Source organism: Oncorhynchus tshawytscha, linkage group LG16 (genome assembly GCF_018296145.1).
Source record: "Oncorhynchus tshawytscha isolate Ot180627B linkage group LG16, Otsh_v2.0, whole genome shotgun sequence".
NCBI lineage: Eukaryota > Metazoa > Chordata > Actinopteri > Salmoniformes > Salmonidae > Oncorhynchus > Oncorhynchus tshawytscha.
Genome location: NC_056444.1, coordinates 77,701,898 through 77,844,870, shown reverse-complemented (window position 1 = coordinate 77,844,870; position 142,973 = coordinate 77,701,898). Strand labels below are relative to the sequence as shown.

The 142,973-nt window shown below is 43.7% G+C and overlaps 7 protein-coding genes and 1 long non-coding RNA gene across 21 annotated transcripts; 6 read left to right on the top strand and 2 right to left on the bottom strand.

Annotated features, from left to right (window-relative positions):
- Positions 1-8,863: 8,863 nt before the first annotated feature.
- On the top strand, positions 8,864-22,677 carry LOC112215242 (innate immunity activator protein-like). Its single transcript, XM_042299942.1, has 9 exons — positions 8,864-8,956; positions 9,260-9,393; positions 11,855-11,977; positions 12,245-12,630; positions 13,638-13,669; positions 13,770-14,052; positions 14,271-14,444; positions 18,116-18,905; positions 22,314-22,677. The coding sequence occupies exons 1-9, from the start codon at positions 8,902-8,904 to the stop codon at positions 22,407-22,409; spliced, it is 2,073 nt and encodes a 690-aa protein (XP_042155876.1). The 5' UTR covers positions 8,864-8,901; the 3' UTR covers positions 22,410-22,677.
- A 9,681-nt stretch (positions 22,678-32,358) lies between these two features.
- fance (FA complementation group E) lies at positions 32,359-38,276 on the bottom strand. Its single transcript, XM_024376351.2, has 10 exons — positions 37,662-38,276; positions 36,873-37,494; positions 36,730-36,774; positions 36,584-36,640; positions 36,352-36,495; positions 35,916-36,039; positions 34,100-34,175; positions 33,910-33,976; positions 32,997-33,122; positions 32,359-32,786 (listed from the first exon to the last, which is right to left on the bottom strand). The coding sequence occupies exons 1-10, from the start codon at positions 37,868-37,870 to the stop codon at positions 32,682-32,684; spliced, it is 1,575 nt and encodes a 524-aa protein (XP_024232119.1). The 5' UTR covers positions 37,871-38,276; the 3' UTR covers positions 32,359-32,681.
- A 1,158-nt stretch (positions 38,277-39,434) lies between these two features.
- Positions 39,435-46,983, bottom strand: LOC112216630. 2 transcript variants are annotated; one of them, XR_006079119.1, is made up of 4 exons: positions 46,473-46,983; positions 40,843-40,930; positions 40,354-40,604; positions 39,435-40,215 (listed from the first exon to the last, which is right to left on the bottom strand). It is a non-coding gene; the product is annotated as an uncharacterized LOC112216630 (long non-coding RNA). The 2 variants fall into 2 exon arrangements; XR_006079118.1 differs by having other exon boundaries at positions 40,354-40,601.
- Positions 46,984-49,026: 2,043 nt separating this feature from the next.
- Positions 49,027-60,137, top strand: LOC112216382 (differentially expressed in FDCP 6 homolog). The gene is made up of 10 exons (XM_024376350.2): positions 49,027-49,212; positions 52,964-53,104; positions 53,198-53,383; positions 53,774-54,001; positions 55,109-55,364; positions 55,525-55,823; positions 57,751-57,917; positions 58,460-58,658; positions 58,832-58,922; positions 59,493-60,137. The coding sequence occupies exons 1-10, from the start codon at positions 49,066-49,068 to the stop codon at positions 59,687-59,689; spliced, it is 1,911 nt and encodes a 636-aa protein (XP_024232118.1). The 5' UTR covers positions 49,027-49,065; the 3' UTR covers positions 59,690-60,137.
- Positions 60,138-61,792: 1,655 nt separating this feature from the next.
- On the top strand, positions 61,793-71,583 carry LOC112216381. Of its 8 annotated transcripts, none has more exons than XM_024376346.2 (15): positions 61,793-62,164; positions 62,589-62,679; positions 62,852-63,119; positions 63,353-64,004; positions 64,207-64,331; positions 65,009-65,060; positions 65,222-65,350; positions 65,618-65,755; positions 65,979-66,127; positions 67,974-68,028; positions 68,138-68,217; positions 68,925-69,020; positions 69,154-69,607; positions 69,744-69,952; positions 70,877-71,583. In XM_024376346.2, exons 2-15 carry the CDS (start codon positions 62,618-62,620, stop codon positions 70,940-70,942), a joined length of 2,535 nt encoding a protein of 844 aa, XP_024232114.1. In that variant the 5' UTR covers positions 61,793-62,164; positions 62,589-62,617; the 3' UTR covers positions 70,943-71,583. The 8 variants fall into 8 exon arrangements, 7 of the variants coding, with proteins under 7 accessions (XP_024232114.1, XP_024232111.1, XP_024232113.1 ...); XM_024376343.2 differs by having other exon boundaries at positions 62,574-62,679; XM_024376345.2 differs by having other exon boundaries at positions 61,793-62,287.
- A 5,384-nt stretch (positions 71,584-76,967) lies between these two features.
- Positions 76,968-106,443, top strand: LOC112215241 (ATP-dependent 6-phosphofructokinase, muscle type-like). Its single transcript, XM_042299696.1, has 21 exons — positions 76,968-77,161; positions 83,754-83,827; positions 84,150-84,227; positions 85,335-85,524; positions 86,012-86,177; positions 86,275-86,428; positions 87,088-87,183; positions 87,435-87,527; positions 87,877-88,002; positions 88,098-88,162; positions 88,270-88,333; positions 88,863-89,009; positions 89,307-89,377; positions 92,431-92,518; positions 92,804-92,956; positions 96,025-96,189; positions 100,225-100,286; positions 103,676-103,787; positions 104,852-104,951; positions 105,503-105,608; positions 105,952-106,443. Exons 1-21 carry the CDS (start codon positions 77,080-77,082, stop codon positions 106,136-106,138), a joined length of 2,379 nt encoding a protein of 792 aa, XP_042155630.1. The 5' UTR covers positions 76,968-77,079; the 3' UTR covers positions 106,139-106,443.
- A 238-nt stretch (positions 106,444-106,681) lies between these two features.
- Positions 106,682-118,212, top strand: LOC112216380 (integrin beta-7-like). 4 transcript variants are annotated; one of them, XM_024376339.2, is made up of 17 exons: positions 106,682-106,947; positions 110,913-110,982; positions 111,079-111,158; positions 111,394-111,577; positions 112,286-112,456; positions 112,817-112,980; positions 113,159-113,239; positions 114,527-114,685; positions 114,760-114,855; positions 114,976-115,065; positions 115,161-115,301; positions 115,543-115,733; positions 116,110-116,348; positions 116,579-116,789; positions 117,079-117,263; positions 117,428-117,585; positions 117,765-118,212. In XM_024376339.2, exons 1-17 carry the CDS (start codon positions 106,846-106,848, stop codon positions 117,864-117,866), a joined length of 2,424 nt encoding a protein of 807 aa, XP_024232107.1. In that variant the 5' UTR covers positions 106,682-106,845; the 3' UTR covers positions 117,867-118,212. The 4 variants fall into 4 exon arrangements, with proteins under 4 accessions (XP_024232107.1, XP_024232106.1, XP_024232108.1 ...); XM_024376338.2 differs by having other exon boundaries at positions 106,683-106,947; positions 117,425-117,585; XM_024376340.2 differs by having other exon boundaries at positions 106,683-107,113; positions 117,425-117,585.
- Positions 118,213-118,316: 104 nt separating this feature from the next.
- On the top strand, positions 118,317-135,607 carry LOC112216379 (la-related protein 4). Of its 3 annotated transcripts, none has more exons than XM_024376336.2 (16): positions 118,317-118,843; positions 121,431-121,533; positions 122,166-122,333; positions 122,561-122,648; positions 122,922-123,058; positions 123,362-123,465; positions 123,623-123,733; positions 123,846-123,899; positions 124,062-124,280; positions 124,631-124,734; positions 129,985-130,209; positions 130,642-130,693; positions 130,922-131,080; positions 131,242-131,390; positions 131,648-131,867; positions 132,041-135,607. In XM_024376336.2, exons 1-16 carry the CDS (start codon positions 118,727-118,729, stop codon positions 132,479-132,481), a joined length of 2,451 nt encoding a protein of 816 aa, XP_024232104.2. In that variant the 5' UTR covers positions 118,317-118,726; the 3' UTR covers positions 132,482-135,607. The 3 variants fall into 3 exon arrangements, with proteins under 3 accessions (XP_024232104.2, XP_042155629.1, XP_024232105.2); XM_042299695.1 differs by lacking the exon at positions 118,317-118,843 and adding an exon at positions 120,257-120,396; XM_024376337.2 differs by lacking the exon at positions 118,317-118,843 and adding an exon at positions 120,346-120,501.
- The last annotated feature ends 7,366 nt before the right edge of the window (positions 135,608-142,973 follow it).

Sequence of the window (142,973 nt, the reverse complement as noted above, 5' to 3'; positions counted from 1 at the left end):
TTTAGCACAAACGGAAGTTTATTTAGTATTTTATCCAGGTAGCCAGAAAGTAGAGCATTGTAGTAGTCTAATCTAGAAGTGTCAAAAGCATGGATACATTTTTCTGCATCATTTCTGGACAGAAAGTTAATCATTTTTGCAATGCTACGTAGATGGAAAAAAGTTGACCTTGAAACAGTCTTGATATGTTCGTCAAAAGAGAGATCAGGGTCCAGAGTAACGCCGAGGTCCTTCACAGTTTTATTTGAGACGACTGTACAACCATCAAGATTAATTGTCAGATCCAACAGAAGATCTCTTTGTTTTTTGGGACCTAGAACAAGCATCTATGTTATGTCCGAGTTTAAAAGTAGACCATTTGCCGCCATCCACTTCCTTAAGTCTGAAACACAGGCTTCTAGCGATGGGCAATTTTGGGGCTTCACCATGTTTCATTGAAATGTACAGCTGTGTATCGTCCCCATAGCAGTGAAAGTTAACATTATGTTTCCGAGTGACATCGCCAAGAGGTAAAATAGACATGTTGAAGGCACTTTAACACAGGAAGACAAGTCAAAAGGACATAATGGACTACCATATTGCACATAACAAGCCTTTTCTGTCTTTGTATAAAAAAACGGTTGTTTGCATCAATTGACACTAAACTATTTACGTTTTTGAAATGGTTGACAAACAACTGTTACTATTGTCAAGATGAATGTGTTACTATTGTCAAGATGAATGTGTTACTATTGTCAAGATGAATGTGTTACTATTGTCAAGATGAATGTGTTACTATTGTCAAGATGAATGTGTTACTATTGTCAAGATGAATGGGTTACTATTGTCAAGATGAATGTGTTACTATTGTCAAGATGAATGTGTTACTATTGTCAAGATGAATGTGTTACTAATGTCAAGATGAATGTGTTACTAATGTCAAGATGGGTGGATTAAATAGGGTAAAGGCTAATGAGAGGCTATAAATCAAGAGAAGAAGTTAAATTGTCAGAGTGACATCCTGTTACCATAATGTCAAGATGGGGTTGACCACTATTAAGTCATGTTGGGTCTGGAGGGTCAAAGAGAGCCATGTGTCTTGATCTTGGAGAACAATGGGTTATCTCCTCTTGATCTCTGATGAATGCTGTTCTCTATGGTCTCTGTGTTAATGTTGTCCTCTATGGTCTCTGTATTAATGCTGTCCTCTATGGTCTCTGTATTAATGTTGTCAGAGTCATGGTCCTGTATTAATGTTGTCCTCTATGGTCTCTGTATTAATGTTGTCCTCTATGGTCTCTGTATTAATGTTGTCCTCTATGGTCTCTGTATTACTGTTGTCCTCTATGGTCTCTGTATTACTGTTGTCCTCTATGGTCTCTGTATTAATGCTGTCCTCTATGGTCTCTGTATTATGGTCTCTGTATCAATGTTGTCCTCTCTGGTCTCTGTATTAATGCTGTTCTCTATGGTCTCTGTATTAATGTTGTGCTCTATGGTCTCTGTATTACTGTTGTCCTCTATGGTCTATGGTCTGTGTGTTAATGTTCATTCTCTCCATGCTGGTGTGGTGATAAAATTAGAATGAATGACTTTAGAATAACCATTCTATTCATTCTAATTCTATGGTTGTGGAATTTAAGATGTTCTTCTCTCCCATCTCTGCCCATTGTTTTACCACTATGATGATGGATACATATTTTGACTTTACGGTACTGTTGGCCTAGATAAGATTATCAAAGAAAATAGTGTTGTGTATAAAACTCTCTGAAATCAATTCAATCAATCAATCACTCACTCACTCACTCTCACTCACTCACTGTATTCATGGTCTCTCACTCAATGTTGTCACTCACTGGTCACTCACTATCACCACTGTTCACTCACTGGTCTCTGTCATTAATGTTGTGCTCATGGTCTCTGTCATTACTGTTGTCCTCACTCATGGTCTATGGCACTCACTGTGTGTCACTGTGGGAGGGAGGTTCATTCTCTCCATGCTGGTGTCACCATCACTCAAATTAGAATGAATGACTTTAGAATAACCATTCTATTCATTCTACTCATCACTCATGGTTGTCAATTTAAGATGTTCTTCACTCACTCACCATCTCTGCCCATTGTTTTACCACTATGATGATGGATACATCATTTTGACTTTACACCACCACTGTTGGCACTCACTCATCACTCACTCACTCACTGATCAAAGAAAATAGTGTGTGTGTCATAAAACTCACTCACTCACTCACTCACTCACTCACTCACTCACTCACTCACTCACTCACTCACTCACTCACACTCACCACTCACTCACTCACTCACTCACTCACTCACTCACTCACTCACTCACTCACTCACTCACTCACTCACTCACTCACTCACTAACTAGTCCCATAGGGCGGTACACAATTGGCCCAGCGTCGTCCGGGGCAGGCTGTCATTGTAAATAATAAATTCTTCTTAACTGACTTGCCAAGTTAAATAAAGGTTAAATAAATGGAATCCCTTTCCTCCACTCCAGCAGACCATGTTGTGTATATACAGACAGACATACAGACAGAACAGAATGGATCCATTTTGTAAAGTCATTTAGTTTCTTCCATAGTATCAGCATTCACTAGTGAATCTTAATTACAGGCTTCACATAGGCCTTGGTTTGGTTTCATTTAAACACACACACACACACACACACACACACACACACACACACACACACACACACACACACACACACACACACACACACACACACACACACACACACACACACACACACACACACACAATCATCATCATCATCAACTGTAAACAAACTGTTTCCCGTTAGATGTTTAGTTTTCACAGTCCAGCGAGCAGAGGGGAATGAGGATGGGAGTAACAGAAGCAGTGATCCTGACAAGCCATCCTAAGATTGCTGTGATCACTGATCATCACAGGACTTTGGGGAAGTTAGCTTGTTATGACAACAGCAATGAAGCCATGGTCTACTGTAAGGTAGAGCATAAGGTAATAGTAATACTACAGGAAATGCTGAGATTTTTGGCTACTCTTGACCCAGTGGAGTGGAGCTGGCCCGAATTAGTCGACTGGTCGAATGTTTGGTCGATAAGCTGTTGGTCGACCAAGAAAATCGAGCACACAGCCATGCAATCTCAATAGACAAACATTGGCAGTAGAATGGCCTTACTGATGAGCTCAGTGACTTTCAATGTGGCATCGTCATAGTATGCCACCTTCCCAACAACTCAGTTCCTAAGATTTCTGGCCTGCTTGAGCTGTCATGGTCAACTGTAAGCCGCAAAGTGGTAGGCCACACAAGCTAAGAGAACGGAACCGCCGAACGCTTCATCAATAAGTGCATCGATGACATCGTCCCCACAGTGACTGTACGTACATACCCCAACCAGAAGCCATGGATTACAGGCAGCATCCGCACTGAGCTAAAGGCTAGAGCTGCTGCTTTCAAGGAGCGGGACTCTAACCTGGAAGCTTATAAGAAATCCCGCAATGCCCTCTGACGAACCATCAAACAGGCAACGCGTCAATACAGGACTAAGATCGAATCATACTACACCGGCTCTGACGTTTGTCGGATGTGGCAGGGCTTGCAAGCCATTACAGACTACAATGGGAACCACAGCCGAGAGCTGCCCACACGAGCCTACAAGACAAGCTAAACTACTTCTATGCTCGCTTCAAGGCAAATAACACTGAAACATGCATGAGAGCACCAGCTGTACCGGAAGACGGTGTGATCACGCTCTCCACAGCCGATGTGAGTAAGACCTTTAGACATTCACAAGGCCACTGGGCCAGACGGATTACCAGGATGTGTACTGCGAGCATGAGCTGACCAACTAGAAAGTGTCTTCACAGACATTTTCAACCTCTCCTTGTCCAAGTCTGCAATACCGACATGTTTTAAGCAGACCACCTTAGTGCCTGTGCCCAAGAACACTAAGGTAACCTGCCTAAATTACTACCGACCTGTAACACTCATGTCTGTAGCCATGAAGTGCTTTGAAAGGCTGGTCATAGCTCACATAAACACCATCATCCCAGAAACCCTAGACCCACTCCAATTGGCATACCACCCCGACAGATCCACAGATGATGCAGTTTCTATTGCACTCCACACTGCCCTTTCCCACCTGGACAAAAGGAACACCTATGTGAGAATGCTATTCATTGACTACAGCTCAGCGTTCAACACCATAGTACCATCAAAGCTCATCAATAAGCTAAGGACCTTGGGACCAACTGGATCATGGACTTCCTGACGGGTCGCACTCACCAGATCCGCCACGCTGATCCTCAACACAGGGGCCCCTCAGGGGTGCCTGCTCAGCACCCTCCTGTACTCCCTGTTCACTCATGACTGCACGGCCAGGCACAACTCCAACACCATCATTAAGTTTGCAGATGACAACAGCCTGATCACCGACAACAACGAGACAGCCTATAGGGAGGAGGTCAGAGACCTGGCCGTGTGGTGTCAGGACAACAACCTCTCCCTCTCCCTCAACCTCAACTGGTTTCATCACTGCCTGGAATGGCAACTGCTCAGCCTCCAACCGCAAGGCACTACAGAGGGAGACTTTATGGCAAATTATGTTTTATCTTGGCATAGGTTTACAACTTATAGAAAGTTCCTGAATAATGCTGTACCCCAATCCAACCCAATCCACCCACTCAGTAGACCTAGGCCTCAGGCAACCACAGACATTGTGAAAGTCTTAGGAGAGTTATGGGGTGTAAGTGGGCGAAACACCATATTACCCTAACTCTGACTGCCTCTGTCTGATTACCCAGTTCTTTGAGTTCCTGTTGCTGTCTGTTTTTTATTACAGTCAGTGTCTGAGTCAGAGAGTTCCCCCTATGTAGGTCTCCACCTCACTCCACTTCACCCACTCAGACCTAGCCCTGTTTTCCCCCTCTCTCTGTCTGAATATGCTGTTTCTGCTCATATAAGTTTGTATTCAAGGTTAGAGTTCCTCTTCCTTTCCACTGTCTCACTGTAGGCCCCTACCTCAGTCCTCTTCCTTTCCACTGTCTCACTGTAGGCCCCTACCTCAGTCCTCTTCCTTTCCACTGTCTCACTGTAGGCCCCTACCTCAGTCTCCTTCCTTCCACTGTCTCACTGTAGGCCCCTACCTCAGTCCTCTTCCTTTCCACTGTCTCACTGTAGGCCCCTACCTCAGTCCTCTTCCTTTCCACTGTCTCACTGTAGGCCCCTACCTCAGTCCTCTTCCTTTCCACTGTCTCACTGTAGGCCCCTACCTCAGTCCTCTTCCTTTTCACTGTCTCACTGTAGGCCCCTACCTCAGTCCTCTTCCTTTTCACTGTCTCACTGTAGGCCCCTACCTCAGTCCTCTTCCCTGTAGGCCCCTACCTCAGTCCTCTTTCTTTTCACTGTCTCACTGTAGGCCCCTACCTCAGTCCTCTTCCTTTCCACTGTCTCACTGTAGGCCCCTACCTCAGTCCCTTCCTTTCCACTGTCTCACTGTAGGCCCCTACCTCAGTCCTCTTCTATTCACTGTCTCACTGTAGGCCCCTACCTCAGTCCTCTTCCTTTCCACTGTCTCACTGTAGGCCCCTACCTCAGTCCTCTTCCTTTCCACTGTCTCACTGCAGGCCCCTACCTCAGTCCCCTTCCTTTCCACTGTCTCACTGTAGGCCCCATACCTCAGTCCTCTTCCTTTCCACTGTCACACTGTAGGCCCCTACCTCAGTCCTCTTCCTTTCCACTGTCTCACTGTAGGCCCCTACCTCAGTCCTCTTCCTTTCCACTGTCTCACTGCAGGCCCCTACCTCCAGTCCCCTTCCTTTCCACTGTCTCACTGTAGGCCCCTACCTCAGTCCTCTTCCTTTCCACTGTCACACTGTAGGCCCCTATCTCAGCCCCCTTCCTTCCACTGTCTCACTGTAGGACCCTACCTCAGCCCCCTTCCTTCCACTGTCTCACTGTAGGCCCCTACCTCAGCCCCCTTCCTTCCACTGTCTCACTGTAGGCCCCTACCTCAGCCCCCTTCCTTCCACTGTCTCACTGTAGGCCCCTACCTCAGCCCCCTTCCTTCCACTATAGGCCCCTACCTCAGCCCCCTTCCTTCCACTGTCTCACTGTAGGCCCCTACCTCAGCCCCCTTCCTTCCACTGTCTCACTGTAGGCCCCTACCTCAGCCCCCTTCCTTCCACTGTCTCACTTAGGCCCCTACCTCAGTCCTCTTCCTTCCACTGTCTCACTGTAGGCCCCTACCTCAGTCCCCCCTTCCTTCCACTGTTTCACTGTAGGCCCCTACCTCAGCCCTCCACTTCCTTCCACTGTCTCACTGTAGGCCCCTACCTCAGTCCCCTTCCTTCCACTGTCTCACTGTAGGCCCCTACCGCAGCCCCCTTCCTTCCACTGTCTCACTGTAGGCCCCTACCTCAGCCCCCTTCCTTCCACTGTCTCACTGTAGGCCCCTACCTCAGCCACTCAGCCCTGTTCCTTTCCACTCTCCTCCTCCTGCTCTGTTGTCTCAGTGTTGGCCCAACCAACCAGCGCTCCTCTTCGACTGGATCAGCAATTATTGAACCCACAGCAGATTGTCCAGACTGGTGGATACAGGTAGCCTAGTGGTTAAGGCGTTGGGCCGGTAACGGAGAGGTCGCTGGTGCGAATCCCTGAGCCGACCAGGTGAAAAATCTGTTTGTGCCTTTGAGCCTATTCTCTATATAGAAGACATGGGCCCTGGTCAAAAGTAATGCACTTTAAAGGGAATAGGGTTCCATTTGGGAATCTCCCAGGGTGATGAGTCCTCCACATCTCTACAGGAACAGGCCTGATACCCATCTCTAAACATCACTGCTCTAGATAGGACCAGTGGATTATTTGGACTTGGTAACCCACAGCGGCTAAGGCAACATGACCTGTAGAGACGTGAGCTACATGAGTTCCTTCCGTCTGTTGACATACTGAAGTTGTGTTTTTAGACATAGAAGATTCATGTCAACAGCTCAAATAGCTGCCCAGTCTAAAGGAAGTTATTTTCAGCAGTGTAGTGGTCTTGGGATGTGCCCAAAATTGCATCATATTCCCTATATAGTGCACAACCTTTGACCAGAGCAATGGGCACGATATAGGGAGTAGGGTGCCATTTCAGACGCACACTTGGTCTACGCTGACCTGTTCAATCTATCTAGAAAATCTAGAACAGGATGATCTATTTTGGATGTTGATGGAGAGAGAGTTGACGGAGAGAGAGTTGACGGAGAGAGTGCTTGCATGTACACTGACTTAAAGCAACGATATTTGAGTGACAGGCTGTTTTAAAACTCTGCATCTGGAATTAAAACAATAACAAGGTGACCCCTGAAAGCCAGATGGAGACGTTCAGGCTTTATATTACTGTAGCATAGGCTGTGCTGCTGCCTACCTGTCACAAAACGTTACCATGGTGAGATGACACATAGATCTACAGTACATTCATTGTGAACTACTCTCCATCCTGAGATGGTCTGTTCCCACCCTGAGCGTTGATTCATCATGCCGAGGCCGTATAGAGGCCGTATGGAGGCCGTATAGAGGCTGTATGGAGGCCGTATAGAGCCCTTATAGAGGCTGTATGGAGGCCGTATTTAGACATGGCATATAATTAAAAAGTTCCATTTCACACCATGCTGTTCATATAAATAATTTAATATAATTTACCGTTTTCTCTCAGTTATTTATACCGGGGAAAGGGAGTGGTTTTGGGCAGTAAATCTCAGGAACCGGGTTCCCGCCATTCATCCCTAGTACGTATACACACACACGCGCACACGCACGCGCAAACACACACACACACACACACACACACACACACACACACACACACAATAGAACAGATCATAAACATTGTTTATGTGTTCAACAGTGTGAGAATGTATAAGTGAAATCCTAGATGTGCTATATCATGAACCTTCAGTGTCTTTATGTGAGCTGGCTGATGCTACAGAGACAGGCTCAGCATTGAAACATTGTTCCACTTCAAAAGCCCCTCGAGGGTTGTTTCTCTGGACACTGGTTGAATGGAGCGCTGTTGGTGTGTGTGTGTGACTCTGGGAGGGGGAACAGGTGCAGTCCATGAGAGGGATAATTCCCCTGCTCTGCAGCCATCTGCTTTCCTGTTCTCTTATTTGGGGTGCGACGGTGCGTCCCTTTTAAACGCCCTCTGACATTCCGTATGGCAACACACACACACTCCCCTCGGAGAACAGCGGTGCGCCCTGTGACCGTTGCCATAGTGTCCGGTTTCGGATTAACCCCTGGTCCCCTCGCACATGTGCCGAGTCAAGCATGGGGGCTGTTGCCTATTGTGAAGGGAGAACAGGGCAGGAGGGAGGGAGGGAGAACAGGGCAGGAGGGAGGGAGAACAGGGCAGGAGGGGGAGGGAGGGAGGGAGGAGGGAGAACAGGGCAGGAGGGAGGGAGAACAGGGCAGGAGGGAGGGAGGACAGGGCAGGAGGGAGGGAGGGAAAACAGGGCAGGAGGGAGGGAGGAAAACAGGGCAGGAGGGAGGGAGGACAGGGCAGGAGGGAGGGAGAACAGGGCAGGAGGGAGGGAGAACAGGGCAGGAGGGAGGGAGGAGGGCAGGAGGGAGGGAGGACAGGGCAGGAGGGAGGGAGGGAGGACAGGGCAGGCGGGAGGGAGGGAGAAGAGGGAGGAGGGAGAAGAAGAAAGAGAGAGAAGAGGAAGCTCAGGAGGAGGATCAGAATAAAAAGACTTTCGGCATCAGGAATGGATACGTATATTTTTTAGGTGAAGCAGTTTTCCCTTGTCCTGAATGATCATAAAGCTGGATATGTTTTTTGGTGAATAAGGATGATTTAATAAATCTGATTGAAATATTTATCTATTTTCCAACAGGTTTTAACAGTGTGAAAATACCTTCCAACAGCCATGATGGATAAAGAGGAGACCAGTGACACTGACAGTGGGATCATTCTCAACTCTGGTAAGATCTTAACACATCAACAAACCTAAATGTGAAAGAGATCCATTCTAGGTTCAGATATAAATCTTTACGGAAAGCACTGAACGCATTATTAATGCTGAGACCTAAATCTATCATATCAAATATTGAACTTCAGAGATAAATTCAGGAGATAAAGTGTATTGATAGTTGGCAAGCTTGCTGAAATGTCTATAATCTATAGCAATCGTTAATTCTGTGATAAAAGCACCAAATGTGGCACCCTGTGATGCCTGCATGAGGCCTGTGCTCTGTGGAAAAAAATCTCCATTAACATCATCTCAGGTCCCGACAGCCCCACGTTGCCAGTCAAGGACCTGACCACCCACACCCGGGCCATGAGGCTGAAGCACCAGGCTCTGGAGAACAGGCTGGAGCTGTGTCTACTGGACCTCAAGAAGCTCTGCATTAGAGAGGCTGTGAGTATTCACACTATTGTATTTATGCATATCTATACCGGTGTTGAGATATATATATATATATATACACAGTACCAGTCAAAAGTTTGGACACACCTACTCATTCCAGGGGTTTTCTACATTGTAGATTAATAGTGAAGACATTAAACTATGAAATAACACATATGGAATCATGTAGTAATCAAAAAATATATTAATATATAATATATATTTTATATTTGAGATTCTTCAAAGTAGCCACCCTTTGCCTTGATGACAGCTTTGCACACTCTTGGCATTCTCTCAACCAGCTTCAGGAGGAATGCTTTTCCACAGTCTTGAAGGAGTTCCCACATATGCTGAGCACGTGTTGTTGGCTGCTTTTCCTTCACTCTGCGGTCCAACTCATCCCAAACCATCTCAATTGGGTTGAGGTCGGGTGATTGTGAAAGCCAGGTCATCTGATGCAGCACTCCATCACTCTCCTTCTTGGTCAAATAGCCCTTACACAGCCTGGAGATGTGTTTTGGGTCATTGTCCTGTAGAAAAACAATTGATAGTCCAACTACGCGCAAACCAGATGGGATGGCGTATCTCTGCAGAATGCTGTGGTAGCCATGCTGGTTAAGTGTGCCTTGAATTCTAAATAAATCACTGACAGTGTCATCAGCAAAGCACCATCACACCTCCTCCTCAATGCTTCACAGTGAGAACCACATATGCAGAGATCATCCGGTCACCTACTCTTCGTCTCACAAAAACACGGTGGTTGGAACCAAAAATCTCACATTTGGACTCATCAGACCAAAGGACAGATTTCTACTGGTCTAATGTCCATTGCTCCTGTTTCTTGGCGCAAGCAAGTCTCTTCTTATTGATGTCCTTTAGTAGTGGTTTCTTTGCAGCAATTCGACCACAAAGGCCTGATTGGGGCGGCAGGTAGCCTAGTGGTTAGAGCGTTGGGCTAGTAACCGAAAGGTTGCAATTTTCGAATTCCTTAGCTGACAAGGTACAAATCTGTCATTCTGCCACTGTTAATAACAGTGGGTTAACAAGTCAGTTAACCCACTGTTCCTAGGCCATCGTTGTAAATAAGAATTTGTTCTGTACTGACTTGCCTAGTTAAATAAAGGTAACATAAAAATAAAAATAAATTAAATTCACGCATTCTCCGCTGAAGAATTGATGTCGAGATGCATCTGTTACTTGAACTCTGTGACGCATTTAGTTGGGCTGCAATTTCTGAGGCTGGTAACTCTAATGAACTTATCCCCTGCAGCAGAGGTACCTCTGGGTCTTCCTTTCCTGTGGCAGTCCTCATGAGAACCAGTTTCATCGTATCGCTTGATTGTTTTGCTACTGCACTTGAAGAAAGTTTCAAAGTTCTTGAAATTTTCCACATTGACTGACCTTCATGTCTTGAAGTAATGATGGACTGTCATTTCTCTTTGCTTATTTAAGCTGTTCTTGCCATAATATGGACTTGGTCTTTTACCAAATAGAGCCATCTTCTGTATACCACCCATACCTTGTTTGAACACAACTGATTGGCTCAAATTGCATTAAGGAAAGAAATTCCACAACTTTTAACAAGGCACACCTGTTAATTGAAATGCATTCCAGGTGACTACCTCATGAAGCTGGTTGAGAGAATGCTAGGAGTGTGCAAAGCTGTCATCAAGGCAAAGGGTGGCTACTTTGAAGAATCTCAAATATAAAATATATGGTGTTATATATGGTGTTATTTCATGTTAAAAAATAAAGAAAAACCCTTGAATGAGTAGGTGTATCCAAACTTTTGACTGGTACTGTATATATATTTGCAACAAAAATATATGTGTAACGATGTACACTGAGAGTCGGGAAGCAAGTTCAGGGAGTGAATACATTTAATAAATGAACAAAACAAGAAACACAAACAGCCACCGACATGAAGCAGGAACAATGACGACTGGGGAAGAAACCAAAGGGAGGGACATATAAAGGGCAGGTAATCAATGAGGTGATGGAGTCCAGGTGAGTGTAATTATGCGCGTACCGCTGGTGACAGGTGTGCGGCCTAATGAGCAGTCTGGTGACCTAGAGGCCAGCGAGGGAGCACACGTGACAATATGGGTGATGCAGACAATTACATTGATGGAAGCTACAATCTATTTGCAATATTAAAGCTGATCTATCCCCTAATAAAAAATATATAAAAAATAAATAATAATAATAAATATATATATTATTTTTTTGCATCAGGGAGGCTGTGAGTGTCTAACCTAGCCTGAGACCTGAAGACCTATGTTAGCTCCCTGAGGTAATGCCTAGGTTGTAGTTCAGTGGGCTAACATAAGTCTCCTGCACGTCACAAAACTGAGTCTCATATTTACATACCAATGGTTCATAGAAGAGTTACAGACTGCTCTTTCAGATGTAATCTCTTAGGGGTATGTTTAGAAATGACTTCAGTTGACTTTGGATTGTATTTATTTTACAGGAGCTGACAGGTAAGTTGTCTTCTGACTACCCCCTACTTCCTGATGAGAAGCCACCTCGTGTCCGGAGGAGGATAGGAGCTACCTTCAAACTGGATGACAGCCTCATCCACCAGGATGGAGAGGTACAGACCAATATGAACCCTTCCCACGGTCATCCTTTACACTTCCTATATTACACAGTATTGGTTAATGGATAAGGTCAGGAGTTTTTCCTAACAATATGTCGTAAAGCTTAAGCGCAAAGGCAAAGTGCATATCAGATACAGAGAATTGAAAACTGAATACAGTATTTATTTCCTTAAACCCAGCCCAATCAAGAAGTCTATTAAATTGATAGTTCATTGTTATTAATCTAAGCAAAATAAAAATAAAAACTCTCTCTCACTCAGGATTCAGAGCTTCATTCCTTAGAGGCAGAACTGGCCTTACAGCTCCAGATCGTTGAAGCGGCCCGTAGACTCTCAGTGGAGGAGCACCTGTCCAAACCACAGAAGAAGAGCAGGCTGCAGCAGTGTAAGAGGGAAGATAGGAAAGTTAAGGACCTCCAGGAAGCTGTGTTTCAGCACAGGATCAGAAACGAGTGCTCCTCTCCACCGACCAACAAGAACAACAACACAGCCAAACACAGAGGTGAATGCTGTGCCTGTGCTACTGCTGCCCCCATCTGGCCACATTGGGCTCTGCAGTCTGCAGGGAGCTTAGGTTATACAGAATCACAATTTCTAAACATTGTGAGACTTCCGGGAACGCTTGCGAAGCAAACCAAGCAGACCAGGCTGGAGCTTGAGAAGTCGATGAGAGAAATGAAAAATGATTCCTTAGTTGTTCATTTTCTCTAAATCTAAAGGTACAACCTAGATTGTATCCCATTTCTTAAGTAGTTGAACATGTTATAACTCCAACCTAGTGAAAGTGACGACCTGACAAGTTTTCATTTTTGTCAAAAACAAATTTACATCGAAGGAGTGCCTTTGAGTTTTATAGTTGTACTGTTGTTCATTCTTAATTGGGACCAATTAATTTATACAGATATTTTACGGATGATAGCAACAGGATCACAGGAGGCCGGTGGCACCTTAATTGGGGAGGACGGCTGATAGTAATGGCTGGAACGGAATAAATGGAATGGTATCAGACACATCAAACACACAGTTTCCAGGTGTTTAATACCATTCCATTCACTCCATTCCAGCCATTATTATGAGCCGTCCTCCCCTGAGCAGCCCCCTGTGGACAGGATATACTGAAGAAGTATTTCAGATACTATTTTTATTGGACAGTTAAGACCCGATGACATGTTTCTACGCATGAGCTTAGCTAGCCAAGGTCGCCATGACATTGATTGATAGGCAGTTTCTGCCGATCAATGAAATGTATTTATAAAGCCCTTTTTATGTAAGCAGATGTCACAAAGTTCTTATTCAGAAACCCAGCCTAAAAGCAATGCAGATGCATTAGAACGGTGGCTAGGAAAAACTCCCTAGAAGGGCTGGAAGCTAGGAAGATTCGAAGAGATTCGAAGAGATTCTAAGAGTGCATGGCCATTAAGGCTATGCCTATTTTCATACGGTAGTCTTTGGTTATATTCTCACTCATTCCGATGGAGGTTGGAGTTTTTTTAAATTCACAATTGTTTAGTTATTGAATCACATAAGCAGTACATGTCAGAAGAATTACACTACAATGTTGATCATTTTCACAACCCCTTCCACTAATTGAATGAAGTCTTAAATAAAGCCTTCTTTTATTTCTGTCCTCAGATCTGTGCATGTCTGACGACAGTTCCCTGTCTGATGCAGTGGCCCTGGACGATGGTGAGTTATCAACCAACACAGTAGAAATGCCAATACAATTAAACTATTCCAAAGTGTCATGTCTGACCCTTTCTATTGTGTCTCCTCTGTCTATCCATAGACTCTCTCTCTTCCTCATCATCTGTAGACCCACTCATACAGTCCTCTGTGGGCTCCCTGTCCCTCCAGTCCTCCTCCTCCCAGGGCAGTCTCCATCACACCTCAGCCCAGAGCCAGAGCCTCGGCTCCAGCTGCAGGGTGGAGCAGACCCAGACCTCCAGTATGGGCTCCAGCTGCAGTGTGGAGTTTCCTGAGCGCTCCCCCATCCAGAACTCCCCCTGGAGAGAGTCTAATCTGGACCAGCCCTATCTGAAACCTAACACTGTCTGCAGCAGCAGGCCCAGGTAAGAGTCCATATCCTTTTTGGATCAGAACGCTGTTAACCAATAAAGGTGGAGCAACTGAGTGTGCAGGTCCTACTTCGCTATATTTATTCTGCCCAGAAACCCCATAAAAAGGGTTTTGCTTTTGACTACATAAACTATATCCTCTAACTTTTAAACTAGCAGTTGTCTAAATCCTGCCCTGCCCACTCTTTCTCTCTCCCTCTTTTTCTGAGCAGAAGTCCAGTAGAGACCCCAGTAGGGACCCCAGTGTTCCCTGCAGACAGCAGAGTCCTGCCCTCCCACTTCCCCTCCATTAAGAACCTGGCTCTGAGACATGGACAGATCAACTCCTCCAGCGCCCCCTCTACTCCAGAGCTGCACGTACGCAGACAGTACTCCCTGTCCTTCAGGTAACCAACTAACGCTTAACAACGTCACCACTATAACACAGACTGTCGACGCCATAACACAGACTGTCGACGCCATAACACAGACTGTCGACGCCATAACACAGACTGTCGACGCCATAACACAGACTGTCGACACCATAACACAGACTGTCGACACCATAACACAGACTGTCGACTCCATAACACAGACTGTCGACTCCATAACACAGACTGTCGACTCCATAACACAGACTGTCGACGCCATAACAGACTGTCGACGCCATAACAGACTGTCGACGCCATAACACAGACTGTCGACGCCATAACAGACTGTCGACTCCATAACCAGAACACAGACTGTCGACGCCATAACAGACTGTCGACACCATAACACAGACTGACGCCGACAGACTGTCGACACCATAACACAGACTGTCGACACCATAACACAGACTGTCGACTCCATAACACAGACTGTCGACTCCATAACACAGACTGTCGACGCCATAACACAGACTGTCGACGCCATAACACAGACTGTCACAGACTGTCGACACCATAACACAGACTGTCGACACCATAACACAGACTGTCGACACCATAACAGACTGTCGACACCATAACACAGACTGTCGACTCCATAACACAGACTGTCGACACCATAACACAGACTGTCGACTCCCATAACACAGACTGTCGACGCCATAACACAGACTCCATAACACAGACTGTCGACACCATAACACAGACTGTCGACGCCATAACACAGACTGTCGACTCCATAACACAGACTGTCGACGCCATAACACAGACTGTCGACGCCATAACACAGACTGTCGACTCCATAACACAGACTGTCGACGCCATAACAGACTGTCGACGCCATAACACAGACTGTCGACTCCATAACACAGACTGTCGACGCCATAACACAGACTGTCGACGCCATAACACAGACTGTCGACTCCATAACACAGACTGTCGACGCCATAACAGACTGTCGACGCCATAACACAGACTGTCGACGCCATAACACAGACTGTCGACGCCATAACACAGACTGTCGACACCATAACACAGACTGTCGACGCCATAACAGACTGTCGACACCATAACACAGACTGTCGACACCATAACACAGACTGTCGACTCCATAACACAGACTGTCGATGCCATAAGACTGTCGACGCCATAACACAGACTGTCGACTCCATAACACAGACTGACACCATAACACAGACTCCATAACACAGACTGTCGACTCCATAACACAGACTGTCGACGCCATAAGACTGTCGACGCCATAACACAGACCGTCGACACCATAACACAGACCGTCGACGCCATAACACAGACTGTCGACGCCATAACACAGACGCCATAACACAGACTGTCGACTCCATAACACAGACTGTCGACGCCATAACACAGACTGTCGACGCCATAACACAGACTGTCGACTCCATAACACAGACTGTCGACAGACTGTCGACTCCATAACACAGACTGTCGACTCCATAACACAGACTGTCGACTCCATAACACAGACTGTCGACACCATAACACAGACTGTCGACACCATAACACAGACTGTCGACTCCATAACACAGACTGTCGACACCATAACAGACTGTCGACACCATAACACAGACTGTCGACTCCATAACACAGACTGTCGACTCCATAACACAGACTGTCGACGCCATAACACAGACTGTCGACTCCATAACACAGACTGTCGACGCCATAAGACTGTCGACGCCATAACACAGACTGTCGACACCATAACACAGACCATCGACACCATAACACAGACCGTCGACTCCATAACACAGACTGTGTCGACGCCATAACAGACTGTCGACGCCATAACAGACTGTCGACGCCATAACACAGACTGTCGACGCCATAACACAGACTGTCGACGCCATAACACAGACTGTCGACACCATAACACAGACTGTCGACTCCATAACACAGACTGTCGATGCCATAAGACTGTCGACGCCATAACACAGACTGTCGACTCCATAACACAGACTGTCGACTCCATAACACAGACTGTCGACTCCATAACACAGACTGTCGACGCCATAACACAGACTGTCGACGCCATAACACAGACTGTCGACACCATAACACAGACCGTCGACACCATAACACAGACCGTCGACGCCATAACACAGACCGTCGACTCCATAACACAGACTGTCGACTCCATAACACAGACTGTCGACGCCATAACACAGACTGTCGACGCCATAACACAGACTGTCGACACCATAACACAGACTGTCGACAGACTGTCGACTCCATAACACAGACTGTCGACTCCATAACACAGACTGTCGACTCCATAACACAGACTGTCGACCATAACACAGATAACACAGACTGTCGACTCCATAACACAGACTGTCGACGCCATAACACAGACTGTCGACGCCATAACACAGACTGTCGACGCCATAACACAGACTGTCGACGCCATAACACAGACTGTCGACGCCATAAGACTGTCGACGCCATAACAAGACTGTCGACACCATAACAGACTGTCGACAGACTGTCGACTCCATAACACAGACTGTCGACACCATAACACAGACTGTCGACTCCATAACACAGACTGTCGACACCATAACACAGACTGTCGACGCCATAACACAGACTGTCGACTCCATAACACAGACTGTCGACCGCACATAAGACTGTCGACGCCATAACACAGACTGTCGACACCATAACACAGACCATCGACACCATAACACAGACCTGTCGACTCCATAACACAGACCGTCGACTCCATAACACAGACCGTCGACTCCATAACACAGACCGTCGACTCCATAACACAGACTGTCGACTCCATGAGAATGGCAGAGGAAGGCACCTGTTCCCCTCTTCCCCCTAGGACCTGGGCAGTCCCCTGGGGAAGGCTTTAGTCCCCCTCCCGGCTCCCCCAGCCACAGCAGCAGCACAGACACTGGCAGCAGGGCCCCACCGTTCCCCACACAGACCATCGACTCCATAACACAGACTGTCGACTCCATAACACAGACTGTCGACTCCATAACACAGACTGTCGACGCCATAACACAGACTGTCGACGCCATAACACAGACTGTCGCCACACGCCATAACACAGACTGTCGACGCCATCCCCCAAGACTGTCGACCCATAACACGACACCATAACACAGACTGTGCCCAGGGAGACAGACTGTCCGACACCATAACACAGACCGTCGACACCATAACACAGACTGCCGACACCATAACACAGACTGTCGACACCATAACACAGACTGTCGACACCATAACACAGACTGTCGACACCATAACAGACTGTCGACGCCATAACACAGACTGTCGACGCCATAACACAGGCTGTCGACGCCATAACACAGAACGTCGACGCCATAACACAGAACGTCAACGCCATAACACAGAACGTCAACACCATAACACAGATAAAGGTGTTGATTATCTTTATTGTGTCTTCTTGTATGTCTATTATTGTGGGTGGGTAATAGTTTACATAAATTATATTGATAAAATACATTGACTAGATTAGATCGCATTTAATAATGAAGTTGCTGTATTAATTGCACAGTATAGGGAGACAGACAGACACAGAGTGCATCACAGTAGCTCACTTTTCTCTCCCCTGTCTTTTTTCCTCTTCTCAGGCTTCCCAGAAGTAAGCCCACTCATGACCTGGGTGAGGGACGTGGGAGAGCCAGGTTGCCACGCCGACGGCCAGAGTTCCTGGTTCGGTCTCCACAGTACACCCCCCAGCGACTGTACCAGTCCAGCTCTGAACACTCTGTCCCATCCTACACCAGCCCCCAGCGACTGTACCAGTCCAGCTCTGAGGACAGCAGCTCTGAACACTCTGTCCCCTCCTACACCAGCCCCCCCAGCCGGGACACGGACAGAGATAATCACAAAGACAGGGAGGGCCCCGCATCTCCCGAGATCCCCAAGCTCTGCCCTCCTCCCTATGGCTTCCACTACGGAGCCCAAACTCCCACCAGCCCTGCATTGAATGGCTCCAGCTTTCACAAGAAAAACAACCAGCACCGGTCCTCTCCCAGCTTGAGAAGAAGAATGGCAGAGGAAGGCACCTGTTCCCCTCTTTCCCCACAGGACCTGGGCAGTCCCCTGGGGAAGGGTCTTTACCTGTCCCCCTCCCGGCTCCCCCAGCCACAGCAGCAGCACAGACACTGGCAGCAGGGGCCCCCACCGTCATCCCCCAGGAGAGTTCTGAAGCCTCCACCCCCCTACACTCGCCTGGTACATACCCCGTCATTGAGGGAGTACCCCAACCAACCTGCCCGGGTGTTGCCCAGGGAGATGTCGTCAGACGAGCTCAAGTCCTGGAACCAGTTCCAGAAGTCACGCCCGAGTTCCCTGGAAGGCCAGGGGTCGTTCAGAGTGAAGAGCCCCACGTCCCCTCACCTCCCGCCCTACCTGCAGGTGAGGATGCCCCCTAACACTCACCACCATAGCATTACTACATCTCATATTGATATTAAAGGAACGGGAATGTAATGTAGAGCGGCAGGTAGCCTAGCGGTTAAGAGTGTAATGTAATGTAGAGCGGCAGGTAGCCTAGCGGTTAAGAGTGTAATGTAATGTAGGGTGGCAGGTAGCCTAGCGGTTAAGAGTGTAATGTAATGTAGGGGCGGCAGGTAGCCTAGCGTGTTAAGAGTGTAATGTAATGTAGGGTGGCAGGTAGCCTAGCGGTTAAGAGTGTAATGTAATGTAGGGTGGCAGGTAGCCTAGCGGTTAAGAGTGTAATGTAATGTAGGGTGGCAGGTAGCCTAGCGGTTAAGAGTGTAATGTAATGTAGGGTGGCAGGTAGCCTAGCGGTTAAGAGTGTAATGTAATGTAGGGTGGCAGGTAGCCTAGCGGTTAAGAGTGTAATGTAATGTAGGGTGGCAGGTAGCCTAGCGGTTAAGAGTGTAATGTAATGTAGGGTGGCAGGTAGCCTAGCGGTTAAGAGTGTAATGTAATGTAGAGTGGCAGGTAGCCTAGCGGTTAAGAGTGTAATGTAATAATAGTAGGGCGGCAGGTAGCCTAGCGGTTAAGAGTGTAATGTAATGTAGGCGGCAGGTAGCCTAGCGGTTAAGAGTGTAATGTGTAAGAGTGTTAAAGTGTAATGTGTAGAGCGGCAGGTAGCCTAGCGGTTAAGAGTGTAATGTAATGTAAGAAGCGGCAGGTAGCCTAGCGGTTAAGAGTGTAATGTAATGTAGGGTGGCAGGTAGCCTAGCGGTTAAGAGTGTAATGTAATGTAGGGTGGCAGGTAGCCTAGCGGTTAATAAGTGTAATGTAATGTAGGGATGGCAGGTAGTCTTACAAACCTTATGAATTGACGGTTAAGAGAATGTAATGTAATGTAATGTATGTAGGGGCAGGTAGGCAGTAATGTAATGGAGCCTAGCGGTTAAGAGTGTAATGTAATGTAGGGTGGCATGGTAGCCAGGTAGCGGTTAAGAGTGTAATGTAATGTAGGGTGGCAGGTAGCCTAGGGGATAAGAGTGTAATGTAGGGTGGCAGGTAGCCTAGCGGTTAAGAGTGTAATGTAATGTAGGGTGGCAGGTAGCCTAGCGGGTTAAGAATGTAATGTCGGGTGGCAGGTAGCCTAGCGGGTTAAGAATGTAATGACGGATGGCAGGTAGCCTAGGGGTTAAGAGTGTAATGTAATGTAGGGTGGCAGGTAGCCTAGCAGTTAAGAATGTAATGTCGGGTGGCAGGTAGCCTAGCGGTTAAGAGTGTAATGTAATGTAATGTAGGGTGGCAGGAGCCTAGCGGTTAAAGAATGTAATGTAGGGTGGCAGGTAGCCTAGCGGGAGTGTAATGTAAAGAGCGGTGTAATGTAATGTAGGGTGGCAGGTAGGTGGTAGGTGGGTAGCCTAGCGGTTAAGAGTGTAATGTAGGGTGGCAGGTAGCCTAGCGGTTAAGAATGCGTTAAGGGAAATTTTATCAATGATGACTAATTATGTATACATTTCAATCAGGACTGACTAATCCGAATACTATTATGTTACTATACATGTACTAATCAGAATACTAAATGTTACTGTATATGTATGAGTTTTCATTCTTAAGAATGTAATGTAATGTAGGGTGCAGGAACGTTGGTGTAAAATGTTAGAACAATGATGGTCTGTTCCTTGGTACAAATGAATGAACTATCTCCAGACGGTTAAGAATGTAATCTACACTGACTGACCTTGGCTCTAGGCGAGCAGGGAAGAATGTAATGTAGGGCCTTTCTACCAGTGTTAAGAAGTGTAATGAACATTTAGAAAACACTGACGTCATTTTCAGTTTATAACCTGTGGTAAAATGTGCATGAACTCAGTGCTCTCTTGAATAAAGGCTGTTACTTGACTTTAAGACCGGGACTCTGTCCATTCCTATAAAATAAGGGTCTTACAAATCCTTATGAATTGACAGAGTGTTTAATTTTAATTGGAAATTAAAACAGAGGAAATAAATTCCTTCAACAGAATGTAATGTAATGTAGAGTGGCAGGGAGCCTAGCGGTTAAGAATGTAATGTAGGGCGACAGGTAGCCTAGCGGTTAAGAGTGTAATGTAATGTAGAGTGGCAGGTAGCCTAGCGGTTAAGAGTGTAATGTAATGTAGAGTGGCAGGTAGCCTAGCGGTTAAGAGTGTAATGTAATGTAGAGTGGCAGGTAGCCTAGCGGTTAAGAGTGTAATGTAATGTAGGGAGGCAGGTAGCCTAGCGGTTAAGAGTGTAATGTAATGTAGGGTGGCAGGTAGCCTAGCGGTTAAGAGTGTAATGTAATGTAGGGTGGCAGGTAGCCTAGCGGTTAAGAGTGTAATGTAATGTCGGGTGGCAGGTAGCCTAGCGGTTAAGAGTTAAATGTAATGTAGGGTGGCAGGTAGCCTAGCGGTTAAGAGTGTAATGTAATGTAGGGTGGCAGGAGCCTAGCGGTTAAGAGTGTAATGTAATGTAGGGTGGCAGGTAGCCTAGCGGTTAAGAGTGTAATGTAATGTAGGGAGGCAGGTAGCCTAGCGGTTAAGAGTGTAATGTAATGTAGGGCGGCAGGGAGCCTAGCGGTTAAGAGTGTAATGTAATGTAGGGTGGCAGGGAGCCTAGCAGTTAAGAGTGTAATGTAATGTAGGGAGGCAGGTAGCCTAGCAGTTAAGAATGTAATGTAATGTAGGGTGGCAGGTAGCCTAGCGGTTAAGAGTGTAATGTAATGTCGGGTGGCAGGTAGCCTAGCGGTTAAGAGTGTAATGTAATGTAGGGCGGCAGGTAGCCTAGCAGTTAAGAATGTAATGTAGGGTGGCAGGTAGCCTAGCGGTTAAGAGTGTAATGTAATGTAGGGTGGCAGGTAGCCTAGCGGTTAAGAGTGTAATGTAATGTAGGGTGGCAGGTAGCCTAGCGGTTAAGAGTGTAATGTAATGTAGGGCGGCAGGTAGCCTAGCGGTTAAGAGTGTAATGTAATGTAGGGTGGGAGGTAGCCTAGCGGTTAAGAGTGTAATGTAATGTAGGGTGGCAGGTAGCCTTGCGGATAAGAGTGTAATGTAATGTAGGGTGGCAGGTAGCCTAGCGGTTAAGAGTGTAATGTAATGTAGGGTGGCAGGTAGCCTAGCGGTTCAGAGTGTAATGTAATGTAGGGCGGCAGGTAGCCTAGCAGTTAAGAACGTTGGGCCAGTAACCAAAAGGTCGCTGGTTTGAATCTCCGAGCTGACTAGTTGAAAAATCTGTTGATGTGCCCTTAAGCAAGGCACTTAACCCTAATTGCTCCTGTAAGTCACTCTGGATAAGAGTGTCTACTAAATGGCTAAATTGAAAGTATACATTTAAATATAATGAACAGGAATGAAATGTGTTGTTGTGTTTCAGGGTCCCCACCAGAAGCGGATCCTTCAGAGGGCTGCAGATGGAACTCCTGTACAGTGGTTTGTTGAAGAGGACTCGGAGATCGTCAGCCAGGTGTAACCACAGCCATATACTGTACATGGTACACAATATATATCTATGCAGTATATGTCTCTGGCTGTAACCAGGGGGAGTTGCCCTACTGTAGTATATGTCTCTGGCTGTAACCAGGGGGAGTTGCCCTACTGCAGTATATGTCTCTGGTTGTAACCAGGGGGAGTTGCCCTACTGTAGTATGTCTCTGGCTGTAACCAGGGGGAGTTGCCCTACTGTAGTATATGTCTCTGGCTATAACCAGGGGGAGTTGCCCTACTGTAGTATATGTCTCTGGCTGTAACCAGGGGAGTTTCCCTACTGTAGTATATGTCTCTGGCTGTAACCAGGGGAGTTTCCCTACTGTAGTATATGTCTCTGGCTGTAACCAGGGGGAGTTGCCCTACTGTAGTATATGTCTCTGGCTGTAACCAGGGGGAGTTGCCCTACTGTAGTATATGTCTCTGGCTGTAACCAGGGGGAGTTGCCCTACTGTAGTATATGTCTCTGGCTGTAACCAGGGGGAGTTGCCCTACTGTAGTATATGTCTCTGGCTGTAACCAGGGGGAGTTGTCCTACTGTAGTATATGTCTCTGGTTGTAACCAGGGGGAGTTGCCCTACTGTAGTATATGTCTCTGGTTGTAACCAGGGGGAATTGCCCTACTGTAGTATATTTCTCTGGTTGTAACCAGGGGGAGTTGCCCTACTGCAGTATATGTCTCTGGCTGTAACCAGGGGGAGTTGCCCTACTGCAGTATATGTCTCTGGCTGTAACCAGGGGGAGTTGCCCTACTGCAGTATGCTATGCTACACACAAGGAGGGAAGGACTTTCTCAAGACTATTGAGTATGTCTGTATTTTTGGAGTCAATGGACTCTCTGTGAGATTATATGTCCCTGGTGAGGGACAACTGTCCTCGACAAAATGTTGAAGATCTTGACTCCATGGGTAGTAGGGCACCGTGATATGTATCTAGCTCGACCACTATTTTATCTAATGCTTTATGCAAAGCAAGTTTGACATTTCTATATAAAAGGCACTTTGCCAGTTAATTTATTTTATTTAAAAAATTAAGTTATTATTATTATCAGGTGAATCAATTAGATTACTTTCTTCAGGTTAAATATATGTTTTTGTTGCAAGTTTCATACATTTGTTAATGACTATAACATATCAAGATAGCTTACTGTAGAAGTCACGTGTCTTACTGTAGAAGTCACGTGTCTTACTGTAGAAGTCACGTGTCTTACTGTAGAAGTCACGTGTCTTACTGTAGAAGTCACGTGTCTTACTGTAGAAGTCACGTGTCTTACTGTAGAAGTCACGTGTCTTACTGTAGAAGTCACGTGTCTGGCACACATATTTGCACAACAAGGTTCACGTAGTTTCCAAATGAAGTTACGTAATTTTTAATATAATTTTATTTATTTATATTTGTTTTCTTTCTTTATCTATTACATTGGAAGTAATAAAGCTGTAACATTCCTAATATAATTATGTATTTATTTAATTGAATGTCTACATTATCTTTGTTTTCTCTATTAACTTAAGGGATCCTTCAGCAGTATAGGCACAACTGTCACTAAATCCTTAATATAATTGTGTTATATTATTTTTTAACATCATTTAGAAAATAGAACTAGAAAATGCTAGAAAGTGTCTGTTTCTCTGTAAGCTGTAGTACAATAACATGAAATAAGCTGCACATGAACCTGTTAAACTTTTAATTTATATTAACCTAAGATGCATTTGATTCTAATTGGTTTGTTTGAGGCATAATTGTGTTGGGAGGTTTTCACTGCGTTGCGGTTTTGTTGTGGTACTAACCAGTTTTTGTCTACGTTTTGATATCGTTTCCTTATTTATAATTAAAAGGCTTGTTATGACTGATCGTTAAGTGGCATTTATTTTTTGAGAGATTCATTTGCAGGTTTGTGTTTCTAGTCAGTAATAAAATAACTTCATAACAATATTATTAACATATTTTAAAAGACAGGCATGCATCATGTGACAGTTTGCAATAGGAGATAACAACAGCATGTTACTTCTGCCACTACATGCAAGGGACCAGAACCAGGAAGGGCTGTGCCGGTCTGTCTCCTTCAGGGAGTGTTTGTGTTGAAGCTTAAAACCAGAAAGGATCTTTGTTCAGGACTGAACCTGAAAGAAGGTGATCAGTAGGACCACAGCAGAGCACCAACAGAAACACGCTGAGGACAACCCAGTGGCAGTGCCATAGCCAGTGGGCCAGGGGGCGCTCTTTGCACACAGGGCCACAACTAAAGAGAGAAGCTGGTTGTCTATGTCATGGCAGTAACGTATGGAAGCATATGTCTGCGCATACATTTTGATAGCAACATGCTTCCATAGTAGTGACATCAGAGGAGAGTCCTAGTATAGCCGCAGATAGAACAATGAGCCAGATATTTCACCAGATGTATAAAAGTGAAGCGTCTGGTTTGCATTGCCACTCACTACCAAATATGGTGATGATAAAAGCCCAGTAGCTGGCAGTGGAGCGAGGTGGATTTTTGGCCAACATTATGCTAATTTTGTCAACAATAAAACATTTGATCTCCATACAGTTTTCTGTTTCCAAAACTATAATCTGTAACAAACAGAGTGGACTGCATTTTGTAGACTTTACACTTTGCCAAAGTTTCTAAAAATTGCAATGTTTAGAAGAAGTCAATGGTGAATTGACTTACTGTTATTTTATTGTTGCTCTTTAATTATTAGTTATTTTTCTATTTTCTTCTTTGAAATGTTTTCCTTCAGTTAATTTTTGCTAAATAATTTCTTAAAACGTATTTTTTCTTAAAACTGCATTGTTGGTTAAGGGCTTGCATTTCACTGTAATGTTGTATTCGGCGCATGTGACAAATACAATTAAATGCTAGAACACGTCAATAGGATCTCACTAGCTCGTGCTTGGCTCTGCCCACCTCCTTGCTCATTCTGCCCACTATAATTCATTTTCTACTATTGGAAACGACAGGCTCTGGTCTATCTTGGGTTAATTATACAGATCTTTGGTACAGCTATCACATTACGTTCCAGTCGTGTATTGGTTGGTGTGCGCGTCACCTTTGTTTACTCTTCGTCCTCTCCTTGCCTTTATGTCTGTGCCTTATTAGAGAATCCAAAGGTGATCTTCTACAGACACACGTCATGTTAGAACACAACAACGACACCCTTGTTGTGTCACTGTCATGTTATTATTGTACCACTGATCATGGTTGATGAAGATGTTATATGGTACGTGATGCTGTTTTTCTTGGTGACTGGAGAGGGGTCTGGCTCTGGGGGTGACTGGAGAGGGGTCTGGCTCTGGGGGTGACTGGAGAGGGGTCTGGCTCTGTGGGTGACTGGAGAGGGGTCTGGCTCTGTGGGTGACTGGAGAGGGGTCTGGCTCTGTGGGTGACTGGAGAGGGGTCTGGCTCTGTGGGTGACTGGAGAGGGGTCTGGCTCTGTGGGTGACTGGAGAGGGGTCTGGCTCTGTGGGTGACTGGAGAGGGGTCTGGCTCTGTGGGTGACTGGAGGGGTCTGGCTCTGGGGGTGACTGGAGAGGGGTCTGGCTCTGGGGGGTGACTGGAGAGGGGTCTGGCTCTGGGGGTGACTGGAGGGGTCTGGCTCTGGGGGTGACTGGAGAGGGGTCTGGCTCTGGGGGTGACTGGAGAGGGGTCTGGCTCTGGGGGTGACTGGAGAGGGGTCTGGCTCTGGGGGTGACTGGAGAGGGGTCTGGCTCTGGGGGTGACTGGAGAGGGGTCTGGCTCTGGGGGTGACTGGAGAGGGTCTGGCACTGGGGGTGACTGGAGAGGGGTCTGGCACTGGAGACTGGAGGACAGCAGCAGGGATCTCTGGTTTGCTATCATCTGGAGATTCAGGTGGTCTGAGGGGGGGGTACTGTACATATACAGTATTAAGTAGATACTGTATATGTCTTGTATTTGATACTGGATGTGATACTGTCTAGGATACTGTATATCAACTTAAATGTAATTGTATTAGTCAATTGCGCCGAATACAACCTGTAGAAGGATACTGTATGTGATATTGTATATGTACTGTATATTCCTACATTACCTGTCATCCAGGGGATTGGAAGGTTTGGACTCTGATGGAGATGAGACAGAGTGACAACTTATTGTCCATCCCATGATCTAATGAGAGTGTCTTCTGCAGCACTCTTTCACATTTTTTATTTTCTTGAGGCAAAAGAATAGGCAGATATTGCGTGTGTGTGTATGTGTGTGCGTGCGTGTGGGTGTGTGTGTGTGAGGTGGGGTGGGGGGTTGGGGGGATGGACTGCTCAAACCTGGGCTTGTTTGGTGATCACTGCTTCGACGACTTGCATCAATGTGCAACTAGAAGAAGGAGAGAAAGAAAGAGATGAGGGAAAAGAAAAGAGAGTGACATGAAAGGGATTGAAGGTTAAAACAAGATTAAAAAAATATATATAATACGATGTTTTACATAGTGAATTTGTCAGATGCATGAAAACAATCAATTAATCAATCAAAATGTATTTATAAAGCCCTTCTTACAACAGCTAATGTCACAAAGTGCTGTACAGAAACCCAGCCTAAAACCCCAAACAGCAAGCAATGCAGGTGTAGAAGCACAGTGGCTAGGAAACACTCCCTAGAAAGGCCAGAACCTAGGAAGAAATCTAGAGAGGAACCAGGCTATGAGGGCTGGCCAGTCCTCTTCTGGCTGTGAAGGGTGGAGATCATAACAGAACATGGCCAAGGTGTTCAAATGTTCATAGATGACCAGCAGGGTCAAATAATAATAATCACAGTGGTTGTAGAGGGTGCAACAGGTCAGCACCTCAGGAGTAAATGTCAGTTGGCTTTTCATAGCCGATCATTGAGAGTATCTCTACCTCTCCTGCTGTCTCTAGAGAGTTGAAAACAGCAGGTCTGGGACAGGTAGCACGTCCAGTGAACAGGTCAAGGTTCCATAGCCGCAGGCAGAACAGTTGAAACTGGAGCAGCAGCACGACCAGGTGGACTGGGGACAGCAAGGAGTTATCAGTCCAGGTAGTCCTGAGGCATGGTCCTAGGGCTCAGGTCCTCCAAGAGAGACAAAGAGAGAAAGAAAGAAAGAAAGAGAGAGAGTGAGAGAGAGAAAGAAAGAGAGATAATTAGATAGAGCATACTTAAATTCGCACAGGACACCGGATAAGACAGGAGAAATACTCAGATATCACAGACTGACCCAAGCCCCCCAACACATAAACTATTGCAGCATAAATACTGGAGGTTGAGACAGGAAGGGTCGGGAGACATTGTGGCCCCGTCTGACGATACCCCCGGACAGGGCAAACCAGGCAGGGTATAACCCCACTCACTTTGCCAAAGCACTGCCCCCATACCACTAAAGGGATATATTCAACCACCAACTTATTATGCTGAGGCAAGGCCGAGTATAGCCCGCAAAGATCTCCCCCACGGCACAAACCCAAGGGGGGCGCCAACCCAGACAGGAAGATCACATCAGTGACTCAACCCACTCAAGTGACGCACCCCTCTTAGGGACGGCATGGAAGAGCACCAATAAACCAGTGACTCACCCCTCCTAGGGGCAGCATGGAAGAGCACCAGTAAGCCAGTGACTCACCCCTCCTAGGGACGGCATGGAAGAGCACCAGTAAGCCAGTGACTCAGCCCCTGTAATAGGGTTTGAGGCAGAGAATCCCAGTGGAGAGAGGGAAACCGGCCAGGCAGAGACAGCAAGGGTGGTTCATTGCTCCAAGGCCTTTCCGTTCACCTTCACACTCCTGGGCCAGGCTACACTCAATCATAGGACCTCCTGAAGAGATGAGGCTTCAATAAAAACTTGAAGGTCGAGACCGAGTCTGTGTCTCTCACATGGGTAGGCAGACCATTCCATACAGATGTAGCTTCATAGGAGAAAGCCCTGCCTCCAGCTGTTTGCTTAGAAATTCTAGGGACAGTAAGGAGGCCTGCGTCTTGTACGTGTAGGTATGTACGGCAGGACCAGATCAGAAAGATAGGTAGGATCAAGCCCATGTAATTCTTTGTAGGTTTAACAGTAAAACCTTGAAATCAGCCCTAGCCTTAACAGGAAGCCAGTATAGAGAATCTAGCACTGGAGTAATATGATCATATTCATTGGTTCTAGTCAAGATTCTAGCAGCTGTGTTTAGCACTAACTGAAGTTTATTTAGTGCTTTATCCGGGTAGCTGGAAAGTAGAACATTGCAGTAGTCTAACCTAGAAGTGTCAAAAGCATGGATACATTTTTCTGCATCATTTCTGGACAGAAAGTTTCTGATTTTTGCAATGTTAAGTAGATTGAAAAAAGTTGACCTAAAAACAGTCTTGATATGTTCGTCAAAAGAGAGATCAGGGTCCAGAGTAAAGCCGAGGTCCTTCACAGTTTTGTTTGAGATGACTATACAAACATCAAGATTAATTGTCAGATCCAACAGAAGATCTCTTTGTTTCGGGATGCTGGGGGGGGCCTCATTAAACACAGTAAGACATACAGGGAAGTGATCTTACCTGCTGAGGTTTTATTGGCCTTCTGCCTCTGTATCTGGCTACGAGAGTTACATCAATCAAACAACCACTGTGCCTATCACATACTGATCCGTGTTTTTTAGTTTTTTATTTAACCTTTATTTAACTAGGCAAATCAATTAAGAACAAATTCCTATTTACAATGACGTCCTACAAAGGTAGACCTGATAAGTAACCTCACCTAAGACCTCGACCTGAGATCTACAGAGGGTCTAGGCTTTAGCTCAGCAGGCTAACATTCTTGTAGCATGCGGGAGACCCAGGTTCGTTGTAGTTCCTGCAGAAACCTTTCCCAGTGAGATTCTTGGTCTCATCCAGCTCAGTGTCATCTCTCTCATGACACCTCTTCAGGTTGTCAACGCCTCTTCAGGTTGTCAACATGGCTAACCATCAGCTCCATCGCTCGAGTCACATGAGCCTCCCGCCACACAGAGCCTCCCGCCACACAGAGCCTTAATCAAAGTCTTGAGGTAGACTAACTGTATAGTACTGTCTGAGAGAGACTACCTGATGTTCAGCTCCCAGCACCTCTGCTGTGTTGGAGATGCTCTCCTCTGTTTCTCCCTGTATAGCCAGACACATCTCCATCAGGAGGCTCTTACTGCGCTCACTGTCCAGACGCATCTCCATCAGGAGGATCTTACTGCGCTCACTGTCCAGACACATCTCCATCAGGAGGATCTTACTGCGCTCACTGTCCACACACATCTCCATCAGGAGGATCTTACTGCGCTCACTGTCCAGACACATCTCCATCCACTGTCCAGACACATCTCCATCAGGAGGATCTTACTGCGCTCACTGTCCACACACATCTCCATCAGGAGGATCTTACTGCGCTCACTGTCCAGACAGAGCCTTCAGGAGGATCTTACTGCGCTCACTGTCCAGACACAGAGCCTTCAGAGCCTGACAACAGAGAGACAGGTCAAAACTCTGCTACAAACCCCCTCATAAACAATACACACCTCATACAGTGTAGGCCTAGGCTAGTTCATATTCACATGATTGTGTCATTACAATAAAAAATATCAAGTGTGATAGTACTACAATGGAAAATATTGCCCATTATTGTATTTCTGTAATTTAGAGAGAGTGTGCCTTCAGAAAGTATTCAGATCCCATGACTATTTCCACATGTTACACAACAGCCTTATTCTAACAATTTTTTTTATTTTTTAAATCCTCATCAATCTACACACAATACCCCATAATGACCAAGCAAAAACAGGTTTTTAGATAAGTTTGCAAATGTATAAAAATACAACAACCAAAAAAAATCCTTATTTACATTAGTATTCAGACCCTTTGCTATGAAACTAGAAATTGAGATCCGCTGCATCCCGTTTCTATTTGTCATCTTTGAGATGTTTCTACAACTTGATTGGAGTTCACCTGTGGTAAATTCAATTGATTGGACATGATTTGGAAAGGCACAAACCTATCTATATAAGGTCCCCCAGTTGACAGTGCAGGTCAGAGCAAAAAGCAAGCCATGAGGTCAAAGGAATTGAAGCATTGAAGATCCCCAAGGAAATAGTGGCTGCCATCATTCTTAAATGGAAACCATTTGGAACCACTAAGACATCCTAGAGCTGGCTGCCCAGCCAAACTGAGCAATAGGGGAGAAGGGCCTTGGTCAGGGAGGTGACCAAGAACTCGATGATCACTCTGACAGAGTTCTAAAGTTCCTCTGTGGAGATGTGAGAACCTTCCAGAAGGACAACCATCTCTGCAGCACTCCACGAATCAGGCCTTTATGGTAGAGTGGCCAGATGGAAGCCACTCCTTAGTAAAAGGCACACGACAGCCCGCTTGGAGTTTGCCAAAAGGCACCTAAAGACTGCCAGACCATGAGGAATGAGATTTCCTGGTCTGGTGAAACCAAGATTGAACTCTTCGGGCTGAATGCCAAGCGTCACATTTGGAGAAAACCTGGCACCATCCCTACGGTGAAGCATGGTGGTGGCAGTATCATGCTGTGGGGATGTTTTTCAGCAGCAGGGACTGGACGACTAGTCAGGATCGAGAGAAAGATGAACGGAGCAAAGTACAGAGAGATCCTTTATGAAAACCTCCTCCAGAGTGCTCAGGACCTCAGACTGAGGCGGCGGTTCACCTTCCAACAGGACAACGACCCTAAGCACATATTCAAGACAGCGCAGATGTGGCTTTTGGACAAGTCTCTGAATGTTCTTGAGTGGCCCAGCCAGAGCAGGAACTTGAATCTGATCGAACATCTCTGAAGAGACCTGAAATAGCTGTGCAGCGACGCTCCCCATCCAACCTGACAGAGCTTGAGAGGATCTGCAGAGAAGAATGTGAGAAACTCCCCAAATACAGGTGTGCCAAGCTTGTAGCGTCATACCCAAGAAGACTTGAGGCTGTAATCACTGCCAACGGTGCTTCAACAAAGTAAAGGGGTCTGAATACTTAACTAAATGTGATATTTCCGTTTTTCATTTTTAATAAACATGCAAGAAAATCTAAACCTGTTTTTGCTTTGTCATTATGTGGAATTGTGTAGATTGAGGGGGGGAAACTATTTAATGTACTTCCTGGGCTTAGCCAGAGAGCCCTGCTGGACCTCCCTAACAGCCTCATATAACCGTGTCCCTGGAGACCTTACTGTGAATGAAAAAAAAGGACAAACAACAAATTACAACATACAACTGTAGTACAGGGCAGCAAGGGATTTATTTACCACCCTTTTGTAAAAATAAATAATTTAAAACCCCACTTATTATGAAGTTAAGTTTCTTTGAGCCTTGAAAAAATTAAGCAAAGCTTGAGTGCCCCCCATTATTTAGAGCAAACTCCAATTAGATTGTTGAACATACAGTATGTTGACACTTGACTCTTGAACAATTGTTGCTGTAACAGTAATAAATCAGAAGTAAATCCTGAACTGCTTCATGTGTTCAATTAGATAAGATAGAATTTAAGTAAATCAAGGAGTTAAAGAAGAATATATAATTCTATAGTTAGAAGTGTCTCCACAAGTCCTTGGGTAAATTTGACCTTCAAAAATCACGTGTCCAGGATGTTAGTTACAAAGGTTCTCTATGTAAATCCATCCAATGGGCAATTGAAGTTCTGATTTACAGAAATATATTCCGTAATAATTGTCAAAAATAAATAAAAATAGAAATGATTTATAAAATATTTTTTTACTGACCTCATATTGTCGGTTTCTCCTCCTTCACGCTGCGCTGGAAAGGAAGTCCACCCGAAAATTGCGCAAAAAAAAAAAACTGGACACGGAGTTCAGCCATATTGGTGGGTGCAAATATTGCGATATTTTTTCCATCGTGCCACTAAAGAAAATCTGATCGGGACTTAAAGTGAATGCTGTGGTACCACATGTATGCCTCTCTGACAGCAAAATACTGGTTAAAAGACACTCTCCAAAAGGTAACCAATATTTGTGTGCATGTTGGCTTTTATTTCAACTAGTGGGTCTAAATGCTGATTGGTTAAATGCTGATTGGTTAAAACTGCATTCCAGACATTTGCAACATTGTTTATACATACAGGCTTACAGGTATGCTATGCAAGTTCTTGCAGAATTCCAGAATTTTTACATTAGATCAATATGAAACAACAAACGTCTGACTTGTAATTTGTTTTAAACAACAGCTGACATAACATTTGAGTAAAAATGACTTTAAAATACCCTACCATTTACTGTACTCAGTCATTATAATAAATTTAATAGTTTAACAGTATTGTGATTCAGACAGTATTTCATGAATGTTTGATTCTCTTCAGGGCAGCTTGAAGAGACTTCTTCAAGAATGTCTCATTGGAGGACAAGCAGCAGGACAGTGTGTGTTTGTGAGCCACAGTTACCTGGACAAATACAACCAGACAATAGCAGTCTATCAGTAAACAGAGGTTAAGTGACAGTTATACCTTTAGACTGGACTTAAGGTGTTTTCATAGCCAACGTGCCTCCATTTCCTCTTTAGGATCTAGGTCAGGTTACTGTACAGCTCTTTAGGACAACTGCTGATTTAAAAAGGGCTTTATAAATACGTTTGATTGATTGAAATAACCTACATGCGTGTTATACTTGGTCAGCACAGTGAGCATCATCTTGGCATACTTCATGGACTTGGTGAAGTGAGGTGCCTGGGAGCTTAGCTGGTCAGTGAAGAGTGTGAACAGCTCTTCATTCAGCTCCAGCTGAAAAGTGATACAAACAGATTCAAATCAATGAGAGACTAGGGATTTTATGAATACTCTGGTTTCACATACAATGCGATCAAATCAATTGGTTTGGATTGCTATGGTAGATTAGAGAACTATACTGAACAAAAATATAAATGCCACATTTATATTGGTCCCATGTTTCATGAGCTGAAATAAAAGATCCCAGAAATGTTCCATACACACAAAAAGATTATTTTGCTCCAATTTTATGCACAAAGTTGTTTACATCCCTGTTAGTGAGCATTTCTCCTTTGTCAAGATAATCCATCCACCTGATAGGTGTCATATCAAGAAGCTGATTAATCAGCATGATCATTACCACAGGTGCACCTTGTGCTTGAGACAATAAAAAGCTTCTAAAATATCACAACGCCACACGTGCAATTGGCATGCTGACTGCAGGAATGTCTACCAGAGCTGTTGTCACACGTCCAATCAGCCTCACAACCGCAACACGTTTAGCCACGCCAGCCCAGGACCTCCACATCCGGCTTCTTAACCTGCGGGATCTTCTGAGACAAGCCACCCGGACAGCTGATGAAACTGAGGAGAATTTCTGTCTATAATGAAGCCCTTTTGTGGGGAAACAACTTTTTTTTTTAATTCACTGATTTCCTTACATGAACTTTAAGTCAGTAAAATCATTGAAATTGCTGCATGTTGCATTTATATTTTTGTTCAGTATAGTTTGATCTGGTTTGGTAGGTATGGTACATTAGAGGACTAGTTTGTATTTGAGTGGAGTAGATTTATGGTTCACCTTCTTGTCCAGCAGGGCATGAATGACAGACAGCAGTCCTTCACACCAAATCCCCTTGATTGTCATTCTGGACAAAAGAAGATCTTATGAGACTGTATAAGACGTCGTATTAAAATGCATGTAATCAATACAGCCAGAACACTTCACTAGTTGTTAGATCCATTACACCCAATGGGTTGGTTTGTCTTACTGAAACACCAGCAGTCTGTAGTGGGGATCCAGGCAGTCTTCTATCAATCTGTTGAGCAGCTCAGCCTGTGCACTGCCTGATGATACATCCCAGATTTAGATATACAGTGCCTTTGGAAAGTATTCAGACACCCTTGACTTTTCCACATTTTGTTACGTTACAGCCTTATTCTAAAATGGATTAAATAAAACATTTCCTCTGCAATCTACACACAAAACCCCATAATGACAAAGGTTTTTAGAAATGTTTGCAAATGTACTAAAAATAACTGAATAGCTTACTTACATAAGTATTCAGACCATTTGCTATGAGACTGTTTCCATTGATTATCCTTGAGATGTTTCTGAAACTTGATTGGAGACCACCTGTGGTAAATTCTATTGATTGGACATGATTTGGAAAGGCATATACCTGTCTATATAAGGTCCTACAGTTGACAGCGCATGTCAGAGCAACAACCAAGTCATGAGGTTGAAGGAATGGTCCGTAGAGATCTAAGACAGGATTGTGTTGAGGCGCAGATCTGAGGAAGAGTACCAAAAAATGTCTGCAGCATTGAAGATCCCCAAGAACACAGTGGCCTCCATCATTCTTAAAGGGAAGAAGTTTGGAACCACCAAGACTCTTCCTAGAGCTGGCCGCCCGGCCAAACTGAGCAATTGGGGGAAAGGGCCTTGGTCAGGGAAGTGACCAAGATCCCGATGGTTACTCTGACAGCGCTCCAGAGTTCCTCCGTGGAGATTGGAGAACCTTCCAGAAGGACAAACATCTCTGCAGCGCTCCACCAATTAGGACTTTATGGTAGAGTGGCCAGACAAAAGACACTCATCAGTAAAAAGGCACATGACAGCCCACTTAAAGTTTACCAAAAGGCACCTAAAGGACTTTCAAATCATGAGAAACAAGATTCTCTGGTCTGATGAAACCAAGATTGAACTATTTGGCCTGAATGCCAAGCGTCACGTCTGGAGGAAACCTGGCACCATCCCTACGGTGAAGCATAGTGGTGGCAGCATCATGCTGTGATGTTTTTCAGCGGCAGGTACTGGGAGACAAGTCAGATTCAAGGGAAAGATGAACAGAGAGATCCTTGATGAAAACCTGCTCCAGAGTGCTCAGGACCTCAGACTGGGGCGAAGGTTCACATTCCAACAGGACAGCGACCTTAAGCACACAGCCAAGACAACGCAGGAGTGGCTTTGGGACAAGTCTCTGAATGTTCTTGAGTGGCCCAGCCAGAGCCCAGACTTGAACCCGATTGAACATCTCTGGAGAGACCTGAAAATAGCTGTGCAGCAACGCTCCCCATCCAACCAGACAGAGCTTGAGAGGATCTGCAGAGATGAATGAAGAAACTCCCCAAATACAGGTGTGTGTGAAGCTTGTAGCATCATACCCAAGAAGACTCAAGGCTGTAATCGCTGCCAAAGGTGCTTCAACAAAATACTGAGTAAAGGGTTGAAACACTTAATAAATGTGATCCATTTTTTAAAATTTTGCATAAATTAGCAAGCATTTATAAAAACCTGTTTCTGCTTTGTCATTATGGGGTATTGTGTGTAGATTGAGGGGGGAGGAACAATGCAATACATTTTAGAATAAGGCTGTAACGTTACTAAATGTGGAAAGTCAAGGGCTCTGAATATTTTCCAAAGGAACCGTACGTGGTAAATAAAGAGATTATATATAAATAGAAAGATTAATTGATGATTTGTGGCTAAATATAACATCATAGGTGGTGAATACTATATTGACTGACAGTTAATGCTCTTCTATTTTGGAGTCCACTATTGATCAATGTGTATTTCCCACTCACCTGTCTGCCCTTCCTCCAGGACTGGTCCAATCAGAGCGTGGCAGGTTGGCCTGGGGTAGCGACTGCATAGTGACGTCACAGCTGTGACTAGACAGCGCGAGGCAGGTTCAGAAAGGGACAGAACCTGCCAGAGGTCAACAGTACGGGAGAAGAAGTCGGAGATATGGGTAGCCTGACAAGCTATTGTCTTATTCACATTATAAGGCCAACTTGAACAGTACTGGCCCAGAATTTTATTTTCACATTGTCCTTTGCAGCAAATAAACTATGATGGATTGGTAACCAGTGCAGCTTGGTAACCAGGCCAGCCCAGTGCAGCTTGGTAACCAGGCCAGCCCAGTGCAGCTTGGTAACCAGGCCAGCCCAGTGCAGCTTGTTTTGGCTCAGTGTTGGTCAGTGGTGTGAAAAGGGTACATATGAATGAAATGTGAGGTACCTTTCCCAGCAGGAGACTCTTGATGAGTGTGGCTGCTGTGCCGTGACTGAGATCAGGAGAGAGTTCTAGCAGGCAGCTACAGAGCTGAGGTAGGGTCTGTTCTGGCATCTCAGACAAACTCAGCATTCTACATAAGATCTCTACCTACAGAGAGAATGGTTGTTATTGGAAGTAGTGCTCATGAACGACCTGATTTTGCTAACGTTTTAGTGTCCATTTAAAAAAGTCCAACCTGGGAGGGGTCACAGTCGTTCAGCACCTTGAAGATATCCACTGAGTTCTGGTCCCACTAAACAAAGAGGATACAGGGGATTAAGGCACTTTCATGTGAGTCAGTGCATCTCAGACATGATCACTTCATTAAAATAGGTATCTTACCTCCATCTCACTTTCCAAAATTTCCTTGATTTGAGGGATAGAAGCCTGAACCAAGAACACATAAGTTACTTTCAGTTCTTCGGTGGTGTCAACAGAATACTAATGTGACTGAATAGTTAAGTCATGTCCTTTATTCATCTCACCTTTACATTCTCAGGCAGGGCATCACTTGGACTCCCTGCTGCTTGCTGCGGTTCCACAGCTGGTTCTGGGATGACACCAACCACCCGGTCCGTCTCCATCTCATCCTTCAAACCCTCCGTTCCCACCACATACTCCATACTGCTACAACTCCTCTCAGTGTCCACAGGAGAGAGACTTATCCTCATCCTCTTACGCTGCTGTCCGGCGTCGTCCTCAGGTTCTGAGTCCAGATCCACACAGCTGCTCTTCCTCTTCGGAACCACATCTAGCCCACCCTGTGAGGATGAGGACAGTTGTGGCTCTATTGGACCACCTAAACACAAGGCCCATCCTGTTGCTTTATCATCACCACCACCACTATCCCTCAGACGCTCACATAGTCCCCTTAGTCTTTCTCTGCACTGGGGGGTGATTAGAGGCTCCTTCCCTCCAGGGGCTCCCAGGTCCCTCCGGAGCTGTACGACTAGGGCAGACACCCAGGGGTTTGGGGCATGCTCCCCCTGGCTGAGGCAGTCTAGCAGGTGAAGGACACTGGTCCGGGGATGCAAAGGGTGGGTGAGATGGAGGAAGGACACGAGGCTCCGTTGGAAGGCAACTGGAAATAGGCACACGAGTGGTTTGCTAAGGAAAAGAGCAGTGGGTTATCGAAGAGAAACGTATATTATGTATTTTTTAACATTTAAAATACACATCACTAGTCTGGTCAGTCTAGAGAAGTCAAACAGCGAGGTCAAAAAGCCTAGCTGTTTAACTTTAGTGGAATAAACGAGTTTGGACTATTTTCTCACGTTGTCAGGGTCTCAGCATCACTGTTCAGGCATATTTCCTGCTGGCAAAGAGTCTCGAGACAGGTGTGTAGGCAGCGGTCCGGGTCTGACCGTCGCTGCCGCTGGAACACCCACAGACCTCGACGGGCACCAGTAGCTCCCGAGAGTAAAGAACGGAGCAGCAACCGGGAGCGTCCATCAAACCGGAGCAACAAAGTATTTGTGTCCATGGTCGTCTTATGGATAACAAGAAACGGCCTAAAATAAGCGTAATATGTTGTTTTTTGCCTCCAACTAACCAGCGATACAAAATGTCATGCTTTGTTTACGTTTTCACCACCCTCTTCCTGACGTGAACTTGTAACATGAGGGTCTGGCGCCTCCTACTGAGCTGGAGTGGTAAGATCGATAACTGCTGGTCCCTGGTGACGTAGCTCTTGCTGACTGGAGTCCTGGACATACAGGACCTGAACTAAATGGTTTTTCACTTTTTTGAGGCTATACTGAAAATGTGTGTTTGAGTCATCCATCCATATCTTTATCACAACCACTGTGTACAGTTTTGGCTTCAGTATAAAAAGGTTCAACAAAGACAAACCAGTCCTCAAATTTTACTTGAAGCCAACTAAGACATGCAAGGGTCGCAATATTTAGGCATATAAGGTATTTCTGTTATTTTTTTATTTATAAATTTGTTAACATTTCTAAAAACCTGTTTTCGCTTTGTCATTATGGGGTATTGTGCGTAGATTGATGAGGGAAAACAAATGTAATAAATTTTTGAATAAGACTAAAGTAACAAAATGTGAAAAGGGGAAGGGGTCTGAATTTACAAATGCACAGTACCACTTGTGCATATGTGGGAATTCACTAACATTAGACATCGCCAATGCCTGCAGCAGGAAAAAAAAATAAACAGCAAACTGTGAAACAATATTTTATTCCCTTTTCTGTGTACATTGAAAACATAATAGAACAAATCAAATCTAACATTAGGTCTTCAATCATCATGTCAACACCGCAACAAGAGTTTCCCTGTCAACAGTAAAGGTAAGCATGAAGCCTAATCTGGGCTCCCGAGTGGGGCAGCAGTCTAAGGTGGTGCATCACAACCGGCAGTGATTGGGAGTCGCATAGGGCGGTGCGAACCATTGGCCTAGCATCGTCCGGGTTAGGGGAGGGTTTGGCTGGGGTAGGCCATCATTGTAAAATAAGAATTTGTTCTGAACAAATCAAATTTATTTATATAGCCCTTTGTACATCAGCTGATATCTCAAAGTGCTGTACAGAAACCCAGCCTAAAACCCCAAACAACGCAGGTGTAGAAGCACGGTGGCTAGGAAAAACTCCCTAGAAAGGCCAAAACCTAGGAAGAAACCTAGAGAGGAACCAGGCTATGTGGGGTGGCCAGTCTTCTTCTGGCTGTGCCGCATGGTCCAATAATAATAAGACAGAACAGTTGAAACTGGAGCAGCAGCACGGCCAGGTGGACTGGGGACAGCAAGGAGTCATCATGTCAGGTAGTCCTGATGCATGGTCCTAGGGCTCAGGTCCTCCGAGAGAGAGAAAGAAAGAGAGAATTAGAGAGCACACTTAAATTCACACAGGACACCGAATAGGACAGGAGAAGTACTCCAGATATAACAAACTGACCCTAGCCCCCCGACACAAACTACTGCAGCATAAATACTGGAGGCTGAGACTTGCCTGGAGGCACAGACTTGCCTAGTTCAATATAGGTTAAAAAAATATATATATATAAAAAAAAATATATATAAAAATATATATATATATATATATATATATATTTTTTTTTAAATAAGCATCTCAAACATGTCAGACAAGTGAAAAATGCAAGGCAAAGTATACTTTCAATCTAGACTTACATAAAATATATACACTACACATCACAGCATTATTCAAATCTCACTAACTTACTAAATGGTGCAAATGACAATATTGGCACAACAGGACCACCCAATGGAACAACAGATGGCAAACCAATGGGTCGGAGCCCATCACATCAATTAGCCAACTAATTCATTAACCCATCAACTTGGATGGAACCAAAACCCATCAACAGCAAGAGAACAGCCAATCACAGGTCTAAGAGGATGACTCCAAGCAACAACCCACACAGCCCTGGGATCCATTCAATATCCATTCAATATCACAAATATCTGTTTCAGTTTACATTTATCTATGTTGAACTGTGTGTGTGTGTGACATTAATACGATCATTGAAATACCACAAGATGATCGTGGTGGCGATGGGGTCTGTAGCCTTGAGGCAGGTCATACCAACAGAGACACTCCATCTTGAAGGGACAGCATCCATGACACATGAAGAAACTACATCTTATTTTCTGGAGTTGAAACAGAGCATTGGTTTACCACAATCAAACTAGGATGTCAGAACCCCGGAAATCCATAGTGTCATCTGGTCGAGAGAATGGTAAAAGCTGACCTGCATTTATATTTAAAGTTACGGATAAGGGTTTCCTTTGGTTGTCCTTCCACCCAGTACTTGTTGGGGATGTAAAACGCCGACTTGACTCTGCACTTTTAGCAACCCCTTGGGAAGAGAGATAAAGTTGTTGGTTACTTCGATAAGTCAAAAAAAAATTTTTTTAAAGATAGGACACTGCCGACAGTAGATGATCAAAAACTAAAACAAGCCACAATAAACTAACATTTCTCCCCATTCGCTTACTTTGTAACTTCTTCCTGGAAGTTTTTTTTTCTCCAGGTGACACTGTAGCTCAGGCAGAAGGATTGGCAGGATGCTGAAGCGCCTATCCCCAGCGCTGGTCTTCTCGTACACCGTCTTCATGCAGATGCCACAGGTCACATCTTTACTCAGGTTGAAGTTTGTCCTGGTCTGTCTGGAGGGCAAGGGGAGAAAGAGGAGGCACCACACTCTGCTGCCGATGCCATCGCTGCCTCATGGGAGGAAGGCTCCTGCTGGGAACAAATGTAACAGCTTTCAAGTGCTGCTTAGCAGTATTGCTTCCGCACTCAACATCCTTAATGGTAGTTGATATTGCGACCTCCGCTTCGCCAACATGCGACCACCCTGTTTGACAACATACTAACCAGCAACATACTAACCAGCAACATACTAACCAGCAACATACTAACCAGCAACATTACTAACCAGCAACATACTAACCAGCAACATACTAACCAGCAACATACTAACCAGCTGCGCCTCCAAAAAGGATCCAATTCGGCAGCGCCAGTAGAGAAATGTCAAGCTTTTGGGAAAGCTTACAGGACAATCTTTGACTCTGTTACACAAAGAACATAACAAAAGCCAAAAGGCTCCATAAATATTTCCGTGTGCCATTAGAGAATACTATTGATGATATTTTAGTTTCTTAACACATTTCTAAACATTTCTCAAAACCTGTTTTTGCTTTGTCATTAAGGGGTATTGTGTGTAGATTGATGAGGAAAAAATATACTATTTAATACATTTTAGAATAAGACTTGTAACAAAATGTGGAAATGTAAAGTGGTCCGAATGCTTTCCCGAATGCACGTTATGTACAGTTGAAGTCAGAAGTTTACATACACCTTAGCCAAATACATTTAAACTCAGTTTTTCACAATTCCTGACATTTAATTCAAATAAAAATTCCCTGTCTTAGGTCAGTTAGGATCACCACTTTATTTTAAGAATGTGAAATGTCAGAATAATTGTAGAGAGAATGATTGATTTATTTCATCACATTCCCAGTGGGTCAGAAGTTTACATACACTCAATTAGTATTCGGTAGCATTGCCTTTAAATTGTTTAACTTGGGTCAAACGTGTTGGGTAGCCTTCCACAAGCTTCCCACAATAAGTTGGGTGAATTTTGGCCCATTCCTCTTGACAGAGCTGGGGTAACTGAGTCAGGTTTGTAGGCCTCCTTGCTCGCATGCACTTTTTCAGTTCTGCACACAAATTTTCTATAAGATTGAGATCAGGGCTTTGTGATGGCCACTCCAATACCTTGACATTGTTATCCTTAAGCCATTTTGCCACAACTTTGGAAGTATGCTTGGGGTCATTGTCCATTTGGAAAACCCATTTGCGACCAAGCTTTAACTTCCTGACTGATGTCTTGAGATGTTGCTTCAATGTATCCACATAATTGTCTATCCACATAATTATCCTGCCTCATGATGCCATCTATTTTGTGAAATGCACCAGTCCCTCTTGCAGAAAGCACCCCCACAACATGATGCTGCCACCCCCGTGCTTCACGTTTGGGATGGTGTTCTTTGGCTTGCAAGCTTCCCCCTTTTTCCTCCAAACATAAGGATGGCCAAACAGTTCTCTTTTTGTTTCATCAGACCAGAGGACATTTCTCCAAAAAGTACAATCTTTGTACACAGCACCCAGACTACAGTTGCAAACTGTAGTCTGGCTTTTTTATGGCGGTTTTGGAGCAGTGGCTTCTTCCTTGCTGAGCGGCCTTTCAGGTTATGATGATATAGGACTCGTTTTACTGTGGATATAGATACTTTTGTATCTGTTTCCTCCAGCATCTTCACAAGGTCCTTTGCTGTTGTTCTGAGATTGATTTGCACTTTCCGCACCAAAGTTCGTCCAAAGTTCATTCATCTCTAGGAGACAGAACGCGTCTCCTTCTTGGTCAGAGACATATATTTAAAGAGTTGGGCCAATGAAGTTTCTGCATTATGATGCATTTACATTGCCCCCTCCCTAATTTCCCTATTTTTGGTACTGAATGTTATCAGATCTTCAACCAAAACCTAATATTAGATAAAGGGAACCTGAGTTTACAAATAATATATTTTTTATACTTAAAGATTTGCAACACCCAATTCCTCTGTGTGAGAAAGTTATTGCCTCTGTACACTCAAGTACCACTGTGCTTGGCTGCCTTAGGACCTGGAAGACTTAATTTAATAGAAGGAACCATGAATTCTGCTCTGTATCAGAGAATTCTACAGGGAAATGTCAGGGCATCTGTCTGTGAGCTGAAGGAGAAGTGCAGCTGTGTCATGCAGCAAGACAATGATCCAAAACACACAAGTCTACATGAAAATGGTTGAAAAGCAACACATTTGAAGTTTTGGACTGGCCTAGTCAAAGTCCAGAGCTAATTCCAACTGAGATGTGGCAGGACTTGAAATTAGCCGTTCATACTTGAAAACTCACAAATGGCCACTGAGTTACAGCAGTTCTGCATGGAAGAGTGGGTCAACATTCCTCCACAGTGACATGAGACTGATCAACAACTACAGGAAGCATTTGGTTGGAATCATTGCAGCTAAAAGGTGGCACTTGCTTTGTACCACACAGGCATTGGGTGTTGTATACTTTATGAAATAAATGTCATTGTGTTATTTCTTCACGCAGGTTCCCTTTATCTAATATTAGGTTTTGGTTGAAGATCTGATAACATTCAGTATCAAAAATTTGAATTTGAAAGAGGGCAAAACTTTTTCACAGCCCTGTACATGACACTTCAACATTCTATGGCAGCCATGTTACCTCCTCATTAACATGACATGGGGAATATTTAAACAATGTCGTGTAACAGGGAATGTCTAGAATTCTAAAAGTTGGCGTAACTAAATATATGGGTCTGGGTGTGGTGTGACCGGGGTTCAAACCTTTTTTTTAACCGATCATTGAACTTAACACTTTAGCTAGTTAAAGCTAGGGGTGAAAGACTCTATGATTTTTGGAGTAGACTCAGACTCCTGTGGTTGGAGTCGAATCTTCCTCGACTCCCAAAACAAGCTGAAACCTCTGCGCATAGCTTACACAACAACTCAATATTGCGGAGTCCTACTAAGAAGACATTTTGCATTCTAGAGAGAACTGGCATTAGCATGATGCTTATCAACTTATAACAAGGCCTATTTTGTATAAATATAGAAGGTGGTGTGTAGGAACTAGAATTAATCAGTCATAATTCCGCTGTGCACAGCCTTGACAGATCACATGGAGTTATGTGGTGCACTATGCTGATAAACCCATTCTTTGCGGTGTTACACAGCCCTTTCTGGATGGGGATAGTATTACTTGAAATGTTTATGTAATTATTATACAAGCATGTGTGTTATTCCAGTGGACGATTCACAAAGGTTTAGTTTTGACAAACTGCCCTGTAATTATTTTTCATTCAATTAACGGAAGTCTGGAGTGGAGTTCATTATTTTGTATTGTTATTTTTTTAAAGACGTGAAGATAGTTTTCAAAGTCATGTCTAGACAAGGCTACACTGATAACTCATGCTTGGCTGCCAAATGTATAGGTGTCCCCATAATATTTACATTGAGGTGTGAAGTGTGATCATAATCATTATTTTAGAAATCCATGATAAACCTCTCTTAATAAATACGCCCCCGCTCCCCATCCTGCTGATTTCAGCTGCTGAACAGTATAGGCATAATTAAAGTGACCATGGCAACCATCTAGTCTCCTTCGTTGCAAAAATACTGAATCATAGGAGAATGGGAGTCGAGGAATCGGTTATTTTGGAGGCAGTAAATTCCATAGCAATGGCATTTCAAATTCAAAGTTTGAATGAAGTTAAGTGATACCAAGTTTCAACTACAAGTTTAATCAATAACAGAAATCAATTGTTTTAGTCGCACAAGTTGATCAAAACAACTTGTGCTCTACAACCGGATGAAATGTTGAACATTGCAGCAGATCAAAGACTGAACAACATTAAAAATATATATTTATATATATTATATTATATATTTTTAATGTTGTTCATATATATATGGGCTGTGTTAGAAACCCACACAGGAACACCACTCCACCTTCCTGTTTAAGTGGGGCGGCAGGGTAGCCTAGTGGTTAGAGCATTGGACTAGTAACCGGAAGGTTGCAAAGTTCAAACCCCCAAACTGACAAGGTACAAATCTGTCGTTCTGCCCCTAAACAGGAGTTAACCCACTGTTCCTAGGCCGTCATTGACTGACTTGCCTAGTTAAATAAAGGTTAAAAAAGTGTCAAAAATGTCTTGTAACAATGCTGCTGCATAAATGATGTCATATGTGTAATGGGAATTGTTATGTTTGTGCTTTTCTTATAACTCATTTCTGTGTTCAGTAGATGCAGTTTGGCAGTACACCCAGACCTTGTTTTGAGAACGAACAAACAAACAATCTCAGTTTCAAGGTCTCAGCTTAGAGAGAAAGAAGCCTTGAGGTATTGGTCAATCACATGAATGAAACAAAACGGTAATGATTAATTATGCTAAATCATGCAAGTATAACTTGTCTGTGTATAACTGTATATAAGACAACTGCTGGGTCTGCCCAGGGAGAGCTCCTGATTGACATGTGTACTATGATGCATTGAGTTGGTTGGAACTTCTCCAGCACACTGACAATAAACAATGATTAATTTAAGATTGAATTTGAGTGTCCCTGTGTAAGAATTTCCACAGCATATGCAAGAAAGATGTCTATACTATAGCTAAGAAAGTAATACTAAGTGTATGTTGTGTAGTAATAGTTTGGTCTATTTCCACCAATGCGGTATTGTAAACACATTGTTCGTGGCCGGTGTGTGGTTGTTTGCAGACTTTTTACACAGCTTTGACAGTGCGACTTATAGTAGTGGTGGCGCTTGGCTTGGAAGTGCAAATTCAGTACACACAACATTCTATAAGGGTTATTTGACGTGTCTAATTAAAAGCTTATTTAACACATCGAAGTGTTATGACATCTCTTTGACACGCAAAGACCCAAACTGCATTCAATGTGTCTCACCCGAATAAATTTGTCTATTTTCACCTTAATTAAACTACTGTTCTATTTTGGTGGTGCACATGTAGCCTATAGCCTGTTTTAGAGAAATGTAATCATCAAATATTGTAAGAGCTCTCACTGTCTGCTTACATGCCCCCTTTATTTTTCCTAAGATTCTGACTTGGTGTACACTATAAGAACGGCCCATGTTCTGAATTTTGTCGCTGTACATTTCAAAAGTGCTAAACATGTAATTATATTGACTAAGTCAGTCCTAGCTCGCTCAATGTCTTAATCAGAATTACAGATTGCCTTATAAGCTTGTCGTCCCCTTATGCCATAGTTTGTACATCTCAATTGTCAGTAGAAACCACATTTGTTTAATTAAGGAAGTCAGCCATATCAGCTATGTGTTTTTTTAAGGCAGTAAATGAGGCTGAATGAACTTTTATGCTGCCAGACAAGGCTCCGCTGATAGCCAGGTATAGCAGTGGTAAGGTGTTGGGACTGCTGTTAGGACAGCTTTATGAAGGCCCTAACAGTTTGTGGGCACCGTTTGTCACCGTTATAGTGCAATTAATGTATTGTTTAATGGTGTGTTGTGTAGTGGCTTTGCAGGCATGTATACCGCATTTTAAAAAATCCCCCACCAAGATTTACTCAAATCACCACTGAACCTGACAGACCTTGAGAGGATCTGCAGAGAAGAATGGCAGAAACTCCCCAAATACAGGTGTGCCAAGCTTGTAGCGTCATGCCCAAGAAGACTTGATGCTGTAATTGCTGCCAAAGGTGCTTCAACAAAGTACTGAGTAAAGGGTCTTAATACTTATGTAAAATTTCCATGAATTTTTTATAACTTTGCACAAATTTCACACCGTCACACTGTGTGTAGATTGCTGACAAAAAAACAAACAATTTAATCCAGTTTATAATAAAGCTAATGTAAGAAAATGTGGAAAAAGTAAATGGGTCTGAATACTTTCAGAATACACTGTATTCACTATATAAGTCCAAAATATTACAGTGAAGCATATCACCTCCCGCTTAACATCTTATTTTGAATATAACCAATGACAGGTATTTAATTTACTCTTACCTGTATAGTTGGTAGCAGCAGCTGGACTGTCTTGTCTGCTGTGGCTGGTCTTCACCTTCTCTAGTCTCTCCTCTTCCCCTCTTTCATTCTGTTGGCTGCCAGTCCCATTCCATGATACCCTCGAGAGGGCAGTGGGGCGGAGAGGTCGAGGTCCCCCAACCCCCAGCAGGTCTCCAAAGTCAGAGGCCACTGCCTCTTCCTCCTGTGCAGTCCATATGATATCAGCTGCTGTGTCCAGGGTCTGTGGAGAGTTTGGGCCACACAGGGGCAATGTGCCTGTGCTGTTAGCCCCAGTCTCCCAATTGACCTGTTCTAGGTGCTCAGGGAAGGGTAGCAGCTGGAACCCATCCATGTGTCCTTGCCTTCTGGTCAGGCTGCTAAAGCGCCTCTTCCCCGTCTGCCATGATGGTGCAGACAAGGCCTTCCTATTCATGTGACGAACCGGGTAATTATTCAACAACAACCCCATATAGGCCCATCTCAAAACAAAACCCAGGTAGTGTTCATTATCCCCCCCATTTTATTTTGTATTACCTTTAACTAGGAAAGTTAATTAAGAACAAATTCTTATTTACAATGAAGGCCTACCAAGAGGCAAAAAGCTTCCTGTGGGGATGGGATAAAAAAAAATAAAGACACGCATCACAATAAGACACCACGACAATACAGAGACCGAAGACAATGCAGCAGGACACAAACATGACACAAAACATGGGTGGTGGTGAACATGACTACAGTGAATGTGGGAGCAATGTGAAGGTTAAGTGTTGTAATTGAGTGTGTGTGTGTGTGGGGGGGGACACGACATAGTGCAGCATTTGTTAGAAGTTATAGGGATTTATTTGTTATGTTTTTATTTTCATGGTAGTACAGAATTGGGCAGATCATGATACATTCCAGCATAGTAGGTGGCGGCATGTACTTTAAATGATTGTTTGCAGACCGCCATGATATCGAAGGAAACTGACTGTGCTTGAATCTGAAAGTGAGGCAAATGAAGTGTGAGATAATGAATAGAAAAGTGAAATCAAAGAATGGAACAAAACAAGCATAGGTTGTAGAAGACAAGGACTGGTCCAATAATGCATTTCTTTTTGGGTTGCGTTTTCTAGACAAGGAGTTTAATTTGGGCAATCCATTTGTAATATTCAGGACTGTGAAGAAAGCAGTGGGAAAGGTGGATTCAATCAAGGTGATTAGAAGCAGCCTGGTTTTGGTTAATTTTGTTGATGAAGAACAGAATAATCTGTGAATGGAAAATGTAACTGTGGTGGGGATCATACTCCAGACTTCCCTGAGCACCCTGTTAGGGTAAAGGAGGTCAAGGTGTCAAGGATCAGGGCTGCGCAGCAGATCTCCTATGTGGAGGTGGTGAAGAGAGTCAAAGAGACAACAGTGTTGAAAATATGACAGTGGATGCATTGCAACCAGTTGCTAGTGTTAAATCAATGGAGTGATCTGGATTTTGTGGCATTTATAGCCACAGCAATTAATTGTACAGCACGTGTGTTTAATTAGTCGGGTATCATATCTGCAGCCGATAAGTTTTGGGGTCTCCAAGACTTCACGGCAGAAGCACTACAAGGACTGTTGTCCCTAGGAAATGTCCCGCCCTCAGTCTTCTGAGCCTGTTGGGAACTGATTAGAATTAGTTTAATGCAAAATATATTTATATATATATTTAATGAATTTCTCTTATGATCGTTTGTATGATATTTTACCTACATGTTTTCTATAAGCATCAACCAGTGGACCTTGCGCCGGGTATATGTGAAACGGCTAGCTAGTTAGCGGTTTCAATCGGTGACGTCACCACCGCTAACTAGCTAGCCGTTTCACATCGGTTACATATACAGAGACGGCTGAAGTGGACATCTATGCTCCTATAAGGAGCATTGGTGGCAAATCGCCGAATGGTAAAGAAAATCTATCCGCTCGAAAGCACCATTACCTGCCGATCATCAGGTCTCCGCAAAGACACGCATCACGGTCATCGGAATTGCTATTGGGTCAGTGTTATATAGGCTAGTATCTTGGTGTAACAGTATAGACTTTACGTCCGTCCTCTCGCCCCGACCTGGGCGCACACGTCAACAGTCACCCTCGAATCATCGTTACCCATCGCTCCACAAAAGCCGCGGCTCTTGCAGAGCAAGGGGAACCACTACTTCAAGGTCTCAGAGCGAGTGACGTCACCGATTGAAACGCTACCAGCTCGCACCACCGCTAACTAGCTAGCCATTTCACATCAGCTACACTGGCAAAGGAGAAATGCTCACTAATAGGGATGTAAACAAATTTGTGCATAAAATTGGAGAGAAATACATTTTTTTGTGTGTATGGAGAATGTCTTGGATCTTTTATTTCAGCTCATGAAACATGGGACCAACACTTTACATGTTGCGTTTATATTTTTGTTCACTATATTAAAGGAGTATGTCAGTCTGTTATTGGACCCTTACACTACAATGCCCCGCCAGCAGGTGGCGCAACTGAGACTGACTGGTTTAGTAGTGCAGTCAGCACAGCAGGGCCCCACAGTCAAAGCACTACTGGGTGTGGGTGGCTCAAGAGGCTATCACAGCGTAGGGGCATGTATCGAGAGGAGGGAGGGAGAGAGAGAAAAAGTTATGCTGCTGTAGACATGGACCTACGCTCAGAGCTCCTCAAGTCTATTTGGTATGGTTTCACTGCTCTGGATCTTGAGAAGAGTGGGAAAGTGTCCAAGTCTCAACTCAAGGTGAGCACCTGGATTCATTTCAGCCAAAATTGATGGGATTTTACTAAGGGTTTTGGCCCCATGTTTTAGGGGCACCGTCTTCTAACCAAGGCACCCAGCTCTCTCATTTCCGACCACATGAGGATCTTTATTGGGGTAGCTGGTGTCATCCAATAATATATAGTTATCTGGGTCAATAAAAATATACATTTGATATTAGTGAAGATGAGCAGAACTGGTCCTGAATAACTTGATATGCTGTATATGTTTGCTAGATGATAGGTGGTAGATTTTCTGCTGATCTTCATCTGATTAAGTGTATTTCCTGGTTGAGCAAACCTTCATGGCACATGCTCTGTGTGTGTCAAGTTATTAGCTGATTGTTTTAGTGTTGTAATAGGGCTCGCAGTGGTAACTATATTTTTCCCATGGGTGGGAGAACAACACTGATGATAGTGAAATAGTGCACAGTAGGGGCAATGTGTGAGCTGGAGAGTTACGGTTTGCTCTGCGTTTCTATGAATGGAAGGCCTCATCACCAAGTTGTAACCAGGCTGGTCCATGATGTCACCACATGCAGTGCAATTGGTACTGTGGCACTGAGCACGACCAGAGAGCTGGTGAATATAACATGCCACCACATCGCCACTTGTACTACAGTTCACGTACATCTTCAGTGCTTATTGATATGAACCTGAGTGCCAGTGTGTTGGTGCTAGCATGCCAACTCCCTGTCACGCTGTTTGGCTTGACAATGAACAATGGAGTTGGCCAGAGCACAAACAAACATCGGACCAGGCTATATTGTTACATGGTGTGGGACCAGTCCCACTCTCCTCCATCGAGCTCCATGATTCAGCCATGTGCTCCTGGCCTGGCTTTCACTATCAGAACCTCGTGACTAGGCTTATCCCTGTCATGCTGGTACTGGCAGACTGGCCTGGAGTATGGGCCAGTCTAGAGACCAGGGAGTCAGGTTCATAGAGGCTGAAGGTCCCCAGGACACGCAGGTCTTGGTGTTCTTTCAAATTGAGAAATGTATATTACTAAACTGAACAGAAATAAGAAGAAACTGTATTATGAAACTAATATAAATTCTATAAAAATCTTTGGAGTACGTTAAATGAAATTGTGGGCAGAAAGACTAATTCAACTCCATGTTTTGTTGAATCTCGGGGCTCATTCATCACATGACCTTTTGATATTGCCAATTATTTTAATAACTATTTCATTGGCAAAGTGGGCAAACGCAAACATGAAATGCCAACAACAAACTGTGAGCCAACATATTCATGCATAAAATATCTAATAATGAAAGAAAGCATTGTAATTTTAAATTCTGTGAAGTTAGTGTTAGAAACCTTCTCGTATTGACAACTTAGCTGGAAAGCTGCTGAAGATGATAGCAGGCTGTATTGCCACTCCTGTTTGTCATATTTATTATCTGAGTCTGGAGAAAAGTTTGTCCTCAGACCTGGAGGGAAGCTAAAGTCATTCCGCTACCCAAGAATGATAAAGCGCCCTTTACTCGTTCAGCCGATCAATCAACTTGCTGCCGGCTCTTAGCAACTTTTTGAAAAATAATTAAGACTTTCAGCATGCTTATAGAGAAGGGCACTCAACATGTACTGCACTGACACAAATGACTGATGATTGGCTAAAATAAATTGATAATAAGAAGATTGTAGGAGCTGTACTGTTAGACTTCAGCGCAGCCTTTGATATTATTGACCATAACCTGTTGTTGAGAGAACTTAAGTGTTATGGCTTTACATCTGCTGCCATATCATGGGTTGGGAGTTATCTATCCAATACAACCGAGGGTTTTCTTTAATGGAAGCTTCTCTAATGTAAAACATGTAAGGTGTGTTGTAGCGCAAGGTAACACTCTAGGGCCTTTTACTGTTAAACAAAGCTTGTGTGTCTATGTACGCTGATGATTTTACATTATACACGTCAGTGCCCACAGCTAGTGAAATCATTGTAACCCTAAAACAAAGAGCTGTGGTCAGTTTTGTAATGGGTGGTTGGTTAATAATAAACTGGGTCCTGAACATCTCTAAAACTAAGAGCTTTGTATTTGGTACAAATCATTGCCTAAGTTCTAGACCTCAGCTGAATCTGGTAATGAATGATGTGGCTGTTGAGCAAGTTGAGGGGGGAGAACTTCTTGGTGTCAGCTGAGACCGTAAAGTGTCATGGTCAAGGAATAATTGTTGTGAAGATGGGGAGAGGTCTGTCTGTGATAAAGAGATGCTCTGCTTTTTACACCACAGTCGACCAAACAAATCCTGCAAGCTCTAGTTTTATCAAATCATCTCTATTGCCTGATGATATGATCATGTGCTGCAACTAAGGACCAGGAAAAGCTGCAGCTGGCGTGAAACAGAGCAACACGTCTTGCCCTTCAATGTAGAAAGAGGGCTAATGTCAACAGTATACATGTCAGTCTCTCTTGGCTCATAGTAGAGGAGAGATTGGCTGCATTCATTTTTGTTTTTGTGAGAAATATTGTGAAATTCAAACTTCCCTATATAATCAACTTACATATAGCTCTGACAGACATAACCCACCAGACATAGAAATTCAGAATGAATTCAAGGGAACCCAACGTATTATGTAGAGCCATGATCACATGGAACTCCTTCCCATCTCAAATTATTCAAGCAAACAGCTACATTTGCTTTAAAAAATAAAACACCTCACAACACACCTCTCCCCTATAACTTACATGTATATGTACCAGTGTACAGTATGGATGCGTGTAACTGTCCAGAGGAACTTTTATGTTTCCATTGTGCTTATTTAAAATGTGTGTCGTGAAATGTTCTGTGTCATGTTTCATGTTTTGTGTGAACCCCAGGCAGAGTAGCTGCTGCTTCAGCAACAGATAACGGGGATCCCAATAAAATCCTTGGTTCAGTTGTGAGAAGAGGGGTGAGTGAGTGAGGGAGGAGGAGAGGAGGACAGGATGTGGTGATGATGTGTCAGAAAATGAAGGCTGGGTTCTACACGGGTTTACTGAGTCTCTCTCAAAATAAGATAGATATCTCTCAACTTCTATTTCAGTAAGGTCCAGTCATTTATTCTTGTTTTTCATGAGAGCATCCTTAATCTTATCAGAAGGTCTAAAATGGCAGTTGGAACATTGTTGTGTGAACACAAGAAGCTCTCTTGAAGTAACCCAATAGATATTTGACTGAGTAAATCACACATGCCTGGTCAGCAGTTTCACTATATCCTTCTCCTATATTTTGACGTGATGGGTACATGATGCACGTTTCCTCTAAGACTAAAATACTGCACTGATTCAGCTTTTGTGTTTCAGGTCCTTCTTAAACTGTCAAAGTATTTCATGCTCTTTTCCGTCTGACAGAGACAAGTCTGTACAAGGTTTATAAACAGGTCTTGGCCAGATACTAATATTGACGTCTGTTACGTTCAGTATTTGTTCATCTTCTGCCGATCTACCATTCCAGTGTTTAATTGCTATATTGTAATTACTTCGCCACCGTGGCCTATTTATTTCCTTAACTTACCTCATTTACACTCACTGTATATAGAATTTTTGTTTTCTTTTGTTCTACTGTATTATTGACTGTATGTTTGTTTTATTCCATGTGTAACTGTGTTGTTGTATGTGTCGAATTGCTACGCTTTATCTTAGCCAGGTCACAGTTGCAAATGAGAACTTGTTCTCAACTAGCCTACCTGGTTAAATAAAGGTGAAATAAAAACTCATCCAGATCTACCTGTTGTCCATGTGTTTTAGGTTCTGTCCCATAACCTGTGTACGGTTCTGTCCATCCCCCATGACCCAGTGGCTCTGGAAGAACACTTCAGGGATGATGATGATGGACCGGTCTCCAGCCAGGGGTACATGCCTTACCTCAACAAATACATACTGGACAAGGTAATGAAATGCACGCATCATGGCAATAGCTGAGTTTATGTTTTTGTTAGTCTCACTCAACATTGTGTGTATTATTATGTTTCCTGCACACAGGTAGAAGAGGGCTGTTTTGTCAAGGAACAAGTAGATGAGCTTTGCTGGACTCTCACTGCTAAGAAGAACTACAAGCCGGGGAAGGACAATAAGAACGTGTTGCCAGGGAAGGATGCCTTTAGTCTCTGGTGCCTGTTTAACTTTCTGTCAGAGGACAAATACCCTCTGATTATGGTCCCAGATGAGGTGAGTTCAACTTCACCATCCTGTCCTAGTAATAACCTGCCAAACCTCTGAAAAGAATTGCAGACTTGTGGTCCTTTATGCGCAGTAAATGTGGTCTTGCATGTCACACAGCTTCTGGTTTCCTGTAGTCTGTTTTTCACAACTGCTGTTGGCAGTGTTGTTATGATAAGCTACAGGCAGCTTTTAGAGCAGAGCACAGTGGCTCTGCGTGAGAACCAGCAGTCAAGGTTGTTTCACTAAAAACAAAATGGAGGAGGTTACCTTATCAATCAAAAACAATACATTTCACTGGTGGCAAAACAAGTGAAAGGCAACCATTTTCACCACAATATACAATGTCAATGTCTTTTTCTATGCCAAATATTTGTGCTCCACACTTTATTTGTTCAGGTGGAATACCTGCTCAAGAAGATGTGTATGGCCATGAGTGTTGAGCTCAACTGTGTGGAGCTGGAGGACTTCATTTCCAAGGATACAGTGCAGCAGAATGGTTTCACTGTCTGGTCCTTCCTGGACATGATGAACTCTGGGAAGGTAACTAGAGGCGTGGACCAGGAAATCACCAGCATGGCCATAGAGGAGGTGTACAGGGAGATAGTCGGTGATGTCCTCAAAGAGGTAGGCAACCTGAAAACAATAGAGCAGTATGGTCTGTCTGTCTCTCAGCCGGTCCCACATCGCTCCCTATCCCTCCCGCTTGGCCAGAAAATCTTGATGTTAGCATGTCTGAAGGGATATGTACACTCAGTGGCCAGTTTATTAGGTACACCACACCGTTCATGAAAATGGTTCGCTCCTACAGACAGTGAGTCACGTGGCCGTGGCTTGCTATGTAAAGCAGACAGGCATAGAGGCATTTGGTCACTGTTCGATTGAATGTTAGAATGGGCAAAATGAGTGACCTAAGCAACTTTGAGCGTGGTATGATCGTTGGTGCCAGATGCACCAGTTCCAGTATCTCAGAAATGGCCGGCCTCCTGGACTTTTCACACACGTCAGTGTCTAGGGTTTACAGAGAATGGTGTAACAAACAAACATCCAGTCAGCGGCAGTTTTGTGGGCTAAAACATCTCGTTGATGAGAGGTTGAAGGAGAATTGCAAAAATCGGGCAAGCTAACAGGCAAATAACCGTACAACAGTACAACAGTGGTGAGCAGAACGGCATCTCAGAACGCACAACTCGTCGGTCCTTGTCACAAATGGGCTATTGCAGCTGATAGGTTCCACTCCTATCCACTGAAAACAAGAAGAAGTGGCTCCAGTGGGCACGCCATCACCAACACTAGACAACTGAGGAGTGGAAAAACTTTGCCTGGTCCGACAAATCTCAGTTCCTGTTGCGTCATGATGATGGCAGTGTCAGGATTTGGTGTAATCAGCATGAGTTCATGGCCCCATCCTGCCTGGTGTCGACAGTACAGACTGGTGGCGGTACTATAACGGTGTGGGGAATGTTTTCCTGGCACACGTTAGGTCCCTTGATACCAATTGAGCAACATTTTAATTCAGATTGTTCTGGGGGAAAAGGGGGGGTCCAACCTGGTACCAGATGGATGTACCGAATAAACTGCCAACTGAGTGTATAAACTGTGTAGTGATGAATCTTCCACCATATTGCTGCCACCACCTTAAAGATTTGCAAACATTGCTAAGGGCAAAAGGGGATGTGTCAGTGATAAGTTGTTCTATGTCAATAATGTGTGTGTTGACTTTGTGGCCTCCAGGGGTATCTTTGGAAGAAGGGTCAGCTGAGGAGGAATTGGAAGGAGCGCTGGTTCACTCTGAGGCCCGGTACCCTGGCCTACTACACCAGCGAGGACCGCAAGGATCGCCAGGGAAACATCCCTCTTGACGGGGACTGCTGTGTGGAGGTTCTGCCAGACAGAGATGGGAAGAGGTGTATGTTTTGTCTGAAAACTCTCTCCAAGACCTATGAGATGAGTGCCTCAGACACCAAGCAGAGACAGGAATGGACAGCAGGTCTGTGGGGCATGTTCTTCTACTCAGTGATCCCTCCTACTAATAATGCATTCACTCCCAATAGACTTCAGGCTCCTCTAAGAGTGAATATATAATGTGAGCCCTGTGTGGAAGTACTATTGTACAACTTGTTACAGCCTATCCCCCTCCCTCCCCACAGCCATTCAGACAGCCATCCGTCTACACACTGAAGGGAAGACCTCTCTCCACAAGGACCTGAAGCTGAAGAGGAGGGAGCAGAGGGAGCAACGGGAGAGGAGGCGGCTGGCCAAAGAGGAGGAGTTGCAACGTTTTCGGGCACTCCAGGAGGAGAAGGAGCGTAAGCTGGCCGAGCTGGAGCTCCTGAAGGAGGCACAGAGGCAGGCCCAGGCTCTCCTGGAACAGGACGAGATGAGGAGGCGTCAGCAGCATGATGAGATGCAGCGGGCCCTGGAGGTGCAGCTCCGTGAGGCAGAGGAGGTGAAGACTGGGAGGGGAGAGGGAGACGGTGGAAAAGAAGCGATAACAAAGGGAGGGAGGTGGTGAGGACAGAGAGGGAGGGAGGGGAGGGAGGCGGTGACAATGGAGGGAGGGAAAGGAGGGAGGCGGTGAGGACAGAGAGGGAGGGAGGGGAGGGAGGCGGTGACAATGGAGGGAGGGAAAGGAGGGAGGCGGTGAGGACAGAGAGGGAGGAAGGGGAGGGAGGCGGTGAGGACAGAGGGGGAGGGAGAGGGAGGGAGGCGGTGAGGAAAGAGAGGGAGGGAGGGGAGGGAGGCGGTGAGGACAGAGAGGGAGGGAGGAGAGGGAGGCGGTGAGGACAGAGAGGGAGGGAGGGGAGGGAGGCGGTGACAATGGAGGGAGGGAAAGGAGGGAGGCGGTGAGGACAGAGAGGGAGGAAGGGGAGGGAGGCGGTGAGGACAGAGAGGGAGGGAGGGGAGGGAGGCGGTGAGGACAGAGAGGGAGGGAGGGGAGGGAGGCGGTGACAATGGAGGGAGGGAAAGGAGGGAGGCGGTGAGGACAGGGAGTAAGGGGGGGAGGGAGGCGGTGAGGACAGGGAGGGAGGAGAGGGAGGTGGTGAGGACAGAGAGGGAGGAAGGGGAGGGAGGCGGTGAGGACAGAGAGGGAGGGAGGGGAGGGAGGTGGTGAGGACAAAGAGGGAGGAAGGGGAGGGAGGCGGTGACAATGGAGGGAGGGAAAGGAGGGAGGCGGTGAGGACAGAGAGGGAGGAAGGGGAGGGAGGTGGTGACAATGGAGGGAGGGAAAGGAGGGAGGCGGTGAGGACAGAGAGGGAGGAAGGGGAGGGAGGCGGTGAGGACAGAGAGGGAGGGAGAGGAAGGAGGCGGTGACAATGGAGGGAGGGAAAGGAGGGAGGCGGTGAGGACAGAGAGGGAGGAAGGGGAGGGAGGCGGTGAGGACAGAGAGGGAGGGAGAGGAGGGAGGCGGTGACAATGGAGGGAGGGAAAGGAAGGAGGCGGTGAGGACAGAGAGGGAGGCGGTGAGGACGGAGAGGAGAGAGGAGAGAGGCGGTGAGGACAGAGAGGGAGGCGGTGAGGACGGAGAGGAGAGAGGAGAGAGGCGGTGAGGACAGGGAGGGAGGCGGTGAGGACGGAGAGGAGAGAGGCGGTGAGTACAGGGAGGGAGGGAGAGGCGGGAGGACAGGAGAGGAGGTGAGGACAGGGAGAGAGGCGGTGAGGACAGGGAGAGAGGCGGTGAGGACAGGGAGAGAGGCGGTGAGGACAGGGAGAGAGGCGGTGAGGACAGGGAGGACAGGGAGAGAGGCGGTGAGGACAGGGAGGGAGGTGGTGAGGATGGAGAGGCGGTGAGGACAGGGAGAGAGGCGGTGAGGACAGGGAGAGAGGCGGTGAGGATAGGGAGGGAGGCGGTGAGGACAGGGAGGGAGGCGGTGAGGACAGGGAGGGAGGCGGTGAGGACAGGGAGGGAGGCGGTGAGGACAGGGAGGGAGGCGGTGAGGACAGGGAGGGAGGCGGTGAGGATGGAGAGGAGAGAGGCGGTGAGGACAGGGAGGGAGGCGGTGAGGACAGCTAGTAACAGGAAAGGGGGTGAGGATGAAGGGAAGAAAGGAGTGTGGTTATAGCACCATAAAGGTTCCAATGAGAACCTTATGAGCATGGTTCTTTTATATAACCTTACAACAAGTTCTATATAGCACCAAAAAGGGATCCGCTATGGTTATGATCCAAGATCCAACTGGCTTTTTTGTCAGTCTATAGAACCTTCTGTTTTGAGTGTGTCAAGGAGGAGGAGGGTGGCGCTTGTGTTGTGTACTGTGGAGGATGGTTGGTGCAGATTTAGAGTGGGTGACCGGGTGTATAGTAACACTGTTTATGCCGATCACAATGCTCTGGGCTAGGTGTCTAGATCTTCTATGCTGTGTGTGTGTCTCCAGTCGCGGGCCAGCATGCAAGCAGAGATGATTCTAAAGGAGGAGGAGGCGGAGCGGCAGAGGAAGAGGATCAAGGAGCTGGAGGGGTTGCAGACGAGTCTGGAGGAGGCCTTGCACCAGGAGATCAAGGCCAGACAGGACGAAGAGGTCTTTAGATACGCACAGACTGGGTAGGGTGCTGCATGCGCACGCACACAGTATTCTTCTTCAAACATATTCACTTCCATAGACAGGCTCAGGTAGGGCTAGCAGTCGGCATGTGAAAACGCATCCACTTAGCACGTATAAGCTGCATGTCTTTTTATTGAACACAGCACACCACAGGGAGACAGATGGTGGTGAGAAGCTGATCAGTGTTGAAGGGTGGGCTGTTGCGTTAGTGAGGTTCCTGAGGAAGTAGAGTTTTTAGCAGAGGAAGTTGTCTAGCTACAATCTGTTGGATATGATGACAGGGTTTGCATGGGCTCTGTCTCAATCTTACATGCAAAAAAATAAATGATCTGACGTGCATATATTACCAAGCGTTAAGTTCCCTGCTTGTCAAAGCTCACAAAGAATCTCAGACATGGCAAAGATATCATAAAGAATATAGGCTCGTCCATGCTTGTAATAACTTGGCTTCAGCAAATCATGCTATATTTACTGACTACTGTATGCCCTGTGTGTTTTAACTTGCCATGTTTCTAAAAAACCTTGAATCTGTATTGCCCAGTTTGCTGTCTGAGGAGGAAGAGAAGATGAAGGCCCTGATGGCCCTCCAGGACGAGCAGGAGGAGTACATCCGGAAGACCCAGAGAGAGAAGCAGGAGCTGAGGCAAGAGATGGAGAACAAGACCCGGGCTCTGGAGGAGGCTCAGCGGCAGCTGGAGGAGGTCAGGGCCAACCGACACCGGGTCGACCAGGACGTTGTGGTGAGTAGCCTACCGTTATCAACACACTGACTACTTCCCTTCACAACAACACTGGATATTTAGATTGGGCTTAATTATCAACACTAACATCAATGTGGTTAACATTAGAGCCTTATTCATGTCTTTAGTGTGAATTTGTTCCATATGTTTCAATCTCCCTTGTGTCCTGATAGGCTGCCCAAAGGAAGCTTCGTCAAGCCAGCACCAACGTCAAACACTGGAATGTTCAGATGAACCGGCTGATGAGTCCAGTTGGACCAGGAGGTATGTCACACACATTGAAATGTTGCCATTTTGTCAAGTGTTCAGCATCGTGTGATGTAATGAGGTCACTTGAGTGGGCACACATTTCCTTGCGATTTGACATTTAACTATGCACAAAGAGCAGGGAGCGAGTAAGGCATGCGATGTGCAGAACTACTGTACAGTAGGAGGTGTATGCTAAAGGTCATGAGAAATGTCCCTCTTTCTCTGAGGTTGTAACTAGGTTTTGACAACCTCATTTTAGTGTACTTCTTTCTTTAAGCATAGCGTTGATAAGACGTACTCATGCATTTCTGTGTTATTCATCATATTTTCTACTGTAAACCCGTGCCTCTAGCATCCCTCTTGTCTTTGACACAGTAACTTCAAACCACAGGTACACTGATGACTTACCTGCCAACAACCACTGTTCTCGTTCATAACAAGATGACTCTGTCAGATTCACCAATCATCACTTCTGAATAATTGACAGAGATATACTTAGTTACAATGTGGTCTTGTCCAGCAGAAAACAGCAGGCTAAATGTTTGTGTTTCTGTATCCTGTTCATGCTGTAATGGTTCCATTCAGAGAAGAGATCTTCTGGAGGCTCGTTCTCCCGTTTCCAGATCCCGTCTCAGCGAGACCCCGGCCTGCGTCTGAGACAGCGGTCAGAGGAGCAGGATGACGAGAGCAAGGAGAACGTGGACAGCAGTGGTGCAGGGTTAGGCTGTGAAGGAGAGAGACGTCTCTCACAGACCTCTAACGGAGGCATGGACATCCCCTGAGAGGATATGGTTCTTCTCCTCTAGAAGGGAAAACTGTGTTACCAACTGTGTTTCGTTTGTGGTTTTTGTAATGGAAAAGGTGGAGAGACTGAGCGAGTATGAATTCATCTTTTAGGTGGTGTCAATGTGAACGTTCTGTCTAGTTGACGGAAAAGCATGGATGGGATAAAGGAATCGTCAAGATACATGATGTTAATCTTTTGAATATTCTTCTCCCACCAAGTTGGTAGTAAACAATTAGATGCATCATTGGTAGTAAATGTATTATGTCAATAGTATTCCATCACAGCATCTCACGGTATGTTGATAGCAAGTCTCCATGTTTTAATGAAGAACAGAATAACCACAAGGGTTTGTTTTGTTGTTGAGAATTTCTTCTGAAAGATCACAAGATGAAGATTTCTTTCATCTCACAAAATGAATTCTGTAAATATATTTACTAAATGAGTCTAGTTTGTTCTCTTCTCTCCCTCTTTGTAATGACAGACAGACAGACAGACAGACAGACAGACAGACAGACGTATTAATAAAATAAGGAGAGTACTCTGTACCAAATGGGTACAATATGAAAACAGAGAAGAGTGGAAATGAATGCAAACAGCTCTGTGGTCTCTTTATTTCCTGTTTCCGGAGTCAGTTTAAACTTTACACACATGTAGAAATGTAAGCTCGGGGGCCAGGTGCGTACCCTGTGTGTGTAAACTATGTAGACGTTGCATTTTCCCAATCCTTACATCTTCTCAGTGTTTGTGTGACGAAACGAAGAACCAATTCAAGGTATTATCCTGCTTTATTTTTGGGAAGTGGATACATATTGGATGTGACAATATGTATCAAAAAAGTGTTAAGAGAGACACCTTCTGACCAAAAAGGACAATTACAGGAGAGATTTATTGCAAATACCAAGATCCAATAATGTGGTGGGAATGACATGATTGACACCCTTGATAAAGATGAGCAATAATGACTGTATAAAATCAATTATTCAAATACTGAGCTATATTATATGCCCAATTTCCTTCTGAAATTATTTTATACTAATACAATTGCTCAGAAAAAGAAATGCTGTTTAACAATTTATTTTAAAATCTCAGAGGTAGGCATTAAAGACATGCTAGGACATGCTAACGGTAATGGTGAGCGGTTAGCATGTCTTGGGTGTTTGATCTTTGGCCCTCTGTAACTTTCTCACTCATCATTATTCCCGATCAATTCAGGATTATTCGTAATCATGGTAGCATCCACATTAATGTCGAAGTGTTTAAAAACATATATTCTTATTTAGAATAAAATGTACCTCAACATGACACAATATATTATTGAACATAAATTTCTATTTGGCACAAAAAAAGAAACACAACCTAAACGAACTGCAAGTGCATCCAACAAGTTTGTAGAGTCATTGCATTATAGGAATATGGGACCAAATACTAAACTTTTGACTACTTTATTTACCGAACAGAAATATAAACGCAACATGCAATAATTTCAAAGACTTTACTTATGTTACAGTTCATATAAGGAAATAAATCAATTGAAATAAATCAATTAGGCACTAATCTATGGATTTCACATGACTGGGCAGGGGTGTTGCCATGGGTGGACCTGGGAAGGCATAGGCCCATCCACTTGGGAGCCAGGCCCACCCACTGTGGAGCAAGGCCCATCCACTGTGGAGCCAGGCCCACCCACTGTGGAGCCAGGTCCACCCACTGTGGAGCCAGGCCCACCCACTGTGGAGCCAGGCCCACCCACTGTGGAGCAAGGCCCACCCACTGTGGAGCAAGGCCTAGCCAATCAGACTGAGTTTTCCTCCACAAAAAGGCTTTATTACAGCACCCCCTTCCCTGTCCGATGATCCCGCATGATGTGGAGGTCCTGGGCTGGTGTGCTGACACGTGCACGTGCACGGTCTGCGGTTGTGAGGCCGGTTGGACGTATTGCCATATTCTCTAAAACAACGTATGGTAGAGCAATGACCATTCAATTCTCTGGCAACCGCTTTGGTGGACATTCCTGCAGTCAACGTGCATATTGCACGTTCCCTCAAAACTTGAGACATCTGTGGCATTGTGTTGTGTGACAAAACTGCACATTTTAGAATGGCCTTTTATTGTCCCCGGCACAAGGTGCACCTGTGTAATAACCATGCTGTTTAATCAGCTTATTGATATACCACACCTGTCAGCTTGATATATTATCTTGGCTAAGGTGAAATGCTCATTAACCGGGATGTAAACACAAAAATTGAGAAAAATAAGCTTTTTGTGCCTATGGAACGTTTCTGCAATAGATCACGTGGTGAAGATTCATGCGTCGTTTCCATGGAGTTGTTTTTACACGCTTGTTGTTGATTGGTCAAAGGAAATATGGCCGCAGAATAAACATTCACAACGATTGGATTTTGGTGTTTGTTGTTTAACCAATGAAAATAGGTGCTTTGTACAAACTGACGCATGTCCAGGAAGTTTTGAGGTTTGTTTGGGGGTGAAAACAGCAAAGTCTGGGATATTCTTAATATTTTCTTCGAAATTTACAGAATACATTTTTTGGAAGCAAGCAAACAGTTAACTATTTTGAAGTTTGCATGGGAGTAAAGTAAGATTTTATATATTGTCATATCATGAATCAAGTAACGTTAGCAAGCTAGCAGTATCGTTTAAATTGTTCAACGTTTTGTGGTGTTTTTTAAGGAATTAGCTAGAAGATTGCAATGTGTTCTTTGCTGTATTCAAGTGAAATGAAGTTAACCAACTACAGTAAAGCAATTGAGCACTGCGTCAATGTTGTTGCTGTTTTTGTCCTAAAAGGCGTAGCTATCTATGCGCTCTTGCCAACTGTGTTAGCCAGCATGCTGAATTATGTTTACAAACATTTGGTTCAGGTTTGTTATTTACAGAACATTGTTGAACCCCTGACTGAGCCAACATGGATTCCTCTCCAGTACTGCGTCAGCAATGTCAGAACACACTCCTGAACGACCATTCAAGGTAGGCCTGCAGAGTATGAACACAACTAGTCTATTGTGTTTATTTTGGTGGTTGCATCTTGCTAATGATTCATGGCCGCTGTCTATAGCTGAACCTGAATTTAAAAACAACACTGTAGATACACTGCCTGAAACATATGTCTACACTCTCTACATTGACTGTCCCTCTCCAGTCTCAACAGAATGACAGCAGACACAAAGCCAGGCTCTAAACACCTCTCTGTACCCCTTCCTTCCAAACACCCCTCTGTACCCCATGGCCATCCTTCCAAACTGGGGCCTGAGAACAAGGACCCAGTAGCAGCCTCAGACAACGGTCCTAAACTCACGATAAGACCGCTGGGCATCAGCAGACTCCCAGTGCTGGCCAAGTCCCTGCCCCTTAAGACTCCCTCTGACTTCACGCGGTCACACAAGAGATGGGAGGACAACTCTCTAGTGGTAAGGAGCATCTTTTCCTCAATCAACTGCATCACTAAGGGCTGGTTTCCAGGACCCATATTAAGCCCATTCCTGTACTAAAAAGCAGACTCACTGGCTATTAAACAGTGCTTCTTAGTCCAGGATTAGGATTAATCTCGGTCTGGGAAACCTGCCCTGAATATGCGTCTCCAAAGCACTACTTGTCAGTGCTAAATAATAATTAGTTTATGTGCATCTCTGTTTTCCTTTAGGGTAAAGCCAAGAGGATGAAACCAAGCACCAAGCCTGTGCCTTTCAACTTCTCTAATCTCAAGGCCAACCGAATGGGGGCACAGAACCAGAGGGGACCGCTGACTGCTACTGCAAGGGCTGGTGCTCAACCAACCCAACCTAAAAGTACTTTTAGCACTGCTGCCCATCTAAAAACAAGACCCACAACAACCACTGCCCAACTGCCCAGTAGCATCTCAGCAACTCATAACAAGGCCCAATCAAAGTCAACAATAGAGTTTGCTGCTCAACTCCCAACAATTGCACTACACTTGGCAGCTAGAAAAGCAGGCTCGGGGCCTGGCGGCATCTTGTCACAGCAAAATAGAGAGTCGGGGAAGCCTCATCAGACCCAGGCTCCCAGTGCTGCCACCTCCATGTCTTTGTCTCAACATCCCAAACAGTCTTCTTCAGATAATCTATTGCACGTACCTGGATGGGGACAACTTTCCAGACCTCCCAGTTCATTTGCTCTCGGCTCAGGTCTTTCGTCCAGTGCTTTCTCATTTAGTAGTGCCTCCACTGCCTCAGCCCAGCCCACTGCCCTCAGTACGGAAGCCTGTGGTGGCCATTTTGACATGCTCAGCCTGAAAGATCCTTCCATGCCTGGGCAGTTACCAAGTAGTCGCACTGGTGAGAAGGGATTTTTATTACCGATGGTGTGGTAACAGTAAAGGACTCAAACATCCTCCACTTCTTTCTCTAGTAATATTAGGCATAGTAGCCTACGATAGTCTCTCTCCCCAATCGCTCTCTCTCTCTGCTTAGGCTCTTCATTTCACACATTTTGTTTTTCAAATTGAAGATGTGTTCCATTGTACTGTGTGTGTTCCAGGGAATGTGGAGGCTGCCTTCCACTCTGACCCTTCTGCCCTATGTAGTATCCTCCAGAATGAGGGAATCAGTGCAGCCAGGGTTTTTATGTCCAGCCCTCCCTCTACACAAGCCTATAACAACATGGTGAGTTGTCTTGTGGAATGAGTTACAGGGATTTTGGGTCGGTTGTAGTGCGTTGGTATTTGTTTGTTTTCAAATCAAATTGCATTAATCACATGCATCGAATACAACAGGTTGTCTTGACCTTACAGTGAAATGCTTACTTACGAGCCCCTAAATGACAGTGCAGTTTCAAAAATACAGATAAGAATATGAGATATAAGTAAAAAAGAACGATATATACAGGGGGGTGCTGGTTATTTAGCCAGTATGTACATGTAGGTAGAGTTAAAGTGACTATGCATAGATGACAGAGAGTGGTGGGGGGGGAGGAGAATGTGAATAGTCTGGGTAGCCATTTGACTAGATGTTCAGTAGTCTTGTGGCTTGGGGGTAGAAGCTGTTTAGAAACCTCTTGGACCTAGACATGGCGCTCTGGTACCGCTTGCCGTGTGGTAGAGAGAAGAGTCTATGACTAGGGTGGCTGAAGTCTTTGACAATTTTCAGGGCCTTCCTCTGACACCACTTGGTATAGAGGTCATGGATGACAGGAAGTGATGTACTAGGCCGTTCGCACTACCCTCTGTATCAATGCCAAAGCAATGTTTGAGGTTGCCTGTACAATTGGTACTGATGAACTGTCTGAGTTTGTGTCCATCAGTTTGCCTATTAACTAACTAGAGGTATTCTTTTCTTTGCAGCCCCAGAGAGTGTCCATCATGAAGAATGGTCTGAGGACAGTGCCCTCTGCTGGTCAGTGTATTTATTATTATTTTATTTTTTTCCTCTTGTGAATTTGCATTCCTTCATGTTATGTACATTTTTACAGGTGGACATGTTTAATGTACTGTAGCATCTTATAAAAAAAATACAATTTGCTGTTTAGTATACTTTATGTTCTTGTGTTGAATTAGGTCCTGTCAGGAATGTAAAGTTGTCTCTGGCCCTGGGCAACATCCTGCAAACTGAAGGGGTCAGCTCCTCTCTGGAGTTGGAGAGGGTATCTGTCATGAAGAGTCACCAGACGACAGCAGCTTCTGCAGGTCCGTGGTAGTACTACTGAACACTCCCCAGATGGATTTGAATAACTTTCCTAATGCTGCAAATAAATGGTCTATGTGCTACTGGTATAGTGTAAACGTTTAGGGCTATTAGAGGGTGGAAATGTTATATGTAGCACCTTTTAAAACATTTTTTAAAAGAGTTTGTTTGATTAGCCAGCCTATTCAAACCCCTACTCCGGCTCAATCTAGGGAAGCTGGGATAGGCTAGCAAGTCTGTAACTTTGTATGTGCATGTATTGTTTATAGGTCCCGTAAGGTCTGTTCGGTTCTCCCCTGAGCCTTCATCCCTCAACAGCATCCTGCAGGATGAAGGGGTCAGCTACTCTCTCCAGCCCCAAAGAGTGTCTGTCATGAAGAGTCACAAGAAGTCAGCAGACTCTGCAGGTCAGTGGTAGTACTAGTGGACACATCCTATCTTTGGGTAAGTTTAAATAAAATAAAAAATACATTTTAAGAAACAAAGCTTAGAAATCCCAGCAATAGATTAGTACTGCTTCCATTAATCATAATGCAAAATGCATTTTTAAAGAAGCTTTTATAGCTTCAAACAGCAAAGAAGAAAAAACACTGTCAAACTATTAAGTCTGTAACCTTGTATGTGTTCCAGGTTCAGTACGGCGTGTTCAGTTCTTCCCAGATGCTGCAGCCCTCGGCAGCATCCTGCAGAATGAAGAGGTGAAGGCTGGGAGACCCCTGGAAGCCACACCCCAGCGCACCTCTGTCTGTCCATCTGGCAGGGGCACCTCCATCTACACTGTCAGTCACCGTTTGATCAATTTGATTTATTAACAACAAAAACACATATAAAGCTGCTCCCACCAGGGCGAAAACAACATTATACATTTCAATGAACATTTTAAAGCTGCAATATGTGACTTTTTGGACAATTTGACCACATCTACATAGAAATATTAGTTATAGATAATGTCATTCTCATTGAAAGCAAGTCTAATAAGTGGTAGATCTGTTATATATGCACCTTTTCTATGCTTCACATTCTTAAGTTTAGTTTTTGCGTCGTTTGCTTTTGGTTTTGTACACCAGCTTCAAACAACGGGGTTTTGAATGGTCCTGGAAAAGTAATGGAATTTTTATAATGGTGTTTTCAAGGCCTGGAAAAGTTTTGGAAAATTATCAAATCCATGAAGTCATGGAAATTAAATGTATGTTAGGGTTAGGGCTAACCCTTCAATCGCGTTGAATCGAATCATGTGAATCTAAATAGTAATTTGTGAATCGTCAAATGAGATTATAGATGTAGCCTGTTTTTTGGATTATGTGGATTCAAAACGTGTTTTTTTTAGGTACTTCCAGGTGGTTTGGGCATCCAATATATGGGGCATTGTAACTCCATATATTCCAGTCAGCCTGCAAAGTAAACACTTCTAAGATAGTTTAGCTAAATATGACTGAAGAAAATGTGAGGGATTGCTTCAATTGAATTAGAATATTTGCAGCCTTCCATAGTCATTTGATATTTTAATATTATTAAATGAGTGAATTATTTAAAGGCGAAGAGTATTTGGTTGTAATGTTGCAATGTTTTACATCGAGGGTGGTCAACCATCCCCCAGTACCTCTCTAACAAACCATATTTTAGAAATGAGCTGCTCAACCGATCTTGATAAACTGTCTCTGACCTGTTTGAGCAGGGCTTGATCAAAAGCTTGCACACCCACTAGCTTTCCAGACCTGAGGGTTGACCACGTGTTTTATACAGTTGCCTAACAGGTATTCTACTTTGTGGGAGTTTAAGTGCCTTGCTCAAAGATGGGAGCTGGTTCATGAGAGCAGCCTCCCAGTGTTGGTACCACATTATTCTTACTTTTTTTATACGTACTGTACATAAAGGTTTCATTGTTGGTCATGGACATTTGGTTGGAATTTCATGACTTCTCAAAAACTTCTATCTATGAGTGAGTGCATGAACCCTGACAGCTGAAAATACTTATGGAAAATATATTTCACAGCTGTTTTAGATGGTACAATGTTTTTTTTTATTTTATTTTTTACAAAAGAACAACTTGTTTTGTCACAAACTGAAATTTAGGCAAACTATTAGAATTTTAGCAACCAGGAAATATACCAGAGCATTTTTCTTCATATTACACCTTGTAAAAATGATTACCATCCTACTTTCTCATGTGCCTACTTGTAAAAATGATTACTATCCTACTTTCTCATGTGCCTACTTGTAAAAATGATTACCATCCTACTTTCTCATGTGCCTACTTGTAAAAATGATTACCATCCTACTTTCTCATGTGCCTACTTGTAAAAATGATTACCATCCTACTTTCTCATGTGCCTACTTGTAAAAATGATTACCATCCTACTTTCTCATGTGCCTACTTGTAAAAATGATTACCATCCTACTTTCTCATGTGCCTACTTGTAAAAATGATTACCATCCTACTTTCTCATGTGCCTACTTGTAAAAATGATTACCATCCTACTTTCTCATGTGCCTACTTGTAAAAATGATTACCATCCTACTTTCTCATGTGCCTACTTGTTATGTCACCTTAGTGCTGTATGAAACAAGCAGCCACCCTCTACGGGTGAGTAACACAAGATTCACTGTGATACTTTACCTTTCCAGGCACAGCGAGTACCCATCACAAAGTGGCACACTGAAGCTCCTGGAGAACCTATAGGTACGTTGGTCATATGCTACCTTTTCTATTGCCACATCTCAACCAGATATTCTCCTGTTTGTCCCTCTCCTCTTTGGTCTGCCTTATGTCTATCTGTCCCTTTCCTCAGTGACATCAGGCAGCCTGACCCCAGCCTTAAAGTGGACACCCCAGCGGGTCCCTGACACAAGGCATCAGCCCATGTCCATGGTCAGCATGTTACAGTACACCCCTGACTCTTATGTCCATGGTTAAACTGTGAACACTAAAGTGATAACATTCAGTATTTGTTGCCCAATCAAATGTATTTATAAAGCCCGTTTTACATCAACAGATGTCACAAAGTGCTTATTCAGAAACCTAGCCTAAAACTCCAAATAGCAGGCATTGCAGATGTAGAAGTGCAGTGGCTTGGAAAAACACCATAGAAAGGCTGGAACACAGAGAGGAACTAGGCTATGAGGGGTGGCCGGATGGAGGCTAGATTGTTCTTCAAGATGTTCAAATGTTCATGGATGACCAGCAGGATCAAATCATAATCACAGTGGTTGTAAAGGGTGCAACCAGGCAGCACCTCAGGAGTAAATGTCAGTTGGTTTTTCATAGCGGAGCATTCAGAGGTCAAGACAGCAGGTGCTGTAGAGGGATCAAGAGAGGTCCCAGAACTGCTGTTTTAGACCAAGGTAGCACATCTGGTGAACAGGTCGAGGTTCCATATCCTCAGGCAGAACAGTTGAAACTGGAGCAGCAGCACAACCAGGTGGACTGGGGACAGTCAGGAGTCATCAGGCCAGGTAGTCCTGAGGCTCAGGTCCTCCGGGAGGGAGGGAGAGAATTAGAGGGAGCATACTTAAATTCACATCCCTGTTATTGCCAGCACCATGGATGCTCTAACTCACTGAGCCATCTTCTTTCAGAGGAGGCTCCTGTCTGCCCATTGGACCCCCTACGCAGGCTCTCCCAGACTCGGGGGCCCCCAGGGCCACAGCGGAGATCTGGAGACATGCAAGGAGGTGAGGAGGGGGGGCTAACAGGTGGCATTTACTTGCCACGATTGATGGATTTACGTACTTTAGTTGAATGCATTGTTTGTAAGTCGCTCTGATTAGGTGTCTGATAAATGACTTACATGTCTATGTGTGGCAGGAGGTTGTCCAGACATTGTTTAAGGAGACTGAGGAGGAAGAACAGACAGACGGTGTGGTGTTGGATCAAGACCCTGCTGAGACGCGAGCAGACCAACAGCTGGCGAAGGAGGAGAAGCAAAGTAACACAGGAGGACGACTCCAGACTTTCTTCCAAGCCCCACACAGAGAATCAGTCATTTTCTTCTCAACTGGCAAGAAGCTGTACAGAGCAGCTCCAGCACATGAACAGGAGAGCCCTGTGGCTGGATTTCTGGAGCGAGGTGGGCCCATGGAGCATTGTGCTGCAGGAGGACAGGAGGCGATGCACCTCCTCCCTCTGCATCCAGAGTTAGTTAGAGCCTCTGCACCAGAGATCCCGGAAGTCACAGCTGCAGCCACAGATCTGACCAGGTTGACCAACCTCTCAGCTTTTGTCCCTCTGTGCCAGCCCAGAGGTAGGACTCAAAGTCAGTGTATGTACTAGCTGATTGTGCTTCTACTTGCTCTTTGGAGTCTAGTCTGGGCTACTGTAAAGCAGTTTTTGACAACTGATGTTGCAGAAAGGGCTTTATAAATGAATCTATTTAATTGATCGATAACCGTGTATAGTTGCAGGTAGTATTATGTTCTCAAAGAGCAGTGCTCTGAGTTCTGCTACAGCCTTGCTCCGCCGGCACCTCCCCCCTCTGAAGGAGCTACGTCTGGATGAGGAGGTGGCCACCTACACCTCCCCAGCCCCAACTCCCTCGTCAACCTGGCCCCTGCAGACCCGCTGTGTAAACCCTGTAGCAGCAGCCCTGCATCTCCAGGACTACACTGTGAGTTGGGTATCATCCTTTAGTTTACATACAATTGCAACCAAATATATTGTCACCCTTGCACTTTTCTGAAGTCATTCCATATTTCTTCTAAAATAAGTTAAAATTCAAAAAGCGTTTTCTCCCCACACTTAGTTATTGGATTTTCAACATTGCAGAACAATTTTATTTTTGTAAACTAAAGTTGACCATTTTATTTAGAAAATTAAGACATGGCATAGACAGAATTATCTGCAGATAAACTCTTCTTGTAGCCATCAAGCTTACTGCACCTTTCTACTGGCAATTTTGGCCCCTCATCAGCAGCAAACCACTCTAATTATTCAATGTGTGAGGGGTACCCTCACCAACTGCTGTTTTCAGCTCTCACTGTAGGTTATGGATGTGATTGGGTTCTGTACTCTTCGCTGGCCACTCCAGAACAGTCCAATATCTCGTCTTGAACCATTTCAGGGTGCTTTTTGATGTAGCAAGACAACGATAACAAAAAAACACAATGGACACCCAGTTTTTGGACACTGGGTCGAACATCAATCTGCTGATTTCATGATGTCTTGCACACGTTGAAGGCCCCCAGTACCAGAGGCAGCAAAGCACCCCCCCCCCATGTTTAATTGTAGGGAGGGAATTATTTTTCTTTCTTCAATTTAAATGATTTAAGAAAAGTGCAATGGTGCCAATACATTTGTCCCGTAACTGTATTAGTCCTATAGGCATTTATCTATAGCCTCGGGTTCCAGGATTCTTCCAGCAGCCGATTTGATAAACAAGACTTGGTAGGATAACATTGTGAGACTATCCAACCTATAGACTAGGATTCATGTTCATTGTGGATTAATCAGAAGAGCATCATTGACCATGTTGTGATAGTTGAAGGTATTTAATACTCTTTTCCTGTTCTTCCCGTTCATTCCTCCCCTTCAGTTTTTTCGGCCAATTATCTTGGACCCCTCATCTACTTCCTACTCCTCTCCTCTCCGGGAGAGATGACTCATCACTGTTTTGTTTTTTTAGTCTGGTCTAGTTTACTGATAAGAGACCCATAATGGATTGTTAAGTCTTTAAGGAGTGTGTATGTTTGTTTTCCGAACCCTGTTATAGCCAGATTTGATGTCACACTTACAAAATATCTATTACTGCTCCAAGTAGCTACTTTTCCAAAACGTAACATACCCATGTTTAATAATGTATCAAGTTAGAAACATTTTTACCACATTGGCATGCACTGGCTATATAATGCTACTAATTTTTATTTCTGACAGTATTACAGTATGCAAAATATCCAAGAATGAGACATCTTTACATTTTGATTGGAATCAGAAACTAAGTGAATGAATTGATGTCCAGAAATCAAATGTTGGTGGGTACCAATGATTGAAATCTATGATTTTGGAGTAGGCTACTGAACCCAATGGGAATTGTTAACTTGATCAATGTTGCAATAAAATTTGTTTTTTACAGCTTTCAAAAATACAAAAGTAAAATTTTCATTGACACTTTTTAGAAAAACGTGTGTGTGTGTGTGTGTGTGTGTGTGTGTGTGTGTATATAGTGACCTAGTTCAACACTAACTACATGAGGCCCAAATCAGATTGTCTAGATTTGTTTATAATAAATGTATATGAACTTTCTTTACTGACGTGTATTATTTCTGTTATGTGATGCATGTTTTGTGAGTTTTATTATAGTGAAGCCCATTGGAAACGGCCACTTAGCCATGTACTGTAGTAGAGTTGTTTAGGTTCTGATGGGCACTGTCTGTTTACTCTCTATTTGAGACTGTACAACAGAACCTAATCTCACTGAGATAGCAAGTGTCTCTTTATTTTTTTATTTAACCAGGCAAGTCAACATTCCTATGACCGTAGCAGAGATGAACGCCCTGGCCTTCTGAAGTGCAGCGGCACGTTTTAGTGGGTCAGTTTGAGCGGGGCTTGGTGCCCACTTGCCAATCTTGTTCGCATAATGAATCGTATTTGGGATGCGAGATGATTTGTAGGTAATTGACTCTGCATAGTCCGACTGCAATGTTATGTCATCAGAATAGTATTTCTGCTGTAACTTCCACCACTGCCTACCGTACTGCATAGAGATCCTATTAAATTACTATTATATGGGCTACTGTACCTCTTGGAAGGTCTCATGTTTTCCTTCATGTGTCCTCTGGACTCTTGCCTCACAACATAATACTGGATGAGACAAATGTATTTGAATACTGTCTTACATTCTTTGAATTTCCAGTTGTACATGCTCCTTAAATTAATTAGAAAATACTGTAAATTACAATTTAAATTACAGTAAAGTGTGTATGTGACATGTAAGGATAACACTGTATTATGAAGCCAAGATCAATAATATAAAGAGTGATAGAAAAAAACTTTGGAATATGAAATTATGGGCAGAAAGACAAATTCAACTCACAACCAATTCATGTTGCCAATTATTTTTATGATTACTTCATTGACAAAGTGGGCAAACTTAGTCAGGAAATGCCAAAAATGAACATTGAGTCATCGTATTCATGCATAAAAAAATAATGAAAGAAAAGTATTTGTACTTATTAAAAAAAAAATCAAAAGTTAGTGTAGGAGAGGTGGAAAATTTGTTAGTGATCAATAATGACAAACCTGGTTGAGTTTGTCCTCAGGCCTGGAGGGAAGCCAAAGTCATTCTGTGACCCAAGAGTGGTAAAGCAGCCTTTACTGGCTCTAATAGCAGACCTATCAGCTTGCTGCCAGCTCTTAGCAAACCATTGGAAAAAATGGTGTTTGACCAAATACAGTGCTATTTCTCTATAAACAATCTGACAGACTTCCAGCATGCTCATGTACTGCACTGACACAAATGAAAGAAATTGATAACATTGTTGGAGCTGTCTTGTTAGATTTCAGTGCAGCCTTTGATATTATTGAACATAACCTGTTGTTGAGAAAACATATGTTTTATGGCTTTTCAACCTCAGCTCTGAATCCACTATATGGCAATCTAATACAACTCAGAGGGTTTTCTTTAATGGAAGCCTCTCTTAATGTAAAGCATGTAGGGTGTGGTGAACCGCAGGGCAGCTCTCCAGGCCCTCTTTTCTATTTTTACCAAATACCTGCCACTGACATTAAACAAAGCCTGTGTGTCCCTATGCTGATGATTCACCCATATAAGTGTCAATAACCACAGCTAATGAAGTCACCGAAAGGAGTTGCAGTCAATTTTGGAATGGGTGGCCAGTAATAAACTGGTCCTGAATATCGTATTTGGTACAAATCATTCCCTAAGTTCTAGACCTCTGCAAAATCTGGTAATGAATGCTGTGGTTGTTAAACAAGTTGAGACTAAATTACTTGTAGATTCAACGGTTGTAAAGATGGGGGAGAGGTCTGTCCATAATAAAGAGTTACTCAGCTTTTTTTACACCACATTCCTAAAGCAAGACCTGCAGGCTCTAGTTTTGTCTAATCTTGATTATTTTCCAGTCTTGCAAAGAAAGACCTAGTTAAACTGCAGCTGGCCAAAAACTCAGTGGCACGTCTTGCTCTTCATTGTAATCTGAGAGTTAATATATATACACTGCTCAAAAAAATAAAGGAAACACTAAAATAACACATCCTAGATCTGAATGAATGAAATATTTTTATTAAATACTTTTTCTTTACATAGTTGAATGTGCTGACAACAAAATCACACAAAAATTATCAATGGAAATCAAATTTATCAACCCATGGAGGTCTGGATTTGGAGTCACACTCAAAATTAAAGTGGAAAACCACACTACAGGCTGATCCAACTTTGATGTAATGTCCTTAAAACAAGTCCAAATGAGGCTCAGTAGTGTGTGTGGCCTCCACGTGCCTGTATGACCTCCCTACAACGCCTGGGCATGCTCCTGATGAGGTGGCGGATGGTCTCCTGAAGGATCTTCTCCCAGACCTGGACTAAAGCATCCGCCTACAATCGCATACAATGACATTCTGGACGATTCTGTGCTTCCAACTTTGCGGCAACAGTTTGGGGAAGGCCCTTTCCTGTTTCAGCATGACAATGCCCCTGTGCACAAAGCGGGGTCCATACAGAAATGATCGGTGAGGAAGAACTTGACTGGCCTGCACAGAGCCCTGACCTCAGCTCCATCAAACACCTTTGGGATGAATTGGAACACCGATTGCAAGCCAAGCCTAATCACCCAACATCAGTGCCCGACCTCACTAATGCTCTTGTGGCTGAATGGAAGCAGGTCCCCGCAGCAATGTTCCAAAATCTAGTGGAAAGCCTTCCCAGAAGAGTGGAGACTGTTATAGCAGCAAAGAGGGGGCCAACTGCATAGTAATGCCCATGATTTTGGAATGAGATTTTGACAAGCAGGTGTCCACATAGTTTTGTCCATGTAGTGTATATCCTGATGTTGTGGGTAGAATGCAAGGATATACACTGAGTATGCAAAACATTAGGAACACCTGCTCTTTGCATGACAGACTGACCAGGTGAATCCAGATGAAAGCTATGGTCCCTTCTTGATTTAACTTGTTAAATCCACTTCAATCAGTGTAGATGAAGCGGAGGAGACCGGTTAGAGAAGAATTTTAAAGCCTGGAGACATTTGAGACAATGATTGTGTATGCGTGCAGTTCAGAGGGTGAATGGACAAGAAAAATATTTAAGTGCCTTAGAAGATGGTATGGTAGTATGTGCCAGGGGCACCAATTTGTGCCAAGATCTGCAACACTGTTGTTTTTTTCACGCTCAACAGTTTCCCGTGTGTGGTTTCCATACATATATTTTGTCTAAAATGTAGAGTCCTATGGGATGTTCATTGAAGAGGTCAGGGAGGAGGATGGTAAATGGGATCTTTATATGCCTCCTTGTCTGTGTACCTACAGACACAAAAGTAAGTAGTTCAGTCATCTGCACCCAATACAGATAGCTTTCAACATATTCTAATAGCATACATATTCTTACCTCTTCGTTGATTGATTTCCATTGAATTGTGTCCATTTTCTGTTTTAGAAAGATTTGCACAAATATGAAAAGATACCTGGTATCATCATAAAACAATATATATATTTAGGTCATACAAAGGGGTCATACAATTTAACTTAAATTGAGGAGATCTTAACATGTTTTCAGTTAAGTGCCTGCACCTGCTGTCCTTTCAAATCCAAACGTTTCAGTTGGGCAGTTAGGTTCCTGCAAGAACCCCCACCAACTAAGGAGGTTCCTCGATGAACCCAACCTCCTATGGGGTTCTTGGAAGAACTTTTTGGGAGGAATTTTCAGTGCCAAGAACCCTAAGTTTCTTCAAAGAACTTTGAGGATCTTAGAAGAACCTATGTTGAACCCCTAATAGAGTGTATTAATAAATAATCGTGAATAATCTAAATGTGTGCTGATAAAACCATCCTTTATTATTGGTCGAGACAAGTCATTAAGATGGGCAGACTTGCATGCCTTTAAAATGTGTGATCTAATCATGTAATTGATGTGCTAATCCCTCCCACATCCAGCTACTGTATACATTGTTTGTGTCCACAGGTCGGTGGCACCTTAGTTGGGGAGGACGGGCTTGTGGTAATGTCTGGAGCGGAATCAGTGGAATGGTATCAAATACATCAAACACATGGTTTCCATGTGTTTGATGCCATTCCATTGACTCCGTTCCAGCCATCCTCCCACGTCCAACTAGACATTGTTTGTGTCATATGATCTGTTACTGTGTAAACTTAATGAGGGGACAGTCACTGTGATGTACAGTACCAGTCAAACGTTTGGACACACCTACTCATTCAAGGGTTTTTCTTTCTTTTTACTTTTTTTCTACATTGTAGAATAATAGTGAATACATCAAAACTATGAACAAATCAAATGTTAAACAAATCCAATTATAGATTTCAGATTTGAGATTCTTCAAAGTAGCCACCCCTGGCCTTGATGACAGCTTTGCACACTCTTGTCATTCTCTCAACCAGCTTCATGAGGAATGCTTTTCCAACAGTCTTGAAGGAGTTCCCACATATGCTGAGCACTTGTTGGCTGCTTTTCCTTCACTTTGCGGTCCAACTCACACCAAACCATCTCAATTGGGATGAGGTCGAGTGATTGTGGAGGCCAGGTCATCTGATGCAGCACTCCATCACTCTCCTTCTTGGTAAAATAGCCCTTACACAGCCTGGAGGTGTGTTGGGTCATTGTCCTGTTGAAAAACAAATGATAATCCCACAAAGTGCAAACCAGATGGGATGGCGTATTGTTGCAGAATGCTGTGGTAGCCATGCTGGTTAAGTGTGCCTTGAATTCTAAATAAATCACTGACAGAGTCACCAGCAAAGCACCACCACACCATCACACCACCTCCATGCTTCATGGTGGGAATCACACATGCGGAGATCATCTGTTCACCTACTCGTTCACCTGCGTCTCACAAAGACACAGCGGTTGGAACCAAAAATGTCAAATTTGAACTCATCAGACAAAGGACAGATTTCCACTGGTCAAATATTAATTGTTTGTGTTTCTTGGCCCAAGAAAGTCTTCGTATTGGTGTCCTTTAGTAGTAGTTTCAAATGCTCAAATGCTTTAAGAAGGAAAGAAATTCCAGAAATCAACTTTTAACAAGGCACACCAGTTAATTTAAATACATTCCAGGTGACTACCTCATGAATCTGGTTGAGAGAATGCCAAGAGTGTGCAAAGCTGTCATCAAGACAAAGGGTGGCTACTTTGAAGAATCTCAAATTTTAAATATATTTTCATTTGTTTAACACTTTTTTGGTTACTACATGATTCCATATGTGTTATTTCATAGTTTTGATGTCTTCATTATTATTCTACATTGTAGAGCACAGTAAGAAAAACAAAGAAAAACCCTGGAATGAGTGGGTGTGTCCAAACTTTTGACTGTATATTTAGCCCAGAGTCGTGTGTGTGTGTGTGTGTGTGTGTGTGTGTGTGTGTGTGTGTGTGTGTGTGTGTGTGTGTGTGTGTGTGTGTGTGTATGTGGGGGGTGTCTTATAAAGCTGGTGCCGTTACCATTCTCTCTCTGAGATGCAGGGTATCAGCCATAGGAGAGTATCAGCCATAGCCGTCTCCTTTCCTTCCTTAGTGCCACCACCTGGTTGGAGTTGAGCCCTGTAGACACCATGTCACATACAAGCATGGATCCAACCAAGATGGGTATCGGCCGGTCTGTCGCCGTGCTGACCTCAGGAGGTGATGCCCAAGGTAAGAAGTGTATATGTGTGTGTCATCAGAGAGACAGTGTGGGTTTGTTTGTGTGTGTGTGACTGCGTGCGTCTGTACACATATTTGTGTGTGTGTGTGCTTCAGTATTAGAAGTATTAGATGGTGATTGGGAGCATATACAGTCTGTTCTTTATTATGTCAACTTTACTAACCCAGCACCTGTTATTATGTCAACTTTACTAACCCAGCACCTGTTATTATGTCAACTTTACTAACCCAGCACCTGTTATTATGTCAACTTTACTAACCCAGCACCTGTTATTATGTCAACTTTACTAACCCAGCACCTGTTATTATGTCAACTTTACTAACCCAGCACCTGTTATTATGTCAACTTTACTAACCCAGCACCTGTTATTATGTCAACTTTACTAACCCAGCACCTGTTATTATGTCAACTTTACTAACCCAGCACCTGTTATTATGTCAGCACCTGTTATTTACTAACCCAGCACCTGTTATTATGTCAACTTTACTAACCCAGCACCTGTTATTATGTCAACTTTACTAACCCAGCACCTGTTATTATGTCAACTTTACTAACCCAGCACCTGTTATTATGTCAACTTTACTAACCCAGCACCTGTTATTATGTCAACTTTACTAACCCAGCACCTGTTATTATGTCAACTTTACTAACCCAGCACCTGTTATTATGTCAACTTTACTAACCCAGCACCTGTTATTATGTCAACTTTACTAACCCAGCACCTGTTATTATGTCAACTTTACTAACCCAGCACCTGTTATTATGTCAACTTTACTAACCCAGCACCTGTTATTATGTCAACGTTACTAACCCAGCACCTGTTATTATGTCAACTTTATGAACCCAGCACCTGTCATTATGTCAACGTTACTAACCCAGCACCTGTTATTATGTCAACTTTATGAACCCAGCACCTGTTATTATGTCAACTTTATGAACCAGCACCTGTTATTATGTCAATGTTACTTGCCCAGCACCTGTTATTATGTCAACTTTATGAACCCAGCACCTGTTATTATGTCAACGTTACTAACCCAGCACCTGTTATTATGTCAACTTTATGAACCCAGCACCTGTTATTATGTCAACTTTATGAACCAGCACCTGTTATTATGTCAATGTTACTTGGCCAGCACCTGAGTGTACAAAACATTAGGGACACCTTCCTAATATTGAGTTGCACCCCCTTTTCCCCTCTGAACAGTCTCAATTCGTCGGGGCATGGACTCTACAAGGTGTCAAAAGCATTCCACAGGGATGCTGGCCTATGTTGACTCCAATGTTTCCCACAATTATGTCAAGTTGGCTGTCCTTTGGGTGGTGGACCATTCTTGATACACACGGGATACTGTTGAGCATGAAAAACCCAGCAGCGTTGCAGTTGTTGACACAAACCAGTGCACCTGGCACCTACTACCCTACCCCGTTCAAAGGCACTTAAATATTTTGTCTTGGCACACATACACAATCCATGTCTCCTGAGTGGCGCGGCGGTCTAAGGCACTGCATCTCAGTGCTAGAGGCGTCACTACAAACACCGTGGACCGAATCCAGGCTGCATCTGGGAGTCTCATAGGGCGGTGCACAATTGGCCCAGCGTCGTCCGGGTTTGGCCGGTGTAGGCCGTCATTGTAAATAAGAATTTGTTCTTATCTGACTTGCCTAGTTAAATAAAAGTTTAATATATATATATATTTTTTAAATGTCTCAATTGTCTCAAGGCTTAAAAATCCTTATTTAACCTGTCTCCTCCCCTTCATTTACAATGATTGAAGTGGATTTAACTAATGCCATCAATAAGGGATCATAGCTTCACCTGGATTCAGCTGGTCATTCTATGTCATGGAAAGAGCAGGTGTTCATAATGTTTTGTACACTCAGTGTACAAAACATTTTGCTGTTAATTAAATCACTTTTGCGGTTAAATTCCCATGTACCGAATAAATAATACAAGTTAAATGAGTTTTCTTTTGCATTTTCAACTGTGCTAATGATTTTGTCACAAAAACGATTGCGTTATCAAGCTAATGTGATCACTGTGGTCTTGGCACGTGCACTCTAGCCAACAGCTGGCAGAGACAGCGCGGGTAGGCTACCTACGTTATGACATTATTAGGGGTAGGGGATATTATTTGTATTTGTCAAACGGCAGCCAAGCATCTATCATCATGACACCAGAATATGATGTACTTATTGGAAAGGACCATCAAGCTCATCAAGTGCACTTTCACCACCCTGTGAAGTTCATCACGTGCACTTTCACCACCCTGTGAAGCTCATCACGTGCACTTTCACCACCCTGTGAAGTTCATCACAATTAATTTAATCTGTAGACTAATAAACTGCATGCGTTCCCTGAGTCGTAGTGGGAGGACCACACAAAATATAATCTCGTGACTCCAAGTTTACTTCAATATGATGGTAATTATATCAATATTTGAGTGTTAAAGGCTTTTTCACCTCCATTTCTCAAATAATGAATTTTACAGACACAAAAAGATCCCATCGTGTCCAACAAACAAATGATCTGTCGGCATTTATACAATTCTACCGAAATGTCCTGTTTCCATCACGGATGTTGTTATTTTTTATGCTGTTGTATTAGTTATGATTGTACACCCATAAAAACTGTGGATGGAAATGTGGTTACTCATACATATTCCAACAGTCATCCTCTGGATACTGTAGAGAGAGAGAGACATAGGCCTACATTTGGGCCTCTTGACGGGGTAAGGGCTGACTGGTCCTAAAGGCATTGTCTTGGGCCATTTCCCATGCGGCTGGAGGTGACAGAGCACATCATTTAGGTCCGAGCCTACACTAGCATTATTCTCTGATGTTGACTGACCTCCAGCTCTCTCGGTTGAACTGACACAGTGTCAAAGGAGTTTATATCAAACTCAACACCCTGAATTGAACTAAGAGTTAGGGCTGGAGTGATTCTGTCTGAAGGGCTTCAAAAAGCATGCGTAAGGCAGACAAAAAACTGAAAGGGCAACTGAGATCAGCTATGCCAGTCAGATGCTGGAGGGGCTTGTGTTCTTGGTCGCTCAGTCCCAGGAGCCAGGTGTCAGTTGCAGATGGATGTCTTTGGCTTTTACCTTCACTGTGGTGGGCAGGGCAGGGAGGAGAACGTGATAAGTATAATATGATAGCTATCCTGTACTCTTAGAGCCATGGGACTTTGGGACGTGTAGGCTGACATCCCATACAAATAACTGCACTTCTTGGCCATGATTTCACGCCCAGTCATCAGCTAGCATGTAAACAAAGATTTCTATACACTTGATCTCGGTTAACTGTGATTTGTTCAGATGCTCTATGTCCACAAGAGATTATTATATAGTAGACTGCATCTTCACCTAGCAGAGTTGCAGAAGAATATGTCTAATTACTCTTTACACAACAGTGAATAGATACCTTGGTAATATCCTACGTCACTCTCTTCTTTCTCTTGGTCCCTGAACAGCCATGAAGTGGTATACATTACAGTTTGTCTATAGTATGATGACTGATGTTAATATTGCTGACTTGTATCATTGCTAGATGATTCCCATTCCAGGATTCCAAATGTGACCCCTGGCCTTTTCCTTTGAGTTACTGTTGTCTCCCGCCTGTTCCTCCTCTGTCTTCCCCTCCGTCTCCCCCTTGTGATCCTATGTCCCCCCAAAAAATGTGGGTCTAATTTTAGACCCTCTGACCTTTTTGTGGAATGTCATGTTATGGAGGCTTTCTTCCACAGCTGCTCTGTTGAAACTAGAGACCATCCTGTCCATGCTTGTGTATGGAGCAACCACAACACACATAGACACAAGGGTGCACACACACACACCGTGGCCTTTACAGTGTCCTGAGCATGGAGGGAATATAGACAGATCTGTTTACAGACATGACACCCTCTCTATTCTCACTCTGAAAATATGTGTAGGAGCCATTTTGAATGTTGTAGCCAAAACACTCTGAACCCAAAACACAAATGTCAAGGGGCTTGATACCCATATGTCCATGCTTGATAACACATGAAATTTATGTGTATAAAGCATTGACATATGGGTATCAAGTCCCTCTGGAGCTATAAAAGTCACTTTAATGTGTTTAACCATGTGTCATGACTCTCCTGACAGTGGATCAAAGGACCCATCAGCTAGGCAAATGTTTGAAGCCAGAACCTCTCTCTCCCACAAAAGAGGGATGGGGGGGGCTGTGCCAGTCTTGACACCTTACTACTTGGTCGTAAATTTAGAGAGAACTTTCTCTTCCTTTCCCTGCAGTATTGGAAGACTGAAACGCTCTTTGTTACAGAGAGACTTTTGCCACCAAAACCTTTTTTCCAAGAGAGTGAACAATATTCATAAGAATACATAAGAAGAATACATAAGAAGAATACATAGAATACATAAGAATAATGTTAAGAATGGTCCGGGGTGGTCTAAAGAATAATTCTGTCACATTGTTTATTATTTTGTGATGTCATTAATGATGGTATAACACAGTAACTGTAAGTTAGGAAGAAAACACATTATCTATCAAGTTTACATCTAAATGTTGTATAAAATATATGATTACATATGAGAATACTTTTGTGAAGGTAGCAATGTGATTTTGGCCTTCTAAATGAGATAATTGTTTTTCATATAAACTTGTGCCCAGTCAGTAACCGCCTACCCTAATGAAGTCAGAAGAGCGTGTCAGCGTCATGGAACCGCCTTTCTGACCAGAGTGCTTAAAATGACAGAATTAACATATCAGACCAGCCAGCCTGATGGACGAAATGATTTAAACTCAACAGACCAGCTGAACATTGAACAAAATGGTTTAAATTTAAACTCTACAGACCAGCCTGACAGACCAGTCTGACAGCTGTGAGCTGAATGTTACAAAATGGTTTCAACACCTGACAGACAGTGTGAGCTGAATGTTACGAAATGGTTTAAACTCTACAGACCAGCTGACAGACAGTGTGAGCTGAATGTTACAAATGGTTTAAACTACTACAGACCAGTTGACAGAAAGTGGCTGAACATTGGCTACAGACCAGTCTGACAGACAGTGTGGCTGAACATTACGAAATGTACAGACCAGTCTGACAGACTGTGGCTGAACACGAAATGATTTAAACCTACAGACCAGGCTGACAGACAGTGGCTACAGACCAGTCTGACAGACAGTGTGAGCTGAACATTACAAAATGATTTAAACTCTACAGACCAGCCTGACAGACTGCGTGAGCTGAACGTTACAAAATGTTTTCAACACCACAGACAGCCGAAGTACAGCGCGAGCTGAACGTTACAAATGGTGAAAACTACTAGCAGTGGTTACACAGTGGCTACACAGTGGCTACACAGTGGCTACACTGTGGCTACACAGTGGCTACACAGTGGCTACACAGTGGCTACACAGTGGCTAAAATGGTGAGACCTGTATATTGCCAGGATACTACTGGTGTGTAAAGTGATTGGCAGCTGAAGCCTGAATAATCAACCATTGATACCAAAAGACATGAGACGTTTGTAAACATGTTGAAATGGTGAGAAGCTCTGAAGCTCTCAACCTCAACACTAGAAGATAACCAAACACACCACTACCAGAGAAGCTCTACAAAGGACATTGTGACCTCTGGTGGACAAACCAGAGCCTTACATACATCGACAACTTCACCATAGGAGTTGTCGAGTTCAACAGAGATGTAACAATGATCAAGGACAGCTACGCATAAATATATATAGCATTTCTAATACAAATGAGTGGTGGTTAGGGTGCTAATCTAAGTGTTGTCTCTTCTCTTTGTCTCTCTCTCTCTCTTTACTTACCCCTCACTCTCCATATGTGTTATAAGCCGTCATACCTTGTCTTTTTTCACCCCAATTTCATGGGATCCAATTGGTAGTAGTTACAGTCTTGCCCCATCACTGCAACTCCTGTACGGACTCAGGAGCGGCGAAGGTCGAGAGCCATGCGTCCTCCGAAACACAACCCAACCAATCCGCATTGCTTCTTGACACAATGCACATCCAACCCGGAAGCCAGATGCACCAATGTTTTGGAGGAAACACTGTACACCTTGTGACCTGGTCAGCCAAACCCTCCCTAACCCGGACGACGCTGGGCCAATTGTGAGCCACCCCACGGGTCTCCCGGTCGCGGCCGGCTGTGACAGAGCCTGGGCTCGAACGCAGGGTGTCTGGTGGCACAGCAAGCACTACGATGCAGTGCCTTAGAGTGTGTGTGTGTGTGTGTGTGTGTGTGTGTGTGTGTGTGTGTGTGTGTGTGTGTGTGTGTGTGTGTGTGTGTGTGTGTGTGTGTGTGTGTGTGTGTGTGTGTGTGTGTTGTGTGTGTGTGTGTGTGTGTGTGTGTGTGTGTGTGTGTGTGTGTGTGTGTGTGTGTGCGTGCGTGTGTGTGTGCATGCGTGTGTGTCACTGTAAACTTTGACAAGCTATTCTTTTTTTTTTTTTTGTGCAGTGCATTGACCCTCAGGGCAACACTTTACTAAAATGTGTAAGGCTTTATAACTTGTTATATACTTATATGAGCCTTTAGTCAGTCCTGAAAACCCCATGTTTGTCTGTCTGTGTCTCTCAGGTATGAACGCGGCTGTGAGGGCCACAGTCAGAGTTGGTCTCTACACTGGAGCCAAAGTCTACTTTGTTCATGAGGTAAAGACATACAGTAGAATATAATACAATCACAATCACAGTTCTGTGATTCAAGTTCATACACTTGATAATGTGTTGTCTATCATTGCTGATCACCCATACTATAGTGTCTTCTACTATTAATTCATTCCTGATCTGACTGAAGGTTTAAGAAATTCACTGCCAAGAAATAGATTCTATCACAAACCACATTGAGAGCAAAGATGTGTCGCTGTAGTAGCATGCTGCTGTCTCCCATTTCAGAAGGCAGTGTTCCTCGTGTGTGGGTGAAACCCTGTTGAAGATAATAGTTTGTATTTGTGTTGATGATGTGTGTCTCCAGGGTTACCAGGGTCTGGTGGACGGAGGAGACAACATCAAACTGGCCACCTGGGAGAGTGTGTCCATGATGCTGCAACTGGTGAGTCCTGTTATCAGACTCACACCCACTGATGCCAATACAGGAGTCAGGACACAACTGTCATAAACTCACTGTCTAGAGAGGGTATTACAGTAAATGAATGACAAGAAACCAAGAGTTCTGCTTTATTTGAATATTAGAGACAGATACAGACTCACAACCAAGAGTGTTCATAGATGGTGATGATGATGATGATGACGATGATGCCTACTGTAACTAAGAGAGAACAGCGGTCGGCTCCAGTAACACAAACTGACCTCTGCGCCCACAGAGTATTTGGATTGAGTCGGGACCTGGCCAGGCGCCATGGGAAGATCAAAGCAGGGAGGAATTACAGAGCTGCTTCTCTTTCCTAATAGCCTGACATATTGTCAGTAACAGAAGACAGTGTTCAAACCGACCTAATGTTGAGGTGCAGACGAGATGCAAGATGCACACGCTTCACTGAATGGCGTATAATGACACAATCAGAAAAATCCTTGATGTTTTGGCCATCTGGGCCTTCTCTGTAGTATGTACAATTAACTATAGTATAATTACTGTAGTAAAAGAAAACTTGTAGTACTATATTAATTAATGTAGTGTTTTGCAGACTGAACTATACTGTAGTATTTTACATAGTGTTTTTGCAGACATTACTGTAGTATTTACTGTAGTGTTTTGGTTTTGTTATATTTGACATAGAAGTGGAGGCTTTCTCCTTCAGGAAACCTACTGGAGAAAACATTTTATTTAACAGGCGGGCAGGCGGGCAGGCAGGCGGGCAGGCAGGCAGGCAGGCAGGCAGGCAGGCAGGCAGGCAGGAAGGAAGGAAGGACTGGGTTCTGAACAGATAGTTCAGGGCTTCTGCTCTTTTCTATAACCTGTAGGAACACCATATATGGTCTATACTTGCCATTTAGGTTTCTCAGTTATGCTTGACACAGATTGCTATATGGGGGAGATTTGCAGGGTATAAACAAATTAAATACTGTAGTATTTACTATAGTTTAAAAAGTGTAGTGTTTTTACATATAATACTTTAGGATTTACTATAGTATTCTACAGTATTGCACCGGTCTGAGGGACTTTGTCTTTCTTCTGATTCAATGAGTCTCTCTCTACCAGGGTGGCACGGTCATCGGCAGTGCCCGCTGCATGGACTTCAGAGCCAGGGAGGGCCGCATGAAGGCTGCCCTGAACTTGGTCAAGCTGGGTATCACCAACCTGTGTGTGATCGGGGGTGACGGTAGTCTAACCGGAGCTAACCAGTTCAGGACGGAGTGGTCCACTCTGCTGGTCGACCTGGTCAAAGCCGGTAAGGCTGACAAACCCCATGGGGACTATAGAAACCCCTAAGAACTGGGAAGGGTCACAAAAAAATGTCCACATGGAAACACTTCATTGAAATTTTTTATTTTACCTTTATTTATTTAAGAACAAATTCTTATTTTCAATGACAGCCTAGGAACAGTGGGTTAACTGCCTGTTCAGGGGCAGAACGACAGAACCTTGTCAGCTCGGGGGTTTGAACTTGCAACCTTCCGGTTACTAGTCCAACACTCTAACCACTAGGCTACCCTGCCGCCCCAGATAGTAGAAATGGGATAGTTCATTGAAAGTACAAAATGCTTCTTTATTATGAAGACCCAATACAGGGTTTATTTACTTAACCACCTATGCAGTTTCAGCATTCTTTGTCATTTCTTTTCACAATAAAACATTTTGAGCGATCCCAGATCCTTACATTCGTGGAATTGCTGTTGAATATAACTGACAGAAGTGTGGGACTTCTCTGTCTCCAGGTAAGATCAGTGATGACGAGGCCAAGACGTCGTCCCACCTCAACATAGTAGGCATGGTGGGTTCTATCGACAATGACTTCTGTGGCACAGACATGACCATCGGGACAGACTCCGCCCTCCACCGCATCATAGAGGTGGTGGATGCCATCACCACGACCGCACAGAGGTGAGGAGAGGAGAGGTCATCGCTGTCACACACGGTTTCTGTTGTCTCTTTGGCACCTGGTTTATAACAAAGAGGTTTCCTCTGTTGTTCTCCTCAGTCACCAGAGGACCTTCATCCTGGAGGTGATGGGTAGACACTGTGGCTACTTGGCCCTGGTGACTGCTCTGGCCTGCGGTGCTGACTGGGTGTTCATCCCAGAGATGCCCCCAGATGAGGGATGGGAGGGGCATCTGTGCAGAAGACTGGCTGATGTATGTTTACAATCACAGACAGACTGACACTAGCCTTCTGGACAGGATTCTCTACTCTTCTTCTCTACTTTTCTTCTCTTCTCCTCTTCTCTCCTCTTCTTCTCTACTCTTCTTCACTTCTTCTTCTTATTTTCTTCTCATCCTCTTCTTCTCCTCCTCTTCTTCTTCTCCTCTTCTTCTTTTCCTCTTCTTCTTCTTCTCTTCTTCTCCTCCTCCTCTTCTCCTCTTCTTCGCTTCTTCTTCTTTTCTTATTCTCCTCCTCTTCTTCTTCTCCTCTTCTTCTTCTCCTCTTCTTCTCCTCTTCTTCTCCTCTTCTCCTCCTCTTCTTCTCCTCCTCTTCTTCTTCTCCTCTTCTCCTCTTCTTCGCTTCTTCTTCTTTTCTTATTCTCCTCCTCTTCTTCTTCTCCTCTTCTTCTTCTCCTCTTCTTCTCCTCTTCTTCTCCTCTTCTCCTCCTCTTCTTCTCCTCCTCTTCTTCTTCTCCTCTTATTCTCTTTCTTCTTCTCCTCCACTCTTCTCCTCTTCATCTCTTATTTTCTATTTTCTTCTCCATATTGAAGTACTTTTTAAATACAACACATTACACCACAATCTTTCATTCCAGTTATCTGTTTCCCCCTTGGTACCTAATCACCAAACTGACGTATTGTGTCTCTGACAGCAAAGGGCCAGAGGATGTCGTCTGAATGTGATCATTTTGGCAGAGGGAGCTATGGGCAGAGATGGAAAACCCATTGGCTCTGAAGACATCAAGAAGGTCAGCAAGCTCTCCTTCATATTACTGTTCCTAGCAGTTCAAATGGTTTTGTTTGCTTGTTTGTTAAGACCTCTTTTGGAGTAGTCTCGTCCACCAACCATTTCACTCTATGTGGACAAGGTTACTTTTAGCCCATTTCCTAAATATTACCTCAGAGTTAAAGCATTAATTTTCTACTGCATTGTCTACCAGGGTTTGAATAAGGTTAAACTGTCAGTTGCTAGCAGCTCTCCGTGTGTTTACGCTTGTAGTTGGTGGAGAAGAATTTGGGCTTTGACACCCGTACCACTGTCCTGGGACACGTGCAGAGAGGCGGTACCCCCTCTGCCTTCGACAGAATCCTGGTAGGTCTCTCTCTCTCTCTCTTCTCTATTTCACCCTGTCTCTTTCACCCTCTCTCTCTCTCTCTCCCACTCTCTCTCTCTCTGTCTCTCTCTCTCTCTCTCTCTCGCTCTCTCTCTCTCTATGCGTATGAGCAAAAGCATGTCTGACTGTGTAATGGTGTAATGTGATGTGTTTGTGTGTGCATGTGCGTGTAATGGTGTTTGTGTGTGTGTGTTCTTCCCAATCCCCATTGCAACAGGATTTGTGTGGAGGCTCTGTTGGTGTGTGTGTGTGTCTCTCTAATGACGGTGTGTTGTGATTGTGTCTGACTGTGGTGTCTCTCTAATCCTGGTGTGTGTTCTCCCCCAGGGCAGCAGGATGGGTGTGGAGGCTGTGATGGCCCTGTTGGAGGCCACTCCAGAGACCCCGGCCTGTGTGGTCAGTCTGTCCGGTAACCAGGCTGTCAGGCTGCCCCTCATGGAGTGTGTCCAAGTGGTCAGTATCAGTAATTAAGCCCCATCAACTGTTGTATGTGTGCCATTCTAATGTGTTCACCTATATCTGAGCACCCCCTCTCTCTGTCTCCTCAGACTAAGGATGTGACTACTGCCATGGCTGAGAATAGATGGGAGGATGCTATCAAGCTCAGAGGAAAGTAAGAACACTAGCCTACTTTTACCAATCTGACAATGTCTTCCCTGTTACTGAAACTACTCCATCCGAGTGGGATGTTACATCACTGTTTTTGTTGGCCCTGTCCAGGAGCTTTGAAAACAACTGGAACACATACAAGATGCTAGCCCACATCAACCCTCCAGATACCAAGGTAAGGGACAACACCTACACAATTAACACAGGAGATGCATTAAATTAGTTACAAAACTAAAGCACTAACAGATCAATATGTCACCATTCTCTCCTCTCCTCTCCTCTACTCTCCTCTCCTCTCCTTTCCTCTCCTTTCCTCTCCACCTCTCCTCTCCCCTTTTCTCTACCTCCACCTCTCCTCTCACCTTCTCTCCTCTCCCGTTCTCTCCACCTCTTCTCGCCTCTTCTCACCTCTCCCCCTCTCTCCACCTATCCTCTCCTCTCCCCTTCTCTCTACCTCTTCTTTCATCTTCACTCCACCTCTCCTCTCCCCTTCTCTCCACCTCCACCTCCACCTCTCCTCTCCCCTTCTCTCCACCTCCACCTCTCCACCTCCACCTCCACCTCTCCTCTCACCTTCTCTCCACCTCCACCTCCCCCTATCCTCTCCTCCTCCACCTCCCCCTATCCTCTCCTCTCACCTTCTCTCCACCTCCTCCTCTCCTCTTCTCTCCACCTCTCCTCTTCTCTCCACCTCTCTCTTCCAGAGCAACATTAATGTGGCCATAGTTAACGTCGGTGCCCCCTGTGCTGGTATGAATGCCGCCGTGCGTTCTGCAGTGAGGATTGGAATCATTCAGGGACACAATATGCTAGCCGTTCATGACGGGTTTGAGGGTCTCGCTCACGGAAATGTACGTACACATTACTAACTATGCACTGCACTCTGCGCAGAGCCCATTCGTCTCAGCCAAAACTCCACTTTTGATCAGGGCCTGTACTCATAAATCATCTCAGAGTAGGAGTGCTGATCTAGGATCAGGTCCCCTTTTTCCATTTAATCCTATACATAATGGTATATAAGGCTCGGATGCTTTGTTGTTTAGAGAACCAGGTCATCTATAATCTAAAGATAGAACAAGGCCTGGTACAATAACTCTTGTCCAGTGAAGCTTGAAACCTCTGACCACTGATCTTTACCCCTTGACCAGATCGTGCCCATCACCTGGACAGGTGTGTCAGGCTGGACTGGGAAGGGAGGCTCTGAGTTAGGCACCAAGAGGTATTACATCATATCTCTTTTTCAACTCAGTTTGTATTGTCAACTGGGGTGGAACCAATGATTTATATATACACTAGATGACTGACAGGTGTCTTGTTTTGAAGCCACTGCGCCTCCATCTTGGCATTCCCTACCATAGTAAAAAATTATATCTCTACTTGTTTTTACCATGTTTATTCTATTGCAGACACCTTAATGCATACTTTTAAATTATTTTGTGTGAGCTAAACATAAAAATAAAAATGAAAAAATATATAAAAACATTTTCCTTTATAGTATAATATTTTGAAAGTACTAATGTTACTGTCCCCACTGCAACAACAAAAACATTTTGTCCTTGAAACATTTAATTAAAATAGAGCTAGCCAGCTTGTAGTCCTAAAACACATAAATAAGTTACCTCTGTTTTGTTCAGACATCCTAATGGCAAAATTGAATGTGGAAAAAAATAGTGTTTTTGAAAATAAGGTCTGTGTCACGCCTTGGTCATAGTATTTTGTGTTTTCGTTATATATTTGGTCAGGCCAGGGTGTGACATGGGTTTATTTTGTTGTGTTTCGTATTGGGGTTTTGTAGGCATTGGGATTGCGGCTGAGTAGGGGTGTAGCGTAGGCTTGGCTGCCTGAGGCGGTTCTCAATCAGAGTCAGGTGATTCTCGTTGTCTCTGATTGGGAACCATATTTAGGTAGCCGGGGTTTCACTGTGTATTTTGTGGGTGATTGTTCTTGTCTTTGTGTTTGCACCAGATAGGGCTGTTTCGGTTTTCATTATTTCATTTCGTTAGTTTTGTAGTTTCTGTATGTATAGGTTTTCCTTCATTAAAATATATCATGAATCATCATCACGCTGCATTTTGGTCCGATCCTTGTTCTATCTCTTCGTCAGAGGAGGAGATAGAGGAAAGCCGTTACAGTCTCAGGTTAACACAGGCTTAGGAGATCTTATACGTTTTGCTCTATGAGATAATAGCAGTCAGTTAACATGACCTTTATGATGCCTTTATGTGATGTATGTGTTTTTCATTACTATGTATACTACCAGTAAAAAGTTTTAGAACATCTACTCAGTCAAGGGGTTTCTTTATTTGTATTGTTTTCTACATTGTAGAATAATGGTGAAGACATCAAAACTATTAAATAACATATATGGAATCATGTAGGAACCAAAAAAGTGTTAAACTAATCAAAATATATTTTATATTTGAGATTCTTCAAAGACACTTTTTGCCTTGATGACAGCTTTGCACACTCTTGGCATTTTCTCAACCAGCTTCACCTGAAATGCTTTTCCAACAGTCTTGAAGGAGTTCCCACATATGCTGAGCACTTATTGGCTGCTTTTCCTTCACTCTGCTGTCCAATTCATCGCAAACCATCTTGATTTGGTTGAGGTCGGGGGATTGTGGAGGCCAGGTCATCTGTTGCAGCACTCCATCACTCTCCTTCTTGGTAAAATAGCCCTTACACAGCCTGGAGGTGTGTTGGGTCATTGTCCTGTTGAAAAACAAATGATAGTCCAAATAAGCCAAAAGCAGATGTGATGACATTTCGCTGCAGAATGCTGTGGTAGCCATGCTGGTTAAGTGTGCCTTGAATTCTAAATAAATCACAGACATTGTCACCAGCAAAGCTCCCCCACACCATAACACCTCCTCCTCCATGCTTTACGGTGGGAAATACACATGCAGAGATCATTTGTTCATCCACACTGCATCTCACAAAGACACTGCGGTTGGAACCAAAAATCTCCAATTTGGACTCCAGACCAAAAGACAAATTTCCACCGGTCTAATGTCCTTGTTTTTTGGTCCAAGCAAGTCTCTTCTTGTTATTGATGTTCTTTAGTAGTGGTTTCTTTGCCGCAATTCGACCATGATGGCCTGATTCACAGTCTCCTCTGAACAGTTGATGTTGAGATGTGTCCATTACTTGAACTCTGAAGCATTTGTTTGGGCTTCAATTTCTGAGGCTGGTAACTCCAATGAACTTCCTCTGCAGCAGAGGTAACTCTGGGTCTTCCTATCCTGTGACGGTCCTCATGAGAGCCAGTTTCATCATAGCACTTGATGTTTTTTGCTACTGCACTTGAAGAAACTTTCAAAGTTATTGAAATTTTCCGGATTGACTGACCTTCATGTCTTAAAGTAATGATGGACTGTCGTTTCTCTTTGCTTATTTGAGCTCTTCTTGCCATAATATGGACTTGGTCTTTTACCAAATAGGGCTATCTTCTGTATACCACCCCTACCTTGTCACAACACAACTGATTGAGTCAAACACATTAAGACTGAAAAAAATCCACAAATTAACTTTTAAGAAGGCACAACTGTTAATTCAAATGCATTCCAGGTGACTACCTCATGAAGCTGGTTGAGAAAATGCTGTGCAAAGCTGTCATCAAGGCAAAGGGTGGCTATTTGAAGAATCTCAAATATAAAATATATTTTGATTTGTTTAACACTTTTTTTGGTTACTACATGATTCCATATGCGTTATTTCATAGTTTTGATGTCTTCACTATTATTCTACAATGTAGAAAATAGTAAAAATAAATAAAACCATTGAATGAGTAGGTGTTCTAAAACTTTTTACTGGTAGTGTAAATTCCCCAAAATTCCCAAAAAGTGACGTTAGCTGATAAAGATTATCTCATTGAACAAAATATTTGAGATTTCCAAAGCCCGTGTTTTCCACAGACCTTATTTTTCGCCGTTTATCCAAAAACTGCATTCAATTTTCTCATAGGCTTTGTCCAACGAACCGCGTCGGAGTTAGTGCCTACCAAAAGACGCCAATACTATTTCTCTCTATACTGTAGAATCCCATTCATTCCTATGGAGGACTGCTCCTACTTGGGAGTGTCAATATGGCCGACTGTTGGCTTCAAAGCCTCTCATTGGCCAATACACATTATCAGCAATCCAGGGTTTATGTAAAAAATGTACAAATATTTTTTGAGCAGAGATTCAAAAATATTAACCCTTCCCCTGCTTGTGAGTACTGTATATCACTGATGTTTCACACAATAACTGCTGTCTGCTTCTTTATTTGAAGAGTCCTGCCTTCTAAGTACATTGAGGAAATCAGCTTGACTATTGCTAAGTTCAATATCCACTCTCTGGTAATAATTGGAGGGTTTGAGGTAAGAGTCCTAAGACTACCCCATCACATGTATGTCTTCTTTGATATGTGGTTGTCTTACCTACTTCAGAACATTAAATTGAATTTGATAAATGACTAAGGTGTCAATGTAATGTATAACCACAAAACCACAAAAGACAAGTAGACCCGGTACCTCAGTAGTGTCTCCCACTGCTGCACTTCCCCTCCTTTCACCTCTCTCTCAAAATCAAATCAAATTGTATTTGTCACATGCTTCGTAAACATCAGGTCTAGACTCTCCCCTCTCCTCCTGTCCCCTCCCCAGGCGTTTATGGGTGGTCTGGAGCTGGTGACAGCCAGGGAGAAGTATGAGGAGCTGTGCATTCCCATGGTGGTCATCCCCGCCACTGTCTCCAACAACGTACCCGGCTCCGACTTCAGCATCGGAGCTGACACCGCCCTCAACACCATCACCTCGGTGAGTACCGTAATACATCAACACCATCACCTAGGTCAGTACTGTAATACACCAACACCTAGGTCAGTACTGTAATACACCAACACCTAGGTCAGTACTGTAATACACCATCACCTAGGTCAGTACTGTAATATATCAACACCATCACCTAGGTCAGTACTGTAATACATCATCACCATCACCTAGGTGAGTACCGTAATACACCAACACCATCACCTAGGTCAGTACTGTAATACATCAATACCATCACCTAGGTCAGTACTGTAATACATCAACACCATCACCTAGGTCAGTACTGTAATACATCAACACCGTCACCTAGGTCAGTACTGTAATACACCATCACCTAGGTCAGTACTGTAATACACCATCACCATCACCTAGGTCAGTACTGTAATACACCAGCACCTAGGTCAGTACCGTAATACATCAACACCATCATCTAGGTCAGTACTGTAATACACCATCACCTAGGTCAGTACTGTAATACACCAACACCATCACCTAGGTCAGTACTGTAATACACCAACACCATCACCTAGGTCAGTACTGTAATATATCAACACCATCACCTAGGTCAGTACTGTAAACATCATCACCATCACCTAGGTCAGTACTATAATACACCATCACCATCACCTAGGTGAGTACCGTAATACACCAACACCATCACCTAGGTCAGTACTGTAATACATCAACACCATCACCTAGGTCAGTACTGTAATACATCAACACCATCACCTAGGTCAGTACTGTAATACACCATCACCATCACCTAGGTCAGTACTGTAATACACCAGCACCTAGGTCAGTACCATAATACATCAACACCATCATCTAGGTCAGTACTGTAATACACCATCACCTAGGTCAGTACTGTAATACACCATCACCTAGGTCAGTACTGTAATACACCAACACCATCACCTAGGTCAGTACTGTAATATATCAACACCATCACCTAGGTCAGTACTGTAATACATCAACACCATCACCTAGATCAGTACTGTAATACATCAACACCATCACCTAGGTCAGTACTGTAATACACTAACACCATCACCTAGGTCAGTACTGTAATACACCATCACCTAGGTCAGTACTGTAATACACCAACACCCTCACCTAGGTCAGTACTATAATACACCATCACCTAGGTCAGTACTGTAATACATCAACACCATCACCTAGGTCAGTACTGTAATATATCAACACCATCACCTAGGTCAGTACTGTAATACATCAACACCATCACCTAGATCAGTACTGTAATACATCAACACCATCACCTAGGTCAGTACTGTAATACACTAACACCATCACCTAGGTCAGTACTGTAATACACCATCACCTAGGTCAGTACTGTAATACACCAACACCCTCACCTAGGTCAGTACTATAATACACCATCACCTAGGTCAGTACTGTAATACATCAACACCATCACCTAGGTCAGTACTGTAATACACCATCACATAGGTCAGTACTGTAATACACCAACACCTAGGTCAGTACTGTAATACATCAACACCATCACCTAGGTCAGTACTGTAATACACCAACACCATCACCTAGGTCAGTACTGTAATACACCAACACCTAGATCAGTACTGTAATACACCATCACCTAGGTCAGTACTGTAATACATCAACACAATCACCTAGGTCAGTACTGTAATACACCAACACCATCACCTAGGTCACTACTGTAATACACCAACACCATCACCTAGGTCAGTACTGTAATACACCAACACCATCACCTAGGTCAGTACTGTAATACACCATCACATAGGTCAGTACTGTAATACACCAACACCTAGGTCAGTACTATAATACACCAACACCTAGGTCAGTACTGTAATACATCAACACCATCACCTAGGTCAGTACTGTAATACACCAACACCTAGGTCAGTACTGTAATACACCATCACCTAGGTCAGTACTGTAATACATCAACACCATCACCTAGGTCAGTACTGTAATACACCAACACCCTCACCTAGGTCAGTACTGTAATACACCAACACCATCACCTAGGTCAGTACTGTAATACACCTAGGTCAGTACTGTATTACACCAACACCATCACCTAGGTCAGTACTGTAATGCACCAACACCATCACCTAGGTCAGTACTGTAATACACCATCACCTAGGTCAGTACTGTAATACACCATCAACTAGGTCAGTACTGTAATACACCATCACCTGGGTCAGTACTGTAATACACCATCACCTAGGTCAGTACTGTAATACACCATCACCTAGGTCAGTACTGTAATACACCATCACCTAGGTCAGTACTGTAATACACCATCACCTAGGTCAGTACTGTAATACACCATCACCTAGGTCAGTACTGTAATACACCAACACCTAGGTCAGTACTGTAATACACCATCACCTAGGTCAGTACTGTAATACATCAACACCATCACCTAGGTCAGTACTGTAATACACCAACACCATCACCTAGGTCACTACTGTAATACACCAACACCATCACCTAGGTCAGTACTGTAATACATCAACACCATCACCTAGGTCAGTACTGTAATACATCAACACCATCACCTAGGTCAGTACTGTAATACACCATCACCTAGGTCAGTACTGTAATACACCATCACCTAGGTCAGTACTGTAATACACCATCACCTAGGTCAGTACTGTAATACATCAACACCATCCCCATTACATCACCAACATCTGGTTTGTGTTCAGTAGGGAGAAAATGTTTTGAAACTGTGAGGTGCTGCTGTACCTGAGCTTGTCCCGTAAGAAAACAAATGTTCAATTCTCCATTGCAAAACATTTTCCTATGATGTGAGTCACACATCACATCACCCAACTCAATGCCACAGTCCAAACCATAACTACCACATTCTGTAACGCCTGTGAGACCTGCTTAAAATGTATGTAATGTCTGTCTTCAACTGAAGCAGTTTAATATGTGCTTTAACTGTCATCAAATGAATCATCACTATGCCCCTATCCTCGCTACGCTCACTTTTACTTCTTCCCTCTCTCCCCCTCTCTTGATTCCTGATTCCCCTATAACAGACCTGTGACAGGATCAAGCAGTCAGCAGCAGGCACCAAGCGTCGTGTGTTCATCATTGAGACCATGGGAGGGTACTGTGGTTACCTGGCTACCATGGCAGGTCTGGCTGCAGGGGCGGATGCTGCTTACATCTATGAGGACAAGTTTGGAATCAGGGACCTCGAGGTGAGATGATGGATACTCTCTCTCTCTCTCTCTCTCTCACTCTCTCTCTCTCTCTCTCTCTCTCTCTCTCTCTCTCTCTCTCTCTCTCTCTCTCTCTCTCTCTCTCTCTCTCTCTCTCTCTCTCTCTCTCTCTCTCTCTCTCTCTCTCTCGCTCTCTCGCTCTCTCCTCTCCCTCTCCCTCCAATGACATTGAGAGCTTTAGACACCGTGTACATAAATAACACTACAGTAGGCTAGCTTCTGAAAATCTTTGGGCCAGTTTCCCGGACACAGATTAAGTTTAGTCCTGGACTATCCCACATTTAAAAAACTCCTATAGTGTACTATTCACTGTAGTGTTTCTGTGGACTTGACTGTAGTATTCAGTGCAGTATACTGTGGTATACTGTAGTATGTACAGTTAAATATAGTATAATTACTGTAGTAAAATAAAAGGGTAGTATTTTTGCAGACTATACTAGTAGTTACTGTAGTGTTTTTGTTTTATTATCTTTGACATAGAAGTGGAGGCGTTCTCCTTCAGGAAACCTACTGAAAGAGCATCTTTTCCATAACCTGTTGGTAGTTAGGACTGGGGTCTGAACAGATAGTTCAGAGATTCAGCTCTTTTTGATAACCTTTAGGAACACAATATATGGTCTATACTTGCATGTAGGTTTCTCACTTATGGGTGACACAGATTGCTATATGGGGGAGGGGAATTTGCAGGGTATATACAAATTAAATACTGTAGTATTTACTATAGTTTAAAAAAGTGTTGTGTTTTTGCGGACGTTACTGTCATGTTTACTACAGTTTTTTTTGCATATAATACTTTCGTAATTACTATAATATTCTACAGTATACTACAACATTTTATAGTAAGTACTACAAATGATCGAGGGATACTACAGTGTGTACACAACAGTGTGTACACCTTTAAAAATATATATTAATATTTTTTTAAATATTTTTTTAGGAGGTTGCTTTAATATTGCAGATAGATTGTGTCTTCCATCAAAGTAATTGTCTGCATCATTTCCAATCCCCCATATATATATTTTTTGTAAATATACAGTACCAGTCAAAAGTTTAGACACATCTACTCATTCAATGGTTTTTCTATATTTGTACTATTTTTACATTGTAGAATAATAGTGAAGACATCAAAACTGTGAAATAACACATATGGAATCATGTAGTAACCAAAAAGTGTTAAACAAATCAAAATATATTTTAGATTCTTCAAAGTAGCCACCCTTTGCCTTGATGACAGCTTTGCACACCTGTTTTTGCCATATATATTTCAACTGTGCTGTGATACTTCACAAAGGCTATGAACCTTTCTATTCTCATAGTTTCTACAGATTGCAAATTAAAGATACCATTTTTTTGCTAAAAGTATTATTATTATATTATTGATCGATTGACTTTGACTTTTCAAATCATCCAGTTTTGCTGTCTGCAGAGTTAGCTCCAGGTAAATGTTGCAATTCTTCAGCCATTCCTGGACCTGTGACCAAAAACAAGCTACATATGGACAATACCAAAATAAATGATCTAATGACTCTGCCTCCTCGCAGCAGAATCTGCAGAGCTGGGAAGATTGTATCCCCCGTATATATATCATTCTATTGATTGCAAGAATTTTGTATAATAATTTAAATTGAACAATACTATGTTTTGAATCCGGCATCCTTTTGCATATCAGTTCATAAATCATGTGCCATGGAATCAGTACATCTAAAATCTATTCCCAACTATTTTGCAATCTATATGGCACAGCTGCCAATTTTTTGGTCCTTAAATGAAACTGGTATATTTTTTTATTTATCACAATTTTCTTTAACCAATTTTGGTCTTTAAATGCGGAAGACACATTTCAATTGAAGGCATTTAGTTGTACAACTGACTAGGTATCCCACCTTCCTTTTCCCTAATTGCATCTCGAAGTTCCTCTTCTGTCATTTTTCCTTCACATGAGTCTTTCCGTACAGCTTTTAATTTGACATTATTAATACAATGAGCTTCGGTTAGTGGAGATGGAGGATACTGAAACAAAAACAGATGCATATAGTACTTCCTCTTTCAAAATATTGTTTGGCGAATCATGGGTGACTGTAACAAGTTTCAGTAAATTATTTTTGGTAGCATTTCTATTATTATTATTGTGTCCCATACAATAATGGGATCTGCTGTACCCATGTTATGTAGGCAGCACCTTAATTGGGGAGGACGGGCTTGTGGTAATGTCTGGAGCGGAATCAGTGGAATGGTATCAAATACATCAAACACATGGTTTCCATGTGGTTGATGTCATTCCATTTGTGCCGTTCCTGACATTATTATGAACTGTCCTCCCCTCAGCAGCCTCCACTGGTGTGTAGTATAGTACTCTACAGTATACTACAGTTTACTATATAATTCTATAGTAAGTACTATAGTATACAATAGTATACTTTTACTATAATAAAATGTCGTTTTTTGGGGTTGTCAGGTAGCCTAGTGGTTAGATTGTTGGACTAGTAACCGAAAGGTTGCAAGATCGAATTCCTGAGCTGACAAGGTAAAAATCTGTCGTTCTGCCCCTGAACAAGGCAGTTAACCCACTGTTCCTAGGCCGTCATTGAAAATAAGAATTTGTTCTTAACTGACTTGCCTAGTTAAATAAAGGTTATAAAAAATGTGAGCACTGTAAATCTTCATTGAACATGATTTCTAGTCCAGGACAAGGCTTAATCTGTGTCTGTTAAACCAACACTTTTCCTAAATATAATATATAATTATTGACGATACATCTATATAAAAGTAAACATGAGGTCTCCTCTATATAAGAGTATACATGATATAAATGTTTATAGGTTTCCTCTCAATCAAAATAAAATAATATTTGTCACATGCGCCGAATACAACCGTGAAATGCTTACTTACAAGCCCTTAACCAACAATGCAGTTTTAAGAAAATAGAGTTAAGAAAAGATTTACTAAATAAACTAAAGTATTTTTTTTACATTAAATGAAAAGTAACACAATAAAATAACTATAATGAGGCTATATATAAGGGGTACCGGCACTGAGTCAATGTGTGGGGGTACAGGTTAGTCAAGGTTATTTGTACATGTAGGTAGGAGTAAAGTGACCATGCATAGATAATAAACAGAGAGTAGCAGCAGTGTAAAAACAAAGGGGGGGGGGTCAATACAAATAGTCTGAGTAGCCATTTGATTAATTGTTCAGCAGTCTAATGGCTTGGGGGTAAAAGCTGTTAAGAAGCCTTTGAGACCTAGACTTGGCGATCCGGTACCTCTTGCCGTGCGGTAGCAAAGAGAATGGTCTATGACTTGGGTGACTGGAATCTTTGACAATTTTTTGAGGCCTTCCTCTGACACCGTCTAGTATATAGGTCCTGGATGACAGGAAGTTTGGCCCAAGTGATGTACTGGGCCGTACGCACTACCCTCTGTAGCGCCTTATGGTCGGATGCCGAGCAGTTGCCATACCAGGCAGTGATGCAACCGGTCAGGATGCTCTCAATGGTGCAGGTGTATAACTTTTTGAGCATCTGAGGACCCATGCCAAATCTTTTCAGTCTCCCAAAGGCAAAAGGTGTTGTCATTCGCTCTTCACAACTGTCTTGGACCATGATAGTTTGTTGGTGATCTGGACAACAAGGAACTTGAAACTCTCAACCCGCTCCACTACAGCCCTGAATATGTGAATGGGGGCGTTCGACCCTCCTTTTCCTGTTGTCCACGATCATCTCCTTTGTCTTGCTCACGTTGAGGGAGAGGTTGTTGTCCTCCCACCACACTGCCAGGTCCTGACCTCCTCCCAATAGGCTGTCTTATCGTTGACAGTGATCAGGCCTACAGTACCACCGTAGTGTCGTCAGCAAACTTAATGATGGTGTTGGAGTCGTTCTTGGCCACACAGTCGTGGGCGAGCAGGGAATACAGGAGGGGACTAAGTATACATTATATAAATGTTTATAGGATTCCTCTATATAAAAGTATACATGATATGAATGTGTCCTGACTGACTGGCTCCGGTTTACAGATGAACGTAGAGCATCTCGTGCAGAAGATGAAGACAGACGTGAAGAGAGGTTTGATTCTCAGGTGGGTTTCATTCAAGCATTCATTAATTTATTTATTCAGTAATTTATTCATTCATTTATTTATTTATTAATTAATTCATTCATCTAGATCTCAATCTGCCATACTTGTTCTTTTCCAAAACTCTCTCCCTCCCACCCTCATGTTACATTTTTGGCATTTAACAGATGCTCTTATCCAGAGTGATTTCCTTAGTAGGCCCATAAAAAGTTAAATGGGATTCCATTGCATTTTCACCTCTACAAATGGCTCAACATGGGGACTTTCACCACCCTGTGAAGTTCATCACAACTGATTTAATCTGTAGACTAATAAACTGTATGCTTTCCCCAATCACAGTGGGAGGACCACACAATACAGTTGAAGTCAGAGGTTTACATACACCTTAGCCAAATACATTTAAACTCAGTTTTTCACAATTCCTGACATTTAATCCTAATAAAAATTCCCTGTTTTAGGTCAGTTAGGATCACCACTTTCTTTTTAAATGTGAAATGTCAGAATAATAGTAGTGAGAATTATTTATTTCAGGTTTTATTTCTTTTATCACATTCCCAGTGGGTCAGAAGTTTACATACACTCATTTAGTATTTGGTAGCATTGCCTTTACATTTTTTAATTTGGGTCAAACGTTTCAGGTAGCCTTCCATAAGCTTCCCAAGCTTACGTTGGGTGAATTTTGGCCCATTCCTCCTGACAGAGCTGGTGTAACTGAGTCAGGTTTGTAGGCCTCCTTGCTCGCACACACTTTTTCAGTTCTGCCCACAAATTTTCCATGGGAATGAGGTCAGGGCTTTGTGATGGCCACTCCAATACCTTGACTTTGTTGTCCTTAAGCCATTTTGCCACAACTTTGGAAGTATGCTTGGGGTCATTGTCCATTTGGAAGACACATTTGCGACCAAGCATTAAGTTCCTGACTGATGTCATGAGATGTTGCTTCAATATATCCACATAATTTTCCTCCCTCATGATGCCATCTATGAAGTGCACTTGTGAAGTGCACCAGTCCCTCCTGCAGCAAAGCACCCCCACAACATGATGCTGCCACGCCCGTGCTTCACGGTTGGGATGGTGTTCTTCAGCTTGCAAGCCTCCCCCTTTTTCTTCCAAACATAACGATAGTCATTATTGGTAAACAGTTATATTTTTGTTTCATCAGACCAGAGGACATTTCTCCAAAAAGTATGATCTTTGTCCCCATGTGCAGTTGCAAACCGTAGTCTGGCTTTTTTATGGTGGTTTTGGAGCAGTGGCTTCTTCCTTGCTAGGCAGCATTTCAGGTTATGTCGATATAGGACTCGTTTTACTGTGGATATAGATACTTTTGTACCTGTTTCCTCTAGCATCTTCCCAAGGTCTTTTGCTGTTGTTCTGGGATTGATTTACACTTGTCACACCAAAGTACGTTCATCTCTAGGAGACAGAACGTATCTCCTTCCTGAGCGGTATGACGGCTGCGTGGTCCCATGGTGTTTATACGTGCGTACTATTGTTTGTACAGATGAATGTGGTATCTTCAGGCGTTTGGAAATTGCTCCCAAGGATGAACCAGACTTGTGGAGGTCTACAATTTTTTTTTGATGTCTTGGCTGATTTCTTTTGATTTTTCCATGATGTCAAGCAGAGGTACTAAGTTTGAAGGTAGACCTTGAAATACATCCAGAGTTACACCTCCAATTGACTCAAATTATGTCAATTAGCCTATCAGAAGCTTCTAAAGCCATGACATAATTTTCTGGAATTTTCCAAGCTGTTTAAAGGCACAGTCAACTTAGTGCATGTAAACTTCTGACCCACTGGAATTGTGATACAGTGAATTATAAGTGAATTACTTTTCTGTAAACAATTGTTGGAAAAATTCATTTTGTCATGCACAAAGTAGATGTCCTAACCGACTTGCCAAAACTATAGTTTGTTAACAAGACATTTGTGGAGTGGTTGAAAAACTAATTTTAATGACTCCAACCTAAGTGTATGTAAACTTAAGACTTTAACTGTATATCAGTGACCCCAAGTTTACGTCAGTATCATGGTTATTATATGAATATTTGCTCATAAAGGCGTTTCCACCCCTATTTCACACATAATACATTTTACCTACTCAAAACGATCCCACCATCTCTTTGCCCAAACGAGAAAACCCTTGAGCGTCAGCCCCGCCTCCATAGCCATCTTTCATTGAGGATTGTCATGTGTATCCTTAGCAGGAGTCCTTAGCAGGATAGTTTTAAACCCCTGTAATGCTTAGATGGAAACCCGGTTATAGTAAGCAAACAAGTCCTCCATAAAGCAGCTATCAGCAAAGTCAGTGCTCGTGCTCTGTATCCTGTTTGTGCTCTGTGTCCTGTTTGTGCTCTGTATCCTGTTTGTGCTCTGTATCCTGTTTGTGCTCTATGTCCTGTTTGTGCTCTGTGTCCTGTTTGTGCTCTGTATCCTGTTTGTGCTCTGTGTCCTGTTTGTGGTCTGTATCCTGTTTGTAGTCTGTATCCTGTTTGTGCTCTGTATCCTGTTTGTGGTCTGTATCCTGTTTGTGCTCTGTGTCCTGTTTTGTCTGTATCCTCTGTGTCCTGTTTGTGCTCTGTGTCCTGTTTGTGCTCTGTGTCCTGTTTGTGCTCTGTGTCCTGTTTGTGCTCTGTGTCCTGTTTGTGCTCTGTATCCTGTTTGTGCTCTGTATCCTGTTTGTGCTCTGTATCCTGTTTGTGCTCTGTATCCTGTTTGTGCTCTGTATCCTGTTTGTGCTCTGTATCCTGTTTGTGCTCTGTATCCTGTTTGTGCTCTGTGTCCTGTTTGTGCTCTGTGTCCTGTTTGTGCTCTGTGTCCTGTTTGTGCTCTGTATCCTGTTTGTGCTCTGTATCCTGTTTGTGCTCTGTGTCCTGTTTGTGCTCTGTGTCCTGTTTGTGCTCTGTATCCTGTTTGTGCTCTGTGTCCTGTTTGTGCTCTGTATCCTGTTTGTGCTCTGTATCCTGTTTGTGCTCTGTGTCCTGTTTGTGCTCTGTGTCCTGTTTGTGCTCTGTATCCTGTTTGTGCTCTGTGTCCTGTTTGTGCTCTGTATCCTGTTTGTGCTCTGTGTCCTGTTTGTGCTCTGTATCCTGTTTGTGCTCTGTATCCTGTTTGTGCTCTGTGTCCTGTTTGTGCTCTGTATCCTGTTTGTGCTCTGTGTCCTGTTTGTGCTCTGTATCCTGTTTGTGCTCTGTATCCTGTTTGTGCTCTGTATCCTGTTTGTGCTCTGTATCCTGTTTGTGGTCAGGAATGAGAACTGCAATGCCATGCCAATTCAACTGTAAATATACAGAATATTCATGTTTTCCTCTGTCTCAGGAATGAGAACTGCAATGCCATGCCAATTCAACTGTAAATAGATGGAATATTCATGTTTTCCTCTGTCTCAGGAATGAGAAATGCAATGCCAACTACACTACAGACTTCATCTTCGCCCTCTATTCTGAGGAGGGCAAAGGTGTCTTCGACTGCCGCAAGAACATCCTGGGACACATGCAACAGGTCAGTTAACAGTCTGCTCACAAATGGCACCCTATTCCCTTTATAGTGCACTACCTTTGACCAGGGCTGTGTTCAAAGAAGTGCTCTATGTAGGGAGTAAGTGCCATTTAGGATGTAACCACAGTTTCAATTAATTACAAGAGTGCTCCTAATTGGGGTTAATTGCATTTCAAGTAATTCAATTGAGAAAGTAATCTGAAATTCCAATTTTCCCTTATTACTTATAAAACTTAACCAGAACATGAAGTACATAAACTTTAGTTGAGTTATCCAACTTCATCTCTCCCCTCCCCTGTCCTCTACTCTCCCCTCCCCTGTCCTCTACTCTCCCTCTCCCTCTCTCCCCTCTAACTCTCCCCTCCCCTGTACTCCACTCTCCCCTCTCCCTCTCTCCCCCTCTAACTCTCCCCTCCCCTGTCCTCTACTCTCCCCTCTCCCTCTCTCCCCCTCTAACTCTCCACTCCCCTGTCCTCTACTCTCCCCTCTCCCTCTCTCCCCCTCTAACTCTCCACTCCCCTGTCCTCTACTCTCCCCTCTCCCTCTCTCCCCCTCTAACTCTCCACTCCCCTGTACTCCACTCTCCCCTCTAACTCTCCCCCTTGCCCTCCACTCTCCCTCTCCCCCTCTAAATCTCCCCTCTCCCCTCTGACTCTCCCCTCCCCTGTCCTCCCATCTCCCACTCTAACTCTCCCCCTCTAACTCTCCCTCTCTCCCTCTGACTCTCCCCTCCCCTGTCCTCCCATCTCCCCCTCTAACTCTCCCCCTCTAACTCTCCCCTCTCCCCTCTAACTCTCCCTCTTGCCAAACACTCTCCCCTCTCCCCCTCTAACTCTCCCCTCCCCTGTACTCCACTCTCCCCTCTCCCCCTCTAACTCTCCCCTCCCCTGTCCTCCACTCTCCCCCTCTAACTCGCCCCTCCCCTGTCCTCCACTCTCCCCCTCTAACTCTCCACTCCCCTGTCCTCCACTCTCCCCCTCTAACTCTCCACTCCCCTGTCCTCCACTCTCCCTCTCTAACTCTCCCTTATTTCCTCCCCCCACCTTTGTCCTATCCCCTCTCCCCAGGGTGGAACCCCGACACCTTTCGACAGGAACTTTGGTACAAAGATGGGCTCCAAGGCTGTTTTGTGGCTCACAGAGAAACTCAAGGAGATGTACAGACATGGTAAGACAGGCTGTGGGGTGTCACCATTAAAAAATACTGAGATAAAGGAATGAGAAGCATATTGCTGCACCCAAATACACATCGTTTTGAATTCACTCTTCAAAAAAATGGTTCCAAAAGGGTTCTTCAGCTGTCCTCATAGTAGAACCCTTTTTGGTTCCAGGTTAAAATATTTGGGGTTCCATATAGAACCCTCTGTGAAAAGGGTTCTACCTGGAACCTAAAAGGGTTCTACAATGGGGACTGCCGAATAACTGTTTTAGGTTCTAGATAGAACCCTTTTTGGTTCCATGTAAAAACCCTTTTCACAGAAGGTTCTACAAGGAACCTAAAATAGTTCTACCTGGAACTAAAAAGAGTTCTACCTGGAACCAAAAAGGGTTCTTCAAAGGGTTCTATTATGGGGACAGCCAAATAACTGTTTTAGGTTCTAGATAGAACCTTTTCTTCTAAGAGTCTAGTTTTTACCTGCTGATACCAATTGTTAGTTTGTCTCATTGAGTATAACGCCATGTGACCCCATCTGTCACCCTGCCTTCTCTCTCCTCCAGGTCGTATCTTTGCTAACACCCCAGACTCTGCCTGTGTGCTGGGCATGAGGAAGAGAGCACTGACCTTCCAGCCGTTGGCTGAGCTTAATGAACAGACAGACTTCGAGTAAGATCCTTTCATTCTCAGAGATTTCTTCTTAGAAACCCAAGGCACTATGATGCTAAAACATGAGAGTGGCAGTTGCTGACTGTTGCTCACCCTCCTCAACATTAATTGAGTCATACTTTAACACCCTGTTCATACTGATCCGCAGTTCAAGTGGATATTGTGAGTGCATATCCCTCAACTAATATCTGTTTCGAAAAGAAACATTCACTCTTCTCTTTCTGACTACATCGCTGTTTTCACATTATGTATGTAGACATAATTGTATGTAATGATTTAAAGGTAAAAAAGTGGTGAAGTGTCCCTTTAACATACCTCTACCCCCCTCTGCTGTCCTGTCCAGGCACCGCATCCCCAAGACATCGTGGTGGCTGAAGCTGAGGCCCATCATGAAGATCTTGGCTAAATACAATATCAGCCTGGACACATCTGAGCATGCCCACATGGAACATGTGATCAAGAAGAGGGTGTCGATGCCCGCACCACTGATGAAGAAGCACAAGGAGGAGGTAGAGGAGGAAGAAGAATAGGGGGAAGATGAGGAGCATGAAGAGGAGGAGGAGGAAGAGGAAGAGGAAGAAGAGTCATTTATTTTTATTACATTTATGTGTGTTTTACATGTATGTTTGTTTTACATGTATGTTTCTGGATTAATTAATCATCTGAACCAGAGTTACATTATTTTGTGCCCGTTGTTTGCTTTCTGATCTCCTTGGTTTTCTCAACAATTTTTCCTCACGTACTCTTTCTTCGCGTCTTAATCAGTTAACTCGGTGGGCTGCCCTGCTCTGGGAGCCAGTTTTGCCTTTCTTCAAGAATTAAACACTTGTTACTATTTTGACTCTTGTGATTTATTTTTCCATGGTTTACAGTATTTTAATGCTTTTCCTCTCCAATAAAACAAAAGTGCAATATAATGACATTAGAATCATAACATAATCTTAAAAAATAGGTTCAATGTTTTAAGGGGAGAATTGGCTGGTGGCCGCCTTGCAAAATAGAGAACTCACTCAGCATTCAGAAGCTAAACTTGATGATATGCAAAGGAGGGACGCACCCAAAGTTGCATGTGTTCTCACATCTCACCCAAACTTGTCAAAGAGGGACCTCTCCATCAGACAGACAACCTAACCTCAGGATTCCTTCTCCATGCCCTCCTACTTCTACTGTCACCTTGGTACTGTATCTTTACATTCATTACCGTTAGGATGTACTCTGTTGTCAGGACCTTGCCTCAATGTTCACTTCACCTGGGAAGTCCCTGATGTCCCCAGCCTGTCTTGCAGAAGGAGATTCCAGAACTGGGAGACAGAGAAGTGGATGTGTTGGTGCCATCCAGGTTTGTCAGTCATTTTTACGACTTAAAGTGCAACTCAAGTCCGAATCCAGCCGACTAAAAGTCACAAGGGCACTACTGTAACCCGACTCTTTATCATCGAACTCATGAAACCTCAAGAGCAAGTGACAGACCTGTCATACTAATGGGCCTGTTCAGAAGCTCTCAGGTATGAGATTGTAACATGTCTGTCAAACTTTTCAATTGTTCTTAGTTGAAGAAAACTTGGGCTCACTGGTCAAATCGTGTTGGTTAGGAGTAGGAAACTGTCTGCTTTGTAAATATATTGCTAACACTAAAGAGTGTCTTTGGGACTGTTTTCATATATTTTTGAAAATGGTATATTTTATGAAAAAGTACATTAAACAAACAACATGAATGTATCTCATGCTGAGTAGCATCTGAAACAGTGTGGTGACCCAGTCTCTGTGAAGAGGAACTGAAACTAGAATAACAAGAGTGTAAAACTGTTGAAGACAGCACCTCACTCTCTCTTTGTGTCTCTCTCTCTCTACCTCTCTCTCTGTCTCTGTCTATCTCTGTTGGTCTCTCTCTCTCTCTCTCTCTATACCTCTCTCTCTGTCTCTGTCTCTCTCTGTTGGTCTCTCTCTCTCTCTCTCTATACCTCTCTCTCTGTCTCTGTCTCTCTCTGTTGGTCTCTCTCTCTCAATTCAATACAAGGGGCTTTATTGACATGGGAAACGTGTTTACATTGCCAAAGCAAGTGAAATATATAATAAATACAAAATGAACAGTGAACACTACACACACAAGATCCAAAAGAATAAAGACATTTCAAATGTCATATTATGTATATATACAGTGTTGTAACTATGTGCAAATAGTTAATGTACAAAGGGGAAAATAAACATAAATATGGGTTGTATTTACAATAGTGTTTGCTCTTCACTGGTTGCCCTTTTCTTATGGCAACAGGTCACAAATCTTGCTGCTGTGATGGCACACGGTGGTATTTCACCCAGTAGATATGGGAGTTTATCAAATTTGGATTTGTTTTCGAATTCTTTGTGGCTCTGCGTAATCTGAGGGAAATACAGTGCAAAGTATCGGAAAGTATTCAGATTCCTTTCCATTTTCCCACATTTAAAAAAAATATATAATGTATTTTTTTCCTCATAAACCTACACACAACACCCCGTCATGAGGAAGTGAAAACATGTTTTTAGACATTTTTGCAAATGTATGAAAAAAAAAAATATATATACCATATTTACATAAGGATTCAGACCAATTGGTATGAGACTCAAAATTGAGCTCAGGTGCATCCTGTTTCCAATTATCATCCTTGAGCTGTTTCTACAACTTGATCAGAGACCACCTGTGGTAAATTCAATTGATTGGACATGATTTGGAATATGGTCCCACAGTTGACAGTGCATGTCAGTGCAAAAACCAATGAATGAGGTTGAAGGAATTGTCCATAGAGCTCTGAGACAGGATTGTGTTGAGGCACAGATCTGGGGAAGGGTACCAAAACATTTCTGTAGCATTGAAGGTCCCCAAGAAGACAGGGGCCTCCATCATTCTTAAATGGAATAAGTTTGGAACTACCAAGACTCTTCCTGAGCAATCAGGGGAGAAAGTCCTTTGTCAGGGAAGTGACCAAGAACCCCATGGTCACTCTGACAGAGCTCCAGAGTTCCTCTGTGGAGATGGGAGAACCTTCCAGAAGGACAACCATCTCTGCAGCACTCCACCAATCAGGCCTTTATGGTAGAGTGGCCAGATGGAAGCCACTCCTCAGTAAAAAAAAAACATGACTGCCCGCTTGGAGTTTGACAAACAGCACCTAAAGGACTCTCAGACCATTTTTTTTTGTTTATCTATTTATGTATTGAAATTTAAAAATATATATTTTTGATCAAATGTGTTTTTGTTTTATATATATATTTTTAATTATACATTTATTTTAAATTTATTTTATTTATTTGAGGTATTTTCTTAAAACTGCATCGTTGGTTAAGGGCTTGTAAGTAAGCATTTCACTGTTGTTTCCGGCACATGTGACAAATCAAATTTGATTTGAGATTCTCTGGTCTGATGAAAAAAAGATTGAACTCTTTGGCCTGAATGTCAAGCGTCATGTCAGGAGGAAACCAGGAACCATCCCTATGGTGAAACATGTTGGTGGCAGCATCATGCTGTGGGGATGTTTTTCAGCTGCAGGGACTGGGAGATAAGTCAGGACCGAGGGAAAGAGGAATGGAGAAAAGTACAGAGATCCTCAATGAAAACCTGCTCGAGTGCTCAGGACCTCAGACTGGGGCGACGGTTCACCTTCCAACAGGACAACGACCCTAAGCACACAGCCAAGACAACGCAGGAGTGGCCTTGGGACAAGTTTCTGAATTGTCACTTTAATAACTCTACCTACATGTACATATTACCTCAATTACCTCGACTAACCGGTGCCCCCGCACATTGACTCTGAACCAGTACCCCCTGTATATAGCCTCCACATTGGCACTGAACCGGTAACCCCTGTATATAGCCTCCACATTGACTCTGTACCGGTATCCCCTGTATAAAGCCTCCACATTGACTCTGAACCGGTACCCCCTGTATAAAGCATCCACATTGACTCTGTACCGGTACCCCCTGTATAAAGCCTCCACATTGACTCTGTACCGGTGCCCCCTGTATAAAGCCTCGCTATTGTTATTTTACTGCTGCTCTTTCATTATTATTATTTTTTTATTAATTTGGGGGGGTGGGGGGGTATTTTTCTTAAAACTACATTGTTAGTTAAGGGCTTGTCAGTAAAAATTTCACTGTAAGGTGAAAGAGCCCAGACTGGAACCCGATAGAACATCTCTGGGGAGACCTGAACATAGCAGCGCAGCGATGATCCCCATCCAACCTGACAGAGATTGAGAGGATCTGCAGAGAAGAGTGGGAGAAACTCCCCAAATACAGGCGTGCCAAGCTTGTAGCCTCATACCCAAGAAGACTTGAGGCTGTAATCGCTGCCAAAGGCGCTTCAACAACGTACTGAGTAAAGGGTCTGAATACTTATGTAAATGTGATATTTGAGTTGTTTTTTTATTATATACATTTGCAAAAATGTCTAACCCTGTTTTTGCTTTGTCATTATGGGGTATTGTGTGTAGATTGATGACGGGGGGACAATTTAATCCTTCATTTTGGGTCAATCACAGGGTCAGGTATTCTGCTACAGTGTACTCTCTGTTTAGGGCCAAGTAGCAATCTAGTTTGCTCAGTTTTTTTGTTAATGTTTCAAGTAATTATCTTTTTGTTTTCTCATGATTTGGTTGGGTCTAATTGTGTTGGTCTGGGGCTCTGTTTGTGTTTGTGAACAGAGCCCCAGGGCCAGCTTGCTTAGGGAACTCTTCTCCAGGTTTGTCTCTCTGTAGATGATGGCTTTATCATGGAATGTTTTGGAATCACTTCCTATTAGGTGGTTGTAGAATTTAACGGCTCTTTTCTGGATTTTGATAAATAGCGGGTATCAGACTAATTCTGCTCTGCATGCATTATTTGGTGTTTTTCATTGGACACGGAGGATATTTGTTCAGAATTCTGCATGCAGTCTCAATTTGGTGCTTGTCCCATTTTGTGAATTCTTGGTTGGTGAGCGGACCCCAGACCTCACAACCATAAATGGCAATGGGTTCTATAACAGATTCAAGTCTTTTTTTGCCAGATCCTAATTGGGATGTCAAATGTTATGTTCCTTTTGATGGCGTAGAATGCCCTTCTTGCCTTGTCTGTCAGATCGTTCACAGCTTTGTGGAAGTTAAATGTGGTGTTGATGTTTAGCCGAGGTATGTACTGTATCGTTTTTTTGTGTGCTCTAGGGCAACAGTGTCTAGATGGGATTTGTATTTGTGGTCCTGGCTTTAATATTTTTTACATTGCCAAAGCAAGTGAAATAGATGATAAACAATAAAATGTATCTTTCTCTCTCTCTCTCTCTGTGTGGGCAGACAATGAGAAAGGTGTGGCTGGCTGTGGTGGTTCTTCTGATACACTTCACTTCACTGAGAGGATCTATGGGTAAGTGGCGATGCACATAGCAAATGGAGAACCCATCCTCTGAAAGGGTGTGTTTTTCACAGACAGACTACATGCCTCTGTGTCCATGCTCTCTAGGCCTGGATGGAAGATGCCTGTCTAAGCCCACCTGCACTGAGTGTCTGAGAAGCCTTGGCTGTGCCTGGTGTAAACAGAAGGTTTCTCAATCTGTTATTATTTTTTACATTTGTTGAGAACATTCTACCAGGCTTTGAATTACTTTGGTGTGGGTTACACTCAAAACAAACCTCCATAGCAATAACATAGTATGTACATACAGTATGTATCAACAATATTCATATTAGTCCACAGATCCTTTACACGCCTCTCTATTCAAGCAGAAACTTTCAAGCCATCTGTCAAAGTTGTGTTCTGTTGACCTCTGACCTGCAGGATTTCCTGGCGCAAGGGGAGCCCGACGAGCGTCGCTGTGACAGGGAGGAGGCACTGAGAAAGAGACACTGCTCTGACGGACAGGTCCTGAACCCCCAGCCTGCAATACGGAGCAGGGCAGAGGAGCCAATGGGGAGCGGGGTCCAGCTAGAGCCACAGAACCTCCACCTTAAGCTAAGAGTCGGTGAGGCCTTAGGACTTACACGTATGGACGCACGAAAGCCGGGAAGGCACACTCTTAGAGTCGGTACACTCATAGAAAAAAGGATTACAAAATGGTTCTGCGGCTTTCCCCATAGGAGAACCCTTTTTGGTTACAGGTAGAACTATTTTAGGTTCCATGTAGAACCCTCCATGGAAAGGTTTATACAAGGAACCCAAATAGGTTCTACCTGGAACCAAAATGGGTTCTTCAAAGGGTTATGCTATGGGGACAGCTGAAGAACTCTTTTTGGTTCTAGATAGCAATTTATTTTTCCTAAGAGTGTAGGGACTGAGGACTCACTCACACACAGGCAGGCACACACACACACACACACACACACACACACACACACACACACACACACACACACACACACACACACACACACACCTGAGTCAGTGAAGACTGTAGACAGTGGACAAAACAGGTTGAAATGAGGTCATTAGAACAAGAGAACAACCAGTTCTGTTCTATTATAGGGAAATCAGAGGACATTTTACTTTGCAAGTATAACTGATCTTAGGCTAATATTACTAGCTCATACAATATGATATTGATTGTTGATAGCCCAAGGCCTAAGTAAGTATAAAATATGTTATGTTTGATCAATGCTCCTTTGATCAATCACATGCACATTTGATGGTTGATCACTTTTCCTCTTATCACCCTCTTCTGTTTAAATCCCAGGCATGCCCCAGTCATTTGATGTGAGGTTCAGGCGTGCAGAGGTTTATCCCATAGACCTGTACTACCTGATGGACCTGTCTTTCTCCATGAAAGATGACCTGAAGAACATTAGGAATCTGGGACGGGAGGTGGCCACTGCCATGAAGAACATCACCAGTGCTGTCAGGATAGGTGAGTGTCACTGTCCAGCCATTATGGGGCTTTGGAAGGTGTTGCTCTCAAACTTCTTGTGTCTGTGCATCTCAGCTCCATCACTTCACGTCAACCGGTAAGATTATATGACCCTTGAACAGAGCATACAATTCACCCATCAGCCCAACTCAACCAATTCATGCAGAGGAAAGTTTGCCCACTTTACCGTTTTGATTTGGACTGAAAGTTTATGCCTGATCCGATCAGAACCTGTTGACAATCCCTGTCAGGTTCAGGCTAATCTCATCCATCAGCCGGCTGCAGCAGTTGAGCCTGGGGATGAGGTTCACACTTGGGGTCAAAACTCTAGCCCTCATAGTGTTTCTCTATCCCCCTCAGGCTTTGGTTCCTTTGTGGATAAGGTGGTGGAACCCTACGTCAGTACAGTGGAGGCCAAACTGGCCAACCCATGCAACGAGGGGTACAAGAGCCCCTGCCAGCCTGCCTTCAGCTTCAAACATGTACTGAAGCTCACTGAGGACGTTGAAGAGTTTGAGAGAAAGGTGAGCCAGCAGAGTTACTTACGACTTTGAATTCCTTGTAGAACATCACTTCCAACTCCAGGCTTCTTCTTCTTCTTTTTGTCTTATTTTCCTTCTTCTTCTTCTGTCCTGCGCCATTGGTTCAAGGTATTGACATGTCAGTCCTTTATTAATTTTCTCTTCTGTGTCACGCCTTTAGGTGAGCAAGCAGAGCATCTCCAGTAACCTAGACAACCCAGAGTCAGGCTTTGACGCCATCATGCAGGTGGCTGTCTGTCAGGTAAGAACGAATGGCTGACTGGTGTTTCAATAGAACTCAGAACTGTATTTTGAAAATAGAGTTAGAGAGAAAACCGTGGAAAACAACAGCAAATAAGCTTAATTGAGACTTTATGCACTGGCCTGGCCTAAGCATGTCTAATCACATAGAACAGCATACTGTACATAAAGTCAAATAACATCAAATCTGATTTTATTTGTCATATGCACCGAATACAACAGGTGTAGAACTCAACAGGTACATTTTTTAAATTTTTAAGTAAGAGATAAGAAAAACAAGTAATTAAAGAGCAGCAGTAAATAACAATAGCGGGGCTATATACAGGGGGTACCGGTACAGAGTCAATGTGCGAGGTAATTGTGGTAATAATGTACATGCAGGTACATTGTGGTAATTATGTACATGCAGGTAGGGTTATTAAAGTGGCTATGCATAGATAATAACAGACAGTAGCAGCGGCGTATGGGGGTGCAAATAGTCTGGGTAGCCATTTGATTAGCTGTTCAGGAGACTTATGGCTTGGGGGTAGACGCTATTTAGAAGCCTCTTGGACCAAGTCTTGGCGCTCCGGTACCGCGCGCCGTGCGGTAGCAAAGAGAACAATCTGACTAGGGTGGCTTCACAATTTTTAGGGCCTTCCTCTGACACCACCTGGTATAGATGTCCTGGATGGCAGGAAGCTTGGCCCCGGTGATGTACTGGGCCGTATGCACTACGGATGCTCTCGATGGTGAAGCTGTAAAATAGGTTTTGTCGTGCCCTCTTCACGACTGTCTTGGTGTGCTTGGACCATTTTAGTTTGTTGGTGATGTGGATGCCAAGGAACTTGAAGCTCTCAACCTACTCCACAACAGCCCTGTCGATGAGAATGGGGGTGTGCTCGGTCCTCCTTTTCCTGTAGTCCACGATCATCTCCTTAGTCTTGATCACGTTGAGGGAGAGGTTGTTGTTGTCCTTGCACCACACGGTCCTCCCTATAAGCTGTCTCATCATTGTCGGTGATCAGGCCTACCACTGTTGTGTCATCAGCAAACTTAATGATGGTGTTGGAGTTGTGCCTGGCCGTGCAGTCATGAATGAACAGGGAGTACAGGAGGGGACTGAGCACACACACCTGAGGGGCCCCCTTGTTGAGGATCAGTGTGGCGGATGGTTTTCCTACCCTTACTTCCTGGGGGCGGCCCGTCAATCCTAGTCAGCACAATGTCTAAGTCATTGTTTCTATATACTGTAATATTGTATGTACTGTATATGTAGTTTAAAACTCTCCACCCAACTTGTCTGTAGGATGACATTGGCTGGGGTAATGCAACTCGTATCCTGGTCTACACCTCAGACGATACCTTCCACCTGGCAGGTGATGGGAAGCTTGCTGGGATCTACCAACCTAACGACGGGAAATGCCACCTGAATAGCAATGGGCTCTATAATAAGGACACCGTTTATGTGAGTGAACCCTATGTCCGTCCCTAGGAAGCTATCTCTTCTCACAAACCAACCTCCACACAAATGTATTTTAGGACTATCCCTCAGTTGGACACCTATCTCAGGTCATATCAGCCAATAACATCAGGCTGATCTTTGCAGTGACAGACCAGCATATTCAAAACTATGAGGTAAGGAATTCAGTTACTGAAGACTTGAGTTTGCTCCCTTAGCCAATGTCTAAAACTTTTGGTTACGGTGTGCCCTAATGAACATGACCCTCAAACTCCTTTTCTGAACGCCCATCCCAGGCACTCAGTGAGATGATCCCCCAGTCGGTGGTGGGCCTCCTGGAGGATGACTCCAGCAACGTTGTTCAGCTCATCTCTGAGGCCTGCAACGTGAGTCTATTTATACCTACTGCACAAACCCAACTATGGCATTTCAGTTGTACTGAAAGGTTAATGATGACCTCTTCCACTGATGTCCTCCTCAGAACCTATCGTCCTCCATCCTCCTGGAGCACCGTGACGTCCCACCAGGCCTGGGGGTCTCCTACAGCTCCCACTGTGGTGATGACAGGCTAGCTCAGGGGCAGGACAGAGGGGAGTGCAGAGATGTCAGAACCAATCAACAGGTAAAGCAACTGGCAGGTTAAATACTGTGGCAGTAGCAACGTCCTCTAATAATGCCCAGTGAACTGTATACTCAAAAAGCACCGTCAATACACTGACTCAGAAAAGCCAAGGTTAAATTCTAGATTTGCACTTAGTCATCCACTACAGTTAACAAAAATGTGGTACAGCATGTGTAGACCCAGGGGACCAGACAAATAAAAAACTGCTTTTATGAACCCTATTGATCATTCTACTGTATAGGTCAATTTCACAGTTACTGTGACCAGCTCGAGCTGTCTGTCCAAGACAGAGTCTTTCATCATCAAAGTGCAGGGTATCAATGAAGAGCTGAGGGTTACCGTGGAGACGCTGTGTGACTGTGACTGTCAGGACTCCGAGGAACAGTCATCCCAGTGTCATGGCAATGGAACATTCCACTGTGGTATCTGTAGGTAGGTAGTGGCACCCAACTTACAGCCGTGTTGATTTTCACTATCTTCAGCATTAAGTTGTGTATTGAAGAGGGACATTTCATCATCTTGCTGCTGTATGTTGGTTGAAATTGATGTGGTGCAGACATCAGTGCTTTGTTGAAACCAATAACCTTGATCTTTGGGTCTAGGCCGGGTTGCTGCAAAGGTCTTTGTGACAACTGTTGATGTTGAAAGGGCTTTGAGAATACATTTGACTTATAGAATCACTGTGTGAAGGCCAAAAGCTGAAATGCGTTGGCTCTATTTTTAACAGAAAATTTGCTTTTTTATTTAATTCCATTGTCCTCCAAGACTTGCTGAATCTCCTCTCTACTTGACCATGGTTGTTTTACAGCTGTGATTCAGGACACACAGGCCAGCGTTGTGAGTGTGAAACACAGCCGGACAAAGACACCAGTCTGGCCTTAGAGACCCTGTGTTCACCTGCACAGACAAACAGCACAGGCACACCACAGTGCAGCGGCCATGGGAGCTGTGTGTGTGGCCAATGTATCTGCTGGGGCCAACACAGGGGCCAACACTGCCAGTGTGACGACATTAGCTGTAACCGTCACAACAACATGATCTGTGGAGGTAAGGGAAAGTTAGGTTTAGAATGGGGGTGTTTAAAATGTCCTTTAGAATGTGTTTATCACCTGGTTTCACTGCTTTTTCTTCTCAACCACTTTAGTTTAATATGCTGAAAATTATTATCCTATCTGGCTCAAAAGAGCTTGAGAGGGTTTAGGGTTTTTAGTACAGTCTGTATTGAGATGATTAACGCCCCTGTATGTGTTCTGTCCGTGTATATGTCTGTTCTGCAGGTAATGGGAGGTGTGATTGTGGTAACTGTGAGTGTTTCCACAACTACACAGGCCCTGCATGTGAATGCTCTACCCTCACAGATCAGTGCCAGACCAGTAACGATGGAATCTGCTCTCACCGAGGACAGTGTGAATGTAATGAATGCCATTGTCACCCTGGTTTCTTTGGCAGCCACTGCACCAAGCCCCTGGCACCATGTGATGCATACCGGTGAGATAAACCTGATGTACTATATATGCCACATAGCAGATGCATTTATCCAAAGCAACTTGTATGTAATCCCAGAGGGAATTGACCCCACAACCATGGCACTCTTACCAATAGAGCTATATAGGACATTTTATCTTCCAAATATTAGTCCATGATCATTTCAACAGGTGCAACGTAATTGCTTTAGCTACAGTTTTGTTTCCACACTATTACTATTAGTTGGTTGCTATATACTGTATATTTGAGTACGAAGGACCAAATAAAACATTTTCCTTGGTGCGTGTTTTAGGGCCTGTGTTGCTTGCATGTTACATGAATCAGCCATAAACATGTGTCACCATTCCTGTGGCTCTGCCAAGCCTATCCGCATCAATGGGACTCAATCATTCACCTGTCAGGATGATACTGTACGTTTTAATGTGGAACTCATCATAAATACTGGTGACATCTTTGTCTACTACACAGATACTCCAAGTAAGTTTTATATTGTCAAACTGTAAATTCTAGAATAACTTTATTTTCCCCAAAGAGAACTTCCGTATATTATCCGAAGCAAATCCTAAGCAACACCCCTTGGTAATAAATTGTGTCTTTTTTGTCTCTTGTCTTGTGGTGTCTTCCTCAATTCCTGAAAGGAGGGATTGACCCATGGATTATCAACATGGGGAAGGCAGTGGTAGGAATCGTTTTACTGGGTGTCATCATGATAATAATTTACCGGCTGATGTTAGAAGTGTCCTACCAGCGGGAGTGTAGAAGGTTCCTGAAGAATAAGGAAAATATCTGCTGGGAAGATGTGAGTATAAGAAAAGAGAGAAAAGGACAATTATAATATGCACCATCCAAAAACACAGTCAAAAGTAGAAAAAGGCAGCACGAGTGTGATTCAAAGTTTGAGGCATTTGCTGACCCTTTGAAGGACAAAAACTATGTTGATGGGTGTTTTTTCCTACATTTTTTATTTATTTATTACAGACTCAAAATCCACTGTTCCAAGAGGCCAAGACAACATTCACCCACCCCATGCATGTGTTGGAGCCAGATGCAGATTGTGCTACATCAACCTTTGGAAAATAAAACAAATGTGATGTGGTCTATTATGGCTCAGCTGAATTGTTGTAGGAGATATGATACTTGGTGGGATTTTTATGTGGCTGAAGATTTTTTGTTGTTAAATGTACATGTGAAAGAACCCAAGGAAAGTGGTGTTCTACTTTGTGTATGAATAGTAGCTTTCATAATCCTGCCAAAATGTAGAACATCACATCACACTATATCCAGTGATCCTCTGATATGAAATAACTGGTTTAGAAACGTTATAGCTACTCCCCCCAAAATGTGTTGCCATTCTTTGATAAAACGTACAAAATGTATTGTAGCCTACAATAAAAGTACAGTATTTCAAGAAAGAAAATACGCTACTTTTGTTTGTTTATTCGTTTGTCAACCGGAAACAGAAAATACGAACGTTCCTAAGGTCATTTGCAGCTCGCAGTGTGAGTCGGGACGGTGGCGCCCTTTACCAATGTCTGCCTGCTCTTAGGAAAGGTGCGTGTCCGCTTCGGTCGCCCGGCTAGGAATGCGCCTTTCGGCTTTGACGCTTGTTAAATTTTGGGGGGAAGAAACATTAGTGACAAAGGTGGTTGGTAAAAGTAGAGGCATGCTCTGGCATAGTTTTCGTCTGTAGTATATTGTCGTGCGAAGTTGATTCACCAACGTTGATTAATATCTAGCTGACTAGCTAGCTAAGTAGGATAGCTTACTTGCTAGCCCTGGCTGTTTAGCTAGCTATCTTTTGGTGTTGGCTAAACAAGTCTAGCAGGAGATAACCCGATTGATTGTAGACAGCAACCTGTACTTTGAGAGACGAGGGGGTGGAACACGGGCCGGGGGGTTGGGAGGAAAACGACGGGGGAGACGTGAGCCAAGAGCGGCCGATGAGTTCGGACCAGGGCGGAGAGCCGCGGCTGCTGCAGGAGGAGGCTGATCCGGGGCCGAAGACCTGTGGGGAGCAAGAGACACCACTTGGGATCGGGGGAGGATCAGGCGGCATGGTGAGTTGCGGCCTCTACGCCTACTAGCTAGCTAAGCTAACGTTAGCTAGTCTACACACACCATCCCCCTGCCATTGCCATCTCGTCCCACCAACTTGATTTGTCGCCTGCCGTCATTGCCCTTCTCTAAATAGGGTCATGCTCCAGTCATAGGCTGAGGCCAAGAATATTACCTAATGGTATTACCATATTTTCTGCAAGCTACCAATCTGATTCACATCGAGAAATTTACTGAGATGATTTATGGCTAGCGTTACCATATGTTTTGCTGAATGATTGATTCGCTGTCGCTGGATACACTATGTAACGACTGACTAGCTAAAAGCATGAACATATTGTTTGACGCGTTCTTAACTATGTCCTTTAGAGTAATGAGTAGTCCCCCAATAACTTAATTTGCCAGCTAAGCTAAATAGCCAAACTAACGTTTTTCTGCCAGTTTAGTCAGCTAACGTTAGCTACTTTGGCAGCGATTGAATTTGCTAGCTTAACAGCCAAGCTAGGACATGTAGCAATTTGCTGAGTAATCATTATGCAGTGACAAATGTCAATATTTATTATACTATCGATTGGAGATGGCAGGCACGGATATCGCCCGACTAGCTGTGCAACCTCACTAGTAAGCACATTTACCGAATTAAAACTAGCATAATCTCGCCAGACTCTAACTAGCTAACTAACATGCATTGCAAATACCCGGCCTATGCAGCACAGCAAATATCAGCCGACTTTAAAAACTGGGGCGAACGAGATACAACCAGCAGTAAACTAGCTATCTAGCGAACACTGCACATATGTCGAGATTAATCCGAGTTGTTTCGCTAGACCGAGACTGCTTTCACTGAATTCATGTGTACAATGTAATGTTTGTTCCATATCACAATAATTTTGAAACCACTCAATCATGAACAGGATATATTGAGATGTGACAGCTGCTCTTGCTCGGAGTAGACTACGAGAAGGGTAGATCAATTGTGTAGCAGGTGTTCACTAGGAACGACCCCCAGTGGAAGGGTGCCTTTAGTATTATTTATTTACACGTGCCACGTACCTACCTACAGTGAAACAAGAGCAAATTAAATTTGACACCCCTGGCTACGGCCTATTGTCTCACACCTACTCAACATAATTGACAGCTCAACAAGCGATTTCTACGCCTGGTTGGGATTAGTGCCGAGATTTTGTAAAAATCCACCCAATCCTTTATTAAAAGTGTATCGCCTGGGAATCCGCACATGCTTTCGGGAAGATATCTCATTTTCGGATGTTCTATCGATTCTGGAACACTGGGAGGAGGGGGGAAGTGGCACGTGCCTCAAGATATCATCAGAGATGTTGAAGTGCTCACCAGCAGGGGTAGCAGGAGCAACACTCCTTTTTATTTTTGTCTGGTTTGAGATTGACAAGGCTGTCTACCAACAGCCGTTCTGGATTTGGGTTGGCGGTAAAGCGTGCGGAAGAGAGCGCGCTCTCTGCAGAGACATGTGGGTCCCACTGCCAAGGATGTAGGTGGAGAAGAGCGAGAACCGCACGTTGAACATTAAACTACAAAAGTAAAGCATCTCAAGTTCTGCTTTTCTCTGTTGCTCGCATTATATTATATGCGTCTTACATATTAGTTATCAAGGAAGTATAATAAAATGATTTTATTTCTTGAGGTAAGCATCTTTTATTGTTTTAAATGTAGGCCGGACAACATACTCGCGAGTCGCCAGTGACTAGTGATAGTGGTTTTGTGATCATATTTATCAATCAGTGGTTGGAATGAAAAACATTTATGTGAATTGACCACGAATTAAATTGGTTTCCAATGGCTTATGTTGTTTATGCGTCTTTCGGGTTCGGGGTTTGTGTTGTGCCAATGCTTACATAACGGAAACAAATGTAACACTTTCTTTTAGGCGTTTGATACATACCACATTCGGTTGACATTTGTATTATTGATGTACTGTATTTCAGTAAATGTTGAGACTGTATTCCTGAATAAATGTGATTAGTTACATGATGGTTATTTTATTTGACCTTTTATTTAACTTGGCAAGTCAGTTAAGAACAAATTCTTATTTTCAATGGCGCATAGGAACGGTGGGTTAACTTCCTTGTTCAGGGGCTGAACGACAGATTTGTACCATGTCAGTTCGGGGATTCGATCTGGCAACCTTTTGGTTACAAGTCCAACGCTCTAACCACTAGGCTACCTGCCTGATACATTCTGCTGCCAATGCTAAATAATTGCATAGTACAATTGTTAAACCAATTTGCAGCATGCACAATTTCAATGATTTTCTAATTAACTCGGTTAACTGAGAACTGAGTCAATCTAGAACATAAATTCAACGGGATTTGGGTTTGTTTTGTTTTCAGTATGTGTAAATGCAAATGGGGGTCATGTGTATTTCCCTTGTTGGGATGGGGCCAATCAGAGGATACGTAAAGAGAACATCCTGCTTTTATCACTGTGTCTGGTGTAATGTACAGTTACATGCATCATGTAAATCTATTTAATGTTGTCTTGGATTGGAACGCCTTTATATATGCATTTTTCAATCCATACGTTCCATTGTATTTCCTGGGCCCCTGTTCCAAGGTCACCTCCAAGGGCGCAGGTCTGAACCCCAATGCCAAGGTGTGGCAGGCCCCTGCTGATGGCCCCGACGGAGCACAGTGGCCCCCGGCTGACATCACTGAAGGTGAGAAATAACATATAATACTATATACCATTTAATAACATATAATATTACTGTATATACCATTTAGCAGATTTTTATCCAAAGCAACTTATTGTTGCGTGTAAAGTACATATAAAATAAAAACTATATATTTTGCTCCAGTAGGAATTGAACCCACAACCCTGTCGTTGCTGGCACCCACCCTAAGAATCATAATCATATTTGGTTTATATAATACTTTTCCAAATGTTCAAATCGCTTTTACATTGTTAGGGAATTTCATCTTAACCACCAAATCAATTCAATAAACTTTTTTAGTCCACGATGAGCTATTATTGCTGACAACAGGAAGCACCTACCAATACATATACTGTACCACACATGATATCAATGCCACAAGTACTGAAATCTATAGGCCTGTTTTTATTGAGAACATCCATCTCTCTTTATTGAAAAGGGCCAAGAGGGTGCAGCAGGAGACATGTAGGAAGTCAATCATGGGGAACCCTGTTGCACCCTCTTTCCATCCCAGTGCAGGCCTCTAGGCAGTTAGGATCTCAAATGGGAGACTAAATATTCTTACACTATTATTCTCATAACTAATAAATCTAATAATAATGGTGCCCCTGTCGCTCCCACTCTCTCCCATCCAGGTTATTCAGAGTCTGTGCCCTCCACCGGTTGTAAACCGTACAGGGTAGGCTTCACCACCCTGGAGGACAGCAGCTCCTCCGCAGCAGCCACAGCTGAGATCACTGTGAACGGCATGGATCCTCCAGACCTGGCCTTCACCCCTGCTGAGACTACAACTGGGACCTTGGGTTAGTTATAAAGCATGGTGGACTAAACTACAGTACCCATAATCCACCATAAGATTAAGTCTGTTAGTCTAATTATATCATAGCCACAAGGCTGTATGTTTCTCACTGACAAATTACAACACTGTTACAAATGCATTATGCGGGCAGACCTCTTACAGATGTCTTTTCGGGCCTCATGTAATTATCTGACATTATTGCATACTCACTGAACACATGTTGGTTTGAAGGGGAGACCAAGCTGACAGAGGAACAGCCCCTCTCGTCAGAGAACCTGACAGAGTCCCTCAAGAAAGAGCTGGAGTTCTACTTCTCTCGGTGAGGACACATGTTTTAGGTTAGGTGTTCTACCTCTAGGTGAGCGTAATTGTTCCTATGTTTGAAATGGGAGATACTACCTGAACTTGTCCAATAACTGCTTGTATTTTTTTAGTTGCAAAACATTTTACTACATTATGCCATGCTGAATGACCCAGAGTCTTGTGGTTTTTGGATAAGTGATTGTAATGAGTGTATTCCTTCGAATACGCGTGCATGGTTGATAGCATGCATCGTTTACGATTTGACCTTTGTCCCTCGTTTGTTGTGTAGGGAGAACCTGTCCAAGGACCTATACCTGATGTCCCAGATGGACAGTGACCAGTTTGTCCCCATATGGACCATTGCCAGCATGGAGAGCATCAAGGCCCTCACTACTGACATGGAGCTCATCCTGGACGTGCTCCGATGTAAGGGGGCTAAACCTTTCTTTTATTTGTGTTTTTTCCTACTTTTTTGGAACCATGTAACTTGGTCCCAAATCTGTTTTTTGTCTTTTCTTGCCAACTCCTATGGTAATACCGTGACCATAGGAGTTGGCAAGACTGCACAAACAGTTCTGTGACCACTTGGGCTTGTGATCAAATGGTACGGATTTTTTAAACACACCTAGGGCAATACGTTTATGCCCCACACTACAATGCTAGTTACTGTATGTGGATCGATAATGATGTCATTTGTGTCCCTGAGCCTGACATGCTTGTGGTTCTCAGCCTCTCCAATGGTTCAGGTGGATGAGCAAGGAGAGAAGGTGCGTCCTGATCACAAACGCTGCATCATCATACTGAGGGAGGTTCCTGAGACGACACCTGTAGAGGTAAGACAACCATGACTGTCATGTTATAATCAATATACAACCATGTTACAGGCATTGTCTTATTGAAAAAGGTGAATTGGTGTGAGTACGCCTCCGTCAGTCACAACGCTGGCACATTTGCTGTATTTAATCACATTTTTCTTCTTTGTTCCCTAAGGAAGTGGAGGCTCTCTTTAAAAGTGATGACTGTCCGAAAGTCATTAGTGTAGAGTTTGCGCACAATAACAACTGGTACATCACATTCCAATCTGACACTGATGCTCAACAGGTAAGCTTGATCTGATTGGTTTATAAAGCAGTGTTAAGGCTTCTGATTGGTGTAATGGGCATTAAGCTGTTATCAGAATTACTTCCTGTCTGAGTCTTTCTGTCCTTTTCAGGCACACAGATATCTAAGAGAAGAGGTGAAAACATTTCAGGGAAAACCTATCATGGTGAGTTGCATTATAACACTATCAATCACTTGCGAATTAAGTCTGCAATTTCCCTCAACTAGCACGTCCCTTAATTGATCTCTCCTCCCTTCCCAATTATGTTGTGAAGCCAAAGACACATTTCACAAGTTAAAAAACCCCCGTTATACTCCTTCCTTCCAGGCGAGGATAAAAGCCATCAACACATTCTTTGCTAAGAATGGCTACCGTAGCATGGACAGCAGCCTGTACACAGCCCAGCAGTCTGCCCCGACCCAGACCCAGTACAACCCTAACCTGTACATGCAGCACGTGTACAGCCCTCAGCAGCAGTACCCTCTCTACGGCATTGTACCACAGACCTGGACAACCTCTCCTACACCCTACTTCGAGACTCCGCTGGTGAGCATCGTAAACTTTATCCTTTTAAATGGTGTTATAAAGAATATTGAAAATATTTGGTGAGATGCAGAACGCTATAAACTAATCCTAGTAAATTGTGTTAACTGTAATTGCATTTATTTATATAGGTTAGTCTTGGTAACTTCTCTTGTACATGAGATGACATTTACAATTAAAAAAATATTTGAAGTTATTGCTAATTCAACATTGATCTCTATAAAGGGGATTGCTGTACACTGCGGCTGACCCTGTGCTTCCAACCCATCTGTGTGTGTTAGGCTGATCAGACAAAAGGGATAAATTCTGTTGTCTAAGAAATAAATGAAATGATTATTTCCCCATCTCTTCAGGCACCATTTCCCAACAGTGGCTTTGTGAATGGATTCAGTTCTCCTGGACACTACAAGACTGGCAACAACTCCCTCCACATAACTCGCCCCTTCAACAGAAACCGGTACGTTGAAAGTTGGTCTAGTATTCTCTGAAGTGCAATGAGTTTCTTTCTGTGGGTGAATCTGCTTCGAACCCATGCATTCCAGTTTGTGAGTGGGGTAAATGGTTAAACCATAGGAACATTGGTGACTTGAAAAGGACTTTGATATTTTGTTTTTAATTCTCTGTAGAGCAAGGCTTCAGCCACACAGAAATTGTAGATTGAGGATGTTTTTTTAATTCAAGATTATCTATCAAAAGCACACAGTATGTCTGCCGTTAACTTTATGCTGCTCATCCAAAAAGGGTTGACTTGGGTTGAACTTTTGACTGACCGTTGATGAATGCATATATAAATGAATTAATGTTCATGAGTCTGTGGCCGTAAGATATACAGTGCCTTCGGAAAGTGTTCAGACGCCTTGACTTTCTCCACATTTTGTTATGTTACAACCTTATTCTCAACTTTATTAAATTAACAAAATTCCTCATCAATCTACACACAATTTTATTTTATTTCACCTTTTATTTAACCAGGTAGGCAAGTTGAGAACAAGTTCTCATTTACAACTGCGACCTGGACAAGATATAGCAAAGGAGTTTGACACGTACAACAACACAGAGTTACACATGGAGTAAAACAAACAAACAATACCCCATAATGACAAAGCGAAAACAGGTTTGTAGAACCTTTTGCAAAATTATGAAACATTTAAAAAAAAAAAACAGGGCCTCCCGAGTGGTGCAATGGTCTAAGGCACTGTGTCACAGTGGTAGCTGTGTCCCTACAGATCCTGGTTTGATTCCGGTGTCGCAGCCGGGCGCGACCTGGAGACCCATGAGGCGGTGCATAATTGTCCCATTGCGCTCTAGCGACCAGCTGTATGGTGTTTTATTCTGACATGTTGGTGCGGCTGGCTTCCGTGGTTGTGTTTCAGAGGACACACGGCTCTCGACCTTTGCCTCTCCCGAGTCCCATCGCTCGAACTCCCGTACGGACAAGACTGTAACTACCAATTGGATACCATTGGGGTGATAAAGAGCAAAAACTGTTAAACAGATAACATATTTGCATACGTAGTCAGACTCTTTGCTATAAGACTCAAAATTGAGCTCAGTTGCATCATGTTTCCATTGATCATCCTTGATATGTTTCTACAACTTGATCGGAGTCCACCTGTGGTAAATTCAATTGATTGAACATGATTTGGAAAGGCACACACCTGTCTATATACTGTAAGGTCCCACAGTTGACCGTGCTTGTCAAAGCAAACACAAAGCCATGAGGTCGAAGGAAAGGTCCGTAGAGCTCAGACAGAGGATTGTGTCGATGCACAGACCTGGGGAAGGGTACCAAAACATTTATGCGGCATTGAAGTATCCCAAGAATACAGTGGCCTCAGTCATTCTTAAATGGAAGAAGTTTGGAAGCACTGAGACTCTTCCTAGAGCTGGCTGCCTGCCTGGCCAAACTGAGCAATCGGGGGAGAGGGGCCTTGTTCAGGGAAGTGACCAAGAACATGGTCACTCTGACAGAGTTCTTAAAGACTCTCAAATCATGAGAAACATGATTCTCTGGTTTGATGAAACCAATATTGAACTCTTTGGCCTGAATGCCAAGTGTCCTATCCGGAGGAAACCTGGCACCACTGCAGTGAAGCTTGGTGGCAGAGTCGTGCTGTGGGGATGTTTTTCAGCGGCAGGTACTGGGAGACTAGTCCGATTCGAGGGAAAGATGAACAGCGCTGTCCTTGATGAAAACCTGTCCAGAACACTCAGACTGGGGCGACGGTTCACCTTCCAACAGGACAACGACCCAAAGCACACAGCCAAGACAATGCAGAAGTGAGTGGCTTCGAGACGAGTCTCTGAAATTTCCTTGAGTCGCCCAGCCAGAGCCTGGACTTGAACCCGATCGAATATCTCTGGAGAGACCTGAAAATGGCTGTGCAGCAACGCTCCCCATCCAACCTGACAGCCTGAGAGGATCTGCAGAGAAGAATGGGAGAAACTCCCCAAATGTGCCATGCTTGTAGTGTCATACCCAAGAAGAATCGTGGCTGTAATCGCTGCCCAAGGTGCTAAAACAAAGTACTGAGTAAAGGGTCTGAATACTTAAAATAACCATTTCTAAACCTCTTTTTGCTTTGCCATTATGGGGTATTGTGTGTGTATATTGATGGGGGGGGTGATTTAATACATTTTAGAATAAGCCTGTAACTTAATGTGGACTAAGTCAAGGGGTCTGAATAATTTCTGAATGCTGTGTATATGCCATTTAGTCTTCCATAAAAACAAAGAGGATGCATTTCCATATGAGTAGTTTATGGGTATTACTGACTGAACCGCTCCCTGTTCTCTTACGGTCTGTCCCCACAGTGTCCCCCTCTATTCAAGAAAGAAAGTAGTAAATACCTTCAGGTACAGCCATTATACTGTCTAGAATCAGCTTCATCGCTTTGTCAGTTCATAACAGTTCAGTTTTAACCCATCTCTTACCATACCAGTCGACAACCTAATGGCAAAATCTAGAACTGGGCCCAAACCTTGGCTCTAAGTGCAAGATTTGTCCATTCATAACATCTTATAGCAGTTTATAACAGTACAGCTCATTAACTTTACCATAATCAATGTTAAGATACAGTATGTTCTTGCATAATGAAAAGCTAGAATGTGTTAACTCATTTGACCTAACTTATGTTTAGACGCTGTTTATATGAGCGATTCTAAATGGGCCAGATCATAGTTAGGCTAAGTGACCTAGCAAGCCCTCCATTTAGTCAACTGTTCTCTCATCATCCTGACCATCCATCCATCTGGTTTCTTTTCATCATTTATCTCTTAAGTTTAATTTAGATGTTTCGTTATTACAGCTGTACTTTGGTGATGTAGTCATGTTACCAAATACATATGTCCTTTACTAAGAAGTGAGTGAGATCCTATGACATCTGATTCATATGATGACTGTATAAATAAGACCACTTGCTGCTGTAGCCAGGGCAATGGAGATTTGGTCAGTCCAAAATATTTGGCTGGTACATTTTAATTTGTCAACTGCCATTTCAACCTGAATTAAAAAGTAATCTAATTTGAGCTGGAGAACTGGTACGGGAAACCACTTGTTAATATTGTATGGTGGTTTACATTGAGAAATGCATCCACTGCTTTTTAACAAATAAACTCAGCAAAAAAAGAAACATCCTCTCACTGTGAACTGCGTTTATTTTCAGCAAACTTAACACGTGTAAATATTTGTATGAACATAAGATTCAACAACTAAGACACAAACTGAGCAAGTTTCACAGACATGTGACTCACAGAAATGCAATAATGTGTCCCTGAACAAGGGGGGGGGTCAAAATCAAAAGTAACAGTCAGTATCTGGTGTGGCCACCAGCTGCATTAAGTACTGCAGTGGATCTCCTCCTCATGGACTACACCAGATTTGCCAGTTCTTGCTGTGAGATGTTACTCCAATCTTCCACTAAGGCATCTGCAAGTTCCTGGAAATTTCTGGGGGGAATGGCCCTCACCCTCCGATCCAACAGGTCCCAGACGTGTTCAATGGGTTTGAGATCCGGGCTCTTTGCTGGCGATGGCAGAACACTGACATTCCCGTCTTGCAGGAAATCACGCACAGAACGAGCAGTATGGCTGGTGGCATTGTCTTGCTGGAGGGTCATGTAAGGATGAGCCTGCAGGAAGGGTACCACATGAGGGAGGAGGATGTCTTCCCTGTAACGCACAGCGTTGAGATTGCCTGCAATGACAACAAGCTCAGTCCGATGATGCTGTGACACACCGCCCCAGACCATGACGGACCCTCTACCTCCAAATCAATCCCTCTCCAGAGTACAGGTCTCGGTGTAACGCTCATTCCTTCGACGATAAATGCGAATTCGACCATCACCCCTGGTGAGACAAAACCGCGACTCGTCAGTGAAGATCACTTTTTGCCAGTCCTGTCTGGTCCAGCGACAGTGGGTTTGTGCCCATAAGTGACATTGTTGCCAGTGATGTCTGGTGAGGACCTGTCTTAGAACAGGCCTACAAACCCACAGTTCAGCCCCTCGCAGCCTCTCTCAGCCTATCGCGGACAGTCTGAGCACTGATGGAGTGATTGTGCATTCCTGGTGTAACTCGGGCAGTTGTTGCCAATCTGTACCTATCCCGCAGGTGTGATGTTCAGATGTACTGATCATGTGTAGATGTTGCTACATGTGGTCTGCCACTGCAAGGATGATCAGCGGTCTGTCCTGTCTCCCTGTAGCACCGTCTTAGGCGTCTCACAGTACGGACATTGCAATTTATTGCCCTGGCAACATCTGCAGTCCTCATGCCTCCTTGCAGCATGCCTAAGGCACATCCACGCAGATGAGCGGGGACCCTGGGCATCTTTCGTTTGGTGTTTTTCAGAGTCAGTAGAAAGGCCTCTTTAGTGTCCTAAGTTTTCATAACTGTGACCTTAATTGCCTACCATCTGTAAGCTGATAGTGTCTTAACGACCGTTCCATAGGTGCATGTTCATTAATTGTTTATGGTTCATTGAACAAGCATGGGAATGTGTTTTAAACCCTTTACAATGAAGATCTGTGAAGTTATTTGGATTTATCTTTGATAGACAGGGTCCTGAAAATGGGACGTTTCTTTTTTTGCTGAGTTTACATTTTGTAAGAATCCGACCATAGCAGGAACACACAATGAAAGTGTCACGTTCTATTGTACTCTTATGCAAACACTGGTTGGACCTTAAGATGAAAACATTGATGTTCATAGAGGAAGTGCAGGCTGTAGAGATTAGGTCTGGTGCGCTCCTCTCCCTCTCATTGAATTTATTTATATCTATATCTGTCCTGATGAGCGCTAAGATTGAAATCTGAAGGTCTTCAAGTATGGATTGGAAAAAACAAACCGATGGAAGGAAGCGGAAAAGAGGAAGTATTGTAATCTCTTACCAAGTTCATCTTTTTGTGGTTTTCTTTGCTTGCCTCTGTATTTGTCATCAGGAGTTGGCCAACATACTGCATGCTATTATTTTATTGCCCACCACATATTCCCGTCCCAGTTGTGCCAAGATTAGCCTCTAACTCTGGGTCGTATTCATTAGGGCACACCGTAGCAAAACGTTTTGCAACAGAATTACATTTTTCTTTTTGGTTTAGTACTGGAAGTACCTCCCTGTTTGTCAGTTTTCTGTTTGGGGCCTATTGAATACGACCCAGATGTATCTAAACCTGGTCGGATCTGTTATCACATCTCCTTCGTCCTCCAGGAACCATGTGAAACCCCAGGTGGGGAGACCAGGTGAAGTGACCCCTACATCTGTGGCCCCTGTCCCCCTGGAGAGCTTGACTGGCCTGAGGAGCCCTCAGCCCCCCACCACCAACCCTGGCCCTGGGCCCCTCCAGACCCCTCCGGACCCGACCTCAACCTTCCCCCACCTCTCCTCCACCTCCTCGGACCCCAATGATGACGGAAGCATGTCTGTACGCGGAAGGTGAGCCTGACACTATTATTAACCTTGGTGTTTTAACTGGTGTAAATTCTCTGGACCCAATGTTTTGACGTAACACACAGTGAGGTATTGTTCCCCCCTATTGGAACAATGAAGTTGGGTTTTTGAATTGGTGAATTCCTCTGAGTCATCTCAGACCTAGTGATGACAACTTGATGCACAGGAGGGAAATCAGGCTGTGGAGTGAGAATGGTTTTGGGATTCTTTCTCCTCTACCTCTGCTCCCCCTCTCTACCTCTGCTCCCCCTCTCCCCGAAGCTATTATCTTCTACACCTGTCCCGATGAGGGCTAAGATTATGAGATCTGAAGGTCTGAGATGGAGAATGTAAAACCAACCAGTTTACAGAGAACCAAGTGTACAAATTTCAGCACCATCTCTGAAAGAGAAGCATCTCTTCTGTCCTCCATTACAGAAGGACGACATACAGAGGCACGCGAAGGAGGAGAGAGGATGAGCGGATCACGGTAACGTTACAAAATTAACTACAGTAACTATGTAGAGTTGGCTTTTGCATAACGTATTTAATTAGGACCAACCCGGTTATCTACTTCCTGGTGCATGTCTGTTGTTTTTAAGCTTATGGTTTAATGTCTGTTACATTATGTGGATGTACATTGAGTTTTATGGTGCAAAATGAGTTTCCTCATTGAGGGCATTAACATGTTCATAATGTTCTCTCTTGGTCCTTCCAGAGACCCGTCCCTCTGGCTGAGGTAAAGGTGGCGCCCCCTAAGTTTGACCTGGCTACAACTAGTTTCCCTCCGCTGCCGGGCTGTGTGGCCAGTACCCAGGGAGAGCCCCTACTGGAGAACAGGATGTCTGACGTGGTGCGAGGACTGAACAGGGACAAGGTAAACACTGGATCCCTGTGGTTGTTCATACCTGAATACTGAGATGGATACAATTAACTTAGACTGTTGTATAAATGACACTTTGACACATCAATGGAAAATGGGAGTTACACATGCAGATCAAGTCATATGCTCACTTCAGTGTGCCCTCCTCTCTGTAGACAACGGAACTAGCCAACAAGGAAGTGAGTGCCGGCCCAGCCTCAACCCCAGGACATGAGGAGGCAGTGTCTGTCTCTAGTCTTGTTCAGCCTACAGCCAAACTTGCTGTACACCCTCAAGCACCCCCCGCCCCTGTCCCAGCCCCCAGGTAAGGAAACAGGCTGAAGTCTGCTCATTTTTGGGGGGGGGTCAGTTGTTCCGTCATTTCACGTACTCTTTGTTAAGAGACCAAATGAATACCTACGAGTGGAAAGTATTCTACTTCTTAGGCCTATCAGCTGGTCATTCTGGTCATCAGCATTTTCATGTAAAGGTTGAATTGCCTAGAATCATGATATGTAGAGGTCAAACAGGGAGGTACAGGTCTGCCTCAGTCTTAATGGTGTTTTTAATTTTCTTCTGTAGCGTACCACATCAGGAGAAGAAGCGGGATAGAGTGGCAGAGCCCTCAGCCCCCAAAGTCACCCCACATAGACGTGCTATCTCTGGGGCCAACCCAACCGGACCCCCCTCCACACAGCCAGCTGTGTCTGGCCCCAAGCCCCAACCCAGAACAGTGTCCTCTACACCGAGCACCCTGGCCTCCACCACCACCACTACCACTACTACTACCAATGCACCACTTGTAAGACACCATGGATAATACTGGACCTCTACTCTAGCCATTTACACATGATTTGGATCTGTGTTACATAACGATTGCTTCTTTGTCTTATGAAATGTAATTAATTTCCCTTCTCTGACCTTAGCCCAAATATCTACATCTAACTCTTAAAAAAAAAAATCTCTCTCCTTCAGGAGCCCCGCAAGCTCAGCTATGCCGAGGTGTGCCAGCGAGCCCCCCCTCCAGGCCCCCCAGCCTCGGCCTCCTCCACACCAGCCCAGCCGCTGCGTGAGCAGCGTGTCAACAAAGCAGAGGAGCCCGGATCCAGCTCCACCACCAGCACAGACGACCACACCAGGGGAGATCGGCAGGACAAGGCCCAGGAGAGGGATGGGGGCTGGGAGTGCAAGGAGAGCCGACCACGTGACCGTGACCATCGAGACCGTGACTCCCGGGATGGACGGTACTACCGCAACAATGGACCCCCCAGACAGGGGGGCTCTGGGGGCCTCAAGTTCCATGAACAGAGACGGGGTCCCCAACTGGCCCGACGCAGCTCCCCCAAGGATGCCCCCGACACACTGGCAAAGAGCAGAACATCCCCCGGTATCGCCAAAGTAAAACTTCTGATATGACTGATGAAAACAAACAAACAAAAGTGTGACATATATGGATATATATATATATATATATATATATATATATATATATATAAAGAAAATCAATGCATATAAAAGTAACAACCTTAGTGGTAAACCCCCCCCTGCCTCCTGGAACATTGTCCCAGAGAAAGAAAGAAAAGCTTTGTTATTGAAGTTATAATGGAAGCCTGGTGACATCCAGGAGAAAGAACAAACATCTAAACAAGTATCAACTAACTTTCGGAGTGATTTGAAAAAGGAAAAAATATATCATTTAGGCCTCGTAAACAAATCTATTATTAGCCGAATTTAAAATCAGTGATTTATTTGGAGTTAGTTTCCTTTGCCTCTCTGCTGGGGAGAGGTTGTACACTGGGCCCCGTATTACGGCCCTCTACATTTTTTTTAGATTTTTAGATTTTAAACAATAGATGTTGGTCTACAAGGAACATATGCACTAAAGAACTTAACATACATGCATATGTTGTGTACATAACAAAGATATCACTAACAACGACTATCTTTTTTTTTTTTTTGCTGTACGTTCGTCAAGGATGAATGACTGACTGAAATAAGATGTGATTGATTGAGATCTGTTTTTTGCTTTGTTTTGTTGCTAAGCAAACAGATTGGAACAGAGTGCTACAGTTCAGTTCATTGGTTTTCATGGAACAAATGAACAGCTCATTGGGATTCAAGAATCAACTACCTGAAATTGGCCAGTTAGACATGATCCTCTTTAATGTTTATTCATGAAAAATGTTAATGATATGAGCGTTGTTAATGATTGGCTCACCTATGTTATCAGTAAAGAATTGAACCAAAATAATTGGTAATAATGAAGTTACGGTTGTATGCCCCCCCCCCCCAGCTGTCTATGTGGCATATACAGGTAACTGCCAAAATAAAGGAAACCCCAACATAAAGTCTCTCTTTAATAGGACATTGGGCCACCACGATCTGCCAGAACAGCCTCAGTGCACCTTGGCATCATAGATTCTACAAGTGTCTGGAACTGTATTGGAAGGATGTGACACCATTATTCCACAAGAAATTCCTAATTTGGTGTTTTGTTGGTGGTGGTGGAAAACGCTGTCTCAGGCGCCACTCCAGAATCTACTATAAGTGTTTAATTTGGTTGAGATCTGGTGACAGCCATGGCATATGGTTTACATTGTCAGTGCTCTGTGGATGTGGGTATTGTCATCTTATATTGGCATAGCCATGGTAGCCAAAATAATGGCCTGGCCAGTACTTATTTATTCAACCTTAAGTGTGATGGGATGTTAATTGCTTAATTAACTCAGGAACCACACTGGTGTTGATCTCATTTACTTAAGTGTTTCCCTTATTTTGTCAGCTAACTGTATGTGACTCTGCTTTGTTGTTGCAAACTGAGGTCCACTTGGGGTAAGAGCATTCCTCAGCCTGTTTAGATTGCAGTTTCCTGTTCATTTTCAAGTGATTTCATCTCTTATATTAATTTCCTGATATTTGTACTTGGAAACCTAGGAAATTATATGTTGATGGGTGCCAGTCTGCTTCTGCCTTTACTTATGGAATTGTCATGTTTGGCTTGACATTGACAACAATGGGGTTGGTAAGAGCACAAATAGATCTGGGACCAGGCTGAAAGGTTGACACGGTCAAACCTGACTGCTTAGGTTGACAAGTGCGCCTGAATGGTCTTGGCAAGATCTGTTTGGTTTCTCCCCACATCAATGCAGGATATTCAGGTTTAGCAACTCATTTTTGTGTATTGTAAAAAATAAATTTAAAAAATATTGTTTAGAAGTATCAGATTGAGGTAGGGGTAGTGCAGTGTTTCCCCAAACTCAGTCCTGCCCCCCCCTGGGTGCACGTTTTAGTTTTTATCCTAATGCCACACGGCTGATTTCAAATAATCAAAACTTGATGAGTCATTTCAATTGGCTGTGGAGTGCTAGGGCAAAAACCAAGATGTGCTCCCGGGACTGGGTTTGGGAACCCTGGGCTAAAGAGTGCTGTTAACAGAGATGGATTTAGCTATCCTATATAGTAGATTTGGCAGCCAAGTAAAGGGTTAAACAATCAGACCATTTTCATGTGCTATGTGCCAGCTGCCTATAGTTCTAGTTGACGTGGTAGGGTAAGCTTTCTGTGTCCCAAATGGCACCCTAGTCCCTATATAGTGCCCTGACTTTTGACCAGGGCCCTCGTCGAAAGTATTGCACTATATAGGGACCAGGATGCCATTTGGGACGAACACGAGTTGAAAGGTCGGCTTAGTAATGTAGTCCTTCAGGGGGTAAACTCTTTGTCCCAGTTGAACTGAAGAGGTGTCGTATCCTATGCTGTATGGTATTATTATTAACCCTTTGCTAGAGCCGTGTGTGGACGAATGTATTGGTTCTAATGCTGAACATCCAGAGGAAGGGAGGCTGACTTTGTCAAAGATGGGTATCTACCACCATATTGTTTATTTTTAGGGTGAGTTTGCAGTTCTAAAATTGGATAAAAACAGACAGAAATTTGACATGAGGATTTTCAGTTTGGACTGTACAACATTTTACTTAAATTTTATTTATTTTAATCCTACTGTTGGTTGGCTGGTTTCCCCAAGGTGTGTGTGTGTGTGTGTGTGTGTGTGTGTGTGTGTGTGTGTGTGTGTGAGAGAGAGAGTGAGAGCGAATTGGCAAAGAAGCACGCAGATGATGACATTGTATATTGTTTTGAGATTTCAGCTGAGAGATACTTGATGCATTGACTTTGGGTTTCGTAATGCCGTTTATAATTGAGTTAATCACTCACTGAGGCTGTATTCATGAATGAGTTGTGAGCAGCTAGGGATGTAGTGTGGTGATGCACTAACTTGTTTTTAAAAAGAATCTTACAGTTCAAGTAATGCGAAAGACTTTTAGAAGCATATGGTAATGATATTAATGTTGACAAGCTTGAGAATCTACAGGAATAGTTATTTTCTTTTTTTTTTTCTCCATAATGTTTTCAGTAGAATTCTTCTGTAAATTTGAGGTGGCAACAAGCAAATATAGCAACGGATTGATTTTAAGTGTTTGAGACACTAAATTCTAGAACTCTGTATGAAACGTCACCCAAAAAAATAAATTATTTTGATTTGGCCTTTTGAGTTCTGTTTTTTATTTTTTTGTGTGTGATTTATCAAAGTATGTTATGTTCCTAGTCCAGGCACTATACGTCTGGAATTACCAAGATTAGTCTCACGTCTGGATTACGGCAACTCTGTGCTGGCTGGGCTCCTAGCTCCCGTGCCATCATACCCCTGAAACTCAACCAGAATGTCACAGCGTGCCTGTTGTCAACCTTCTCAAGTCCCCCCGCTCCTTTGCATTCATCGCTGGCTCCCAGTAGAAGCATGCATCCAGTTTCAGACCCTGATGCTTGCCTACTGTGCAGCAAGGGTTACAGCCCCTTCAGTTTATGGTCAAACCTACACCCCAACGAGAGCGCTCCATTTTGAGTCTTTCTGAATAAGAGTGCTAAATGTTAATCATATGTTGTGCACTCACACGATTACAACATTGACGATCTATTCTGACCATCTAAGCTTAAAAGAAAACAGACTGACAGTTTGAGAACTGTCCTAGATCATATTGTTTTAATTTGTGAATTTCTCATTGATAACATGCGAAGGTGTATTTCGCATGTGAGGGGAACATGTCCCACCCAATATTCCAGATGGCTATTCTGCTATAAACTGTTGTGACGGAGCAGTTTGTTTTCCTATTTGTCTTTAACTTTTGAGTGGTGGAGCTTTCAGGACGTTCACAAACCGCACAGGACAGGTTAGAAAGGAGCGTGACATTTGAAAGCAATGTAGATTTTCTATTCTACACACTTATTACCAGATCACAAAACCTTTGATCCTTCAGATTGAAGTTTGGGCTACCCAATTTGACATCTTTGTTATTTAAATCTTAAATCTGTAAACATGGGCACCCTCGTAGATATTATCCTGACCAACTTACCCTCCAAATACATCTCTGCTGTTTTCAATCAGGATCTCAGCGATCATGCCTCATTGCCTGCATTCGCTATGGGTCCGCGGTCAAACGACCACCCCTCATCACTGTCAAACGCTAAAACACTTCTGCGAGCAGACCTTTCTAATTGACCTGGCCCGGGTATCCCGGAAGGATATTGACCTCATCCCATCAGTCGAGGCTGCCTGGTTGTTCTTTCAAAGTAATTTCCTCACCATCTTAAATAAGCATGCCCATTTAAAAAAATATATAGAACTAAGAACAGTTATAGCCCTTGGTTCACTCCAGACCTGACTGCCCTTGACCAGCACAAAAACATCCTGTGGCGGTCTGCACTTGCATCAAATAGTCCCCGCGATATGCAACTTTTCAGAGAAGTCAGGAACCAATACACGCAGTCAGTCAGGAAAGCAAAGGCTAGCTTTTTCAAACAAATGTACATCCTGTAGCTCTAACTACAAAAAGTTTTGGGAGACTAAAGTCCATGGAGAATAAGAGCACCTCCTCCCAGCTGCCCACTGCACTGAGGCCAGGTTACACTGTCACCACCGATTAAATCCACCATAATTGAGAATTTCAAGAAGCTGTCTCTACGGCTGGCCATGCTTTCCTCCTGGCTACCCCAACTCTGGCCAACAACTCCGCACCCCCCGCAGCTTCTTGCCCAAGCCTCCCCAGCTTCTCCTTCACCCAAATCCAGATAGCAGATGTTCTGAAAGAGCTGCAAAACCTGGACCTGTACAAATCAGCTGGGCTAGACAATTTGGACCCTCTCTTTAATTATCCACTGCCATTGTTGCAACCCCTATTACCAGTCTGTTCAACCTGTCTTTCGTATCGTCCGAGATCCCTAAAGATTGGGACGCTGCTGCGGTCATCCTCCTCTTCCAGGGGATGACACTGTAGACCCAAACTGTTAGACTTATATCCATCCTGCCCTACCTTTTCTGAAGTCTTCGAAAGCCAAGTTAATAAACAGATCACTGACCATTTCGAATCCCACCGTACCTTATGTGCAATCCGGTTTCCGAGATGGTCACGGGTGCACCTAAGCCACACTCAAGGTACTAAACAATATCATAACCACCGTCGATAAAAGATTGTACTGTGCAGCCGTCTTCATCGACCTGACCAAGGCATTCGACTCTGTCAATCACCATATTCTCATCAGCAGGCTCAACAGCCTTGGTTTCTCAAATGACTGCCTTGTCTAGTTAACCAACTACTTCTCAGACAGATTTCAGTGTGTCAAATCGGAGGGCCTGTCGTCCGGAACTCTGGCAGTCTCTATGGGGGTACCGCATGGATCAATTCTCGGGCCAACTCCTTTCTCTATATATCAACGATGTCGCTCTTGCTGCGGGTGATTCCCTGATCCACCTCTACGCTCCATATTCGTCTCCAGACCCACTGGCTCCAGGTCATCCATAAGTCTATGCTAGGTAAAGCTCCGCCTTATCTCAGCTCACTGGTCACGATAACACCCACCCGTAGCATGCGCTCCAGCAGGTATATCTCACTGGTCATCCCCAAATCCAACACTTCCTTTGGCCGCCTTTCCTTCCAGTTTTCTGCTGCCAATGACTGGAACGAACTGAAAAAAATCGCTAAAGCTTAAGACTTATATTTCCCTCACTAACTTTAAACATCAGCTATCTGAGCAGCTGACCGATCTCTGCAGCTGTACATAGCCCATCTGTAAATAGGCAACCCAATCTACCTACCTCATCCCCATATTGTTTTTATTTACTTTTCTGCTCTTTTGCACACCAGTATTAATACTTGCACATCATCATCTGCTCATCTATCACTCCAGTGTAAATTTGCTAAATTGTAATTACTTCGCTACTATGGCCTATTTATTGCCTCACGCCATTTGCACACACTCTATATAGACTTTATTTTTTAATATTGTGTTATTGACTGTACGTTTGTTTATTCCATGTGTAACTCTGTGTTGTTGTTTGTGTCACACTGCTTTGCTTTATCTTGGCCAGGTCACAGTTGTAAATGAGAACTTGTTCTCAAACTAGCTTACCTGGTTAAATAGAGGTGAAATAAAATAAAAAAGACACAAATTTAGGGCATTTAATGATGTAATGGCAGTAAGGTCAAATCCATGTTTAATCAAATAATTTCTACACTTGTTTCTGATAGCTTGATTGTCTGTTATTACTATTTTAAAACTAAGGGTAGTAGATCTAGAGAAAATATTTTTTTCATTTGAATAAAAAAATGGTTTTAGACTAGCAATACCCAGAGGAAGGAGGCTATATCTCGTCAAGTCCCTGGCACAAAAACGTTGAAAGGTTTCCTTACCATAAAAGCAGTCTAAGCAGAAAGGCCAGTTATGGACCTAAACTGAAACACTCATGAAAACATGAAGGTATTGTACAAGTATACAGTGCATTTGGAAAGTATTAACACATTTTGTTACGTTACACAGCCTTATTCTAAAATGTATTGAATATTTTTTCCCCCTCGCCCATCTACACTCAATACCCCATGAATACAAACTGAAAACATGTTTTAAGAAACTTTTGCAAATGTACAAAAAAAAAAAAAAAAAAAACTTATTACCTATATTGATTGCTAAGTGACTCGAAATTGAGTTCAGGTGCATCCTGTTTCCGTTGATCATCCTTGAGATGTTTTTACAACTTGATTGGAGTCCACCTGTGGTAAATTTAATTGATTGGACATTATTTGGAAAGGCACACACCTGTCTAATATACTGTAAGGTCCCACATTTGACAGTATGTGTCAGAGCAAAAACCAAGCCATGAGGTGAAAGGAATTATCCGTAGAGCTCCGAGACAGGATTGTGTTGATGCACAGATCTGAGGAAGGATACCAAAAAAGTTCTGCAGCATTGAAGGTCCCCAAGAACACATTGGACTCCATCAAGTTTGGAACCACCAAGAATCTTCCTAAAGCTGGCTGGCTGCCCGGCCAAACTGAGCAATCGGGGGAAAGGGTCCTTGGTCAGGGAGGTGACCAAGAACCCGATGGTAACTAACAGAGCTCCAGAGTTTCTCTGGGGAGATGGGAGGAACCTTCCAGAAGGACAACCATCTCTGCAGCACTCTACCAATCAGGCCTGTATGGTAGAGTGGCCAGACGGAAGTCACTCCTCAGTAAAAGGCACCTAACAGCCTGCTTGGAGTTTTCCTAAAGGACTCTCAAATCATGAAAAACAAGATTATCTGGTCTGATGAAACCAATTCAGGCCTGAATGCCAAGCGTCAAGTCTGGAGCAAACCTGGCACCATCCCTACGGTGAAGCATGGTGGTGGCAGCATCACGCTGTGGGGATGTTTTTCAGCGGCAGGGACTTGGAGACTAGTCAGGATTGAGGGAAAGATAAACAGAGCAAAGTAAAGAGAGATCCTTGATGAAAACCTGTTCCAGAACACTCAGGACCTCAAACTAAATGTGTTTTACCTCATTTCTACCAGCATGTTAAATGTGCAACCAGAGGAAAAACTCTAGACCACCAGTACTCCACACACGGAGACGGGTGCAAAGCTCTCCCTCGACCTCAATTTGGTAAATCCTCCTGACTCCTGCTTACAAGCAAAAATTAAAGCAGGAAGCAGCATTTACTCGGTCAATTAAAAAGTGGTCAGGTGAAGCAGATGCTAAGCTACAGGAATGTTTTTCTAGCACAGACTAGAATGTGTTCCGGGATTCTTACGATGGCATTAAAGAGTACACCACATCAGTCACTGGCTTCATCAATAAGTGCATCGATGACGTCGTCCCCACAGTGACTGTACGTACATATCCCAACCAGAGCCATGGATTATAGGCAACATCCGCACTGAGCTAAAGGATAGAGCTACCGCTTTCAAGGAGCGGGACTCTAACCCAGAAGCTTATAAGAAATCCCGCTACGCCCTCCGACGAACCATCAAACAGGCAAATGGTCAATACAGGACTAAGATCGAATCGTACTACACCGGCTCTGATGCTCGTCGGATGTGGCAGGGCTTGCCACATGGGTTTTGAAAGGCTGGTCATGGATCATATCAACACCATTATCCCAGAAACCCTAGACCCACTCCAATTTGCATACCGCCCCAACAGATCCACAGATGATCCAATCTCTATTGCACTCCACACTGGCCTTTCCCACCTTGACAAAGGGAACACCTACAGTTGAAGTCGGAAGTTTACATTCAACTTAGCCAAATACATTTAAACTCAGTTTTTCACAATTCCTGACATTTAATCCTTGTAAAGATTCCCTGTCTTAGGTCAGTTAGGATCACCACTTTATTTTAAGAATGTGAAATGCTAGAAAAATAGTATAGAGTGATTTATTTCAGCTTTTATTTCTTTCATCACATTCCCAGTGGGTCTGAAGTTTACATACACTCAATTAGTATTTGGTAGCATTGCCTTTAAATTGTTTAACTTGGGTCAAACGTTTCGGGGAGTCTTCCACAAGCCTCCTATAATAAGTTGGGTGAATTTTGGCCCATTCCTCCTGACAGAGCTGGTGTAACTGAGTCAGGTTTGTAGGCCTCCTTGCCTCGCACACACTTCTTCAGTTCTGCACACAAATTGTCCATTGGATTGAGGTCAGGGCTTTGTGATGGCCACTCCAATACCTTGACTTTGTTGTCCTTAAGCCATTTTGCCATAACTTTGGAAGTATGCTTGGGGTCATTGTCCATTTGGAAGACCCATTTGTGACCAAGCTTTAAGTTCCTGACTGACGTCATGAGATGTTGCTTCAATATATCCACATAATTGTCCTCCTCATGATGCCATCTTTTTTGTGAAGTGCACCAGTCCCTCCTGCAGTAAAGCACCCCCACAACATGATGCTGCCACCCCTGTGCTTCATGGTTGGGATGGTGTTTTTCAGCTTGCAAGCCTCCCACTTTTTCCTCCAAACATAATTATGGTCGTTATGGCCAAACATGTCTATTTTTGTTTCATTATACCAGAGGACATTTCTCCAAAAGTACGATCTTTGTCCCCATGTGCAGTTGCAAACCATAGTCTGGCTTTTTATGGCCGGTTTGGAGCAGTTGCTTCTTCCTTGCTGAGCGGCCTTTCAGGCTATGTCGATATAGGACTCGTTTTACTGTGGCTATAGATACTTTTGTACCTGTTATCTCTAGCATCTTCACATGGTCCTTTGCTGTTGTTCTGGGATTGATTTGCACTTTTTGCACCAAAGTATGTTCATCTCTAGGAGACAGAACGCATTTCCTTCCTGAGTGGTATGACGGCTGCGTGGTCCCATGGTGTTTATACTTGGGTGCTATTGTTTGTACAGGTGAACGTGGTACCTTCAGGCGTTTGGAAATTGCTCCCAAGGATGAACCAGACTTGTGGATGTCTACAATTTATTTTCTGAGGTCTTGGCTGATTTCTTTTGATTTTCCCTTGATTTCAAGCAAAGAGGCACTGAGTTTGAAGGTAGGCCTTGAAATACATCCACAGGTACACCTCCAATTGACTCAAATGATGTCAATTAGCCCATCAGAAGCTTCTAAAGCCATGACATCATTTTCTGGAATTTTCCAACCTGTTTAAAGGCACAGTCAACTTAGTGTATGTAAACTTCTGACCCACTGGAATTGTGATACAGTGAATTATAAATGAAATAATCTGTCTGTAAACAATTGTTGGAAAAATGACTTGTGTCATGCACAAAGTAGATGTCTTAACCGACTTGCCAAAACTATAGTTTGTTAACAAGACATTTTTGGAATGGTTGGAAAACGAGTTTTAATGACTCCAACCTAAGTGTATGTAAACTTCTGACTTCAACTGTATGTGAGAATGCTATTCATTGACTACAGCTCAGTGTTCAACACCATAGTGCCCTCAAAGTTAATCAATAAGCTAACGACCCTAGGACTTAACACCTCCCTCTGCAACTGGATCCTTGACATCCTGACGGGTCACCCCCAGATGGTAAGGGTAGGTAACAACACATCCACCACGCTGATCCTCAACATGGGGCCCCCCAGGGGTACATGCTCAGAACCCCTCCCTTACTACTTGTTCTGCACGGCCAGACACGACTCAAATGCCATCATTGAGTTTACAGATGACACAACAGTGGTAGGCCTGATCACAGACAACAACAAGAGAACCTATAGGGAGGAGGTCAGAGACCATGTGGTGCAAGGACAACAACCTCTCCCTTAAAGGACATGATTGTGGACTACAGGAAATGGGGGGCTGAACACGCCCCCATTCTCATTGACGGGCTGTCGTGGAGCATTTTGAGAGATTCAAGTTCCTTGGCGTCCACATCACCAACCAAATAACATGGTCCAAGCACACCAAGACAGTCGTGAAGAGGGCACAACAAAACCTATTCCCCCTCAGGAGACTGAAAAAATGTGGCATTGGTCTTCAGATTCTCAAAAGGTTCTTCAGCTGCACCATTGAGAAAAATAAAATATTATATCGTCTTTGTCTCTCATAATTATTGTAACTTTAAAAATCTAAATGAA

Bases quoted from the DNA above. Each gene is read 5' to 3' on its own strand.
- LOC112216379 (XM_024376336.2), top strand. From the start codon at position 118,727: ATGAGTTCGGACCAGGGCGGAGAGCCGCGGCTGCTGCAGGAGGAGGCT. The intron at 123,734-123,845 runs GTAAGCTTGATC...TGTCCTTTTCAG, and splicing joins CTGACACTGATGCTCAACAG to GCACACAGATATCTAAGAGA. The intron at 123,900-124,061 runs GTGAGTTGCATT...CCTTCCTTCCAG, and splicing joins TTCAGGGAAAACCTATCATG to GCGAGGATAAAAGCCATCAA.
- LOC112216381 (XM_024376346.2), top strand. From the start codon at position 62,618: ATGGATTCCTCTCCAGTACTGCGTCAGCAATGTCAGAACACACTCCTG. The intron at 65,061-65,221 runs GTCAGTGTATTT...GTGTTGAATTAG, and splicing joins GAGGACAGTGCCCTCTGCTG to GTCCTGTCAGGAATGTAAAG. The intron at 66,128-67,973 runs GTCAGTCACCGT...TTACCTTTCCAG, and splicing joins GGGGCACCTCCATCTACACT to GCACAGCGAGTACCCATCAC.
- fance (XM_024376351.2), bottom strand. From the start codon at position 37,870: ATGGACACAAATACTTTGTTGCTCCGGTTTGATGGACGCTCCCGGTTG. The intron at 33,977-34,099 runs GTAAGACAAACC...TCTTTTGTCCAG, and splicing joins TACAGACTGCTGGTGTTTCA to AATGACAATCAAGGGGATTT. The intron at 32,787-32,996 runs GTAGGTTATTTC...GTATTTGTCCAG, and splicing joins TGACCAAGTATAACACGCAT to GTAACTGTGGCTCACAAACA.
- LOC112216382 (XM_024376350.2), top strand. From the start codon at position 49,066: ATGTATCGAGAGGAGGGAGGGAGAGAGAGAAAAAGTTATGCTGCTGTA. The intron at 53,105-53,197 runs GTAATGAAATGC...TCCTGCACACAG, and splicing joins ACAAATACATACTGGACAAG to GTAGAAGAGGGCTGTTTTGT. The intron at 55,824-57,750 runs GTGAAGACTGGG...GTGTGTCTCCAG, and splicing joins AGCTCCGTGAGGCAGAGGAG to TCGCGGGCCAGCATGCAAGC.
- LOC112215241 (XM_042299696.1), top strand. From the start codon at position 77,080: ATGTCACATACAAGCATGGATCCAACCAAGATGGGTATCGGCCGGTCT. The intron at 88,163-88,269 runs GTAAGAACACTA...GGCCCTGTCCAG, and splicing joins GCTATCAAGCTCAGAGGAAA to GAGCTTTGAAAACAACTGGA. The intron at 105,609-105,951 runs GTAAGATCCTTT...TGTCCTGTCCAG, and splicing joins AATGAACAGACAGACTTCGA to GCACCGCATCCCCAAGACAT.
- LOC112216380 (XM_024376338.2), top strand. From the start codon at position 106,846: ATGTTCACTTCACCTGGGAAGTCCCTGATGTCCCCAGCCTGTCTTGCA. The intron at 116,349-116,578 runs GTAAGGGAAAGT...TCTGTTCTGCAG, and splicing joins CAACAACATGATCTGTGGAG to GTAATGGGAGGTGTGATTGT. The intron at 117,264-117,424 runs GTAAGTTTTATA...AATTCCTGAAAG, and splicing joins CTACTACACAGATACTCCAA to GAGGGATTGACCCATGGATT.
- LOC112215242 (XM_042299942.1), top strand. From the start codon at position 8,902: ATGATGGATAAAGAGGAGACCAGTGACACTGACAGTGGGATCATTCTC. The intron at 8,957-9,259 runs GTAAGATCTTAA...ACATCATCTCAG, and splicing joins TGGGATCATTCTCAACTCTG to GTCCCGACAGCCCCACGTTG. The intron at 13,670-13,769 runs GTGAGTTATCAA...GTCTATCCATAG, and splicing joins TGCAGTGGCCCTGGACGATG to ACTCTCTCTCTTCCTCATCA.